General features: G+C 50.1%; 1 protein-coding gene across 2 annotated transcripts; it reads left to right on the forward strand.

Moving 5' to 3' along the window:
• Positions 1–4,352: 4,352 nt before the first annotated feature.
• Positions 4,353–112,536, forward strand: lactb2 (lactamase, beta 2). Of its 2 annotated transcripts, none has more exons than XM_072467584.1 (7): positions 4,353–4,532; positions 10,322–10,485; positions 25,325–25,451; positions 65,177–65,355; positions 70,803–70,951; positions 98,683–98,764; positions 111,896–112,536. In XM_072467584.1, the coding sequence occupies exons 1-7, from the start codon at positions 4,411–4,413 to the stop codon at positions 111,934–111,936; spliced, it is 864 nt and encodes a 287-aa protein (XP_072323685.1). In that variant the 5' UTR covers positions 4,353–4,410; the 3' UTR covers positions 111,937–112,536. The 2 variants fall into 2 exon arrangements, with proteins under 2 accessions (XP_072323685.1, XP_072323686.1); XM_072467585.1 differs by having other exon boundaries at positions 70,803–70,911.
• Positions 112,537–144,179: the final 31,643 nt, after the last annotated feature.

Consider the following 144,179-nt stretch of genomic DNA (forward strand, 5'->3'; position numbering starts at 1 on the left):
TGTCGGTGCTGTTGGTAGGACTTGTTCAAGACTGGAGAATGTGACCTTGCACTCCTCCATCTATTCTGTCTTCCATAACCCCTCATGAGATGTCAGCCCTGCTCTCTCCCTTCCCCTACTCCTACATTTTAAATCTCAAATTCTGGAAGCTACTGCTTGTTCTATTTGCAGTTACTTATAAAGTGAAACACAATGGACAGGATTCTCCGTTTCGGAGACTAAGTGTTGACGCCAATGTTGATTTTGTGGAGTTCCACGACAGCAAAACTGGTGCCGCACCTGGGATTCTGCTACTGTTGAGGTGCTAGCACAATCGATTCTAATGAGATTCTCCGGTTTTGCGATTGACACTCAGGAGGCTGTTAAGCTGCAGCCGCATATACACACTACACTCCACGCACACACCATCCCAGCCAACAAGATGGCAGTAAGACGTGCGGCCCCATGTTTTGCGGAGACTGAGCTTGACTCTCCTGGATGCTGTGGAGGAGGGAGGTGACTCTGTACCCTGGCCTGGGAAGGAGGCTGCCAGCCGCTACCATTCGACGTGCATGGGCGCAGGTGGCAGAAGCGATCAGCGCCGGGCAACACTGTTTGGACTGGTCAGCAGTGCCAAAGAAACTGCATGACCTCCTCAGGGTAGATAGGCAGCACTGTGTCCCTGGCACCAACCCCCGTCCCACACATCCGTAATCCTACCCCCCTCCAACCTGGAGGGTGGCTGAACCCCCACCCTGCACCACATGTCAACACCCATACTGGTCGCCATGGCAGGGTGCTCTGGCCACTGGAGCCACCAGCTACCCACCCCCTTGGCTGCATGCGTCAGACCATCTACCACTGTCATTTTCTGTTTCCACCCTCAGGAGAAGGCAGCCCACAACTGCCAGGTCCGGGAATAGACAGGAGGGGAACCGCCGGACCTGCGGCCCCTAACCATGACAGAGCAGAGGGCCCTGGATGTGGTCGGCGGCCCGAAGAAAGGGAGATCGCCGAGGTGGAAGTTGGCCACGGGCGAGGAACTGCCACCCCACTTAGTTGTGGTTCCCTGTGACATGTATGTCAAAACCCACCCCCCAACATCACACCACCCTACACCATCTCCATCCCCCCACCCCCAACACTCCTACCCCCACCCACATGCTCACCAAACCACCTCCCGGCCCGCGGCCTAATCATGTACCTTGTAGAAGATGCTGGAGATGAGCGGGTCCATCTGCCCCCCCCCCCCAACCTGTGAGTCCAGGAGCTACAAGAGCAGCTCGGATGGCAGCTCTCCCCCCGAGACTCAGGGGACCCCGGAGCTCGAGTCAGAGGATGACATGGATTTCCCGTCACAGCTGTCTCCAACACCCTCCGCTATAGCAGAGACACTCACCTTGGTTGGGCACGTTAGTGAGTAGGCTCCTGGAACACTATCTACTGCGCACCACATAGCTGACCCGGTACAGCAGGTGGCGGTAGGAACTCCTGAAGGGGCGGCAGTCGGAGGGCAGACCGACCCCAGGGACTAGCTGCCATTCAGATGGGTTTCAGGCTTCTGGAACAGACAGTCCCATCTATAGTGGAGATGTAGTCACAGAGCCAAGGACTATGAGGGGTTGTCGGCGAGCATCCAGAACCTGCAGGCACAGTTAGAAGAGTCCAAACGCGTGCAGCAGAAGGTGGTGCCGACCATGCATGCCAGCCAGACCAACTCTACACAGCTGGCGTCGGTGATGGAGGCATTGGGGGTGATGGTTTTGGCTATGGATCAGCATGTCCAAGGCCTGGGGCATTCTGTGCAGGCGCTGGCCAAGGCCCAGAACAGGGTTGCCGCCTCACAGGCAACCATGTGCCAGAGCCACCTGGAAATCGCACTGGCATTCCTGAGCGTGGCCCAGTCACAACACCCATGACTGGGAACGTGGGCGGCATTGCCCAGGTGCTGCCAACATGGCGCAGGCGCAGAGGGAGGTGGCCCAGACCCAGAGGGAGATGACACAGTCACTGGCTAATGTGACACAAACCCAGAAGGTGGTGGCACAGTCACAGCGTGATGTGGCACAGTCCCAGGCGGAGATGGTCTACTCCCTGTGCTCTATGGCCGCAAGCGTGCGGACCCTGGTGGAGACCAGAGCGGGCCTCCAGGACTGGCAGCGCCAGGTGGCAGGGGAGTCACGGGGGATAGCTCCGATCACACCCCCATCCCATGGAGTAGCCCGGGGGCCATCGGGCACCCTGAGGAAGGAGAAGGTGATGGGGATCCTGCTTGCGACGGCCACAGGGGAGATGCTGGAACACCACAGCACCCCGGTCATCCCCACACCCCCACTATTTGCCTTCAAACAACCGTGCAACCGCAAACAAACCATTGTTTGCAGCAAACTACCCAGCCTTCAGAACAGTGACCACGACACCACACAACCCTGCCATGGCAATCTCTGCAAGACGTGCCAGATCATCGACATGGATACCACCATTACACGTGAGAACACCACCCACCAGGTACGCTGTACATACTCGTGCGACTCGGCCAACGTTGTCTACCTCATACGCTGCAGGAAAGGATGTCCCTAAGCGTGGTACATTGGCGAGACCATGCAGACGCTGCGACAACGAATGAACGGACATCGTGCGACAATCACCAGGCAGGAATGTTCCCTTCCAGTCGGGGAACACTTCAGCAGTCAAGGGCATTCAGCCTCTGATCTCTGGGTAAGCGTTCTCCAAGGAGCCCTTCAGGACGCGCGACAACGCAGAATCGCCGAGCAGAAGCTTATAGCCAAGTTCCGCACACATGAGTGCGGCCTCAACCGGGACCTGGGATTCATGTCGCATTACATTCATCCCCCACCATCTGGCCTGCGAAATCCTACCAACTGTCCTGGCTTGACACAATTCACACCTCTTTAACCTGGGGTTACCCCATCTCTGGATCTGTGAAGATTTAATCACCTGCTAATGCTCGCATTCCAAGCATTGTCTGGCATCTTTGAATCTGTCTATATATATGTTTTTGGAACATACCTCTTCATTCACCTGAGGAAGGAGCAGCGTTTGGAAAAGGGTGGAGTAAAACTTTTTAACTGGACGTCATTACATCACAAACCCTCTTAAACCTAACTAGGAACACTATTTAATAACCTCTACGCTGTTTTTAACCTCTAGATCTCAGAATTATTTCCTTGTTTCACGTTGTGTCAGGAATAATCATTTGAATAATCATTTGGGGTAGTACGGTGGTTAGCATTGTGACTTCACAGCGCCAGGGTCCCAGGTTTGATTCCCCGCTGGGTCACTGTCTGTGCGGAGTCTGCACCTTCTCCCCGTGGCTGCGTGGGTTTCCTCCGGGTGCTCCAGTTTCCTCTCACAGTCCAAAGACGTGCAGGTTAGATGGATTGGCCATGCTAAATTGTCCTTAAGAGTCCCAAAAGGTTAGGAGGGGTTATTGGGTTACGGGGATAGGGTGGAAGTGAGAGCTTAAGTAGGTGCAGACTCAATGGGCTGAATGGCCTCCTTCTGCATTGTATGTTCTATGTTCTATGAACCTGACAAGATGTGTTCATTTAAACCAATCCAACCCAGGATTAGAGTCATAGATAATTACAGCATGGAAACATGCCCATCAGCCCAGCTGGTCCATGCCGCCCAGTTTCTATCACACTCGTCCCACTTGCCTGCATTTCGCCCATATCCCTCGAGTCCCACCCTGCCCATCTAACTGTCTGACTGCTTTTTAAAGGACAAAATTGTATCCGCCTCTTCCACTGCCTCTGGCAGCCCGTTCCAGATGCTCACCACCCGCTGTGTGAAGAAATTTCCCCTCTGGTCTCTTTCCTATTTCTCTCCTCTCACCTTAAACCTATGCCCTCTAGTTCTAGACTCCTCTACCTTTGGATAAACCATAATCATTTCATATATCCCAAATTCCAATCAACCCTATTAAATTAAAATAAAATCATTCTTGCGTGAATTTCTAAGCGGATTAAAATTCCCACGTTTGTCAACTAGGTTGATAGCTTTTGATCAGAAACATTTGCTAATTTCATTTCCCCCTTGTTAGATATCCGACTCAAACCACTTAAACTATGATCTCAAAACCACACTCAGATTGTACCGCCATCGCCAGGCCCCACCTTCCACCGCCAGGCCTCGCCCTCCACCGCCAGGCCCCGCCTTCCAGCGCCAGGCCCCGCCTTCCACCGCCAGGCCCCGCCCTCCAGCGCCAGGCCCCGCCCTCCACCGCCAGGCTTCGCCCTCCAGCGCCAGGCCCCGCCCTCCACCGCCAGGCCCGACCTCCACAACTGCCGCGGCGCTCGCTAGGTCGGGGGCGCGCAGCAGGCGCTCTCGCGCGCGCGGCGCTCTCTCTGTCACTCACTCGGTCGGGGACGCGCCTTGCGTCGGTAACGGGCGCGCGCGCGGAGCAGGATGGCGACGGTTCTGCCGAAAGTGCAGTGTTTGTCGGCCCGGGTGGTGCGGGTGTTGGGCTGTAATCCTGGCCCGATGACTCTGCAGGGAACTAATACTTACCTGGTGGGGACTGGGCCCCGGTGAGTAAAGAGTGACGAATCCCGGAGGGACACAGCCGGAAAGCGGGGCCTGCTCCGGATCTCCCAGGAGGGATTGACCCAGGAACAGTCACTCCTGATGTGACGCACCAGTGACAAAGTGTCATCCGTCCAGACTCGGAATGTTAGCTCCCTTCTCTCGCCACAGATGCTGTCCGACCTGCTGAGATTGTCCAGCATTTTCTGTTTTTGTTTCACTCCCGATGTGCCTCAGCAACATGTTGATGTCCATAGAAAATTTACAACACTGGCAACCATTCGGCCCATCTAACCTGTGCTAGCTGAACATGAGGGATCCTGCCTAGCCCCACTCTTGATCCATCGCACTGTGAATTGCAACACCTTAGGTTCATATCCAAAATGTCTTTAAATTCAGTGAGGATTTCTGTCTCGGCTACACTTTAAAGCTGAGCTCCAGATACCACTCGCTACCCAATCTGTCCAGGTCCCTCAATTTTATTCACTTAATCTCCTCGCTACCTCCTCTACTAAACCTTATTGAACTTCACCTGTCATGGCTTTATCTATTTATTTTTCCACATTTCTTCTAAAGCTGATCTTACATACGCGTTCTGTAATCATGTGGCTTGGGTTTAACTATGCACTACTAACACAAGTTTTCAACCCAGTGACATATGTTGCAGCACTCTGGGATATGAATTGTGTTCGTTTGATGTTCATCTTGTTCTCCAAGTTGAATTGAGAGTCTGCTCAGGGAATAGCCCACTGTGGCCTGTCTGGGCAGTGGTCACACACTCAGTCCTTTTGAAAATGCCCCACATCCCCTATTGACAATGTACCCCCCCCCCCCCCCCTGTTCCTCGAGCCAGGTTGTTCCTGCTGTTTCAGACTGCTATCCGGTCCAGAATTGCTATCCATAACTGTTGGTGGAGGTTCACGCATTTATTACCTAAATTATATAGAGTGTGTAATATAGTCTTCTTGGAGATGGAAAGTACCGAGGGGAGGAAGCGGAGTGGGTGGCAGTGAAAAGGATGACTGAAGAAAGTTAGAACCAGCATTAACTAAGAGAATATAAACAATGGCATATTTCCCAACCCCTTAGTTTTGGTGTGACCCAATTTCTATTAACCCCACAGCAAAATCAAGATAGGGTTAACTCAGAGTTAGTTTATTCACACACACTCAAACACATGACGAGGGTTGCAATATAGCCTCCTTGATCAGTCATAATAGAAGAGGGGGGAATAGAGAAAGAAAGTTACAGGGCAAAGACCACAGAATAAAGAATTATTGTTTCAAATGAATCCAGAATCAAAGTATTGTTTTTCTTTCACAGAGGTCGGCAGGCTGGAGAATGATGCTGGATGATGGGATAGGCACGTAAAGATGAATTAGTTTTGCAAGCGGTGGTATAGAACTTCAGAAGTCCCAGTAGAAATGGAGTAGATGGGGGCAGGCAATCACCTGAATTGGGCCCTTGGTCTGAATTGTTCATCTGCTTGCTAGGTGGAAGATGGCAGACTGCTTTGCAGCTCCACAAGGCAATATTACAGGTTGCTCCAGTTAGGTGGTGATGTCTCATGAGTCGTACTTGTCCACTTTGGCTTTGACAAAGGATGTATATTCCTTTGTCTGGATTCTTGAAATTGTTCTAACCATTAAGAAGGTCAGTCTGAGCAAACTGGTAGGTTAGGTTAGGTGGATTGGCCATGTTAAATTGCCCCTTAGTATCCAGGGATGTGCAGGTTAGGTTATGGGGTTACAGTGTTAGGGCGAGGTGGAAGGGGAGTGTAAATGAGTATCTCATGTCAAAGAGATCTAGGAGTACAGGTCCACAGGTCACTGAAAGGGGCAACACAGGTGGAGAAGGTAGTCAAGAAGGCATACGGCATGCTTGCCTTCATTGGCCGGGGCATTGAGTATAAGAATTGGCAAGTCATGTTGCAGCTGTATAGAACCTTAGTTAGGCCACACTTGGAGTATAGTGTTCAATTCTGGTCGCCACACTACCAGAAGGATGTGGAGGCTTTAGAGAGGGTGCAGAAGAGATTTACCAGAATGTTGCCTGGTATGGAGGGCATTAGCTATGAGGAGCGGTTGAATAAACTCGGTTTGTTCTCACTGGAACGAAGGAGGTTGAGGGGAGACCTGATAGAGGTATACAAAATTATGAGGGGCATAGACAGAGTGGATAGTCAGAGGCTTTTCCCCAGGGTAGAGGGGTCAATTACTAGGGGGCATAGGTTTAAGGTGAGAGGGGCAAGGTTTAGAGTAGATGTACGAGGCAAGTTTTTTACGCAGAGGGTAGTGGGTGCCTGGAACTCGCTACCGGAGGAGGTGGTGGAAGTAGGGACGATAGTGACATTTAAGGGGCATCTTGACAAATACATGAATGGGATGGGAATAGAGGGATACGGACCCAGGAAGTGTAGAAGATTGTAGTTTAGTCGGGCAGCATGGTCGGCACGGGCTTGGAGGGCCGAAGGGCCTGTTCCTATGCTGTACATTTCTTTGTTCTTTGTTGTTAGGGTTGGTGCAGACCCGATGGGCCGAATGGTCTCCTTCTGCATTGTAGGGATTCTATGATTCTATTCTTTGATTCTACTATGGTGGATTATTAAATATAGACGATCTTTGTAGAATTTGATCTCTGCAGCCACAGGGGCCGTTGATAATAATCTTTATTTGTCTCACAAATAGACTTACATTAACACTGTAATGAAGTTACTGTGAAAATCCCCTAGTCGCCACACTATGGCCCCTGTTCAGTACACTGAGGGAGAATTCAGAATGTCCAATTCACCGAACAAACACTTTTGGGACTTGTGGGAGGAAACCAGAGCAACTGGAGGAAACCCACTCAGACACTGGGAGAACGTGCAGACTCCGCACAGACAATGACCCAAGCCGGGAATTGGACCAGGGTCCCTGGCACTGTGAAGCAACAGTGCAAACCACTGTGCTACCATGCTGCCCATAAAATTAAGTGCCAGCTTCTCTGATATTGTCTGTTCCTTTTGTTTAGCGTTACAGGCAGATATAGTTTCAGCCTTTGTCCAATTTTTTAAAAAAATTAGGGGAGATAGAAATTTTCTGCATTAATTTGTGGCAGGTTTTCCAAAGAATTTCCCACCGCTATCACTTACATAAAAAGCAAGAGGGTAGCCAGGGAAAGGGTTGGCCCACTGAAGGATAGGCAAGGGAATCTATGTGTGGAGCCAGAGGAAATGGGCGAGGTACTAAATGAATACTTTGCATCAGTATTCACCAAAGAAGGAATTGGCGGATGTTGAGTCTGGAGAAGGGTGTGTAGATAGCCTGGGTCACACTGAGATCCAAAAAGACGATGTGTTGGGCGTCTTGAAAAATATTAAGGTAGATAAGTCCCATGGGCCTGATGGGATCTACCCCAGAATACGGAAGGAGGCTAGAGAGGAAATTGCTGAGGCCTTGACAGAAATCTTTCGATCCTCACTGTCTTCAAGTGATGTCCCGGAGGACTGGAGAATAGCCAATGGTGTTCCTTTGTTTAAGAAGGGTAGCAAGGATAATCCAGGGAACTACAGGCCGGTGAGCCTTACGTCAGTGGTAGGGAAATTACTGGAGAGAATTCTTCAAGACAGGATCTACTCCCATTTGGAAGCAAATGGACGTATTAGTGAAAAGCAGCATGGTTTTGTGAAGGGGAGGTCATGTCTCACTAACTTGATAAGAGTTTTTCGAGGAGGTCACAAAGATGATTGATGCAGGTAGGGCAGTGGATGTTGTCTATATGGACTTCAGTAAGGCCTTTGACAAGGTCCCTCATGGTAGACTGGTACAAAAGGTGAAGTCACACGGGATCAGGGGTGAGCTGGCAAGGTGGATACAGAACTGGCTAGGTCATAGAAGGCAGAGAGTAGCAATGGAATGATGCTTTTCTAATTGGAGGGCTGTGACTAGTGGTGTTCTGCAAGGATCAGTGCTGGGACCGTTGCTGTTTGTAGTATATATAAATGTTTTGGAGGAAAATGTAACTGGTCTGATTAGTAAGTTTGCAGACTACACAAAGGTTGGTGGAATTGTGGATAGCGATGAGGACTGTCAGGATACAGCAGGATTTAGATTGTTTGGAGACTTGGGCGGAGAGATGGCAGATGGAGTTTTATCCGGACAAATGTGAGGTAATGCATTTTGGAAGGTCTAATGAAGGTAGGGAATATACAGTGAATGGTAGAACCCTCAAGAGTATTGAAAGTCAGAGAGACCTAGGTTTACAGGTCCACAGGTCACTGAAAGGGGCAACACAAGTGGAGAAGGTAGTCAAGAAGGCATGCGGCATGCTTGCCTTCATTGGCCGGGGCATTGAGTATAAGAATTGGCAAGTCATGTTGCAGTTGTATAGAACCTTAGTTAGGCCACACTTGGAGTATAGTGTTCAATTCTGGTCGCCACACTACCAGAAGGATGTGGAGGCTTTAGAGAGGGTGCAGAAGAGATTTACCAGAATGTTGCCTGGTATGGAGGGCATTAGCTATGAGGAGCGGTTGAATAAACTCGGTTTGTTCTCACTGGAACGACTGAGGTTGAGGGGCGACCTGATAGAGGTCTACAAAATTATGAGGGGCATAGACAGAGTGGATAGTCCGAGACTTTTCCCAGGGTAGAGGGGTCAATTACTAGGGGGCATAGGTTTAAGATGCGAGGGGCAAGGTTTAGAGGAGATGTACGAGGCAAGTCTTTTACACAGAGGGTAGTGGGTGCCTGGAACTCGCTGCCGGAGGAGGTGGTGGAAGCAGGGACGATAGTGACGTTTAAGGGGCATCTTGACAAATACATGAATAGGATGGGAATAGAGGGATTCGGACCCCAGAAGTGTAGAAGATTTTAGTTTAGATGGGCAGCATGGTCGGCGAAGGCTTGGAGGGCCGAAGGGCTTGTTCCTGTGCTGTACTTTTCTTTGTCCTTTGTTCCATAATGTGAAGTTGGTGGGGCAGGCTGCATCAGCTGACCATGCAGCCCCAGGGGTTTCCTATGGCACCTCTTGGGCTTTGACACTGGGCAGTGCCACCCAGGCACCCTTGCACTGGCACTCAGGCTGCGTTCCAGCCAGCTTGGCAGTACCAGGATAGCAATGTCAAGGTGCCCACGTTCCAGGGGATGGCCAGGGAGCCACCCAGCACTATCCCTAACCACTCAGGCATCTAATGATCCAGGAGACTCCCCGAGACCATTCCACCTCATCAACGTTCTTGTGGGCCATGACTGATTGGTGCCCAGTTGCAGCCACCCTGGGGCGGTCGGTGAATCGAGGGAGGCTGGAAGATCCCGGGTGTGTAGGCCTTAATTGGGTTTAAGATCTACTTCAGCGAGCGCCGTTTGGTCCTGCTCCTTTTGGGCGGAGTTCCGATTGCAACACCTCGCGTCCGGGACGTTGGTGGCTTCCGCGAGGTGCGGAGGCCCACGGAAGGCCTCTGCCAGGGATTTACCAGCTGTGTTGTGCTCTCGCTCTATCGCAATGCAGCCAGAGAATCACGCCCATAGTGTGAGATCTTAGATCTTTTCCAAACATCATGTGAAATGTGGCAACTGAGTGCCCACATCGTATCTTGGGAGGTGATCCAGTCCTGGTTAAACACCAGCAATGTGTGTAAGATGCATCTTTTGAGGCATAGTGTAATTAATAATTCCGTCCTACTTTTTAACTATTTGTGTTGTGTTTATATTGCAGTATTGCTTTAGGAAATAGTCCTGTTGAGGAAGTTAACCAAGTAATATAGTTGAAAATGATTACGTTGATACTGAATATCCTTACATTTTTCTGACAGACGATTCTTGATTGACACTGGTGAGCCAGGTGTGCCTGAATACATCAGCTGTTTAAAAGAAACTTTGATCCAGTTGAATGCCAGTATTCAAGAAATTCTGGTGACGCACTGGCATATCGATCATGTTGGAGGTATACCAGATATATTGGAGAATGTTGTTGATGGTGAGTATGCTGAGGCAAGTGATCTCCCAGTCCCCAGTAATTAAAAATATAGTCATATGTATTTAAAGCTTTGTGCAATATGACCTTTCATGTTGAAATAAATGCCAAATTGTAAATGGGAGCTATATTGCTTTGTACTTTTAATGGGTAGGGGAGATGGTGCTACTAAACATTTGCCTGTGGTACTAGATTGTGCTTAACTTCTTCCTGAGAAGCTCGCTATGTGTCTGCAAAGAGATATAGATAAGGTTAAGTCAGTGACAACCCTGACTGGCAAGTGGGTCACATGAGTGGCTCTCTGTCATCTCAGTGGGCTGCAAGATTGAGACCGGGCATGTTCCCTGACTGTGACCCCATGAATAAGATTGCATACTATTAATATAGGCTGAATATTTCATAATGAGTTATAGATAATGCTTAAGCATTCATATATTAATAGAACTATCAACTTCAAATGGTAAAAACAAAATAAATATTTACATTTTGATTGGACACAGAGGGAGCACACAGCTCTCACAGTCTATGTTGTGGGCAATCAGCACACACCTCACTTCACATGCCCTTGCTTTACCTGTGTGTCACTTTAGGCATACCAATAGGAAAGAAAAAGTGGATGAAAACCAGTGGAATCTGGTCTGTGTGGAGTTTGCACATTGTCCCCAGGTTAGGTGGATTGGCCATGCTAAATTGCCCCTTAATTGGGGGGAAAATAATAATTGGGTACTCTGAATTTTTTTAAAAAGAAAGTCAGAGGGATCAGAGTATCCTTGTAAATGGACCACAAAAGGTTACCATGTAGATACAGCAAGTAATTAGGAAGACAATTGGAATGTTGCCCTTGCAAGGGGGATGAAGTATAAAAGTAGGGAAGTCTTACTACAACTGTACAGGATATTGGTGAGAACACACCTAGAGTACTGTGTACAGTTATGGTCTCCTTACATAAGGAGGGATATACTTGCTTTGGAAACCGCTCAGAAAAGATTTGCTAGGTTACTCTTAGGATGGAGGGGTTGTCTCATGAGGAAAAGTTAAGCAGTTTGGACCTATACTCTTTGGAGTTTTGAAGAATGAGAGTTGATCTTATTGAAACATCAAGGATTCTGAGAGAGCTTGACAGTCGATGCTGAGAGGGTGTTTTGTCTCCTGGGGGAACCTAGAACACGGAGACAGAGTTGAAAATAAGGGCTCTCCCATTTAAGACTGAGATGAGAAAGTTTATTTTCTCTCCGAGAATCATTAGTCTTTGAAATTTCCCAGAGAGCAATGAAGGCTGGGGCATTGAAGACATTTGAGGCTGAGTTAGACAGTTTTGTGATCTACAAGGGAGTTTATGGGGTCAGGCAGGAAAGTGGCTGTGGTAATACCAGGTATTGCAGTACCTGAGAGGAATGACCATTGGCTAGACCGAGGGGTCTACCATTGGATAATGTACATAGCCCCGCCCCGAGAGGCGGGGTATAAGAACCGATGCCATCTCAGCAGCCTTCACTTTCTGTATCATCGCTGCTGGGTACAGTTCTAACTGATTAAAGCCGATTAGATATAACTCCTCTTTGTCTCGAGAGTATTGATTGTGCATCAGTGGCGTTGGCCACAATCAGATCAGGCATTATCTTTAATAGTCGAGCAACTCGAGGGGCCAAATGGCCTACTCCTGCTACCAGTTCTGTTTTTTAAGTGTTTTAATTTTAACAAATAATGCAACAAAACCACAGGAATGGTACAGCTCAGCACAAAATAAAAGTCTCAACATATATGGATACAATGAGGAACAGGAGAATAGCAATATAATTGGCTCAGTGCAATCATTAGACTCAATTGGTGCCTCTATACGCACCACCAGAGAACAGGGGAGAGAAAGATAAAGCCATGAAAACATGGTAAAATGGTGCACACCTTTTCACGCAGCAATTGCTCACAATGACCATGAGTGTTCAGGATAAGTTTTTTTTGTGCCATATTTGGGCATGCACCAGAACATATCTCCCTCAACTCCAGTTGCACCTGAGGCACCAATGACGTACTGTAACCCCCCTCTCTCCGGATGTAAGATTCATCTGTACCCCTGCAGGAACCCCTGCAAAGCCACCTCTGACCTCAACATATTCAGTCTTCTGGCTGGTAATTGGCTTGCTGGCACATTTCTTTCACAGGAACGGTAGGGAGCCATCAGGGCCCACTTCCACCATCCCTTTTCTGCATGGTCCCCTGAAATCCTATCCAAGTGTCAATTTCCACGTACTCTTAAATATCAGCTCTAATCTCACTACCACCTCTCTTAATTTCTCACTCTCTAAAGTGTCCAACTGCTTGCTGACATCCAGGACTGGATAAATAGAAATGTCCTCCAACAAATGTTGGGAAGACTGAATCCGTTAAACATAGGCCCTGCCATAATCACAAATTTCTCTCCCTGGGAAAAGTCTGAAGCTGACCTAGACATTCACAGCATTGGTGGCATATTCCACTATGAGTTGAGCTTCCAAGTACGTATCTGTGTGATCATTGAGACCATCTTTTTCAAACCCTATAACATTGTCAATTCCACCCCTGTCTCAACTCATCTGTGGCTGAAACCCTCATCCATGCTTTACTAACCTCTAGATTTAACTATTCAAATACATTCCTGATCAGCCTTCCTCCTTTTACCCCCTTTTAAACTTGAAATCATCCAAAACTATCCTCAAGCTACCTTGCACCCAGTCCGGCACCCTGTGCTCACTGGCCAAACTGACTACCCAGTAAGCAAGGTCTCCATTTTAAAATTCTCATCCTTGTTGTCAAAATTCACCACTGTCTCTCACCCTTACTATCTTTTTAATCTGTCAGCCCTAGAATCTGTCAAGTCCTCAGAACTCCTCAAATGTTGGCCTTTTGAACATCCCCAATATTAATTGCTTTGTCATTGATGGCTGTGCCTTGATCTGACAAGGCCCTAAACTCTGGAATTCCCTTCCTAAACCTCATCACGTGTCTACTTCCCTTTCTTCATTTAAGTCACTCCGAAAGCCCACCTCTTTCAGTCAGTCCTCCATCCTGATGTCAGAAGTTTGTTGATGATTACACAATGTTCAATACAATTCCCAACTCCTCAGTTGCTGAAGCAATCCAAGTCTACTTGCAGCAAGAACTGGACAATATTCAAGCTTGCGCTCATAAGTGGTAAGTACCACTCATACAAGTGTGAGGCAATTACTGACAGAGAAAATACAGAATGATCTCAGCAGGTCTGACAGCATCTGTAATAGAACATAGAATATACTGTGCAGAAGGAGGCCATTCGGCCCATCGAGTCTGCACCGACCCACTTAAGCCCTCACTTCCACCCTATCCCCCTAACCCAATAACCCCTCTTAACCATTTTGGACACTAAGGGCAATTTAGCATGGCCAATCCACCTAACCTGCACGTTTTTGGACTGTGGGAGGAAACAGGAGCACCCAGAGAACATAGAACATAGAACGATACAGCGCAGTACAGGCCCTTCGGCCCACAATGTTGCACCGACATGGGAAGTCAAAAAACAAAAGCCATCTAACCTACACTATGCCATTATCATCCATATGCTTATCCAATAAACTTTTAAATGCCCTCAATGTTGGCGAGTTCACTACTGTTGCAGGTAGGGCATTCCACGGTCTCACCACTCTGCGTAAAAAACCTACCTCTGACCTCTGTCCTATATCTATTACCCCTCAGTTTAAGGCTATGTCCCCATGTGCTAGCCATTTCCATCCGTGGGAGAAGGCTCTCACTGTCCACCCTATCTAACCCCCTGATCATTTTGTATGCCTCTATTAAGTCTCCTCTTAACCTTCTTCTCTGTAACGAAAACAACCTCAAGTCCATCAGACTTTCCTCATAAGATTTTCCCTCCATACCAGGCAACATCCTGGTAAATCTCCTCTGCACCCGCTCCAAAGCTTCCACGTCCTTCATATAATGCGGTGACCAGAACTGTACGCAAAACTCCAAATGCGGCCGTACCAGAGTTTTGTACAGCTGCACCATGACCTCATGACTCCGGAACTCAATCCCTCTACCAATAAAGGCCAACACTCCATAGACCTTCTTCACAACCCTATCAACCTGGGTGGCAACTTTCAGGGATCTATGTACATGGACACCTAGATCCCTCTGCTCATCCACACTTCCAAGAACTTTACCATTAGCCAAATATTCCGCATTCCTGTTATTCCTTCCAAAGTGAATCACCTCACACTTCTCTACATTAAACTCCATTTGCCACCTCTCAGCGCAGCTCTGCAGCTGATCTATGTCCCTCTGTAACCTGCTACACCCTTCCGCACTGTCGACAACACCACCGACTTTAGTGTCGTCTGCAAATTTACTCACCCACCCTTCTGCGCCCTCCTCTAGGTCATTGATAAAAATGACAAACAGCAACGGCCCCAGAACAGATCCTTGTGGTACGCCACTTGTAACTGAACTCCATTCTGAACATTTCCCATCAACCACCACCCTCTGTCTTCTTTCAGCTAGCCAATTTCTGATCCACATCTCTAAATCACCCTCAATCCCCAGCCTCCGTATTTTCTGCAATAGCCTACCGTGGGGAACCTTATCAAACGCTTTACTGAAATCCATATACACCACATCAACTGCTCTACCCTCGTCTACCTGTTCAGTCACCTTCACAAAGAACTCGATAAGGTTTGTGAGGCATGACCTACCCTTCACAAAGCCATGCTGACTATCCCTAATCATATTATTCCTATCAAGATGATTATAAATCTTGTCTCTTATAATCCCCTCCAAGACTTTACCCACAACAGACGTGAGGCTCATCGGTTTATAGTTGCCGGGGTTGTCTCTGCTCCCCTTCTTGAACAAAGGGACCACATTTGCTATCCTCCAGTCCTCTGGCACTATTCCTGTAGCCAATGATGACATAAAAATCAAAGCCAAAGGCCCAGCAATCTCTTCCCTGGCTTCCCAGAGAATCCTAGGATAAATCCCATCAGGCCCCGGGGACTTATCTATTTTCAGCCTGTCCAGAATTGCCAACACCTCTTCCCTCCGTACCTCAATGCCATCTATTCTAATAGCCTGGGTCTCAGCATTCTCCTCCACAACATTATCTTTTTCCTGAGTGAATACTGACGAAAAATATTCATTTAGTATCTCGCCCATCTCTTCAGACTCCACACACAACTTCCCATCCCTGTCCTTGACTGGCCCTACTCTTATCCTAGTCATTCTTTTATTCCTGACATACCTATAGAAAGCTTTTGGGTTTTCCTTGATCCTACCTGCCAAATACTTCTCATGTCCCCTCCTTGCTCGTCTTAGCTCTCTCTTTAGATTCTTCCTCGCTACCTTGTAACTATCAAGCGCCTCAACTGAAACTTCACTCCTCATCTTCACATAGGCCTCCTTCTTCCTCTTAACAAGAGATTCCACTTCTTTGGTAAACCACGGTTCCCTCGCTCGACGCCTTCCTCCCTGCCTGACCGGTACGTACTTATCAAGAACACGCAGTAGCTGTTCCTTAAACCAGCTCCACATATCCAGTGTGCCCAACGCTTGCAGCCTACTTCTCCAACCTATCCCACCCAAGTCATGTCTAATGGCATCATAATTGCCCATCCCCCAGCTATAACTCTTGCCCTGCGGGGTATACTTATCCCTTTCCATCACTAACGTAAACGTCACCGAATTGTGGTCACTGTCCCCAAAGTGCTCACCTATCTCCAAATCTAACACCTGGCCTTGTTCATTACCCAAAACCAAATCCAATGTGGCCTCTCCTCTTGTTGGCCTGTCAACATATTGTGTCAGGAAACCCTCCTGCACACATTGTACAAAAAACGACCCATCTAATGTACTCGAACTATATCTTTTCCAGTCAATATTTGGAAAGTTAAAGTCTCCCATAATAACTACCCTGTTACTTTCGCTCTTATCCAGAATCATCTTCGCCATCCTTTCCTCTACATCCCTAGAACTATTTGGAGGCCTATAGAAAACTCCCAACAGGGTGACCTCTCCTTTCCTGTTTCTAACCTCAGCCCATACTACCTCGGAAGAAGAGTCCCCATCTAGTATCCTCTCCGCCACCGTAATGCTGTTTTTGACTAGCAGCGCCACACCTCCCCCTTTTTTGCCTCCTTCTCTGAGCTTACTAAAACACCTAAACCCCGGAACCTGCAACAACCATTCCTGTCCCTGCTCTATCCATGTCTCTGAAATGGCCACAATATCGAAGTCCCAGGTACCAACCCATGCTGCCAGTTCCCCTACCTTATTTCGTATACTCCTGGCATTGAAGTAGACACACTTCAAACCACCTACCTGAACACTGGCCCCCTCCTGCGAAGTCAATTCTGTGCTCCTGACCTCTATACTCTCAATCTCTCGTACCCTAAAACTACAATCCAGAAAACCCACACAGACACTGGGAGAACGTGCAGACTCCGCACAGACAGTGACCCAGCAGGGAATTGAACCTGGCGCTGTGAAGCCACAGTGCTAACCACTATGCTACCATGCTGTCCCACATTTGTGGAGAGAAAAGGCAGCTAACGTTTCCAGCCTGGATAACTCTGTCAAAGCTAGAGAGAACTGGAAAAGGGGTCAGATTTATACTGGAGTGGGGGCGCATGGAGTTGTGGGACTGGATAGGGGCCAGCGATAGGTGGAGATTGACAAAGATGTCGAGGATTGAAGACAAAAGGAATGTAAATGGGGGTGATTTAGGCTAAGAAAGGTGCTAATGGTGGCACATGAAGAGATTAGTATGTATGAATGGCAGAACAAAGTTGAGCAGAACAAAGATGAGCAGTGTGTTAGAAGGGCAACTGCTGGATTATGGGAGGAGGCCCTGAGGCGATTCAATGCATCCGTGTTGTATGCCAGGCTCAGCCACAGGTGGTCCACAGGGCACATATGACGGTGGCCCGGATGAGCAGGTTCTTTGAGGGGGTGGAGGATAGTTGTGGGCGCTGTGTGGGGGCCCTGCTATATATGTTTTGGGCATGTCCGAGGCTGAGGGTTTTTTGACAGGGGTTTGCGGACATCATGTCAAAGGTATTAAAAGTACAGGTGGTACCGAGTCCAGAGGTGGCAATAATTGGCGTGTCGGAAGATCCGGGAGCCCAGAGGGTGAGAGAGGCCGATGTCCTGGCCTTTGCCTCCCTGGTGGCCTGGAGACGGATCCTATTAGGATGGAGGGACTTGGAGCCCCCAAAGACGGGGGTATGGGTTAGCGACATGGCGGGGTTTCTCAGACTCGAGAAAATTAAATTCGCCTTGAGGGGTTCGTTGCAGGGGTTTGCTCAGAGGTGGCAGCCGTTCATCGACTTCTTCGAGAAAAATTAAGCTGTCAACAGGGGAGAGGGGGAAGGGGAGGCATGGGGGAAACGAGTAAGGGCAGGAGAACCACGGATGGGGAGCTGGGGAAGGTGCCACTGTTTGTGTAAGCCATGGGTTTGTTATCGGTGGGTTTGTTGGTTATATTGTTGTGTTTTTGTTCTTGTTGAAATTTGATGTTTAAAATTGTTAAAATTATAAATGCCTCAATAAAATATTTTCTAAAAAAAATAAGTAGAGAGCAACTAGGAACAGTTGACCCAAATGGAGTGGGGGAGGGGGGTGGAACAATGTTGAGGGGAAAACAGATCAATGGAAGGAATGAAAATAAATTGATCGAAATAAAAATGGGGTGAAGGTGGAGAGAGTTCACAGTCTGAAGTTGTTGAACTCAGTGCTAAATCCAGAAGGCTGTAACATGCCTAATCGGAAGATGAGGTGGTGTTCCTCCAGTTTGCACTGGGCTTTATTGAAACATTACAACAGGCCAAGGACGGACATCAGTTCTCTCCAGCTTTGGACAAAGAGTCATCCAGACTCGAAACATTAACTCCCTTTTTTCTCCATCGATGCTGTCAGACCTGCTGAGGGTCTCCAGTATTTTCTGTTTTTGTTTCAGATTCCAGCATCCACAGTCATTTGTTTTTACTCGGCAATTATTGTTTCCCCTTGACGTCCCCTTGACGTCCAGTGGCATTACCATCACTGAATTCCCTCACCATCAACTGTCTGGGGGGCTTGCCATGGCCAGAAAAGTAACTAGACCAGACATATAAATAGAGTGGCTACAAGAACAGGTCAGAGGCTGGGAAATCTGCAGTGAGTAAAACACCTCCTGACTCCTCAAAGCCTGTCCACCATCTACAAGGCACAAGTTAGAAGTGTGAAGGAATACCCTCCACTTGCCTGGATGAATGCAGGTGCAACAGCATTCAAGAAGTGCAACATAGTTCAAGACAAAGCAGCTTGTTTAATCAGTACTCAATTATCATCTTAAACATTCACTCCCTGAACCACACAGTGGCAGCAGTGAGTAGCATCTACAAGATGCATAGCAGCCAGGGCTCCTTCAACAGCTCCTTCCAAACACGTGGCAGAAGTGTGCAAACAACACAATCCGCAAGTTCCCCTCTCAGTCACACAGCCCTAAGTCACAGAATTCTTCATTGTCACTGGATCAAACAAAATCTTGGTGCACTCTCCTTAACAATACTGTGGGTGTACCTACACCATTTGAACTGTGGGGGGTGCTCACCACCACCTTCACAAAGGTTGGATCTCAGTGGTATAAACAAGATGTGTGCATGCTGAATGCAGGAAGAAATTGGAGCAGCATTCTCCAGTGTGTTAATTTTTACCATGAAACTTTATGTTTACTGAAATATCTTCTATATACTAGGAAGAGATTCAAGTGAAGCAACTCTGAATTCAGAAATTTTCTCCATCTTCTCCCCAATTCTCAAATTTCCAATTCTCACATATCATTGGTAACTTTTAATCATGAAACTTCAACATTTAGGAATGCTAACAATGATGAGAAACCTTCGATAATTTCTAACGTCAATCAGAAAGCTGATTTTAAAGTCAAAATTATAGCTTATTAGTGAATTAACCTATGTTTCTGTCTGGATTTGTTCCATTATAACATGGCAAAACATTTTTTGTGTACAGCTTGCAGTGTGTGGACAAGGCAACAGTCATTTTTTTATTTGTGGAAACAGGTTTCTAAAGGGTAGGTTGTTCAAGTAATTTTTAAAAATAAATTTCGAGCACCCAATTACTCCAATTAAGGAGTAATTTCCCATGGCAATCCACCTATCCTGCAGCTACCCTGTGAGACCCATGCAGACACGGGCAGAATGTGCTAATGCTATACGGACAGTGACCAGGGCCGGGATTGAGCTCAGGTCCTCAGTGCCATGAGGCAGCCATGCTAATCACTGCGCCACCGTGGTGCCCTTAATGATGTTTTTCAAGGAGAGCACTAAATTTCTCAACAAAAGAAAATGCAGTGGAAGTGATATATTTGGACTTTCAGAATCTCCTTTTAAAATGAGTCATATAAAACACATTGTAAAACAGCAATATGTGAGTTTTTTTTGCCCACCCCCCCACCAAGTGTTTTGCACTACCTCCTTGATGCCCTCAGTCAAACTGGTGAATTGGAAGATCAATTTAACCAGCAATAAACAAAATTCAAAATGGATTTTGCAAAATAAAATTTGTCAGCTGCACCTGCAAAACAAGCATGTTTGGAATTTCAGCCTCTGGAGTGTCAGACGTGCCCAACTAACAAATGTGAGACTCACCCATTTATTCCTGACAACAATCTCCTTTTGGCATTCGGTTATCAGGAGCTACATTTCATGATATTTGGTGTGATATAATGTAAAGGTTTCTAAGTGTGATAGCGTGCGGGAACTGCCATGAGCTACCCGGCAAGGCAGTCACCAGTATCAAATGTTAATTGGTTCACTTAATGAGGCCCCATGGGCTTCACACCATGAATGACTGTCACACTGGCTGATTCACCGGGACCGCGCTCACCAACCCCCTCGCTAACAAAGGGAGCAGCACTTTAACCGATCCCGCAGAGGTAAGCTCACACAGCATGCAGCTGTGTGCTGGAGACCAGCTTCATGATTGGGGGATGCCGGCCTGGCCCACCTGCTGGATGTGGTGGAGTCACTACGGGATACCGAGGGGTTTGGCGGGTCAGCCACATGGCAGCCAGTACTTCCTGGGCTGAAGTAGCAGTAGCCGTCAGCACAGGGAGCGCGACTTGGAGGACCGCCATACAGTGCTGCAAAAAGCTAAATGACCTCCATCGCACCGCATGGGTGAGTTGACATTGGCCCCTAGCACTGGTCCCGCCTGACGCCCCCCCCCCCCCCAACATGTGGCTCACGATGCCTTCTCTGTATCCGCACGAGAGACGCTGGCCCATAAAAGACAGGAGAGAGCCCAAACAGATAGCAGGGTGCCGGTCATCAGAGTTCTAACCCCTTACGAGGAACAGACCCTGGAGGTTGCGGGGGTGGCCACTGTGGACAGATCAGTTACCAGTGCCGAGATAGGCCTGCACTGCAGAGATGTGTAACCACTGGCCCCACCAGAGGACCGGTCACATGTGAGTTGCATATGCCAGCATGTTGATCCTGTCCCCTACTGACCACATATCCATTCTCCTACAGGATCTCCATCCAATGGAGCCTGCCCATCCGGAGTGGTCTCCCACCACCCCCCATGCCTCCCAAGAGAATAGCCCATAAGGGAGCTCCGAGGATGGCACCATAATAGTCGCGATACAACAGTCACCCCACCCTCCACCAGCGCAGAGACACACACCTCAGTGTGCAAAGGTAGTGGACAGGCTTCTGGGGCACATTCTGATGAGCACCACACAGTTGCTGATGCACATCAGGTGGAGGCAGGAACACCCAGGCGAGACAGCAGTCAGAGGTCTGCTGGATCCCAGTCAAATGCTGAGCCTCTGGACCAGGTTTACCCAGAGCTGATGCAGTCGATAGGGTATGTCCGAGACATTCAGGGAGGAGATATCAGCAACACTCTAGCAGGTCCACAGCGGATTGGAGGAGTCCCAAAGTCAGAGGGCGCAGACGATAGCGCCTGCAATACATGGCACCAAAGCCAACACTGCAGTGGAGAGCCTGGTGCATGACATCAGCACCTTGGTGGTGTTCAAGGCCTTGTCCAGTCAGTGACGGCCATGTCTGAGTGCCTCGGCCCCATGTCCCAGTTACTGGTGTGCGTGTCACTGAAGAAGGCGGACCTTTCCGAGGTGCCGGCGCATGTCCAGACGCAGGGGAACATAACCAAGGTGCTCCAGAGCATGGCCCACTTACAGAGGGGCGTTGCTGAGGGTGTCGACACCATTGTGGAGCTGCCAGGGCTGGCAGAGCCAGATGATACGGAGGCATCCAAAGCTCAGTCCAGCTGCCCCTCCGTCCCAAGGTGACCCCTGGGGCCCTATGGGCACCAACTGCAGCCTCCCTATGGGGTGGCGATGGCAGCCACCAGTACCCCTGAACCACCCCCTACTGTGGTAAGCAGCAGGCTGTCTCCACCGCTGATGTGCACCCTGGGAAACACCGAGATGTAGTGGCAGAGCATGAAGTGGTAAACAGATAGAAGATCACTGAGAGAGCATAGGAGAGGGGAAGGGGTTGGGAGGGGGGTTGAGGAATGGGGTGAAAGGGGGCAGCATCATCTGGCTCTAGAGGCGGTTGAGGTCACTATGGTACAACAATAAAACATATTGCACCGAAGACATGTGACGCCTCTTGCATGTAATTCCGCAATGTAGGCCAAACTCCTGCCCCCCCCCTCGAGCACGGTGGTCCTGGATCTTCCCCCCGGGCATACCACATGTAGGTGATGGGCGCGAATGCGCACTTGCAGACAGAGAGGAGTCAGACTATGGCCTATGGCATAGTGAGGAGAACTGGTGCTCGACTTACAGCGGGTTATCATCACCCTCTTGCCCTCGACATGGACCCGCTGACACAGGCCCATCACCCTGGAGTGATGTAACACAGAACCTGGGATGGTGAAACAGGGCAATTGGGGTGGGGGTGGCAGGAAGGTGAGGTGAGCCGGGTTGGGGAAAGGTGTGGTGGGTGGGTGGTAAGGGGGAAGAGTGTGGGATGACGGACTTAGCCACATAGTATGTGAAGCGGGCGAGGATGAGGGCCTTCCTGGCTCTCAGGGCATGGCAGACCCTCTCCACTGGCACCTGTCTTCCATCCTCCAGCTGGTCCTGCAGGTCCTCGCCGGGCTCATTCTCCAGCCCCACCTGGTCCAGCACCACCACCTTGTCCTCCTCGGAGGGACTGTATGTTCCTCCTCCAGCACGTCGCCCCGCGAATGTGCCAGGTTGTGGAGGGCACAGCAGACCACCACAAAGCAGGCCTTCTCGGGGGCGTACTGCAGTGAACCATATTTTTAGTGGGTGGCCTCATGGGCCTCATTATATCGGGTCTCCGCATCGGCCACCGACCTCCATATTGGTTTCACTAGCCAGGTCCAGCCATCGTGGGGTCCATCTGGCCATCCTGGGGGTCCTTCGAAGATGCCGGGGATCTCCGGATTTCCCACGTTGTAGCTGCCATGTACACTCCCTGGGAAGCGTGCATACCCATGCATGATCTTCATGTGGAGGTCGCACACATGTTGGACATTCTGGGAGTGGAACCCCTTCCTGTTGATGTAGGGCGCTCCCTAACGCTCCGTGCACTCAAGGCAACATGCACGCCATCTATTACCCCCTGGATTTGGGACAACCTGGTGATGGCAGAGAGTCCTGCTGCCCAGGCATCCTGTTGGGCTTTGTCCATGTCAAAATTTATATAGTTTGCTGATCGGGCAAACATTGTATCTGTGACTTCACAGATGCACTTGTGGGCTGTTGGTTGGGATATGTCGCACAAGTCCCCACTTGAGCCCTGGAATGATCCCGAGATGTAAAGCTTCAGGGCTGCCGAGGCGTGAAGGTTTCAGGGCTGCCGAGGCATGAAGGTTCAGGGCTGGCGTGACTTTGATGGCCACGGGGAGTGGATATCCTCCATGTGGTGCCAGGTGCGCAAGGCCATGGCATAGGTGCCGCACCGTTCCCTTGTTGAGGCGGAGCCTCCTGCAGCACATGCTATCCTACATCTGTTCGAAAGGCCAGGAATGCCTGTACAGCTTGTGCCGTCGCCGGCCTCCCCTTCTAGGACCCTCCTGGCCTGATGGGCAGCCAGGTCCTCAGGATGTGGAGTGGGGCCCTGATCATGAACTGTCGCTCGAGCCTCTGTCGACGCTGCTGCCGCTGCTTGGTCTGCCAGCAGCACCGCGAAGGCAGCCCCCGAGAGGGTGCAAGATATTCACCCCGTGTAATATTTTTAAGGAATTAATGAAGGACAGTCAACCAGCAATGGCCTCCAGCCCGGTACACTCTGGTTCCCCCATGGACACCCCCCTTCAAATCACCAGCCATTCCTCAGGGTTCTGTGTAACACACCCTGCGCACGCACCTCCAGCCGCAGCAGGAGCCTCCCAGCACCAGAGCCTGTACCCCAAACACCCTCTGGTAACATTACCTGGACTGGGTGCTGATTCCCTCTCCGGTGCACACACCACTCTAGTTGTGGGCATGTCCCCAGTGCTGAGGGACAGCTCTTGGGTTTTTGGATGTTGCCTTCTGCCTCTGTGGTGGGTTGATGCCACCGGTGTTCAGGCAGTGTCCAGGTCTCACGACCTGGTTGGGATGCGAGGCAGTAACTCACACCTGTGACATGGCAAATGTACCCACGGGAATCCACTTGGGGGCTGTGAAGTGCTCACATTACTACAGTTGCCATGGGGTGGCATGCGGCGCAGTGGTTAGCACTGGGACTGCGGCACTGAGGACCCGCGTTCGAATCCCAGCCCTGAGTCACCTCCTTCAGGTCAAGTTGCTGCTGAAGTCAAATTAATCATCACATTCCACCACCACAAATCAGCTCCTTAATCCCAATTTGCTGGCCCCATCTGCCTTTAGTCCAAAATCAAGTATGAGAATCTCCTGGACTACTAAGACTGAGACCATTTTTTCAGCAGCCTTTGCTGATTTCCCTTCCCCACCAGTCAAATCCATACATCCTCGACCCCAGTTCACCCATAGAGTCATTTATGGCACAGAAGGAGACCATTTGACCCATTGAGTCCGTGCCACCGAACTTTCCTCCTCCTTTAGTTCATCACCATCTGTGGATTAAATCTCAGTGTATGTCTTGGGATGTTTTTCCATTAAAGTTACTATCTAAATAAAAGTGGTGTCAATAGCTCAAAAGTAGAGGTGAATGATGTGTTTTCTATATCAATTCGAGAATAAGATTGAGAGTGTAGAGGTAACAAATTGTACAGTACTGGTAATTGAAACCCAAGCCAACTGCAAATTACCAATTATTTCTGTCTGGGCTTTCAAGGTTTAGTTGCACAAGTGCAAGAAGACTTGTTTATGAGGTTGCTGGTGCTTGATTTCTTCTTTTGTGTTTTTGCCAATGGCTCTGTCAATTGTTACTAAATGTTAAAAATCCCAATAAAAATATTTTTTTTAAAAACAAGCCCAAACCTTATTTGTTTAAGTACTATTAGTGAATCTTAGTAAATGATGTTCTTTTACTCAAAAGAACAATAAATATGTTGCTTTTCTCTATATATAGATAGAAATTAGACAAAAGCAAAATACTGCAGATACTGAAAATCTGAAATAAAAACGGAAAATGTTGGAAAAACTCTGCAAGTCTAGCAGCATCTGTGGAGAGAGAAGCAGACTTAAAGTTTTGAATCCAATATGACTCTTCAGAACCCATCATTTGTACATACTGTATATTGAATTCCTTGTGTGTTTCCAGATTTGTAAACTGTACATTTATCTTAACTAGGTCTAAGATATCCTCTTAAGATTCTAAATGAATTAGACCAGTGCTGTTTTTAAATGTGTCTGTTTGAATTTTATAAGGTGGCGGCGTTCAAATTAGCAAACTTTCACACAAACCACCTCAGAAAGAGACAATCGGAAAAGGTGACAATCAGTACACGTACCTAAAGGATGGAGATGTGTTGGAAACTGAGGGAGCCACACTGAGGTATTTTTGGATAGAATGTTGCCTTTTCAATGAGCAAGTTTTTGATTTTTTTTCTATATTTGTAAATGTGTGTATAATTACATCTGATAGAAACCAAAAGGAATTATTTGAGTCAGAATTAACCGCATAATGGGTGAAATGCTTAAAAGGATGAAATTGAAAGAACTTAAGGATGTTAATAAACTAAGCTATGCAGGGTCTCGGGGGGAGGGGGGGGGGGAATCAGCTAACGGGCATTAAGGGCCTTGAAATAGGCTCCTTATCCTTATTGCCTCATTTATCTTGGCAATCGGCCCTTTCTAACTTTGCACAGAGGACTACTTGCAACAAGATTATTCCGCCCATGCGTAGTAATGTTCTAATCAGGAAACGGCTGACATTTTCAAAACTATTGAATGTTTCTTTTGGAACTAAAAGGTGCAGGAGTACTCCTAACTCCACGTAAAGGTGAGATGAGAGGAGAAGTGATGCCCTTGGGATCAAGGTAGCATTTAGCCAAAAGTGGCACCAAGAATCCCTAGTAAAATTGTCAGGAGAAAAGTTCTGCATTTAGCTCCAAGAAAGAAGATTGTGGCTTTTGGAGGCCAGTCATATCAGCTCCGGGATATCACTGCAGTGTTTCCTCGGATTTGTTTCCTAGTCCCAACCATCTTCATCTCCTTCATCAACAACCTTTCGTCCATCATATGGTCAGACGTGGGTGTGTGCACTGATGATTGCAGTGTTCAATTCCATTTACAGGCCCTTGCATAATGAAGTAACCCTTGCCCATTTGCAGAAAGACCTGGAGAACATCCACTGACTCCAGTAAATTTCTCTTAACCACTTTCCCTTGACACTCAATGGCATTTCCAACAATGAATCCTCCACCATCAACATCCTGGGATTGCTATTGGACCCAACACACAAATATTGTGACTACAACAGCAGGTCAGAGGCTAGGTATGCTGTAGTTAGTGCACCCCCCCCCCTCAAATCTATGACCTCTCCCACCTAGAAGAATAAAGGTGAATGGGTGTTTGAGAACACTGCTGCCTTCAAATAGCACACTATCTTTTTTAAAATAAATTTAGAGTACCCAATTATTCCTTCTCCAATTAAGGGGCAATTTAGTGTGGCTAATCAACCTAACCTGCACATCTTTGGGTTGTGGGAGTGAAACCCATGCATACACTGGGAGAATGCGCAAACTCACACGGACAGTGACCCAGGGCCAGGATCAAACCCGGGCCCTCAGCACAGTAGGCAGCAGAGAACTGCACTATCTTGACTATTCCTTCATCACAGGCACAGGATCAAAGTTCTGGAAATCTCTACCTAGCAACACTGTAGGAGTACCTTCAGCGCAGTGATTGAAAAAGGGGCTGACCACCACCTTCTCGAGGACAATTAAGAATGGGTTACAAACGTTTGCCTTGCCAACAATGCCCACATCCCACAAATAAGCTTTATTTTTAAAAATGCAGGCCGTTTCCAGACTAATATCACATTCATCCTTTCCAAGCCCTACTTGTAGGCCTCAGTATTTTAGGCAGCTGACGTTCCTCAAGCTGAGGAGCAACAATTTGCAAGAGTTTGACATTTGCCTCTCAACAGCCAAATTCAAATTAGACTAGGACCTCAAAATCACAACAGCCTCTTCGCTATCAAATGGGTGGCCAGCCGATGTGTTCTTTCAGTTGACCACCAAAATGTCAAAATTGACACTTACCAATGTAGAGCAGCAGCCATACAAGCTTTAAAATAACACTGCTTTGGGAAATCATGATTAAACTGCTCTTGTCAGACTCACCTTAAATACCATACAACAGAACCATAGAATTCTTACAGCACAGAAGGAGGCCGTTTGGCCCATCGGGTCTGCACTGACCTTCTGAAAGAGCGCATGACCTAGCCCCACTCCCCCGCCCAATCACCATAACCCCACCTAACCTGCAAATCCCTGGACACTTAAGGGGCAATTTTATCTTGGCCAATCCACCTAACCTGCACATCTTTGGATTGTAGGAGGAAACCGGAACATTTGGGGGAAACCCATGCAGACACTGGGAGAAAGTGCAAACTCCACACAGATGGAATTGAACCCGGGCCCTTGGTGCTGTGATGCAGCAGTGCTAACCACTGTGCCACCGTACCACCCATATTCAGATCTGATCACTAATACACCATGGAGACATTCAAGCCCTGGCAGAGGTGTCGGAAACCACAAAGCTTGACCCAAGTGACAAGTTGTGAGCAAAGATGGGAAAGAAATTAGCTGCGCGGTGATCTTGTAGAGCATATAAAATATTTAATGTAATACAACTAAATCTGGAATATTAATCAAAATTGCAAGAGTAGTGCAAGTGAACATGAGTTCAAACTGTTAAAAAGTGAATATAAGACTTTTTATATTCAGGAAACTATTCTTCACACAAAGAGTGACCACTACATGAATTATAAGCATAATACAAATGAAAACCTTGAAATAATTATAATTAATTACATTGTGCAGTGGGAGGACTTTAGGATCATCCTGGATGGATGGACTAAGATAGACTGAATGACCTTTCCCCATCTGTAATCATCTTGTGAGCATGTACGTCCTATAATGAAAGACATTTCATCCATGTTCTCTGGAGTTCAGAAAAATGAACCAAGATCTCATTGAAACATTCAAGGTCATGAAAGAGCTTGACAGGATTGATACTGAAATGTTGTTTCACCTGGCTGGGGAACCTTGAACAAGGGGCACAGTTTAATGATATGGGACCGATCATTAGGACTGAGATGAGGAAAAATTGCTTCACTCAAGAGTTGTGAATCTTTGGAATTTTCTACCCTAGAGAGTTATGGATGAGCCATCATTCAATATATTTAAGACTGTTAGACTTTTGGTGTCTCAGGGAACCAAGGGATATGGCGGCACGGTGGCCTGCTGCCTCACAGTGCCAGGACACAGGTTCAATTCCGGCCTTGGGTGACTGTGGAGTTTGTACTTTCTCCCTCTGTCTGCATGGGTTTCCTCTGGGTTTCCTGGTTTCCACCCACAGTCCAAAGTTAGATGGATTGGCCATGCTATATTGCTCCTTTGTGTCCAAAGATGTGCAAGTTAGGTGGGGTTGTGGGGTTACAGGCATAGGGTGGGAGAGTGGGATGGGTGGGGTCCTCTTTTAGACGGTTGGTGCAGACTCGATGGGCTGAATGGCCTCTTTCTGCACTGCAGGAATTCTATGGTTCTATTCTATGGTTCTATGGGGAGCGGGCAGGAAGGTGGCATTGAAGCCCATGACCAATCATGATCAGAGTGAAGCAGATTGACAGGTCATATGGTCTTTTCCTATTTCTTATGTTTGTTTGTTTTTAATTTAGGGTACCCAATTATTTTTTTTTCCAATTAAGGGGCCATTTAGGATGACCAATCCACCTACCCTGCACATCTTTGGGTTGTGGGGGTGAGACCCACGCAGACACGGGGAGAATGTTCAAACTCCACAAGGACAGTGACCCGGGGCCAGGATCGAACGTGGGATCTCTGAGCCGTGAGGCATCAGTGCTAACCACTGCGCCACCGTGCTGCCCCTACTTCTTATGCCATTTAATCTGATTTTTAATTGCAATTAATTTAGAAAAGGTTTTTTATTTTTAAAGAAAACAAACTTTTCTTTTCAATTTGTGATACATTTGTTGGTCCCATATTATGTGTGAACTTCGAAACATCTCAAATGTGATCAACTAATTCTGCTTGTGCGTTTATCTGTGATAATGGACCCTTTTTTTCTTTTTAAATTTGATGTAAGGCAAGGTACCAAATGAGTAATTTGCATTAGTATTCACCAAAGAGAAGGACTTGGTGGACAATGAATCTAGGGAAGCGTGTGTAGATAGTCTGGGCCATGTCGATATCAAAAAGAAGGAAATGCTGGGTGTCTTGAAAAACATTAAGGGAGATAAGTCCCCAGGGCCTGATGGGATCTACCCCAGAATACTGAGGGAGGCAACGGAGGAAATTGCTTGGGCCTTGACAGAAATCTTTGTATCCTAATTGGCTACAGGTTAGATCCCAGAAGACTGGAGAATAGCCAATGCTGTTCCTTTGTTTAAGAAGGGTAGCAAGGATAGTCCAGGAAATTACAGGCCGGTAGCCTTATGTCAGTGGCAGGGAAATTATTGGAGAGAAATCTTCTGGTCAGTATTTATTCTCATTTGGAAACAGATGAACCTATTAGCGAGAGATAGCATGGTTTTGTGAAGGGGAGATCGTGTCTCACTAAATTAATTATGTTTTTGAGGAAGTGACAAAGATGATTGATGAAGGATGGGCAGTGTTTGCTGTCTACATGGACTTCAGTGAAACTTTTGACAAGGTCCCTCATTGCAGACTGGTACAAAAGGTGATTCACATGGGATCCAGAGGTGAGCTGGCAAGATGGATACATCACTGGCTCAGTCATAGAAGACAGAGGGTAGAAGTGGAAGGGTGCATTTCTGAATGGAGGGCTATGACTACTGGTGTTCCGTAGGGATCAGTGCTGGTTTGCTGTTGATGCAAACAGTTGCTGTTTGTAGTATATATAAATAATTTGGTCTGATTAGTAAGTTTGCGGATGACACAAAGGTTGGTGGAGTTGCGGAAAGCGATGAGGATTGTCAGAGGATACAGCAGGGTGTGGATTGGTTGGAGACGTGGGCGGAGAAATGGCAGATGAAGTTTAATCCGGACAAATGTTAGGTGTTGCATTTTGGAAGGTCTAATACAGGTGGGAAGTATACAGTAAATGGCAGAACCCTCAGGAGTATTGACAGGCAGAGATTCATGATCAGGTAGTAGAATATTGGGATTGAGATATTACATTAGCTTCTCATTAACTTTGGACAAGTACAAGGGAGAACTATGCTATTGAGTAGTATGGTATTTTAATGGAATGTCAGGTGTTCCTTTCTTTGTTGGAGAAGTGCATTTTCATAATCAGTCCACCTATTGGTCAACTTTACCCACCATAGGAACATAGATAGGCCATTCATAGGTGCCGCATAGGAGACTGTTAAATAAGTTAAGAGCCCATGGTGTTCAGGGTAAGATCCTGGCATGGACAGAGGATTGGCTGACTGGCAGAAGGAAGAGAGTGGGGATAAAGGGGTCTTTTTCAGGATGGCAGCCGGTGACTAGTGGTGTGTCTCGGGTTGGTGCTGGGACCACGACTTTTCACAATATACATTAATGATCTGGAGGAAGGAACTGAAGGCACGGTTGCTGAGTTTGCAGATGATACAAAGATCTGTAGAGGGTAGGTAATATTGAGGAAGCAGGCGGGCTTCAGAAGGACTTGGACAGTCTAGGAAAGTGGGCAAAGAAGTGGCAGAATACAATGTGGAAAAGTGTGAGGCTATGCACTTTGGAAGGAGAAATGGAGGCATAGACTATTTTCTAAATGGGAAGATGCTTAGGAAATCTGAAGCACAAAGGGACTTGGGAGTCCTTGTTCACAATTCTCTTAAGGTTAACGTGTAGGTTCAGTTGGCAGTTAGGAAGGCAAATGCAATGTTAGCATTCATGTCGAGAGGGCTAGAATACAAAACCAGGGATGTACTTCTGAGGCTATATAAGGCTCTGGTCAGACCCCATTTGGAGTATTGTGAGCAGTTTTGGGTCCCGTATCTAAAGAAGGATGTGCTGGCCTTGGAAAGGGTCCAGAGGAGGTTCACAAGAATGATCCCTTGAATGAAGAACTTGTCGTATGAGGAACGGTTGAGGACTCTGGGTCTGTACTCGTTGGAGTTTAGAAGGATGAGGGGGGATCTTATTGAAACTTACAGGATACTGCGAGGCCTGGATAGAATGGACGTGGAGAGGATGTTTCCACTTGTAGGAGAAACAAAAACCATAGGACACAATCTCAGACTAAAGGGACGATCCTTTAAAACAGAGATGAGGAGGAATTTCTTCAGCTAGAGGGTGGTGAATCTGTGGAACTCTTTGTCGCAGAAGGCTGTGGAGGCCAAATCACTGAGTGTCTTTAAAACAGAGATAGATAGGTTCTTGATTAATAATGGGATCAGGGGTTATGGGGAGAAGGGGGATGAGAAAAATATCAGCCATGATTGAATGGCGGAGCAGACTCGATGGGCCGAGTGGCCTAATTCTGCTCCTATGTCTTATGGTTTTATTCAATCCTCTGAGCCTGTTGTCCTGTCCAATTAGATCATGACTGATATGTATCTTAATTCCTTTTACCTGCCTCAGTTCCCTTGCTTAATACCCTTGCTTCATAAAAATATACGGTTGGAGATACATAAATCACTAAAAAAATAGTAATGCAGGTTAATGATGCAATGAAAAATACAAAAATAAAGTTTTCAACAGAATAGAATTCAAAAAGAAAGAAGTACAGGTCACAGTTCTGCCCTCCATTTACAAAGAGGCTTGAAAGGCACTGGAGAAAGTGCAACAAAATCACAAGGGTGGTACCAGAACTGAGGAAATACTAATTAGGCTGGATCTTTTTATTCTCGAGAAAATATAGCCTGAAAGAGGTCTTTGAAATTATGAAGGAGATGGGCAGCACGGTGATTAGCACTGGTTAGCACTGCTGCTTCACGGCACCAAGGTCCCATGTACGATCCTGGCTCTGGATCATTGTCTTGTGTGGAGTTTGCACATTCTCCCCGTGTCTGTATGGGTTTCACTCCCACAACCCAAAGATGTGCAGATTAGGTGGATTGGCCACGCTAAATTGCCCCTTAATTGGAAAAATAATAATAATTGGGTACTCTAAATTTATAAAAATAAAAGTTTTTGAAAAATGAAGTAAGTAACCTGGAAAACAGGTCTCTAAGGCAAAACTGTTGCCTCATGGGTCTACCAGAGGAAATGGAAGGCAACACTCCCACAGAAAAATAGCCGGCATGTTATTTAAAATGTTGGGTGAGAAGGTGCTCAAATCCACCCCAAAGCTAGATTGCTCTCATCACGCACTGCAACCAAGACCTCATGCAGAGGAACCCCCTCGAGCGATGATCTTGGAAGTTCCATAACTTTAAAGCAAAAGAGCAGATCCTTCGAGGAGCGTGTCCTGGAGGTGACTGGGGTGGCCAAGGACAGAGCGGTCACCCACGCGAAGGCTGGTGGATGCCGCAGAGGTGAGGAACCACTGGGTTCCATCCGGAGGACCTGTCAAACATGAGTTGTTGTTGTCTTACTGACTGACCCAGCCTCACACTAACCACATGCCCATTCTCCTGCAGGTCCGCCGACAGTGCCGGTCCATCCTGAGTTTGGAGGGGGGGGCTTTGTCCTGACTCCCAAGAGAATATCTTGGAGGACATCTCCGAGGATGCAACCATTATAGTTGCAGCACATCATCTGTCATCCCCACCCTCCACCAGCGCAGATCATACACCTCGGTGGGACATGTTAGTGGTCAGGCTTCGGGAGCACAATCTGGTGAGCACCACACTGCTGCTGATGCACATCAGGTGGAGGCAGGAACCCCCAGGCGGGACAGCAGTCGACGGTCTGCTGGATACCAGGACCTAATGCTGAGCCTGTGGTACAGAGGTACCCGGAGCCGATTGAGAGGATAGGGTACAGCCAGGACATTCAGAGGGCAATGTTGTCGTCATTCCAGCAGATCTATAGCCGACTGGAGGAATCCCAGAGGCTACGGGCGTAGGATATGTTGTTAGCAATGCATGGCACCAAGGCCAAAACTGCTAGGGTGGCGACTGCAGTGGAGAGTCTGGTGCACGACGTCGGTGAAGGTGTCCAAGGTGTGGCTCAGTCGGTGACAGCCATGGCTGAGGGTCTCAACAGAATGTCCGCCTCATCGGGGGATGTGACCCAGTACCAGGCTGACCATGATGAGGTTCTGCGGGACAACAATTCCCGCTGTCAAATGGGAATGGCGAGGCGCTGCAGAGCTTGTCCCAGTCGCAGGTGGGCATTGCCAAGGCACTGCAGAGCATGTACTAGTCACTGAGGAGCATTGCCGAGGGCATCGACACAATGCTGCAGACCATGGGGAACCGCCAGGGCTGGCAGAACTGAATGATGCAGGGGCAGCCGCGGCTTGAACCAGCTGACCCTCCATCCTAAGGTGAACCACAGGGCACGATGGGCACCGAGCAGGAGGAGGGGGCGGGCTGGGTGCCAACCCAGGCCCATCAAATGGAGTGGGGATGGTGGCCACCAACTCCCCCGAGTTCCACCCTTCTGATGAGTCCGCGTCTCAAAGTCAGCACAGGGGACAGTGCAGCACAGCTGTGCATGTGCCATCCGTGCCTTCGGTGAGTCGGTGCCTTCCGGCCTCAGAGCCCCAGAGGTCTCCCGCAAGGGGCATCGAAGGCCACGGGAAGAGGTAGGTAGTTGGCTGCCTCCACCTCTTAAGGGGCATCCTGGGGAACCACTTAATAGTAATAACCTTTATTGTCACAAGTAGGCTTACATTAACACTGCAATGAAGTTACTGTGAAAAGCCTCCAGTCACCACATTCCGGCGTCTGTACACAGAGGGAGAATTCAGAATGTCCAAATTACCTAACAGCACTTCTTTTGGGACTTGTGGAAGGAAACCAGAGCACCCGGAGTGGCCCAAACCGGGAATTGAACCTGGGACCATGGAGCTGTGAAGCAACAGTGCTAACCACTGTGCTACCGTGCCACCTTGTTTTAGGCGTAGTGGTAGAGCTAGGATCACTGGGGGGGGGGGGAGGGGCGGCACCATCAGGAGAGTGGAGAATTGTAAAACACATTAAACACCTTTGTGCACAACTAGTATGATGCCTCTTTCATTTTCTTCCATAATGCGGCCCAACCTCCAAACCCTTGGCCCATCTCTCCAGACATCTCCCCCTCCCCGTGGCACCCACCCACCCTCCAGCCATGGACAAGTCCTCGGAGCTGTGTCCCATTCCCTGGGTGTTCGGATGTTGGCTGCTGCGTATGTGATGTTGCCTCCCGCAGTGTCCAAGATCAGTGTCCAGGCATCAAGGTTTGATTGGAATGCTAAGCAATCACTCCCACATGCTACTTGGCCCCCCCACCCAGGGGAATCCACTTGGGATGTGTGAAGTGCTCACTTAACCACGATTGCCAATTCCCCATCAGCAATAGCCTTCAGCCGCATGGCCAGAGGCCTTGGCATTCAGTGGGGGTTATGGGTGCTTGCTGGGGCAGACTGACAGGGACAAGGATTGCCCAAAAATGGGTAAATGATCCAGGGGTTGGCATGGTTGTGCCGCACGCGGTTGCCCACCAGTTGCCTCCCGAGTGCCTCCTTTCCCACCCTCCTATGGAGGCCCACCCCTGCGGAGGGTCCCCCACCCCCAACCGAGAGTCCCCCACTCCCCGCTGAGCACTGGGGCGGCAAGTCCAGCATCCCTGGGCTCTTTGGCTGTGGGCAAAGATGGCTACTTCCCTCTCTAGCTCCCCACAGAAGCCCTTCCACCAGATTCACGTTTTTCAAAAGGAGTACTAATTGGCACCAGCGAGCACACTTGCTGGAGAGACCGCTGAATGATAGGAAGCCATTGGATATGGGGTGGCTCTCATTAAATGTATGGAAATGGGGCTTAAGTGGATAATTGGTTTCTCGACTCACTACAGCGAGATCCAGATATTGCCTACAGGAGCAGGCCGGTTACATCGTAAACTGTTTGGCACCTGGCGCGGTTCTCGTTTTTGGCCTGTCCCACTATTCAGCGGCCTAGTTTTGCTTGAGTGAGAGCATAACAAGGCCGGAAGATCATGCCCAATGTCTGTGGGATGACTAGCCCCATCCCAGGACCAAGCCACAATCTCAGTGCTCCTGAGGGTAAGTACTCAGTGGAGTGTGGGTCTTACTGACCCATTTCACACTCCTTAACAATGATGTTAAGATACTGGCAAACATCCTAGCAACCCGGCTGGAGCCCTATCTTCTAGATATAATATTGGAGGATCAGACAGGCTTTATCAAAGATAGACAGTTATCGGCCAATGTTCGACGTCTCTTGAACGTTGTCCTATCCCTCTCATCTGCTCGGGAGAATGAAGTTATGGTATATTTGGATGCAGAAAAAGCATTTGATAAAGGAGTGGAACTACCTTTTTGAGATTTTGGATAGATTTGATTTTACCCTAAATTCCCCACCTGGGTTCATTTAATGTACAATTCTCCGAAAGCCAACATCCGCACAAATATGACCTCCTCTGAATACCTTTCACCAGGCAGGGGCACTAAACAGGGTTGCCCCCTTTCTCCATTGTTCTTTGCGATAGCCATTGAACCTCTGGTGATAGAGTTGATGGCGTCAGAGGGATGGAGGGAAATACACCAGGAGGGAGAGGAGCACCGGATCTTACTATAGGCAGATGACCTACTCTTATATATTACGGATCCGGTCCCCTCAATAGAAAGCATCATGAAGATACTCACAAAAATTGGCACATTTTCAGGTTATAAATTAAATGTGAATGAAAGTGAGTGTTTTCCAGTGAACTTGACAGCCAGAGGGACTCAGCTTGGTTTGCTGCCGTTTCGCCTCTTGTCCTCTATTTACGTATCTGGGGATCCGCGTGGCCCATAACTGGGCCTTACTCCACAAACTGACCTTTTCAAGCCTCATCGGTAAAATTAAAATGGACTTGCAGAGGTAGAATAATCTCCCCCTGACTCTAGCATCCAAATTGTCAAGATGAATGTGTTACCAAGGTTTTGATTCTTATTTCAGTGTATCCCATTTTATTTACCCAGAGCATTTTTTTGTTACAGTCAACAAATTAATATTGGTGTTCATCTGGGCAGGTAAGAGTCCCAGAGTCCGCAGCGCTCTGCTTCAGAGAGACAGAGTATCAGGAGGTTTAACCTTCCCAAATCTGCTCGGCTGCCAACGTACAGAAAATCCCACAATGGCTAACAGGAGCAGATTGGAGGCATGGTATTGTGCTGCAGCCTCCTCCTACACACCATAATTACTGCACTTCTGCCTTTTTCCCCAGTTGGTCTTTCCTCGAGCCCAGTGGTGATTTTCTCCCTCAGGATTCGGAAGCATTTTCGGCAACACTTCAGTCTCTCTCACTTGCCTGAGTATCTGACAACCACATCTTCGTGGTCTTCGAGCTTGGACCCATCGTTCAGGTCCTGGAGAACGGGAGGTCTGGTACACTTTGGGGATTTATTCCTAGCCAGCCTTGAAAAACTTTCAGACAGATACAATCTGACTGGTCCCAACCTTTTTCTTTTTTTCAAATTTGGGTATTCTCAAGTCGGTTATTTTCTCTTCCCCCGGGCCCCTCCTTCCCTGCTAGAAAAGGTATTGGCCTTGGCACAGCAGGAGAGAGGGTCATTTTAAATCTGTACAGCTTCATTCTATCTCCAGATTCTGCCCCTTTGGATCGAGTATATGAGAAATGGGTGGAGGAACTTGGCTCTCTTCTTACTGAGGAGGTTTGGAGAGAAACCCTCTATAGGGTGAACTCCACTTCATCCCGGTCCAGACTGAGTTTGGTTCAGTTTAATGTGCTACATAAAACTAAGTCTAAGACATGGATGAGTGGATTCTTTCAAGATGTAGAGAACAAGATGTGCTGTTCACTTATACTGGCTAACCACACACATGCTTTTTGGTCTGGTCCTAAGCTTGCTGGGTATTGGGCCTCCTTTTTTTGACACAATATCCAAGATTTTGCTGACAACCGTAGAACCTTGCCTGCTGGTTGCAATATTTGGCGTTTCATACTCCCCGTCTTTCTACTCAAGAGTGAAGGCGGATGTTCTTGGAAGTGAATATTACTCAACTGGAGATCTCCCTCACAACCAAGGCATCGGCCTGGTTGGAAGATTTGATAGCGTTCTTGGATCTGGAGAAAGTCAAGTGTACCATCAGAGGCTGGGTGGGGAGGTTCCAGCAGAGACAGCGGCCATTCATTTCTTTCTTTAAGGATCTGGACACGTTAAAGGGTTCGGAGGGATGAGTTAGTCGGGGGTAGATTAGTAATAGGGGCTCCTGCTTCCATTTCACTCTTTAACTGCCTTCCTACTTTTGATCCGATTGTTTTTTTATTTTATTTGGTTTGACCTTTACCTTTGTTGCCAGCTGGTATGCTGACCAGTTCACATTGTCCAAGTGCTCGGTCGTTCCCTGCTTAAATCCATATCACAGTAACTTTCCCACAACAGATGTTAAACTGAATAGGTCTATAATTTCCTGGCTTTTCTGTCCCACCCTCCTGGAACAATGGAGTGACATTGGGTATTTGGGTACGAGAGCACGATTCCTGAAATGAGAGGAAAGCTCATAACTCAATCAGCTATAATTTACTTTTTAATGTACTATCATATAGCCATCTAGTGCTAGACAACTGTCTATCGTCAGTCTCATTATATTTTCCATTACCTTTTTTCATTTTAGCTTTTATTAAATCAATGGTTTATTATCTCTGGTAGTTTGTCTTCTTCCTCTCCTGAAAAACTGCTAGAATGTAATCAGTTAACAAATCTGCCACTTCCTTATTTTCAATTACATTTTTCCTTCCAGTGTCATTAAGGGGTCCATATTACCTTAGCCACCCTCTTTCTCTAAAGGCTATAGAACTATCCTTCATATCTTGCCAAGTTTTTTCTCATCTGCTTTTCCTTCACTACCATCTTAATATCCCTTTGCTGTTCTGTTCGCTCCCAGGCGTGACATCGCCACTATTCTTTGCCTTGTGTAGATTTTTTCTTTTCATTCTCTACTGCGTCTGATCTCTATCCTTGACCAAGGTTGTTTAATTACACATGTATAATCTGACCCATTAGAGCACATATAGGTGTTGTGTTAAGGTCCTTGATATATTCAATGCTGGCCCAGGGTCATTGTCTGTGTGGGGTTTGCACATTCTCCTCGTGTCTGCATGAGTTTCACCCCCACAACCCAAAGATGTGCAGGTTAGATGGATTGGCCATGTTAAATTGCCCCTTAATTGGAAAAAATAATTGTGTACTCTAAATTCATTAAAACAAAAGGTCAGATAAATCATAAAATTTACAGTACAGAAGGAGACCATTCGTCCTATCGAGTCTGCACCGGCCCTTGGAAAGAACACCCTAAGTAAGCCCAGGCTTCCACCCTATCCCAGTAATTAATTGGGTACTCTAAATTTTTTTTTTAATGTTTTTAAATCTCTGGACTGTGGGGGGAAACCAGAGCACCCGGAGGAAACCCACGCAGATAAGAGGAGAAAATGCAAACTCCACACAGACAGTCACTCAAGGCCTGAATTGAACCTGGGACCCTGGAGCTGTGAGGCAGCAGTGCTAACCACTGAGCCACCATGCTGCCTGGTCCTTGATATAGTTTTACTTTATGCTACAGGTAGCTTGGAAATCAGGGGGCGCAATTCTCCCATCGAGAGACTAAGTCCCGACGCCGGAGTGAAAACCGGAGTATTTCACTCCGGCGTCGGAGGCCGCTCCCAGACCCCTATTCTCCCGCCCCCGGGTGGCTAGGAGCGGCGTTGCGTCATTTACGCGTGCCGGGCCTTGGCGCCGCATAAAAGCGGCGCCGCGCAAATGACGCAACCAGCGCCGCGTAAATGACACCACCCGCGCATGTGCCGTTCTCCCCGCAGCTGCCCCGTAAGAAGATGTCGGATGGATCTTGCGTGGTGGCGGAGGAAAGGAGATCCTCCTTCAGGGAGGCCGGCCCGCCGATCAGTGGGCACCGGTCGCCGGCCAGACCCCTTTTGAGGCCCCCCCAACCCGGTGCAGGAACCCCCCCCTCCCGCCCCCACAGGCCGCCCCCCCAGCGTTCCGCCGGCAGCGACCAGGTGTGGATGGCGCCAGCGGGAACCTGTCGTGTTGGGCAGGCCGCTCGGCCCATCAGGGCCGGAGAATCGCCACTCGCCCGTTACCAACGGCAAGCCGCGATTCTCCCAGCGGCCAGCCGTGATTCTCGCCACACCGATTTGGGGGGGGGGTGAGAATCGCGTGCGGGCATCGGGGCAGGACTCGCGCGGTGCCCAGGTGATTCTCCCACCCGGCGTGGGGGGGGAGAATTCCGCCCAGGAAGTATGAATAAAAGTAAACTGTGATTAAGGCAGTGTGGCAGATTGTGATATTCGTATCTTTTCAAAATGGAGGGTGAAACTTCATTGCCACAGTGATTACTACGACTATCTGATAGCATTGTGGTGGAATGTCATTTGACATAATTTTCTTTGTAAAACAGATGGAACAATAACAGCTAAATATTGAGTCTAAATACTGTCAAGAAAGTGTATAGTTTTTAAAATTATATCTGATAGGTGCTGTCTGAGAGCCTTAACCATTTAGCAAATAGCATACATTTACATTCTCAGTAGTCTTAGAAAGAAAGAATAAACCTGCATTTACATAGAATATTTCATAAAGTCATTTCATCTCAAAACACTACACACCCAATTAAATATTTCTGACATAGTGCGTGATTTTTTTTTAAAATTTAGAGTGCCCAATTAATTTTTTTTAAATTAAGGGGCAATTTAGTGTGACCAATCCACCTACCCTGCACATCTTTGGGTTGTGGGGGCGAAACCCACGCAAACACGGGGAGAATGTGCAAACTCCACATGGACAGTGACCCAGAGCCGGGATCGAACCTGGGGCCTCAGCGTCGTGAGGCAGCAGGGCTAACCCACTGCACCACCGTGCTGCCCTTATAGTGCGTGATTTAATGGAAAGTTTGTAAGTGTGGTAGCAAGCGGAAACTGCCACGAGCTTCCCGATGCTCAGTCCAGTGATGCCGTCTCCACCATAAAACGTTAATTGGTCCAGTTAACGAGACCCCACGGGCTTCACACCGCAAATGACAGTCCAGCCGTCTGATTTTCCGGGACCGCTCTCACCAGCACCCCCGCTAACAAGGGAGAGCAGCACGTCAATCGCTCCTGCACAGTCAGCCCCACACAGCTCGCAGCCATTCCATCGAAGAAACCAGCCCCATGATTCGGGGATGCTGACCTAGCCAGACTGTTGAATGCGGTTGAAATCGGACGGGATGCACTGTTCCTCCGAGAGTCTCGGAGAGTCAGCACAGAGTAGCCAGTGCCGCCTGGGAGGAAGTGACAGCGGCCGTCAGCTCAAGCAGAGCCACCAGGAGACCAGCATCCAGTGCCGTAAGAAGATTAACTCCTGCCACTGGGCTGCACGGGTGGGTTGGCACCGACCCCGCCCGCTCCATCCCCACCTCCCTGCTGGACTCCAGGATCCAGCTGGGTCGCTGTTAGATGCTTGAGCTTCTGGACCAGGGTTACCCGAACCTGATGCAGAAGCTATGGTGCGGTCGTGATATTCAGAGGGGGATGTCGGCTACACTCCAGCAGATCCATAGCTGATTGGAGGAGTCCCAGAGGATACATGCACAGGAGATGGTGCCGGCAATGCGTGGCACAGAGGCCAAAACTGCTAGAGTGGCGACAAGCAGTGGAGAGCCTGGTGCACGATGCTGCCAGCATGGATGGAGGTGTGCAAGGCATGGCTCAGTAGTTGATGGCCATGGCTGAGCACCTCGTCGGCATGTCCCAGTTGCTGGGGGAACCTGTCTCTGTCCCACATGGACCTTGATGAGGCACAGCGGAGCATGTCCCAGTCTCAGGTGGGCATAGCCAAGGTACTGCGGAGCATGTCACAGTCTTAGGTGGGCATAGCCGGGGTGTTCCAGAGCATGTCCCAGTCACTGAGGATCATCGCTGAGGGCGCCGGCACCATGCTGCAGGCATAGGAGAGCCACCAGAGTTGGCTGAGACAGATGACGCAGGGGCACCCGGGGCACGATCCAGCTGCCCTTCCGTTCCGAGGTGAACCATAGGGCTGGGTGCCAAACCAGATCCACCCTACGGAATGGTGACAGCAGCCACCAGCTCCCCCGAGTTCCACCCTCTGACAACAGCGTGTCTCGGAGTCAGCAACCGGAACAGCATGGCACGGAAAGGCATGTGCTGCTGGCAAATGAGCCGGGGCCCCAGGGCCTCCAGCAGCCTGCCTCTACTTCTGATGTGCATCCTGGGGACACACCTAGGCGCAGCGGTAGAGCATGGAAGGCTAAGAAGGTTGAGGAGCACAGGTCATGGCAGGGGAGAAGGTTCGAGGTAAGGGGGGAGGGTTGCGATGAGGAAGGGGAGGGGTCAGGGAAGGGATTGGGAGGGGTGAGGAGGGTGGTTCAGCACCATCGGGGATTGGGACAGTTGGGGGGGGGGGGAACCTACAGTGTTAAAAAAAAGTTGCACTCAAAATATGTCTAGCAATTGTGTCCGCAATGTAGGCTGCGAGCCAATCCCCTGCCTTGGATGTCTGGATGCAGCCCCCATGCACATGCTGCCAATAGTTGTGAGCGAGCGCTCAGCAGACAGAAGTCAGACAATGGCATAGATTGAGGAGCATCAGCTCTCAGCAGGTTATCATCACCCCACTGCCTTCGACAGTGACCCGCTGACAGTGCCGACACAGTCCCATCATCCTGGAGTAATGTTATACGGACCCTGGGAGGGTGGCATGGTGGGAGGGAGGGGGGGGGGGGGGGTGTTGTGGGGAGAGGAAGGGGGAAGGCTGAGGGATGGAAGGTGGGACAGGGGAAGCGGAGAAGGATGTGTGCGATGACGAATGAGGCGATGTCCTATGTGAAGCGGGTGTCGATGAGGGCCTCCCTGACCCTCCAGGCCTGCACGACCCTCACTGGTGCCGCCTGTATTCCAGCATCCAGCTTGTCCTGCTGCAGGTTCTCCCCGAGCTCATCCTCGAGCCCCTCCTGGTCCGGCGCCTCTTCGTCATCCTCCTCCTCGGAGATGGCCACATGTTCCCCAACCTGCTGTGCTAGGTTGTGGAGGGCACAAGACCACCGAAAAGCGCGTGACGCTCCAGGCGGTGTACTGCAGTACACCATCAGAGCGGTCGAGGCATCGGAACTGCATTTTGAGAAGTCCGATGCACTGCTCAATGACAGCCTGTGTGGCCACATGGGCCTCGTTGTATCGGGTCTCCGCATCGGTCACTGGCCTCCGTACCCACATCATTAGTCAGGTTATCAGCCGGTACCCCATCCCCAAGTGCCAACCAGCCATCATGGGGTGGTCGTCGAAGACGCCGGGGAAGTCTGATTGCCCCAGGATGTAGCTGTCATGCACACTCACTGAGAAGTGTGCACAAGCATGCATTATCTTCATGTGGTGGTCGCACACAAACTGGATGTTCAGGGAGTGGGACCCCTTCCTGTTGACAGGGCACTCCCTGACAGCCACCCGGTGAGCACAAGGTGACATGCGTGCTGTTTATTACCCCCCCGGATATGGGGCATCACGGCGATGGCGGAGAATCTGCTGCATGGACATCCTGTTGGGCCTGGTCCATGTCAAAGTTTATGTAGTTCGCTGCCCAGACAAACAGAGCAACCGTGACCTCACGGATGCACTTGTGGGCTGTAGCTTGTGAGATGCTCGAGCCCTGGAATGATCTGAGACAGGGCAGCTTGGTAGCATAGTGGTTAGCACAATTGCTTCACAGCTCCAGGGTCCCGGGTTCCGTTCCCAGCTTGGGTCACTGTGCGGAGTCTGCACGTTCTCCCTGTGTGTGCGTGGGTTTCCACCGGGTGCTCCGGTTTCCTCCCACAGTCCGAAGATGTGCAGGTTAGGTGGATTGGCCATTCTAAATTGTCCTTAGTGTCCAAAATTGCCCTTAGTGTTGGGTGTGGTTACTGGGTTATGGGGATAGGGTGGAGGTGCGGGCTTGGGAAGGGTGCTCTTTCTAAGAGCCGGTACAGACTCGATGGGCCGAATGGCCTCCTTCTGCACTGTAAATTCTATGAAATCTATAAAGGTTCTCGGCTACGGGAACGGGTATTGTTCACCCCCATGTGATGTCAAGTCTGCGAGGATGTGACACAGGTGCCGCACCGTCTCCTTGTTGAGGTGGAGCCTCCTGCAGCACACGCTGTCTCATCTGGTCGAAAGACCAGCGATGTCTGTACACCTTGGGCTGTTACCGGTTCCCTTGGGTCCCTCCCTAGTCTGATGGGCAGCCGGGTCGTCAGGGTGTGGAGTGGGACCCTGCATATGGGCCACCACCTTTGTCGATATTGCTGCTGCCACCTTCTCCGGCATATGGCTGCCTAGCCTGCCAGCAGCACCACGAGTGTTACCTCCGCGAGGACCAAGATATATTCCAATCCTTGTAATATCTGTAAAGAATTGGAGAGGGTGAGAGACTGACCATCGGTGTCTTCCAGCCCGGGAGCCTCAATTCTCCCAGTGCTTCCCCCGACGTCCTGCTACCCCCAGCCTCCCCACACTCAGCCATCCAAGATGTCTAGCCCACGCAACCCCGGCCGCAGCGGGGGCTGCAAGTCACCAGAGCCCAGACCCTTCACCGCAAACACCCACACGTAGCGTTACCTGAACTGGGTGCTAGTCCCCTTCCTGATGCAGGCACCCACCCACTGGTCACCAAAAGGTCCCCACTGCAGGGGCCCAGCCCCAGGGTGCTGAGATGCTGTCTGCTGCATCCATAGTATTGCCTCCCACAGTGTTCAGGCACAGTGTTCTGATTGGGATGCTAGGCAATAACTCCCACTTGCTCCATGGCCTGCCTACCCACGGGAATCCCCTTGGGAGCTGTGAAGTGCTCACTTAACTATACCAATTTCCGATTAGCATTAACATTCCGAGGCTTCCGTGGTCAGTGGGAGTTATGGATGGCTATTCACCTCCGCGAATCCCCACAGCAGCCCTTCCGCCAGCTTCACGTTTTTAAGAAATATACTAATCGACGTCCGCATGACCACTTGGCGGGGAGGCCGTTACATAGGGGGTCGCTCCAGTTAATTATATAGAGGCCCTTGGCAATGTCACCCTGAGCAGTCACCGCCAAGACTCACTGAGGAGCATTGCCAAGGCGTTGACACCATGCTCCAAAGCTGGCTGAGTCAGATGATGGACGGGCAGCCACGGCTCGATCCAGCTGCCCCTCCGTCCTGAGGTGAACCCCAGGGCCCTATGGGCACCACCCAGGCGAAGGGAGTTCTGTGTGCCAACCCGGAGCCACCCTACGGAGTGGCGACTACAGCCACCAGCTCCCCCTAATTCCACCCCACTGACTACAGCACGTCTGAGTCAGCACCCAGAACAGGGTGGCACAGCAGGGCACGTGCTGCCGGCAAGTGGGCCAGGGTTCTCCAGCCCCAGGGTCCCCAGAGGAAGCCCACCAGGTGCATTGAAGGCCACGGTATGCGGTCAGCAGCAGCAGGCTGCCTCTACCTCTGATGTGCATCCTGGGGACACAACTAGATGCAGCAGTAGAGCACGTAAGGCTAAGCAGGTTGAGGATCACTTAGAGTGCACTGGGGGTAAGGGGAGGGAGGAGGGGGGGGGGGGGGGGGGGGAGGGAGAGGTGGGGAAGATGGGGCGGCATCCTCGACGGCTAGGGGCAGTTGGCAACACATAGGTACAGCATTAAAAAATGTTGCGCCCAAGAAATATGGCACTTTCTTCCGCAATGCAAGCCGGCCACCCATCCCATGACCCAGCCCCCCTTTCCCGGCATAGAGATTGTGAATTTCCTGGCGCCCCCTGTGCAGGTGATGGGTGTGAGCAAGCACTCAGCAGACGGGAAGGAGTCAGACTATGGCAAAGATTGAGGAGCACCAGCTCTCAGCAGGTTATCATCAGCCCCCTGCCTTCAACAATGACCCGTTGACAGTGCCGACAAAGTCCCATCATCCTGGAGTGATGTTTTGGTAAAATCCAATTTTTAAAATTTATAACCCAACAACCAATGGAGGTACCTCATGGAGGTACTGGAACAGTTTGGGTTTGGAACAGGGTTCACCTTGTGGTACTATACAGTGCTCCCATGGCGAGCGTACGCACGAACGCCATCAGTTCTGAGTACTTTCGAGTGGACAGGCGCACGAGGCAGGGATGCCCTTGTTCCTGCTGCTATTTGCCCTGGCAATCGAGCCACTGGCCATCTCAGATCAGCGAAGGGGTGGAGAGGCATCCAGAAGGGAGAATGAGAGCACAGTCTCACTTTGTGAGGATGACCTGCTCCTCTACTTCTCGAACCCCCTAGCCAGATGGGAGGAATAACGGAGCCTTCTCACGTTACAAACTCAACCTGAGCAGGAACAAAATATTCCCCACGAACCCATGGCAGGGGAGGGGACGCGGACGGGGAAATCAGAGCCGTTCAAGCTGGCCCAAACCAAATTCCGATTCTTGGGGATCCAGGAGAAGGGGACTGGGGTAGACACCAACCAGGATGCAGGGTGAGCAAGGCAGAGGAGCCAGAGGGGACCAAAGATGAGGAGATACAAGCGGCCAATGTGCCAAATTCTCCCAGCAAGATCTTTTGATCCCTTTTAGCCATTTTTTTTTGGGGGGGGGGTTTGGTGCCCAAGCCCAATGTAGTGAGTCGGTGAATTTTGTCCTGACGGTGACACCAAAAGTGCCAAACACGCCCTCTGGTATGTTTTAATATCAGGAGGTGACACATACAACGTACGTCCGACACGGAGAGGGTCGCCGACGATGGGAGACCCAAAGCCGGGCCCTCCATATCTGTCTATACTCACGCTACCCTTATATACATACCTGTGTGTGTTCCTATGTGACTTTGTGTTTTTCTTTCTTCGCTATTGTATATATATGCATTCTGTAAATATCACTATATTACTGTAAAATGTTACTATAAATGCAAACCAATAAGAAACTCACAGCCAACTCGAGATAAGATGAACTCAAAGGGTTTGTTTATTTGCACAAGTTCAAAAGGTAGGAGGAGGGTCACAACATTGCCTCCTTTGCATTCAGTTTCATGTGGGTTCAGAATCCAAAATCAAAGTCCACTGAGATTGGCGAGTTGAAAACTGATGCAGGTTTTTTCACTTTTTCAGCGATTTTGACTTCATGGGCATGTGGAAATGACTCAATCTTTTAGGCAATGGTGCAGAATTTCCAGTGGGAACAGTGTAGATGGGGCCAGGTGACCAACCTGGGCCAAAACTCCTCCTTATCTGTGATTCTGCTAGTTAGATGGTAAAATGGCAGACTGAGCAGTAAAGCAATGCAATATAACTGGTTCCCCAGAGATTGTTGAATATCTCAACCATTAGGTATTGAGTCTTACAACACCAGGTTAAAGTCGCCTATGAAGGAGCAATGCTCCGAAAGCTCATGATTCCAAATAAACCTGTTGGGCTTTAACCTGGTGTTGTAAGGCTTCTTGCTGTGCCTACCCCAGTCCAACGCAGGCATCTCCACATCATTAAGTATGGCCCTTTGTCTTAGCAAATGAACAGACTCTTTTGACCAGCCTGGGTGAGGCACGATCAACGATTGTTGAATCCTACTGAGGCTTTATTGCTATCAGATGTGTGGCCTCCCACAGCAGCTGGCGAAATGGCTGCTGGCTGGAGGACACACATATTTATACAGGCAGGGACTACCGGCGAGCCTGTAGTACAGGTCCTACCGTACATCATCTAATACAGGTGCAAGATTTGAGCAAACAAATGTCCTTTGATGTCCGGTGGACCGGTCAGAGGTTTAGCCGGTCCAGGGCCTTGATATTCCTCTGGGAGCGACGCAGTGGTGTCGCCAATGTTGGTTCTGGTCTGGTCGATGGTGACCCCGAGAGCGTGCCAAAATCTTCTTTATCATCGGGAGTGGGCAGGGGGGGGACAGATGGTCCTGGGGAGGGTGCTGTTGGGAGCGAAGGGAGAGGGGAGGGTGGCGCCGGGGGTGGAGGGGGTGTGGGGATGGAACCTGCTGGTGCTAGGTCCCTGAGGGAGACAGTATCCTGACGGCCGTCGGGGAACGCCACGTAGGCGTACTGGGGGTTTGCGTGGAGCAAGTGCATCCTCTCCACCAAAGGGTCCGCCTTGTGGAGTCGGACGTGCTTACGGAGAAGCACGGTTCCCGGAGCTGCGAGCCAAGTCGGGAGCGACACCCCGGATGTGGACTTCCTGGGGAAGGCAAAAAGACTTTCATGGGGTGTATTGTTCGTGGCAGTGCAGAGTAATGAGCAAATGGAGTGGAGTGCATCCGGGAGGACCTCCTGCCAGCGGGAGGACGGGAGGTTTCTGGACCGTAGAGCCAGCTGGACGGCCCTCCATATCGTCCCATTCTTCCTTTCTACCTGTCCGTTTCCCCGGGGATTATAGCTTGTCGTTCTGCTGGAGGCGATACTCCTGCTGAGCAGGAACTGACGCAGCTCATCACTCATGAATGAGGATCCCCTGTCACTGTGGATGTAGGTGGGGAAGCCGAACAGAGTGAAGATTGTGTTGAGGGCTTTAATGACGGTGGCAGACGTCATGTTGGGGCATTGGATGGCAAAGGGGAATCTGGAGTATTCGCCGATCACACTGAGAAAATATGTATGACGGTCGGTGGAGGGGAGGGGGCCTTTGAAGTCCACGCTGAGGCGTTCAGAAAAGCGGGAGGCCTTCACCAGGCGCGCGTGGTCCGGCCGGTAGAAGTGCGGCTTGCACTCCGCACAGACCTGGCAGTCCTTGGTGATTGTCCTTACTTCCTCGACGGAGTAGGGCAGATTTTGTGCCTTAATGAAGTGGTACAACCGTGTGACTTCTGGGTGACAAAGGCTGTCGTGCAGGGCCCGGAGTCGGTCAACCTGTGCGTTGGCACATGTACCTTGTGATAGGGCATCTGGAGGTTCGTTGAGTTTGCCGGGGTGATACATAACCTCGTAATTATAGGTGGAGAGCTCGATTCTCCACCGCAAGATTTTATCATTTTTGATCTTGCCCCGCTGTGTGTTGTTGAACATGAAGGCTACCGACCGTTGGTCAGTGAGGACAGTGAATCTCCTGCCGGCCAGGTAATGCCTCCAATGCCGCACAGCTTCAACGAAAGTTTGGGCCTCCTTTTCGACGGATGAGTGCCGAATTTCTGAGGCATGAAGGGTGTGGAAAAGAATGCCACGGGCCTGCCTGCCTGATTGAGGGTGGCGGCAAGGGCGACATCTGATGCGTCGCTTTCTACCTGGAAGGGCAGTGTCTCATCTACAGCGTGCATTGTGCCCTTGGCAATATCAGCTCTGATCCGGTCGAAGGCCTGTTGGGCCTTGGCCGTCAGATTAAACGGTGGACTGTATGATTGAGCGGGCCTTGTCCGCGTAGTTTGGGACCCACTGAGCGTAGTACGAAAAGAACCCCAGGGAGCGTTTGAGGGCCTTGGGGCAGTGGGGGAGGGGGAGCTCCATGAGGGGGCGCATGCGGTCGCGATCGGGCCCCAGAACTCCGTTCTGGACCACATAGCCGAGGATGGCTAAGCGGTTCGTGCTGAACACGCACTTCTTGTTGTTGTAAGTGAGGTTTAGGAGAGTAGCGGTGTGGAGAAATTTAGTAAGGTTGACGTCGTGGTCCTGCTGATCATGGTACGAAGTCTTACAACACCAGGTTAAAGTCCAACAGGTTTGTTTCGATGTCACTAGCTTTCGGAGCGCTGCTCCTTCCTCAGGTGAATGAAGAGGCCTGTTCCAGAAACACATATATAGACAAATTCAAAGATGCCAAACAATGCTTGGAATGCGAGCATTAGCAGGTGATTAAATCTTTACAGATCCAGAGATGGGGTAACCCCAGGTTAAAGAGGTGTGAATTGTACCAAGCCAGGACAGCCCTGAACGTCACCCAAGCACAACGCAATGCCATCCGCGCTCTCAAGACCAACCACAGCATCGTCATCAAACCAGCAGACAAAGGGGGGGCCACTGTCGTACTGAACAGAACGGACTACTGCAAAGAAGTATACCGACAACTGAACAACCAAGAACACTACAGACAGTTACCCGCAGATCCGACCAAGGAACACATCCGCCAACTTAACAGACTGATCAAGACCTTGGATCCAGATCTTCAGAGCACCCTACGTGCTCTCATCCCACGTACCCACCGCATTGGAGATCTCTACTGCCTCCCAAAAATACATAAGGCCAACACACCAGGCCGCCCTATCGTTTCAGGCAATCGGACCCTGTGTGAGAACCTCTCTGGCTACATCGAGGGCATCTTGAAACCCATCATACAAGGTACACCCAGCTTCTGTCGCGACACGACGGACTTCCTACAGAAACTCAGCACCCATGGACCAGTTGAACCAGGAACATTCCTCGTCACAATGGACGTCTCGGCACTCTACACCAGCATCCCCCATGACGACGGCATTGCTGCAACAGCCTCAGTACTCAACACCGACAACTGCCAATCTCCAGACGCAATTCTGCAACTCATCCACTTCATTCTGGATCACAACGTCTTCACCTTCGACAACAAGTTCTTCATCCAGTCGCACGGAACAGCCATGGGGACCAAATTCGCACCCCAATACGCCAACATCTTCATGCACAAGTTTGAACAGGACCTACTCACCGCACAGGACCTTCAACCGATGTTATACACCAGATACATCGATGACATTTTTTTCCTTTGGACCCACGGCGAAGAATCACTGAAACGACTACACGATGACATTAATAAGTTCCATCCAACCATCAGACTCACCATGGACTACTCTCCAAAATCAGTTGCATTCTTGGACACACTGGTCTCCATCAAGGACGGTCACCTCAGCACTTCGCTTTACCGCAAACCTACGGATAACCTCATGATGCTCCACTTCTCCAGCTTCCACCCTAAACACATTAAAGAAGCCATCCCCTATGGACAAGCGCTCCGTATACACAGGATCTGCTCAGACAAGGAGGAGCGTAACAGACATCTACAGACGTTGAAAGATGCCCTCGTACGAACGGGATATGGCACTCGACTCATCGATCGACAGTTCCAACGCGCCACAGCGAAAAACCAGACCGACCTCCTCACAAGACAAACATGGGACACAACCGACAGAATACCCTTCGTCGTCCAGTACTTCCCCGGAGCGGAGAAACTACGTCATCTTCTTCACAGCCTTCAACACGTCATTGATGACGATGAACATCTTGCCAAGGTCATCCCCACACCCCCACTACTTGCCTTCAAACAACCGCGCAACCTCAAACGAACCATTGTTTGCAGCAAACTACCCAGTCTTCAGAACAGCAACCACGACACCACACAACCCTGCCATGGCAATCTCTGCAAGACGTGCCAGATCATCAACATGGATACCACTATTACACATGAGAACACCACCCACCAGGTACGCGGTACATACTCGTGCGACTCGGCCAACGTTGCCTACCTCATACGCTGCAGGAGAGGATGTCCCGAAGCCTGGTACATTGGCGAGACCATGCAGACGCTGCGACAACGAATGAACGGACATCGCGCAACAATCACCAGGCAGGAATGTTCCCTTCCAGTCGGGGAACACTTCAGCAGTCAAGGGCATTCAGCCTCTGATCTCCGGGTAAGCGTTCTCCAAGGCGGCCTTCAGGACCCGCGACAACGCAGAATCGCCGAGCAGAAACTTATAGCCAAGTTCCGCACACATGAGTGCGGCCTCAACCGGGACCTGGGATTCATGTCGCATTACATTCATCCCCCACCATCTGGCCTGCGAAATCCTACCAACTGTCCTGGCTTGGTACAATTCACACCTCTTTAACCTGGGGTTACCCCATCTCTGGATCTGTAAAGATTTAATCACCTGCTAATGCTCGCATTCCAAGCATTGTTTGGCATCTTTGAATTTGTCTATATATGTGTTTCTGGAACAGACCTCTTCATTCACCTGAGGAAGGAGCAGCGCTCCGAAAGCTAGTGACATCGAAGCAAACCTGTTGGACTTTAACCTGGTGTTGTAAGACTTCGTACTGTGCTCACCCCAGTCCAACGCCGGCATCTCCACATCACTGCTGATCATGGACGCAGATGGTGACGTTGTCTAGGTACGGAAAGGTGGCCCGCAACCTGTACCGGTCGACCATTCGGTCCATCTCCCTTTGGAAGACCGAGACCCCGTTTGTGACGCCGAAGGGGACCTTAAGGAAGTGGTATAGGCAGCCATCTGCCTTGATGGTGGTGTATGGGCGGTCCGATTTACGAATGGGGATCTGGTGGTAGGCGGATTTCAGGTCTACCGTTGAGAAGACCCGGTACTGTGCAATCTGGTTAACCATGTCAGATATGAGTGGGAGGGGGTACGTGTCGAGCTGCGTGTACCGGTTGATGGTCTGGCTGTAGTCCACGACCATTTGGTGTTTCTCCCCAGTTTTAACTACTACCACTTGAGCTCTCCAGGGGCTGTTGCTGGCCTCGATGATGCCTTCCCGAAGCAGCCGCTGGACTTCGGACCTGATGAAGGTCTTGTCCTGGGTGCTGTACCGTCTGCTCCTGGTGGCGATGGGTTTGCAATCTGGAGTTAGATTGGCAAAGAGGGAAGGTGGGTCGACCTTTAGGGTCGCGAGGCCGCACACAGTAAGGAGTGGTAAGGGCCCGCCGAATTTCAGAGTTAGGTCTGGAGGTTGCACTGGAAGTCCAGGCCGAGGATTAGTGCAGCGCAGAGGTTAGGGAGGACATGGAGGCGGAAGCTGCTGAATTCTACGCCCTGGACCGTGCGCGTGACCGTACAGTACCCCCGGATCGCTACGGAATGGGATCCGGAGGCCAGTGAGATTTTTTGGTTGGCGGGGTGTATCGTGAGGGAGCAGCGCCTTACCGTATCCAGGTGTATGAAGCTTTCGGTGCTCCCGGAATCCAGCAGGCAGGAGGTTACATGTCCGTAGACTTTCACACTGGTGGACGCGTTGATCAGGTTATGCGGACGAGACTGGTCGATTAACATGGAGGCAAGTCTTGGTTGGTCGTCAGGTAATGGGGCGGCTGGTGAGCCCGGGTCCTGGAACGCTGGCGGTGCCCATGTGCTGAGGGGTAGACAAGATGGCGGCGCCGGAAGATCTTGAGATTTACAAAATGGTGGCGCCCATGGAACGCACATTGCAGGGGTGGAACAAGATGGCGGCGCCCATGGAACGCACGTGTTGCGCAGAGGGGAAGATGGCGGCGTCCACTGGCCGCACGTGGTCTGAAGGGGGGGGGCGGCGCCTATTGTCCGTGACCAAGGGGGTGGGGGCGATAGCGGCTACTGAGCGGGCCTGGCACACCGTGGCGAAGTGGCCCTTCTTCCCGCAGGCTTTACGAAGGGCAGCGCGGGCCGGGCAGCGTTGGCGGGGGTGCTTCTGTTGGCCGCAAAAATAGCATCGGGGGCCCCCAGGGTTCGCTGGCTGGCATGGAGCGCAGGCGTTTTGGGTGGGCAGCGCCTCCGCAGGGGCGGCTGTCTTTGGGGTTCACGAAGCGTAGGAGGGGTGGGCCGCGCGGCTGGGGGTGTAGGACTGGACGTTGCGCAGGGCGACTGTCATGGAGAGCGCTAGCGTTTTAGTCTCTGCGAGGTCGTGCGTGGCCCCTTCTAGGAGTCGCTGGCGTATGAGATCTGACCCAATTCCAGTCACAAAAGCGTCCCGCATTAGGAAGTCTGTGTGTTCCGTGGCCGTAACGGCCTGACAGTCACAGTCCCGGACTAGTGGGATTAGGGCCCGCCAGAAGTCTTCTATGGACTCACCAGGGAGTTGAGAGCGAGAGGTGAGTGCGTGCCTGGCGAAGAGCGTGTTCGTTTTCTGTGCGTAGTTGTCCTTGAGTAGAGTCATGGCTTCGGCGTAGTTCGGTGCTTCCTGGATTAACGGAAAGACTTTGGAGCTCAACCTGGAATATAAAATCTGAATCTTCTGAGCCTCCGGAACAGGGGTTGGTGCCGTGTTGATATCCGCTTCGAAGCAAGCTAGCCAGTGCTGGAAGTCCTTTCTGGCGTCGCTTGAGTGAGGATCCAGCTGCAAGCGATCCGGTTTGATACGGAGGTCCATCCTTAGAAACTGATAGCAATAAATTGAGGCACGATCAATTGGACAAAGACGATAGTTGAATCCAACTGAGGCTTTATTGCTATCAGATGTGTGGTCTCCCACAGCAGCTGGCGAAATGGCTGCTGGCTGGAGGACACGCATATTTATACAGGCAGGGACTACCGGCGAACCTGTAGTACAGGTCCTACCGTACATCACCTAATACAGATGCAACAGTGGTTTACCACACTGGGCCTTTGCATTACTGTCTTTGAAGTTCATCCCTCACAATGTGTCACAGAATCACAGACATGAATGGCTCTTCAGAGATAATGCGGTGTAAATTTCTCGAATACGGCAAGATAGTTCATTTTGTTCAAGGATCACAGACAGTCATAGATTCAGCCAATTTAGTCTTTGACCAGTTTGAAAGTTTTAGAGATAGCAATGAGCATATCTCTGTATATGTTATTAAAACATACAGGGTGAGGTCTTAGTCTCTCACAATTGAAAGGGATAAATGTTATACACTTTAAATAATATCATGAGATCCTTCTGATTGGGCAGATGGGCTTCTGTTTGGCAGCACCTCTGAAGCTGAAGCACTCACTCAATGCTGCACTGAAGTGTCAGCTTAAATTCTGTGCTTAAGTGGAATATGAACCTTTAACCTTGTGACTAGAACCTAATTCCATTATGGTGACATTTTAACTTTGAACGTCACATGTTTACTGTTCCAGCAAATATAAATGCTTTGTTTACAAATGTTATCGGTCTACATACATAGCTGAAAGGGAAGGGGAAAAGGTAGAGACAGTTTGTCTGGCAATTTGTAATGATAAAAACTCTTGTTTCATATTTGCTAATTACTGTCATCTCAAGGTCAGAAAATAACAAACTGGTCAAACAGGAAAGTCGTTTTTATAATTGCCCTTGGGGAGACTTCTGGTGATGTCATGTAAAAATATGCACAAAGAAGTGGCTACCAGCAAGGTCTTTTGATCCCTTTTATCCATTTTTTTGGGGGGTGCGGTTTGGTGCCCAAGCCCAATGCAGTGAGTAGGTGATTTTTTTTCCTAGCGGTGACATCTCAAAAACATCGACAAAAAAGTCCAATATTAAGGCTCAGGAGGGTAGCATGTCGAAAGAAGGTGAGGGAAAAAAGATGGCCGGCGCGCCCATTACACTAGACACGTTGCCCGTGGTAATGACGCAAGAACTGGAAAGGTTCGGCAAACAAATGGACAGGCAGTTCGAGCGGCAGGGCCGAGAGATTAAAGAATCTTTTAAAACCATAGTTGAGGAGGCTTTGGGCCCGATTCGTGCGCAGTTGGTGCGAACTTCAAATGTGAGGAAGGCGTTGATATTCCATAGTTAGGTCATTTGGACATTCTGAATTCTCCCTCTTGTGTACCAAACAGGCACTGGAATGTGGCGACAAGTGGCTTTTCACAGTAACTTAATTGCAGTGTTAATGTAAGTCTACTTGTGACAATAAAGATTATTATTAGTTATCAAAGGAAGGAAAGAGTTTGGAGTGCACAAAAATGATTCGGAACATCGACTGGGACTGGCATACGGTCTGAATATATCAAAATGTTGGGACATAGTTGCCGAAGAAGCATGCAGCCTTCCACACGCCGAATGCAGTGTGATATAAGAATGGTGTGCCATTTGGGGTGGTGCACCCAGCATGAGTGCAGGTTACACTGGATTCAAATGATAATTTCTTTGATACACCAGCACAAGTAGAAGGCTTCTTCAGAAAGAAGAAATTGGGAATGTGAAGAGGACTATTTGGGATTCTGTGATTGAAGGGTTTGAAAGTTTTAGAGATAGAAATGAGCATATCTCTGTATATGTTATTAAAACATACAGGGTGAGGTCTTAGTCTCTCACAATTGAAAGGGATAAATGTTATACACTTTCAATAATATCATGAGATCCTTCTGATTGGGCAGATGGGCTTCTGTTTGATATATTTATGCTCATGTGTTGCTTTAATTTTGCTCTGTTGGGAGTGGTTGTTTTTAAACAAACGGGGAATGTTATGTGTTCCTTGTTTTTTTCCTTGGAGAGAGGTTTTGTTGCTCTTGCTGGGACTTGGGCATGGTTGGGGGAAAAGGGATATATTGGCTCTTGTTTGAGGAGATTTGAGAGGGGAGCCACTTTGCTAGTGATAGCGAGAGGGGTGGCTAGCAAACAGGAGTGGAGTGGGGGAAGAAGCTGTAGCCAGGATGGGAGGGGCATAATAAGCTCTGTGTTTGTGTGGTGGGGGGGTGGGGGAGGATGTAGTGCCAGGCAGTCTGGGTCAGGAGCGGGGGGGGGGGGGGGGGGGGAGGTGCCAATGTGGTGTTCCTCCAAAAGCCTCTACTGCAGGTGCGGGATTAGATCAGGTTGCGAAAGGCCTGGGTGAACCAGGTTTTTCACTCCGGGTTCGACAGTAGAGCGCAGGGGATGGTGATCTTGGTTAGTAGGAGGCCGTGTTTTCAGGTGGTATCAGGGGTTGCTGATCTAGAGGGGCGGTATGTGATAGTCACAGGTACGTTGGAGGGGAAGGCTGTAGTGATGGTGAATGTGTATGCCCCAGTTGGGACGATGTTAAATTTATGAGATGGTTGTTGGCGGCCATTCTGGAGCTGGATACACGCAAGCTGATTTTAGGGGAGGATTTTAATTGCATTTTGGATCCAAAATAGGATCGCTCTAGGCGCAGGTCGCTGGTCCTTTTGGGCAAAAGTGTTAATAGCATCATGGAAGAGACCGGGAAGTTGATCTGTGGCGGTTGATGCACCCAGGGGACACAGGCATATTCGTGGATCGTTTTTTTCACTGATTTGGAATTATTGTCACGTGTACCGAGGTATAGTGAAAAGCATTGTTCTGCGTACAGTCCGGGCAGATCGTTCCATACATGAAAAACATAGGACATACGATAAATACACAATGTAAATACATAGAAATCAGGTGAAGTGTACGGAGTGTAGTGCTACTCAGTAGAGAAAATGCATGGAGAGATCAATTCAGTCCATAAGAGGGTCATTGAGGTGACTGGTAACAACGAGCAAGAAGCTGTTTTTGAATCTGTTAGTGCTTGTTCTCAGACATTTGTATTTCCTGTCCAATGGAAGAGGTTGGAAGAATGAATAACCCAAGTGGGAGGTGTCATGATATCCACATCAGCATATCATGGTGCAATCACACACACACTGATGGACAGGTAGTTGGACCAACCAACACACACACAACATCGCAGCCAATCACCAGTGAGAGCACACGCACTATAAAACAGGGAACACCACAGTTCCCGCTCATTCTACCAGGAGATAGCTCAGAGCACAGAGCTCACAGCATGCCACTCAGACATAGACCATGTGCTGAGTGCCTCACCAAGATAGTGATAGGGCTGGGTCCACAGGTTAGCTGGTGAAGCACGAACCTCAGCCAGAAGTTAGTAGTTGTTATTGTTTAAGACAATAAAACAGAGTTGTACCATCTACAGCCTTGTTGGATCATTTGTGCATCGGAACACCCAACACGACAGGAGGTGTCTTTGATTATGTTGCCAGCTCACCCAAGGTAATGGGAGGTGTAAACAGAGTCAATGGATGGTAGGCGGGTTTGTGTGATGGACTGGGCTGTGTTCACGACTCTCTGTAGTTTCGTACAGTCTTGGGCCGAGCAGTTGCCATACACAAGCTGTGATTCAGTCAGATAGGATGCTTTCTATGGTGCAACTATAAAAATTAGTAAGAGTCAATGTGGATATGCCAAATTTCCTTACTTTCCTGAGGACGTATCGGTGCTGTTATGCTTTCTTGGTCATAGCATCGATGTGGATGGACCAGATCAGATTGTTGGTGATGTGTACACCTAGGAATTTGAAGCTGTCAACCATCTCCACCTCGGCACCATTAATGCAGACAGGTGTACGATGCTCACCTCCTGAAGTCAATGCCAAGCTCCTTAGTTTTGCTGATGTTGAGGGGAAGATTGTTGTTATTACATCACGCCGCTAGGTTATCTACCTCCCTCCTGTACTCCGACTCATCACCTGTATTTGGCAGAGTTGGTGCAGTGCTTTCCTCGTGGAGAGCAGATCAAACTCCATTTGTAACTTCTTCCTCTCCGCCAGTAGCTCTACAGTCATGGGGGGGGCATTGGGCCTGGTCCGTCTCCAACCTCACATCCATGTAATGTCCCAGTTAGGTGCGTACACATTAACAAGGACAACTGGTGCCCCTTCCAGGACACCGCTGACCATGAAGTACTGACTCCCTTGGTCCGCAACTACCTTCGTCGCTGTAAATGCTGTCCTCTTACTGAGCAGTATGCCCACCTCCCTAGCTCTCGTTCCTTAGCACGTCTGTGGTACGTCTGTCCCACCCAGCCCTTTCTTACCCAGTCGGTCCTTCTCCCTCAGGAGTGTCTCTTGGAGGAAGACTATGCCGGCCTTCATACTTTTCGTAGACAAAGACTTTGGATCTTTTCACTGGGCCCTCTGACTATTCTGATGGGGGTTTCCCCCACTCCACCACCCCTCCTGCAGGATCAACCATACTTACCTTGTGGATGCACCCTGCACTCCAGGGTTTCCCTTTGTTAGGGGACCATCCAAAATGGCAGCGGTCACCATACTCACCATGAGGCTGGGCCCATGCACTCTGGGGTTTCCCTTTGTTCAGGGCCCACACAAAATGGCTGCTAACTATGTGTACACCAGGTGGGTGAGCCCCTGCACTCCAGGGTTTCCCTTTGTTCGGGTCCTCCCCAAATGGCGGTTCGCGGTGCCTTTGTGTTCCTTGCTGCCATGTGCAATCTGTCGTAGCCAACCTAGAGCTCTCCAACCCCCCCCCCCCCCCCCCTTGTCCCTCTTCTATTCTTCTGAGCTGGTCTCCCTTCCAACCCCCCCCCCCCCCCTGCGAGTGCCCCCTCTTCTTCCCCCCTCCCCCAGTCCTTACTCAGCCCTACCCCCTTCCCTCGGTTTGTAGTATGTGTCCCGCTGTCAGGCACCTTGGACCAACAGGAAGCGTTGTGTGCGGCCCCCCCACCCCCACTCGCTCGTACGTCCTGGTGCTACCTTACCCACTTGTGTGGTGGCCTCCCCTCCACCCACCCACCCCCCTCCCCCTCCTGGAGCCAATCTATACCAGGTTATCCAGCATTTGGGCCACATATTCCATGGGATGCCTACCCTCAGTTCCCTCACGTAGGCCCACTATGCGTAGGTTTTGACATCACGTTCAATTTTCCTGATCCTCGACCTTCCCCTTAGTGTCCCTTGCGTTGCCACAACCTTGCCATTTCCATCTCTAATGCGCGATTTGGTAGTTCTGGTTTGTCGAGGCCTTCTCTAGTTTTCTGATTGTTGCATCCTGAGTGTTCAGCCACCTTTCCGCCTTTTCCAGAGACGCCTGCAGGGTGATCAACACCACCGCCACTTTGGCCATTGCCCTCATCTCCGTCTTAATGGCCTCTTGGAGTACCTGTAAAAAGAACTCCCTCCATCCACTCATCGGGAGTGGGGAGCTCTGAGTGCGACCTGGCAGTCCATGTCGTTCAGCTGTGGCCGGGGCCTTGCCACCCCACGTGCTTGCCTTCTTCTCGTTCCTTCTCTCCAGGCTTTTGTTGCTCTGCTGTCTTTTTGGCCTCTGGAGTTGCTGTGTCTTTGCATGTCTTGTCCTGATGATGTTCGAGGAGGGTGAGGTTTTTCTCTCAGTTTTAGTGGGCTATTTTGGGATTAATGTGCCTCGTTTCAAGTTTTCAGGAGGAGAGCCACCTTTTATGCCTCTGCTCAGCACATCCCCATCACTGGAAGTCGAGGGGGATGATTCTTTAGCCAATTATTTTAGACCTGAAAAATGAAACATAAGCAATCAATTTAATAGAATCTGAGAAGAATATCAAACAAAGAGATGAGCAAACCAAATGGAAAAAATTAATTGGTGAAAACCTGCAACTTGCTTAAAAGAAAAGCAGATTCCTATATGATGTGAACTATCACCTCAGTCAGGCAAAGTATGAAAGAATTTATAAACCCTAGAGAAAAATGAGAGAGCTCCACCCAAAAGAAAATACTAGAAGATATGTTCCTTGAACACAATGAAAGCCAAATAAGTCTACCAAACAGACTAAGGGAGTCTGCTAGAAAAAGGGAAGAAAAAGGACTGCGTGCCATCTTCCCCATCAATATTATGTAAGATGATGGATCTCTAACCCATTTCTCATCTCATAAACCAAATTATCCTACCTCGTGTTGTGCAGTCTTTAAAGAGAACAGAACAAATGTCAACTTTGTTTTAATGTGAATAAATTAAATGTGATGCAGATTGATGTAGAAGGTATATAACATGCACAATCAGTGGCCCTCAGTGAAGATAGAAAAAGCAAAATATTTTGTTTGGATTATTTAAAACCTACATAGTGTGAAGCTATAATGTGTTAGGCTAATCAAGGTAGATTTGCATTTGAAAGGCAAGTTGAACCATTGGACGCGATGCAACCCCAATTGCGTCCAGCATGGATCTGGGTGCAATTGGTGATTCGCACGAGAGACCCAAATCAGGCCAGGCTGGTCACGAGTCACCCGACTCGCACCGGCCGTCGCAATCTGGATCTCGCCCTTGCTGAGCATTGACAATGGCTTATTTAAATACCCGGAAGCAGGATTCATCTACTGTTCAGGACTCAATGGCAGCGGCTGCGAGACCTCGCCAGGGTGGGCCTTGCATAACGTCACCCCGGGGGGTCGCGGAGGCCATTGTAGCTCCCTGGGTGGTTGGGTACAGGGCAGGGCACTCCTTTGGAACCAGACACCCTGGCAATGCCACCCTGGCACTGCTGTGGGTACTGGGGTGGCGGTGCCAGGGGCACTACCAGGGTGTGAGACTGGCAGTGCCTGGGTACCAGGCTCTGCCAGGCATCAGGCCTAGGGGGGGCCTTGCCCATGGGTGAGGGGGGTTCCCAGGGGCCTCGTGAATCTTAGGATATGTGCAGAGGTCATCTGAAAGGGGGTTGGGGGAGATCGGGGCTGCAAAAATGGCACCCCGATCTGCAAACAGGCGTTTCTGCTGGCAGGATCAGCTCGCCAGCAGGAAATCTTTCCAAGTGCGGCCTCAGCGGAGAGAAACTTCATGAGGCCAAACAAACTGCAAAGAGCTGTTGAATGCTGTTGTGATTTCCGGCACTGTGGCCGCTGAGAATCACCCCGCCAAACACACCCGAAAGCAGTCTTAGTTTACAGTCCGCTGAATTGTGCCCATTTATTTCAATATTTTTAATTTTATTCTTAAAGTCCCATCTTGAATATGGTGGCCAATTTGGATTTGCCCTCCCCGGAGAGAATTAGTGCATGGAGGAGCATTCAAAGATATACTAAGAGCCAGTTTTCTGAATTCTGTTGTGGAATCTGGCCTGTTGGGAATGCATATCTGGAAATATTTAATTTGACGGACACAATTTTTCATGTTAATTCCATCCCACTAATTCTGCTGGTGTACCTACTGTTTTGTGTTTGTGTTGGTGCACAGTTAGTTTTGGATTGGTTTATAATTGAATGTGTAGTATTCGGGTTAGTCTAGTTTAATGCAGAAGTGAGGTGAGCGATAGAGTAATAAAATGAAAAGCAAGCGCAAGCTGTCCTAGACAGTAAATGCATACATACAGAAACAAGATTTTGAGTGAGTGCCAAAAAATATTTGGGCTATAAATAGAAGCATATATTTTCCAACACTACAAAGGTTATATTGTGAACTTGGAAATTACTGTCACAGGCAACGGAAATCATTAATTCATACCTTCTGTAATGGTCTATGGTATATGCACTACTTATTTAAACATTAAAATTCTGGTTGAATTAACCTCAGTTGAGGTAGCTGCCAGTGTGCGACAATTTGTTTCAATGCCTGATCTGAGAAGGGGCAAATCACCAACAATTCCCACTTCTGATCATTCCTGTTGACTCTAATTGAAAATTGTGGTGAATGGTAATCAGGCGAGGATAAAATTTGTCTTGGTTTGACGTCCCGGTGTTTGATGGCAGTCATTCTACACACATGAAGAATGGCCAGTTGGGCTACATTGTCGATAATTGTAAAAACCGTCTGGCTTGCTAATGGCCTGAGGGAAAGAAATCTGCCATCTTCAACTGGTCTGGCCTACATGCGTCTTCAGATCCATAGCAATGCGGTCGACTCTTAAACACCCTCTGAAATGCCTAGCAAATCACACATTCCATGGGATGGGCAATAAATACTGGCCCAGCCAGCGATGCCCATATCCCATGCATGTATAAAGTCAATTACACCACAGTAAAAATTATCAGCCTAGTAATTCAATGAACCATGCCATCAGACACTAAACAGCTGCATAAGCATCCAACACAGTGTGGGAGGAAACCCATGCAGAAAAGGGGAGAATGTGCAGACTCTGCACAGACAGTGATCCATGCCGGGAATCGAACCTGGGACCCTGGAGCTGTGAAGCAACCGTGCTAACCACTGTGCTACCGTGCTACCTATTGGAGAGGTTTTGAGAGAAGATTTGATAGTGATGGGGACTGTAGATAGAGTAAATAGAGGGAAATTTTGTTTAAGGGGTTGAAGACCAATGGACATAGATTTAAGGTGATTGGTAAAAGAACCAATAGCATGAGACATATGGGGAAAAAAAATTTGAAGAAAGTGGTGGAGGCAGATTCCATTGTGGCTTTCAAAATGAAATTGGATAACCACCTGAAGAAAAGGAAATGTAGGTTGCAGTAAAGGATAGTGGAATAAAACTAGCTGAATTGCTTTTGTAGAGAACCGATACATACTCGACAGGCTGATATGGTGTTAAGTCATATTAGAAATACAGGCACAGAGGTGGCCTATAATGAGAGCCATGCCACCACAAAAAAACATAATCAAACATTATGTGCTGCCTGTGATAATACCAACATATTCCCAGCTCCTGTGCTCATTTTGAGCGCGATCAAAATTCTAGGCCATTGCCTTCAGGTCAAAAAGAAAATTTGGGTTTGGATGGAGGTGAGGGCTGATTAACATTAAATATATGTATTTGAAACTTTAAGTAAACTTGAGGTCATCCGAGACTTAACTGCCCTTCTGTTAACTTGCATCAAGTCCCATTCCCCCAGAACTAGAACCACTGTTATTCTTGATATATATCAATAACTTGGATGTGCAGAACACAATCTCAAAGTTTGCAGATTGCACAAAACTTGAAAATATTACCTATATTGGTTCCCAGTGAAAGCATCTTGATTTTAAAATTCTCATCCTTGCTTTTAAATCCCTCCATAGCCTCATTCCTTCCTGCCTCTGTAACGTCTCCCATCCCCACAAAACTCCAAGATATCTTTCCTCCAGCATTGGTGGCCGCACCTTGAGTTTGCCTCCACCCTAAGCTCCACCACTGTTATAACCTGCCTACTTACCATTGGCTGGGGACTAATGACTATCCCACAATCCTGTGGGAGTATGAGCTTCCCCAATGAGGGGGGCGGAGAAACCACTAGTAAACTCCTAGTATAAATAAGCTGGCCAGTTCAGGAACCAGGAGGAAGGAGTATGTAGCAAGGAAAGTTACTGCTACTGTTATGTATATATGTTATAGTAAATAAATGTTATTACTTTGTATCCTTAAAACTCGCGCTGGATTCTTCGTGGCCCTTACAAAACTGGCGACGAAGATGGGATTCGAACCCACGCGTGCATAGCACAATGGATTAACAGGCGTGACCAAAATGAAAATGTTGGCCCGGAGTTATGTCTGGTGGCCAGGCCTCGACACCGACATTGAGAAGGTGGCCCAAAACTGCTCCATTTGCCAGGAGCATCAGAAGCTTCCGCCGGCCGTGCCCCTACATCACTGGGAATGGCCAGGGCGGCCTTGGGCACGCTTGCATGCAGATTTCGCAGGCCCTTTTCAAGGATCCATGTTCCTTCTACTAATTGACGCCCAGTCCAAATGGCTAGAGGTGCATAAGATGCAGGGAACAACGTCCTGCGCAACAATTGAAAAGATGCGTTTATCGTTTAGTACGCATGGCCTCCCCGAGGTGCTGGTCACGGATAATGGCACTCCATTCACGAGTGAGGAGTTTGCTAGGTTCACAAAGATGAACGGCATCCGCCATATCCGCACTGCCCCTTACCACCCGGCTTCAAATGGGTTGGCAGAGCGTGCAGTGCAGACATTCAAAAGAGGCCTAAAGAAGCAGTCTTCCAGATCAATGGACACGAGACTGGCTCGCTTTTTGTTTACGTACAGGACCACCCCCCATGCAGTGACTGGGGTAGCTCCCGCAGAACTCCTAATGGGCCGGAGACTTCGCACCCGCCTTAGTATGGTTTTCTCGGACATTGGCGCAAAAGTACGCCGCACACAAGAACGGCAGGGACAGGGATTTTCTCGGCATCGTCCGATTCGGCAGTTTGCGCCCGGTGACCCAGTATTCGTTCGGAATTTTGCTGGTGGTGACCAATGGGTTCCTGGTGTAATCTTTAGCCAAACGGGCCCTATATCTTACCAAGTGCAAGCCCAGGGTCGTCTCCAGCGAAAACATGTAGACCACGTTCGGTCCAGAAGATCATCCCCTCAAAAGATTCCCCGTCCCCGGAGCTCATTTCAACAGCCGCAGAGACCAGAGACAAGGGAAGGTAGTCCTCACAATCTTCCACTGGTGCCTCACTCGAAGCCTGCGCAGGTCGTTACGGGACCGAATGGAGATAGAGACGCTGACATGACGGAGGCAGCAGACTCTGACTCCGAGATGGAGACACAGGATGCATCAGAGGGGGAATCCTCGGGTCCACGGGCTGTGGATGTACAACCGCGCCGTTCATCACGGAAGCGCCGGTCTCCGTCTCGTTACACGCCGCCTGATCCAGCGCCGCGTGCAAATGCTGTCCGGCCTGCGGCCAAACGAGTCCGACGCCCTCCTTCGCCAGGGTCTTCGGTGGATTCCTTGGACTTTGGGGGGGGGGGGATGTTATAACCTGCCTACTTACCATTGGCTGGGGACTAATGACTATCCCACAATCCTGTGGGAGTATGAGCTTCCCCAATGAGGGGGGCGGAGAAACCACTAGCAAACTCCGAGTATAAATAAGCTGGCCAGTTCAGGAACCAGGAGGAAGGAGTATGTAGCAAGGGAAGTTACTGCTACTGTTATGTATATATGTTGTAGTAAATAAATGTCATTACTTTGTATCCTTAAAACTCGTGCTGGATTCTTTGTGGCCCTTACAAAAACCACGCTCTCCTTTAAGATACTCCTGACAACGTACTTCTTTGTGGCAGCACAATGGCGCAGTGGTTAGCCCTGCTGCCTCATGGTGCAGAGGACATGGGTTTGATCCCGGCCCCGGGTCGCTGTCCATGTGGAGTTTGTACATTCTCCCCGTGGCTGTGTGGGCCTCACCCCCTCAACCCAAAGATGTGCAGGGTAGGTGGATTGGCCACACTAAATTGCCCCTTAATTTGAATTTTGTTTTAAAAACCTACTTCTTTGACCAAGTTTTTGTTCGCCTGACTTAATATCTCCTATCTGGCTCAGTGGATTGGATTGGATTTGTTTATTGTCACGTGTACTGAGGTACAGTGAAAAGTATTTTCTGCAAGCAGCTCAACAGATCATTAAGTACATGGGAAGAAAAGGGAAGAAAATAAAATACATAATGGGGCAACACAACATATACAATGTGTCTTATTTTATTTCATAATGCTACTGTAAAGTTCCTTGCAATGTCTTATTATGTTAACGGTGCTACTTAAGTATTAGTTATTATTGTAAATGAAGGTTTGTTGTCACTTCAAATCTGTTTCTGCCTTGTAATCATACATTCATGCATTATGTAGTGTACCTGTGACAAATCAATGTTCTGTACCATAGTGTGAATGACGTTCTCTTCAATATGAAGTACTGAATTCCATTTTTGCTTTTGCTGCTAGGGTTATTTACACACCAGGACACACCAGTGATCATATGGCATTATTCCTGCAAGAGGAAAATGCTATCTTTTCTGGAGACTGTATTCTGGGAGAAGGGACAACAGTCTTTGAGGATTTGTATACTTATATGCATTCCTTGCAAAAGTTACTGACGTTAAAAGCTGACTTAATATATCCAGGTAAGTACATGGTTTTTAATCCCTTACCTTTATCATTAATTGTTTTATTTTCATTATAGAACAGTAATCTATGAATATTAGTAAATTAGTAAAGTCAATTAATACTGCCAGTTAGAAACATAGAAAACAGGCGCAGGAGTAGGCCATTCAGCCTTCCGAGCCTGCTCCGTCGTTCAATATGACCATGGCTGATCCTCTCTCAACGCCACACTCCTGCACTCTCCCTATACACCTTGCCCTTTAGAGTTTAGACATTTATTTTCTTCTTAAATATATTCAATGACTTGGCCTCCACAGCCTTCTGTGGTAGAGAATTCTACTGGTTCACCACCCTCTGAGTGCAGAAGTTTCTCCTCTTCTTAGTCCTAAATGGCCTATCTTGTATCCTGAGACTGTGACCTCTTGTTCTAGACACCTCAGACAGAGGAAACATCACCCCTTGCATCTAGTTTATCCAGCACTGTCAGAATGTTATACGTTTCAATAAGATCCCCTCTCATTCTTTTAAACTTCAGTGAATTCAAGCTAGTCTATCCTCATATGGCAATCCTGCAATCCCAGGAATCAGTCTGGTGAACCTCTGCTGCACTCCCTCTACGGCAATATATCCTTTCTTAAGTAAGTGGTCCAAAACTGCACACAGTGCTCCACAAAGGCCTTGTACAGCTGCAGTAAGACACCCTTGCTCTTGTACTTAAGGCCTCTTGCATTGAAGGCCGACGTACCATTTGCCTTCTTAACTGCTTGCTGTATCTGCATGCTAGCTTTCCGTGATTGGTGCACAAAGACACCGAGGTCCTTTTGTACATCCACATTTCCCAATCTATCACCATCTAAGTAATATTCTGCCATTCTATTTTTCCTACCAATATCCATGCCAATCTCCTGGCCTCCCTGTCAGGAGAGACTGCATCTGCAATGTATTTTTGCCCACTCAACTTGTCTATATTGCCTTGAAGCCTCTTAATATCCTCCTCACCACTCACATTCCCACCAAGTTTCCTGTCATGAGCAAACTTGGAGATATTACATTTGGTTCCTTCATCCAAACCATTGATATATATTGTGAATACCTGGGGTCCAAGCACAGATCCCTGTGGTACCCCACTGGACACCACCTGTCGTTCCAAAAAAGACCCATATATTCCTACTCTCTGTTCCCTGTTCGCTAACCAATTCTCAATTCATGCCGATATCTTGGCTTCTCTGTCATGAGAGACAATGGTCTGGATTTTCCATTCACTGCCGCTAAGATCAGGAATCCCGATTGGGTAGAGAATGGAGTGTCGGCATGCAATTAACGGCTGGAAGCCCGATTTCCCCCTCCAACTCTGACCCCCACAGTGGGAAATCCACCAGGCGGGCAGACGTCTTTGTAGCAAAGGTATGGGCGGCAAGTGGGTCTGGTGCCGGAGGCGAGCTCACTGTATTTGGGGATCCATCCTTCATCCATGTGTCTCACATGTCCAAGCCATCTCAAGCGCCGCTGGCTCAGTATGGTGTACATGCAGGGCTTCTATGTTGGAGATGTGGTCCTGCCACCTGATGTAGAGGATTTGTCAGAGGCAGCGAAGATGCAATATATTGAGGCATTGCTCTTAGTTGACATACATTGTCCAGGCCTCACTGCCAGAAAGCAGGATACTAAAAATGTAAACAAAAACAGAAAATACTGGACAATCTCAGCAGGTCTGACAGCATCTGTGGAGAGAAAAGGGAGCTAATGTTTCGCCTAACTCTTTGTCATCTGGACTCAAAACATTATATTTTCAATTTTTGTTTCAGATCCTAGTATCTGCAATAATTTGAAAGCTTGAAACACTCTGATTTTTGTGTTGGTGTGAGTATGCCATTTTCCCACACCCTCTAGGTCAGTCTGCACATAGCAGCAGACACCTTTCCAATGCACCTGTTGATTTTTGCGTCAAGAGACAGGTTGTTGGTAAAGGTTGAGCCCACGTGGTTAAACTCTTGAACTACTTCCAGAGTGCGGTCACTAATGTTGACGGGTAGAGCATTTATTTTTTTCCTTTTTAAAATAAATTTAGAATACCCAATTCTTTTTTTTCCAATTGAGGGGAAATTTATTGTGGCCAATCCACCTACCCTGCACATCTTTGGGTTGTGGGGGCAAGACCACGAGGAGAATGTGCTAACTCCACGGACAGTGACCTGGGGTCAGGATCGAACCCAGATCGTTGGCGCCGTAAGGCAGCAGTGCTAACCACTGCGCCACCGTGCCAGGTGGAGCATTTCTAACGTCCTGTGTCATGATGTTCGTTTTCTTGTGACTTATAGTTGAGCCAAATTTGTTACAAACAGCTGTAAGCCTGTCGATGAGTCTCTGCAGACATTCTTCCATGTGAGATGTGAATGCAGCATCGTCAGCATTAAGGAGTTTCCCCGATGAGAACTTTCCATACTTTTGTCTTCGCTCTAAAATGGGCAAGTTGAACAGACTGCCACCTGATCTTGTGTGAAGGAAAGTTCCTTCTTCTGGAGACTTAAACGCATGAGAGAACAGCAGTCAGAAGAAAATCCCAAACAGTGTGGGTGCAAGGACCCCTTCCTTTTTTTACACCGCTCAAGGTGGGTAAGGGGGCTGATGCAGCTGAAGCATTGTACAGGATTGCGCCTTTCATATTCTCATGGAACAAAGTGATGGTGCTTAGTAGCTTTGGCGCACATTCGATCTTTGCTAATAAATTCAAGAGATTATGTCTACTAACAAGGCGAAAGGCTTTAGTAAGATCTATGAAGGCGATGTAGAAGAGCATCCGTTGTTTGAGGCATTTCTCCTCTAGCTGGCGAAGGGAAAACAACATGTCGGTAGTGGACCTCTCTGCACGAAAGCCGCATTGTGCCTCAGGCTAGACACGATCAGCCAGCTACTGAAGTCTTTAAAATAACTCGAGCCAAGGCTTTCCCTTCTGTGCTGAGCAGGGAGATTCCATGGTAGCTGTTGCAGTCACCACAGTCACCCTTCTTATAGAGGCTGATGATGTTGGCATTGCACATGTCCAGTGGTACTGCTCTCTTATCTCAGCACTGGCAAAGCAGTTTATGGAGTTTTGAGATATAGCTGACTTGGTGCACTTGATTATTTCAGGGGTAATGCTGTCCTTTCCAGGTGCCTTTCTGTTGGCTAGAGAATCGATGGCATTGCTGAGCTGAGGTTCCGTTGGCTCTTCATCTGTCATGAATGACATGACAGACGCCATTAAGGCAGCATCAGTGACAACGTTTTCCCTGGAGTACATAGTACTCCACACAACGGTTAATTTGCTTGCTTTGGTCAGTGATTGTTTCACCTGATTTAGATTTGAGTGGGGTTGGCTTCTTAATGATTTGCCCGAAAACTTTCATGATGCCATCATACATTTCTCTGATGTTTCCGGTGTCAGAGGCCAGCTGAATGGGACCGCATAGATGTTGCCAGTAGTCATTTGCACAGCGCCTAGCTGTTCTTTGCATGGTGCTTCTGGCAGATGTAAATGCTAAACATGTTGGGCTGGATTCTCCGTTTCTGCGGCTAAGTGTTGATGCCAACGGAGAATCCGTGGACTTCTGCGACAGGAAAATCGGTGCCGCACCTGCACCGATTCCACTACCTTGCCGGCTGCGGTAATGGTGTTGCATACCATAAGACATAGGAGTGGAAGTAAGGCCATTCGGCCCATTGAGTCCACTCCACCATTCAATCATGGCTGATTTCAACTCCATTTACCCGCTCTCTCTCCACAGCCCTTAATTCCTCGAGAAATCAAGAATTTATCAACTTCTGTCTTAAAGACACTCAATGTCCCGGCCTCCACCGCCCTCTGTGGCAATGAATTCCACAGACCCACCACTCTCTGGCTGAAGAAATTTCTCCTCATCTCTGTTCTAAAGTGACTCCCTTTTATTCTAAGGCTGTGCCCCCAGGTCCTACTCTCCCCTGCTAATGGAAACAACTTCCCTACGTCCACCCTATCTAAGCCATTCATTATCTTGTAAGTTTCTATTAGATCTCCCCTCAACCTCCTAAACCTAAATATAATCCCAGGATCCTCAAACGTTAATCGTATGTTAGGCCTACCATTCCTGGGATCATCCGTGTGAATCTCCGCTGGATGATCCACCCAACCCCACAGCCCACTTCCTGGCCACCCCCCACTACATCCCCGACCCTGGCAGAAGCCTCCCGGCCAGCGGCATGACTGTTGGCGAAGTATGGCTGTGTTGGACACGGTCTGAACGTCCTCTGTCTGTATCTCTCTCATCAGCCACCACACCAGGTTCACGATTTCTGAATGCACACATGGACCGCACCATCGGAGTCAAAGAATCGCGGCTGGGCCCACTAATGATATGCAAATGATGTTTAAAGTACACGCGGTGTGAATCGCATTGTCGCCGTTTTCGAGGTGACAGAGCATCACAATTTGGCATCAAACCGGCGCCTGCTGCGATTTTGGCTTCGGAAGCTATTCTCCATTGATCGCTCTCCCTGATTTCAGCGTCGGCTAATGGAGAATCCCAACCGTTTTCTCACTGGGAGCTTGCTTGTAGTTCAGCAGTGCAGTACTGCTGAACTTGGTGACGATGACTGGTTCCATCTCTTCAAAGTGGGCTCGAAACCAGTCTACATTCTGCTTCACGCGTCTGCCAAATATAGTCATTGCTGAGTTATAGGTGACGTCTCTAATGTGGGCCCACTTGGTTTCTGCATTCTCTACGGGGGTGTTTTGAAGGGTTTCAGGGAATTAAGAAGCTCCTTTAACAGTGGTTAGACATTCTGGTTCTGTAGATGCACGGGCTACCATTTTACTTGGAATGATGTCTCTTCTTTGGTTAGGATCAGGTTCACAGCAAAGATGTGCCAAGCACTCTTTGGTTTTAGAAAAACAGAGCAGTTCTTTCATTTCAGGAGAGAGAAAGAGAGTGTTCCTCGTCCTTCCAAGGTCTAAACGCTTCTACTCAGTTCTCTCAAAAAGCATCACACAGGAACCAATTACTGACTGTTGTCAGACAGAACAGCGTCCCTCGCCAACCCACCAGTTAACCAATCAAACCAAGACCCTCCAAACTGGTTCTTAAGATCCATTCAGCACCAAAGAGTCTGGCTTCTCTTTTCCAAAATACAAAACCTGGAAACAGTGTCCTGGCAACCAGGCTGTTTTAATTTAGTCTTCTGCTTAAAGGCACGTTCCAATTATGTGTTCACGGACCAAAAATAACAAAATAAAATAAATTGTAACAAAGGAAATAACAGAAAGGACTCTTGCAATATCTAGCCAGGTGGAACAATAATCTCAACCAGTTTATATGTTACAGATAACTAGTCATCCAAATCTCAGGTATTCTGGCTTTCATAAATGGCTTCAAGTTTTCTGGATGACCAATCAGAATGCTGCCTTACAATTACCCTCTTGATCTTCTACATATATATTTCTTTTGAATTCCAGGACATGGCCCAGTTGTGCAAGATGCATCTGATAAAATTAGGGAGTACGTAGCACACCGAAACTTGAGGGAACAGCAGATTATGAAGGTTTTTCAGGAGCATTCAGAGAAGTATTTCACCCTAATGGAACTTGTTAAAAGTGTTTATAAGGTAAACTTGATTTTTTATTATTAATGAACACCATGACAGGATAGTGTTGTTAACTCTGAATCAATCGTGGTTTTCAAAAGGGAATTAAATAAGCACCTGAAGAGAGAAAAGTTGCACGACTATGGAAAAAAAGGCAGTGGAAGGGGACAGCTGAGTGGCATTAATACAATGGATTGACTGGCCTCTTTCTCTGCTGTAACCGTTCTATGATTCGATGGACCAAGTTAACAGTGCTATCAAGTGGCACTTACCAATGTCCTGCTTAGTTAGGGTGCCGCCAGAACTGCTCAATTCTTTAGATTAGAGAGCTGTAACAGATGGAGTGCCACAGGGATCGATGCTGGATTCTCATATTTACAATCTATATCAATGACTCGGATGAAGGAAGCGAATGTATGGTCGCTAAATTTGCTAATGAGACCAAGATATGTGGGAAAGTAAATTGTCAAGAGGAGGTAGAGAATCTGCAAAGGAATTTAGACAGTTTAAGAGTGGGCATAAAATTTGGCATTTGAAGTATAACGTGGGTAAATGGGAACTTGTTCACTTTGGCAGGAAGAATAGAAAAGCAGTATACTATTTAAATGGATAAAGATTGCAGGACTTGGTTGTGTTGGGGGTCTGGGGGTCCCGGTACATGAATCACATAAGTTAGTATGCAGGTACAAGTGATTAGGAAGGCAAATGGAATGTTGGAGTTTATTTTTAATAAATTTAGAGTACCCAATTCATTTTTTTCCAATTAAGGGGCAATTTAGCGTGGCCAGTCTACCTACGCTGCACATCTTTTGGGTTGTGGGGGCTAAACCCAAACAAACACGGGGAGAATGTGCAAAGTCCACACGGACAGTGACCCTGAGCTGGATTCGAACCTGGGACCTCGGTGCGTGAGGCATCAGTGCTAACCACTGCACCACCGTGCTGCCCCCTTGTTGGAGTATATTGAAGAGAAATTTACTACAGAGTTTTACTACAGCTGTACCGGGTCTTGGTGAAACCACATCTGGAGTATTGCGTGCAGTTTTGGTCTAATTTTTAAAAAGATATAATTGATTTGGAAGCAGTTCAGAGAAGGTTCACTGGACTCATTTCTGGGATGAAGGAGTTGTCTTATGAAGAAAGGTTGAACAGGTTAAACCTATACCCATAGGCGTTAAGAAGAAAGAGAGGTGAACTTATTGAAACGTATGAAATCCTGAGAGGGTGACTACCCGGAGGATGATTCCCCTTGTGGAGGAGACTAAAACTAGAGGACATAGTTTAAAAATAAGAGGTCCCGGTTTAAGACTGAGATGGGGAGAAACCTTTTCTCCCAAGGGCCATTGGTGTGTGGAATTCTCTTCCCCAGAACTTAGTGGAGGCTCCGCCTTTGAATTTAGCTAAAGCAGAGTTAGACAGATTTTTGTCTCAGGCAAGGGAATCGATGTTTATGGAGAGGGAGGGGTGGGGCAGACAGGAAAGTGGAACTGAGACAAAAACCAGACTAGCCATGACCATATCACATGGTGGGGCAGGCTCGAAGGGCCAAATGGCCTACTCCTCCTATGATCTAGATCTCATTACAATCTTATTTCAAAAACAAGGACAGGAGCTGTACACAGAGACAAGATGAGAATAATCACCCTTGACATCAAGGCTAACATTCGACTGAGTGTGGTACCGAGGAGCCCCAGTTAAACTGACTTCAATGGAGGTTAGGGAAAAACTTTCCAGTGGCTTGAGTCATACCTAACACAAAAGAAGGTGGTTATGGTTCTTGGAGGTAAATTAACCCATCAATATCATTGTAGGAACTTCTGAGCGCAGCAGCCTGTGTCCAACTATCTTCAATTGCTTCATCAATGACCTTCCCTCTAGCATAAGGTCAGAAATTGAGCTGGCTTGGACAACATCCAGGCTTAGACTGGTAAACGACTAGTAACAGTTTCACCACAAAATTGCCAGTGACCACAACCAAAAAGAGAAAGCTTAACCAGCAATGTGTGGCATTTAATTACATTACCATCACTGCGACCTCTACCATCAACATCCTGGGGTCATCATATATTAGAACCTCAACTGGACAAGCTGCCAAAATTAAAACAAAGTGCTAGAAATACTCAGCAGGTCTGGCAGCATCTGTGGAAAGAGAAACAGAGTTACTGTTTCAAGCCAAAAATGACTCTTTCAGACCTGAAGGAGAGTAGAAATGTGACGGGTTATATACCATTGAAAGGGGAAGGGGGAGGAAGAATGAAAGGAAAGGTCTGGAATAGGATAGAGTGCAGGAGAGATATTGTGACAAAGATGGCATTGAACAAAAGGCAAAGGGAGGCCTTTGTAGTGAAGAACCAAAGCATTTATCCAGAGTGAGTGCAAATGCCAGAGTAATGAGCAATCCTGTCCGAAAGCAAAAATACGAAAAAGAAGATTCAAATCAGAACATGATCAAATAAATCTAGATAGAGGACAGAATTCAAGATCTGAATTTGGTGAACTCAAATGTTGAGTCCAGAAGGCTGTAGAAGAAGAGCCATAGGATTCCTCCAGAGCAGAAGGCAGCCATTTGGCCCATTGAGTCTGCACCGACCCTTTGAAAGAGCACCCTACCTCGGCCACTCTCCCACACTATCCCCGTAATCCCACCTAACCTGCACATCTTTGGACCGTGTGAGGAAATCGGAACACCCGGAGGAAACCCATGCAGTCACTGGGAGAACGTGCAATCTCCGCACAGTCACCCAAGGCTAGAATCTAACCTGGTTCCTGGCGCTGTTAGGCAACAGCAGCAATCACTGTGCCACCGTAGAATATGAGGTGCTATTCATCAAGGCTTGCATTGAGTATCACCGAGCATTGCAGCAAGCCAAGGAGAGAAGCATGAGCAAGGTAGTGAATTATAATGGCAAGCAGCTGGAAGCTCAGGGTTGTGCTTGTGGACTGAGCAGAGGTGTTCTGTAAAGCAGTCAGCATTTGGTTTTGCCAATATAGGGGAGACAATATTGTGAGCAGCGAACACAGAATGCTAAATTGAAAGATGTTCAAATAAATCACAGGGTCACATGGAACCTTAGACAGTGAGGAGACAGGAAGTAAAAGGACAGATGTTACACCTCCTGGAATTGCTTGGGAAGGCGCAGTGAGAAGGGGACGAGGTCTTGGAAGTGGATGAAGAATGGACCAGGATATTGCGGAAGGAACAGCCCCTTCAGAATATATGACAGGGAAGGGAAGGAGAAGGTGTGTTTGGAGGTGGCGGAAATGGCAGATGATGATTTTTTGAAAATAGAGGCAGGTGGGATGGAAAGTGAGGGTAAAGGGAACCCTGCCTGGTTCTGGGAGAGAGGGGAAGAAGTACATGAAATGGATTGGACACAGTTGAGGGCTTTATCTACCATAGTGGGGGAATCCTTAGTTGAGGAAATTGAAGACATGTCAGGAGCACTGTTGTGGAAGATTGCATCATCCCAACAAATATAACTATGACGGAGAAACTGGCAGAATGAAATGGAGTCTTTACAGGAGGGGGGTGTAAGGAAGTGTAGTCAAGGTGGCTGTGGAGTTAGTGGGCTTAGAAACCCTATCCCTAAATATGGAGAAAGAGAACTCAAAGTAAGTTAGGGAAATGTCAGAAATGGACCACGTGAAAGTGAGGAAATTGGAAGCAAAGTTAATTATATTTTCCAGTTCGGGGCGAAAGCAGGAAGCTGCATCGATAGTCATCGATATACCCAAAAAAGAATTAGGGGATATGGCCTGAGTAGGACTGATCAAAGAATGTTCCGCATTCCCACGAATGTCCCACAAAAGGGCGGACATAACTAAGACTTGTGTGGGTACCCATACCAACTACTTTTATTTGGAAGAAGTGGGACATGTTAAAGGAGAGATTGTTCAATCAGAAAACAGCCAGGCAAAGGAGGGTAGTGGTGGATGGGGACTGGTTGGGCCTCTTTTCAAGGAAGGAGGAGAGAGCCCTTAGACCTTCCTGGTGGGAGATGGAGACATTGGACATTCATTGTAAAGAGGAGTCAGTTTGGGCCAGAAAACTGGAAATTGTTGAAATGATGTAAGGTGGCAGAAGAGTCAAAGATGTAGGTGAGAAGAGATTGGACAAGGGAGGGGGAAAAAAACAAAGTCAAGTTAGGAAAAAAATAAGTTTGGTGAAGCAGGAACCGGGTGAAATGATGGGTCTACCTGTTTGTGGATTTAGGGAAGGAGTTAGAAGTGGGCTGTTTGGGGTTGAACAATGAGTGGGAAGCTGTGGGGGAAATAACTCCAGAGAAATTGAGGTCAGTGACAGTCCTGGAAATAATAGCTTGATGTTCAGTGGTGGCGTCATGGTCCAGGGGAGGTAGGAAGAAGTGTCTGAGTTGACGCTCTGCCTCTGCAAGATAGAGGTCAGTACCCCGGACAATAATACCTTATCAGTAGGTTTGATTTTTTTTTTTTAATGTCAGGGTTAGACTTGACATAATTGTGGCTCACCACCACTTTCTCAAGGGCAATAAGGGATGGGAAACAAATGTTGGCCTTGCTAACGACGTCCAAATATGAGAATGAATAAATTTTAAAAAGACAATGTTGGGGTTAGACCTTAGAGAACGGAGTGTAAGGTAAACAGATTAGTGATGGGAGCATGTCAGGTGATGTCATGCTGTCAGTTCTCAGTGAAAAGATTAAGAGCAAGTAAGAGGCCAAAGGGAGGACTCCAGGTGGAGGTAAAATACTGGAGATGGGTGAAAGGCTTCACCGATTGGGAGAGGCAGGGCGTGGTAAGGACTTCTCATCAAAGAAGTGAGCATGGAGGTGAAGATGACAGAAGATGAGCTCAACGTCATGCTAATCTCAAAATTCATTGAGGAGGAGGTGTGAAGGGATAAAGCGAAGTCCTTTGCGAATTGCAGATCATTCAGTGTTGAAGAGGGGAAGGTCAGAGGATATTGTGAATACACAGCAAGAACATAAGAACTAGGAACAGGAGTAGGCCATCTGGCCCCTCGAGCCTGCTCCGCCATTTAATGAGATCATGGCTGACCTTTGTGGACTCAGCTCCACTCTCCGGCCCGTACACCATATCCCCGAATCCCTTTATTCTTTAGAAAGGTATCTATCTTTTTCTTAAAAACGTTTAAAGAAGGAGCCTCAACTGCTTCACTGGGCAAGGAATTCCAGAGATTCACAACCCTTTGGGTGAAGAAGTTCCTCCTACTCTCCATCCTAAATCTACTTCCCCTTATTTTGAGGCTATGCCCCCTAGTTCTGCTTTCCCCGACCAGTGGAAACAACCTGCCCGCATCTATCCTATCTATTCCCTTCATAATTTTATATGTTTCAATAAGATCCCCCCCGCATCCTTCTAAACTCTAATGAGTACAGTCCCAGTCTACTCAGCCTCTCGTCATAATCTAATCCCCTCAACTCTGGGATCAACCGAGTGAAGCTCCTCTGCACTCCCTCCAGTGCCAATATGTCCTTTCTCAGGTAAGGAGACCAAAACTGAACACAATACTCCAGATGCGGCCTCACCAACACCCTATACAATTGCAGCATAACCTCCCTAGTCTTGAACTCCATCCCTCTAGCAACGAAAGACAAAACTCGATTAGCCTTCTTAATCACCTGTTGCACCTGCACACCAACTTTTTGCGACTCGTGCACCAGCACACCCAGGTCCCTCTGCACAGCAGCATGTTTTAACATCTTACCGTTTAAATAATAATCCATTCTGCTGTTATTCCTCACACTTGGCAACATTGAATTCCATCTGCCAGACCCTAACCCATTCACCTAACCTATCCAAATCCTTCTGCAGACTTCTGGTATCCTCTGCACTTTTTGCTTTACCACTCATCTTAGTGTCGTCTGCAAACGTTGACACATTGCACTTGGTCCCCAACTCCAAATCGTCTATGTAAATTGTGAACAATGCGGGCCTAACACTGATCCTTGAGGGACCCCACTAGTTACAGGTTGCCAACCAGAGAAACACCCATTTATCCCCACTCTCTGCTTTCTGTTAGTTAACCAATCCTCTACCCATGCTACCACTTTACCCTCAATGCCATGCATCTTTAGTTTATGCAGCAACCTTTTGTGTGGCACCTTGTCAAAAGCTTTCTGGAAATCCAGATATACCACATCCATTGGCTCCCCGTTATCTACTGCACTGGTAACGTCCTCAAAAAATTCTACCAAATTAGTCAGACACGACCTACCCTTTGTGAACCCATGCTGCGTCTGCCCAATGGGACAATTTCCCTCCAGGTGCCCCGCTATTTCCTCCTTAATGATAGATTCCAGCATTTTCCCTACAACCGAAGTTAAGCTTACCGGCCTATAATTACCCGCTTTCTGCCGACCTCCTTTTTTAAACAGTGGTGTCACGTTTGCTACTTTCCAATCCTCTGGGACCACCCCAGAGTCTAGTGAATTTTGATAAATTATCACTAGTGCGTTTACAATTTCCCTAGCCCTCTCTTTTAGCACACTGGGATGCATTCCATCAGGTCCAGGAGACCTGTCTACCTTTAGCCCCATTAGCTTGCCCATCACTACCTCCTTGGTGATAACAATCCTCTCAAGGTCCTCACCTGTCATAGCCTCATTTCCATCAGTCACTGGCATGTTATTTGTGTCTTCCACTGTGAAGACCGACCCAAAGAGATGGATTTCAAGGAGGATGGGGGTCAGAGAGAAATGAAAGGGAGAAGGATCTGGCAGGAGACTGACATCCATGAGTTGTTGGGACTTGTGTTCCTTAACGGCTGAAGGAAAGAGAAAAGCTTTTTGTTGAAGTGCCATAAATGCCATGGTTACGAAAGCACATCAGACACTGGGTAATCTAGGTTTTTTTTAATTTTAGAGTACCCAATTATTTTTTTCCAATTAAGGGGCAATTTAGCATGGCCAATCCACCTACCTGCACATCTTTGGGTTGTGGGGGCGAAACCCACTCAAACCTGGGGAGAATGTGCGAATTCCACACAGCCAGTGACCCAGAGCTGGGATCGAACCTGTGACCTTGCCACAATGATGCAGCTGTACTAACCACTGCACCATCCTGCTGCCCTTAGGTAATCTTTTGTGAGTGATTCACCACCTGACTCCCTAAAGTGTACCTGCAAGGTACAAGTCAGGAGTAATAGAATGCTCACCACTTGCTTGGATGGGGGCAGCTGCAGTAATACTCAGGAAGCTTGTTTCCATCAAAGTAAAGGAGTCTATTTAATTGTCCCTTTATTCACGAAGCTAAACATGCATTCCCTCACTTTATCTTAGAGTTTTGCAGTACATACTGTTTCCTGTATATACCCTGAAGCAACTCATTCAGGCATCTTTGACTACATTTTCCAAACCTGCCCAGAAGAATAAGGACAGCAGCCACATGGAAGGCCTACCATCTCCAAGCTGTTTTAACATCCTGACATGGAGAAATAGGTCCATTCTTCATCTTTGGTCAGAATCCTGGAGTTCTCTAATTGTTAATTGTTGAAGCACCTTCACCACATAATCTGCAACAGTTCAAGAAGAAGATATACCAACAATTTTTCAAAGACAACTTGGAGTGGGCAATAAATATTAACCTTGTCAATGATGCCAAATCTCCAGATTCAATCATGTAAAATTAGGAATGGGTAATAATTGCAACCTTTGCACTCATCCCAGGTTAAATTAAGCAGAATTAATTGCTGCCCATTGCACTTATAAATGCAGGAAATTCTCCAGTGACCTAGTCAATATTTACCTCGACCAATACCATTAAAATGCATTATCTGGTTATCAATATTTACCTCAACCAATACCATTAAAATGGATTATTTGGTTATTCCATTGCTGCAGCAAATTGGCTGCTATTGTTCTTTCATTACAATTACTACATATCAGATGTATTGGCTGTAAAGTGCTTTGGGACATCCTGAGGTTGTGTAAGGTGCTCTATAAATGCAAGGGGGAGACATCTGGTGGAAACATGTAGAAGGAGGTTGCACGTAACGTAGCTACAGCTAGAGTCCTTGGTTTTTCATCCCTTTCACCCAGTTCCCGGGGATAATTGGTGGACAGACACGTCCCATTTTAAAGCCTTTGGTGGAGGATGTCAAAAGGCGCAAGAAAGAATGTTGGGAAAAAAGGTGTGAGTAGTGGCCCTTCTAAGGAGTTGAGTAAGGTGCGCAATCTTGTGGGATTGAAGATGATGGAGGCAAGCTCGTCAGGTGGGGCCGCACCTATTAGGGTGGATAAGCTTGAGGAGGTAATGGCTGTCGAACTTGAAAGGCAATTTGGTAAGCATTTTGAAAGGCAAGGGAAGGAGATGCTGGAGACCCTCAAAAAGTCAGTGGAAGACGCATTGGTTCCGATAAAGGAGGCATTGGAAAAGATCTCGGAGACATTGCGGGGGCATGGTGAGATGTTGAAGGGGATGGAGGAGACAGTGTCGGACATAGTGACCAGTTGGCCTTTTTGGTCACTGAGCTACAGAGGGTGGAGGACAGGATTTAAAAAAAAAAAAATTAGAGTACCCAGGACGGCATGTGGCGCAATGGTTAGCACTGGGACTGGCACTGGGACTCACTGATGCTCCGGGCGAAACCACAGGCGAATGAGCCAACGCGAGCGGTGATAGCATGCTTTCACGGCTATCAGACGAAGGAGAGGGTCCTGAAGTGGCCCAATGAGAATTGGGAGGTGTGGTGGGAAGGTAACAGTATTTAAATATACCAGAATGTCACAGCAGAATTGGCAAGGAGGCAGGTGGTCTTTAACAGGAGAAGTCAGCGCTTGTCAAGAGTGGTGTACCGGACTTCCGGGTGCGGCGATGACCAGCTGAGTCGCACGTTTCGGCAGCTCCCGGTGAAACGGACTTTTGGGCTCTTGATAGGAGCCCCAACGGCAATTTTGACGGCTAAAAACACTGTGCGGTAAACCAGAAGGGAATCCCCCCTGGATACGGATGAAAAAAGGAGGAGAAAGTGGCCGGATTGCAGTGGATCCTTTAGAACAGCGGCAAGGAAGGCAAGCAAAAACCAAGATGGCGTCGGAAGGTGGCAGTTTAACATGGGGCCCTGAACAACAAGAGTTCTTGAAATGCTGTGTGGAAGAGCACAAAAAGGAAATTAAGAAAGAGCTGTTGGCCCCGATACTACAGGCGATCAAAGGGCTAAAGGAGGAACAAAAGACCCAGGAGCGGGAGCTTCGGGTCGTGAAGGCAAAGGCAGCCGAGAATGAGGACGACATACAGGGCCTGGTGGTGAAGACGGAGATGCATGAGGCACATCAGAAACAATGTGTGGAAAGGTTGGAGGCACTGGAGAACAACGCAAGGAGGAACAACCTGAGGATTCTTGGTCTTCCTGAAGGTGCGGAGGGAGCGGACGTCGGGGCATATGTGAGCACGATGCTGCACTCGTTAATGGGAGCGGAGGCCCCGGCGGGTCCGTTGGAGGTGGAGGGAGCATACCGAGTGATGGCGCGAGGACCGAGAGCAGGAGAAATTCCCAGAGCCATAGTGGTGAGATTCCTCCGTTTTAAGGATAGAGAAATGGTCCTTAGATGGGCGAAGAAAACTCGGAGTAGTAAATGGGAGAACGCGGTGATCCGCGTTTATCAAGACTGGAGTGCGGAGGTGGCGAGAAGGAGGGCGAGCTTTAATCGGGCCAAGGCGGTGCTTCATAAAAAGAAGATAAAATTTGGAATGCTGCAACCGGCAAGACTGTGGGTCACATATCGAGAGAGGCACCTCTACTTTGAGACGGCGGATGAAGCGTGGACTTTTATTGTGGAAGAAAAACTGGAATGAGCGGGTTATTAAAAAGAACGTTTGAACAAAGTGGTGGGGCGAATGTGGGGGGCGAAGAGGGGGGTTAAAAAGGGGGGAAAGAGGAGTTTTATGTACTAATCCTGCGATGTGGTAACTTTTCTCTCTTCCACAGGTGGTGAAGGGGGGAGGAGGGGAGGTGGAGGAGATGGGGCGTTGGCCATTGGGGGCGGGGCCAAGGGAGAAGCGCGGGCTTGGTTCCCGCGCTATGATAATCATGGCGGGAATAGAGAAGCAGGAAGGAGGGGGCATCGCACGGTGCGAGCCGAGGTCACGGGGGGAAGCCGAGGTCGGCCAGAGTTTGCTGACTTCTGGGAGCAACATGGGGGGAGTAATTACGCTAGCGGGGGATCTAGCGGGGGGGGTGGAGGGGGGAATTACTGGGTTGCTGCTGCTGGGGAGAGGGGGGAGCTGGTATGGGAGGGGATGGGCGGGGGGGCACCGCCTGGGGGAGATACAGCTGCGTGGGAACCGGGTGAGGAGCTGGAAAAAAGGGATGGCTAATCGACAAGGGGGGGGTGGGGGGGGTAGGAAGCCCCCCAACCCGGCTGATCACGTGGAACGTGAGAGGGCTGAACGGGCCGATAAAGAGGGCACGGGTACTCGCACACCTTAAGAAACTTTAGGCAGATGTGGTTATGTTACAGGAAACGCACCTGAAACTGATAGACCAGGTTAGGCTACGCAAAGGATGGGTGGGGCAGGTGTTCCATTCGGGGCTAGATGCGAAAAACAGGGGGGTGGCTATATTAGTGGGGAAGCGGGTAATGTTCGAGGCAAAGACTATAGTGGCGGATAACGGGGGCAGATACGTGATGGTGAGTGGCAAACTACAGGGGGAGACGGTGGTTTTGGTAAACGTATATGCCCCGAACTGGGATGATGCCAATTTTATGAGGCGGATGCTAGGACGCATTCCGGACCTAGAGATGGGAAAGCTGATAATGGGGGGAGATTTTAATACGGTGTTGGAACCAGGGCTGGATAGGTCGAAGTCCAGGACTGGAAGGAGGCCGGCAGCAGCCAAGGTACTTAAAGATTTTATGGAGCAGATGGGAGGTGTAGACCCGTGGAGATTTAGCAGACCTAGGAGTAAGGAGTTCTCGTTTTTCTCCTATGTCCATAAAGTCTACTCGCGAATAGACTTTTTTGTGCTGGGAAGGGCGTTGATCCCGAAGGTGAGGGGAACGGAGTATACGGCTATAGCCATTTCGGATCACGCTCCACACTGGGTAGACTTGGAGATAGGGGAGGAAACAGGAGGGCGCCCACCCTGGAGAATGGACATGGGACTAATGGCAGATGAGGGGGTGTGTCTAAGGGTGAGGGGGTGCATTGAAAAGTACTTGGAACTCAATGATAATGGGGAGGTCCAGGTGGGAGTGGTCTGGGAGGCGCTGAAGACGGTGGTTAGAGGGGAGCTGATATCAATCAGGACACATAAAGGGAAGCAGGAGAGTAAGGAACGGGAGCGGTTGCTGCAAGAACTTTTGAGGGTGGACAGACAATATGCGGAAGCACCGGAGGAGGGACTGTACAGGGAAAGGCAAAGGCTACATGTAGAATTTGACTTGCTGACTACGGGCACTGCAGAGGCACAATGGAGGAAGGCACAGGGTGTACAGTACGAATATGGGGAGAAGGCGAGCAGGTTGCTGGCACACCAATTGAGGAAAAGGGGAGCAGCGAGGGAAATAGGGGGAGTGAGGGATGAGGAAGGAGAGATGGAGCGGGGAGCGGAGAGAGTGAATGGAGTGTTCAAGACATTTTATAAAAAATTATATGAAGCTCAATCCCCGGATGGGAGGGAGAGAATGATGGGCTTTTTGGATCGGCTGGAATTTCCCAAGGTGGAAGAGCAGGAAAGGGTGGGACTGGGAGCACAGATCGAGGTAGAAGAAGTGGTGAAAGGAATTAGGAGCATGCAGGCGGGAAAGGCCCCGGGACCGGATGGATTCCCAGTCGAATTCTATAGAAAATATGTGGACTTGCTCGCCCCGGTATTGACGAGGACCTTTAATGAGGCAAAGGAAAGGGGACAACTGCCCCCGACTATGTCTGAAGCAACGATATCGCTTCTCTTAAAGAAGGAAAAGGATCCTCTACAATGCGGGTCCTATAGACCTATTTCCCTCCTAAATGTAGATGCCAAGATCCTGGCCAAGGTAATGGCAATGAGAATAGAGGAATGTGTCCCGGGGGTGGTCCACGAGGACCAAACTGGGTTTGTGAAGGGGAGACAGCTGAACACGAATATACGGAGGCTGTTAGGGGTAATGATGATGCCCCCACCAGAGGGGGAAACGGAGATAGTAGTGGCGATGGATGCCGAGAAAGCATTTGATAGAGTGGAGTGGGATTATTTGTGGGAGGTGTTGAGGAGATTTGGTTTTGGAGAGGGGTATGTTAGATGGGTGCAGCTGTTGTATAGGGCCCCGATGGCGAGCGTGGTCACGAATGGACGGGGATCTGCATATTTTCGGCTCCATAGAGGGACAAGGCAGGGATGCCCTCTGTCCCCATTATTGTTTGCACTGGCGATTGAGCCCCTGGCGATAGCGTTGAGGGGTTCCAAGAAGTGGAGGGGAGTACTTAGAGGAGGAGAAGAACACCGGGTATCTTTGTATGCGGACGATTTGTTACTATATGTGGCAGACCCGGCGGAGGGGATGCCAGAAATAATGCAGATACTTGGGGAGTTTGGGGATTTTTCAGGGTATAAATTGAACATGGGGAAAAGTGAGTTGTTTGTGGTGCATCCAGGGGAGCAGAGTAGAGAAATAGAGGCCCTACCGTTGAGGAAGGTAACAGGGGACTTTCGTTACCTGGGGATCCAGATAGCCAAGAATTGGGGCACATTGCATAGGTTAAATTTAACGCGGTTGGTGGAACAAATGGAGGAGGATTTTAAGAGATGGGATATGGTATCCCTGTCACTGGCAGGGAGAGTGCAGGCGGTTAAGATGGTGGTCCCCCCGAGATTCCTCTTCGTGTTTCAGTGCCTCCCGGTGGTGATCACGAAGGCTTTTTTTAAAAGGATTGAAAAGAGCATCATGGGTTTTGTGTGGGCCGGGAAGACCCCGAGAGTGAGGAAGGGATTCTTACAGCGTAGCAGGGATAGGGGGGGGCTGGCACTACCGAGCCTAAGTGAGTATTATTGGGCCGCTAATATTTCAATGGTGAGTAAGTGGATGGGAGAGGAGGAGGGAGCGGCGTGGAAGAGATTAGAGAGGGCGTCCTGTAGGGGGACTAGCCTACAGGCTATGGTGACAGCCCCATTGCCGTTCTCACCGAGGAACTACACCACAAGCCCGGTGGTGGTGGCTACACTGAAGATTTGGGGACAGTGGAGACGGCATAGGGGAAAGACTGGAGCCTTGGGGGGGGGGGGGGGTCCCCGATAAGAAACAACCATAGGTTTGCCCCAGGGGGAATGGATGGGGGATATGGAATGTGGCAAAGAGCAGGAATAACGCAACTGAAAGATCTGTTTGTGGATGGGAAGTTCGCGAGTCTGGGAGCGCTGACCGAGAAATATGGGTTGCCCCAAGGGAATGCATTCAGGTATATGCAACTGAGGGCTTTTGCGAGGCAACAGGTGAGGGAATTCCCGCAGCTCCCGACACAAGAGGTGCAGGACAGAGTGATCTCAAAGACATGGGTGGGGGATGGTAAGGTGTCAGATATATATAGGGAAATGAGGGACGAAGGGGAGACTATGGTAGATGAACTAAAAGGGAAATGGGAAGAAGAGCTGGGGGAGGAGATCGAGGAGGGGCTGTGGGCAGATGCCCTAAGCAGGGTAAACTCGTCGTCCTCGTGTGCCAGGCTAAGCCTGATTCAGTTTAAGGTATTACACAGGGCGCATATGACTGGAGCACGGCTCAGTAAATTTTTTGGGGTGGAGGATAGGTGTGCGAGGTGCTCGAGAAGCCCAGCGAATCATACCCATATGTTTTGGTCATGCCCGGCACTACAGGGGTTTTGGAGGGGGGTGACAAAGGTGCTTTCAAAAGTAGTGGGGGTCCGGGTCGAACCAAGCTGGGGGTTGGCTATATTTGGGGTTGCACAAGAGCCGGGAGTGCAGGAGGCGAGAGAGGCCGATGTTTTGGCCTTTGCGTCCCTAGTAGCCTGGCGCAGGATATTGCTAATGTGGAAAGAAGCCAAGCCCCCGGGGGTGGAGACCTGGATAAATGACATGGCGGGGTTTATAAAGCTAGAGCGGATTAAGTTCGTTCTAAGGGGGTCGGCTCAAGGGTTCACCAGGCGGTGGCAACCATTCGTCGAATACCTCGCAGAAAGATAGATGGAATGGAAAAAGAAGGCAGCAGCAGCAGCCCAGGATCGGCGGGGGGGTGGGGGGGGGAGGAGGAACCAGAAGGACTCTCAGGGTTGTTAATATATACTGTATAATATGTATAGGTCGTTGCTACAGATAATTATATATTGGACTGTTAAATTATATTTTTGGAGCGTGTTACTTGTGATAAGGCAGTTGCCAATTAGGGTTAGTTTTCATTTTTGTTATTTATTATTTATTCATTTTTTTGTTTGTAAAATAGGTCATTGTTATTTGTGTTGTTATAATATTGTGTAAAGGATGCACAATGTACTGTGTTGGTTGACCAAAAATTTTCAATAAAATTTTTTTTTTTTTTTTTTTTTTTAAAGAGTGGTGTACCCGACGAGTCTAAGGGTTGCGCATAATGCCAAAGACCATGGGCGCGATTCTCCACTCCTGCGCCGAAGTGCCCACGCCGTCGTGAATACCGTTGAGGTTCACGACGGCGCAAAACGGCCCCGATCCCAACCGATTCAGGGCCCGAAAATGGGCTAGGATCGGGGGGGGCGTGTCGCGAAGGCCGCGTCGTCACCGTGCGACGCCCGAATGACGCGGCGCTGCGTCATAAATGGCGCGATCCGCGCACAGAGGACCCGGAGGAGAAGAGAGGAAATGGCTGAGCGCCGAAGAGCCGCACCGAGGTTCCGGGACACGGACCTGGACACCCTGGTGGATGAGGTGGAACAAAGAACTGACACCCTCTGCCCAAGACGTGGGCATCGCCAGCCATCCAGCGCGGTGAGGCGCGGCTGGCGGGAGGTGGGCACCACAGTCAGTGTTGTGGGGCAGACCCCCCGGGCAGGGGAGCAGTGCCGCAAAAAGCTGCACGACCTCACCCAGGCTGCCAGGGTAAGTGCTATGAGGGTGCCCCCAGCCCCCCCCCCCCCCCCCCACCCGGCGCGGGGGAGGGGGGGGTGTCAGGGGGGTTGGGAGTGTTGGGGGGGATTGGGGCATCAGGGGGGGTTGGGGGGGATTGGGGCATCAGGAGCGGTGGTGGGGCGGAGGTCAGGGGGGTTGGGAGTGTTGGGGGGGATTGGGGCATCAGGGGGGGTTGGGGGGGATTGGGGCATCAGGAGCGGTGGTGGGGCGGAGGTCAGGGGGGTTGGGAGTGTTGGGGGGGATTGGGGCATCAGGGGCGGTGTTGGGGGGGCGGTCAGGGGGGGTTGGGAGTGTTGGGGGGGATTGGTGCATCAGGGGCGGTGGTGGTGGGGGGTTGGGGGGGGTGTCACGGTGCCCAACTATCTACTCGACCCACATGAGCCCCGGGACCCCCCTGGAGCGAAGCCATGGCGTGCTGTCTCCTGAACCAGCAACAATGTTGTCTATATCTGCATGCCCTGATGATACCCGCCTAATAGTGATGCTTTATCCAACCCCCCCCCCAGGACAAGACAGTGCACAACCAGTGTGAGCGCATGAGAACCGGAGGGGGTTCTCCTGTCTTGCACCCCCTAACCGTTCACGAGCAGAGGGCCCTGGGCCTCGCTGGGGGATCCGCCACCCGGGAGGTCGCGCCATGCCAGGTCGGAGGCGCAGAAGCAAGTGAGAGAACCCTGCATGTCCTCCCCACCCCAACCCGCCATCGCCCCCCTCACACTCTGGCCACTGCACCCCAGATCCCATCCCCCCCTCACACTCTGGCCACTGCACCCTCGATCCCATCCTCCCTCACACTCTGGCCATTGCACCCCCGATCACCTCCCCCCTCACACTGTGCACCCACCACCACCATACACCTGGGCCACCGTGTCTAACGAACCCCAAATCTTTATGTTCCCCAGGGCCACCCGCCGAGCCTTCAGGGACATCTCGCCCAGGAAACAGCGCAACATCGCCAACCGCAACTGCACCCAGGGACGCACGGCAGAGGTTGGCAGTCGGTCGGACAGGAGGGCAGACCCCTCAGTCTGGGACGCAGGACCGGGACGCTCAGACCACGAGACAGACATTAGTGAGGGGCACAGGGTGGACAGTCATGTCGAAGCGCACATCACGGCCACACTGCCGCTGGATCCACCTGGAGGTCAAGACGACATGGCCCGCATGGAGCTTGCGCCGGGCCATGAGGAGGACCAGTACACACCAGACTTCTGGACGGATGATGACCTTGAGCTTGCGGCACTGCTGTCTCCCACACCGTTCACCATCGCAGAGACACTCACCTCGGTTGGGCATATGAGTGATGAGGCTCCCGGGTCACTGTCTGGTGCGCACCCCACAGCCGAGCCGGTACAGCAGGTGGAGTTTGGAGCAGCCGAGGGGCTGGACGGTCGGAGGGCAGCCCAGGCTCAGCAACCAGCTGCCACCAAGACGGTTCCCGGGTTCCTGGATGTAATTGACCCACCCGGACAACTGATGCATGTGGACACCCAGGGACTGAGTAACGGGATGAGGGCCATCTTCCAGGACCTGCACACGCAGCTGGAGGAGTCTATCTGCGTCCAGGAGCAGGGAGTGGTGCCGCTCATCGCAGCCACCCAGGCCGACACCGAACGGGTAGCGTCCGCGGTGGAGGCAATGGGTGAAAGGGTTTCGGCCATGGGTCAGGTTCTGCAAGGCGTTGGGCTTACCGTGCACGCGTCATCCATGGCCCAGGAGAGGGCTGCCCTCTCACAGGCAGCCATCTCACAAAGCCAACAGGACATTGCCACCGCTCTCGGTGCCCTGGCTGAGTCTCACCATGCCATGGCCCGGTCCCAGCAAGCGATGGCACAGTCCCAGCAGTCGGTCGCGGAGAGTATTGACCGCCTGGCGCACGTGATGGATGGCGTCGCGCACTCACAGGTCGAGATCACACAGACCTTGGCAGGAATGTGGCACTCCCTGGGCTCCGTCTCGGCGAACATTCGGACCATGGTCGATACCGCTGCAGGCCTCCAGGTCTGGCAGCGCCAGGTGTCGGTGTGCGACGGGGCATGTCTCCGAGCGCATCTCCCTCCCACAGTGAGGTCCGGGGGCCACTGGGCTCCCCGAGGGAGGAGGAAGTTCTGGGGCCCGTCCCGGTAGCTCCATCAAGGGACGTCCCAGTACACTCTGCCTTCCCACGTTCCGTCCCTGGCGCATCTGGTGGGGAGCGGGCAGGTCAGGGTGGCACCACGCCATCCAACACGCCCGCCGAGCAGCCTGGCCCATCAAGCCGGGCCGCCCCAGGAAACGTGTGCTGACGGGGAGCCATGTCGCAGGGCGTGATTCTCAGCATTCCGCCTCCACTCCTGCTGTACCATCTGGGAACACACCTAGACGTAGTGGTAGAACCCGTAAGGCACAGACGATAGGCACGTAAGAAGTTGGCACGGGTGCAGGGCACAGTCTAGTTGCAGTGGGTAGGGCACCTATGGTAACCACACGAATAAATTCACTGTTAAATTTGACTTGTAAGACTGTGTGCTATGTCCGGTGCCAGGGGGCTCGTGAGGGTGCCCGATTGGAGTAGTGGTATACGAGCCGTTCAAGATCTGTTCCGGGTGTGCTGACCCTTTTCCCCCCTGCCTCCCATAATCGGACACCGTTGTCCTCGGTACACCGACGCCAGCCACCCCACGGGCATGTGGTGAAATATCCGTCACAAAGGCTGTGACCACCGGAGTGCATGGATCAGTTATAGCCATGAGTCAGACCTCGGCTGGTGAATCTGAGCACACAACTCATCGCAGAGCGGGCTGTCATCATTCAACATGGCACTGTTCACACCCGCTTACCGAGTCATCAATGTTGTGCAATCCCGTAGTGCCGCAGTGGTAAGGTGATGTGGAATTGTTGCCGTGAATGGGGGGGGGGGTGCTGTGTGGTGCCCGTGTGCAGGAGTGACGGTGCAAGTGGCAGTGTTCTGCGGATCCCACTCCCACAGTGCGTGAACCGTGCGGCCACCAACACGTCGCGTGCCCACTGTCCGCGGCAGTGCCGTCGCGCAGCCTCCTGGATGTAACGAGCAGCCGGGCAGTGCCTGTGTCCTGCGCCCCTCCCCCACCCTGATGCGCCCCACCATCCTCATCCTCGGCATCCTCCTCTTCCCCATCCCCCTCGTTTGCGTTGGCTCCGGTGCCGTCGGGTCCTCCCTCCGACTCCTCCACCAGGTCATCTCCCCTCTGCATGGCAATGTTGTGCAGCGCATTGCAGACCACAACCATGCGACCGTCCCTGTCGGGTTGGTACTGCAGGGCCCCTCCTGATCGGTCCAGGCATCTGAAGCGCATCTTCAGCAGCCCGAAGCACCGCTCCACCACACCCCTGGTTGCTGCATGTGCCTCGTTGTATAGGCTCTCCGCGTTGGTGTGAGACCTCCGTATTGGCGTCAGCAGCCATGACCTCAACGGATAGCCCTTGTCGCCCAGCAACCAGCCCCTCAGCCGGGGGGGGGCATCCATCGAACATTGCGGGGATGAACGGCTGTGCCAGAATGTAGGCGTCATGCACACTGCCGGGGTACTTTGCACACACGTGCATGATCGTCATGTGGGGGTCGCACACCACCTGAATGGTCATGGAGTATGCGCCCTTTCTGTTCATGAATACTTCCCTGTTGTCTACAGGTGGGCGCATGGGGACGTGCACACCATCGATGACACCCTGGACCATCGGTATCCCGGCCACCATGGCGAATCCACGTTCCCGTGCTTCCTGTTGTGCTCGGTCCTCAGGGAATTGAATATACCTGTCTGCGATGGCGTACAGGGCGTCGGTGACGGCCCTGATGCACATGTGGACCGATGCCAATGAAATGAAAATGAAATGAAAATTGCTTATTGCCACAAGTCGGCTTCAAATGAAGTTACTGTGAAAAGCCCCTAGTCGCCACATTCCAGCGCCTGTTCGGGGAGGCTGTTACGGGAATTGAACCGTGCTGCTGGCCTGCCTTGGTCTGCTTTCAAGGCCAGCGATTTAGCCCTGCGCTAAACAGCCCCTGAGATCCAGGATAGGTCCCCGCTCGGCGCCTGGAAGGAACCGGTAGCATAAAAGTTTAGGGCCGCCGGCACCTTGACGGAGACTGGTATCGCGTGTCCTCCTCCCATTCCACGTGTTGCGAGGTGCGCCACGAGCTGGCATATATGTGCGACCGTCTCCATGCTGAACCGTAGTCTCCTGCATGTGATGTCCGTTAGGGCCTCGAACGACATTCTGTCACGGTACACCCTCGGCCTTGCTGGACGCCTGTGGCGCCCTGGCACCACCATCAGTGGATCCTCCTGCTCCTCCTCCTCCTCCTGCTCCCCCCCTCCTCCTGCTCCTGCCCAAGCACTTCCTCTGCATTCCTCGCCGTCTGGCGGTCAATGTTCCCCATGGCATCCCCCTGTACATTCGGGTCCTGAGCGCCTGCGGCCTGCGCGTCGACGACGGGCCACTCCGCGGCCATCCCCTCTGCTTCACCGGCAACCGCTGCATCTGCAGCCACTGTGGGCCGCCCGACTCTATGCTGCCGGATGGCAAACTCCAGGGCTGCGGCGCCAACCACGGCAGTGAACATCGCTGTCTGGTTGGCATACATGGTGACCTGCAGGAGGGTGGTGGGGGGCAGAGAAACGACATGTTACACCAAGGTAGTTCCACACCTCGCCAGCCGGGTTACCTGGGATCCCCGTGTGTCCTGGTGGCCGGGTCGCGCTGCAGATACGCAGCCAGCCTAACACCTGGTCACTGTCTGCACCCAACGGTCAGCTCACACCGTCCTCCTCACCAGTGTGCCGCTCGCCTGTCCCATCAGCCACACGCAACCTGCGGCCGTGTCCTCGCCACCGTCCTGCCATATCAGGGCAGCTGACATGTGGCATCCGCGGGTGGACGATACCATCCACACTCTCCCTCACCCCCCCCTCCCACCTGCACGCCGCTCCCTCATCCCCCCTCCCACCTGCACACTCTCCCTCACCCCCCCCCCCACCTGCACACTCTCCCTCATCCCCCCCTCCCACCTGCACACTCTCCCTCACCCCCCCTCCCACCTGCACACTCTCCCTCATCCCCCCTCCCACCTGCACACTCTCCCTCACCCCCCCTCCCACCTGCACACACTCCCTCACCCCCCCTCCCACCTGCACACTCTCCCTCATCCCCCCTCCCACCTGCACACTCTCCCTCAACCCTCCTCCCACCTGCACACTCTCTCTCATCCCCCCCTCCCACCTGCACACTCTCCCTCACCACCCCTCCCACCTGCACACACTCCCACACACCCCTCCCACCTGCACACTCTCCCTCATCCCCCCTCCCACCTGCACACTCTCCCTCACCCCCCCTCCCACCTGCACACTCTCCCTCATCCCCCCCTCCCACCTGCACACTCTCCCTCATCCCCCCCCTCCCACCTGCACACTCTCCCTCACCCCCCCTCCCACCTGCACACTCTCCCTCATCCCCCCTCCCACCTGCACACTCTCCCTCACCCCCCCTCCCACCTGCACACACTCCCTCACCCCCCCTCCCACCTGCACACTCTCCCTCATCCCCCCTCCCACCTGCACACTCTCCCTCAACCCTCCTCCCACCTGCACACTCTCTCTCATCCCCCCCTCCCACCTGCACACTCTCCCTCACCACCCCTCCCACCTGCACACACTCCCACACACCCCTCCCACCTGCACACTCTCCCTCATCCCCCCTCCCACCTGCACACTCTCCCTCACCCCCCCCCTCCCACCTGCACACTCTCCCTCATCCCCCCCTCCCACCTGCACACTCTCCCTCACCCCCCCATCCCACCTGCACACTCTCCCTCATCCCCCCTCCCACCTGCACACTCTCCCTCACCCCCCTCCCACCTGCACACTCTCCCTCACCCCCCCTCCCACCTGCACACACTCCCTCACCCCCCTCCCACCTGCACACTCTCCCTCATCCCCCCTCCCACCTGCACACTCTCCCTCAACCCTCCTCCCACCTGCACACTCTCTCTCATCCCCCCCTCCCACCTGCACACTCTCCCTCACCCCCCCTCCCACCTGCACACACTCCCACACACCCCTCCCACCTGCACACTCTCCCTCATCCCCCCTCCCACCTGCACACTCTCCCTCAACCCCCCTCCCACCCGCACACTCACCCTCACCCCCCTCCCACCTGCACACTCTCCCTCATCCCCCCTCCCACCTGCACACTCTCCCTCATTCCCCCTCCCACCTGCACACTCTCCCTCAACCCCCCTCCCACCTGCATACTCTCTCTCATCCCCCCTCCCACCTGCACACTCTCCCGCCCCCCCCCTCCCACCTGCACACTCTCCCGCCCCCCCCCTCCCACCTGCACACTCTCCCTCATCCCCCCCCTCCCACCTGCACACTCTCCCTCAACCCCCCTCCCACCTGCACACTCTTTCATCCCCCCCTCCCACCTGCACACTCTCCCTCACCACCCCTCCCACCTGCACACAGTCCCACACACCCCTCCCACCTGCACACTCTCCCTCATCCCCCCTCCCACCTGCACACTCTCCCTCACCCCCCCTCCCACCTGCACACTCTCCCTCATCCCCCCCTCCCACCTGCACACTCTCCCTCACCCCCCCATCCCACCTGCACACTCTCCCTCATCCCCCCTCCCACCTGCACACTCTCCCTCACCCCCCTCCCACCTGCACACTCTCCCTCACCCCCCCTCCCACCTGCACACACTCCCTCACCCCCCTCCCACCTGCACACTCTCCCTCATCCCCCCTCCCACCTGCACACTCTCCCTCAACCCTCCTCCCACCTGCACACTCTCTCTCATCCCCCCCTCCCACCTGCACACTCTCCCTCACCCCCCCTCCCACCTGCACACACTCCCACACACCCCTCCCACCTGCACACTCTCCCTCATCCTCCCTCCCACCTGCACACTCTCCCTCAACCCCCCTCCCACCTGCACACTCACCCTCACCCCCCTCCCACCTGCACACTCTCCCTCATCCCCCCTCCCACCTGCACACTCTCCCTCATTCCCCCTCCCACCTGCACACTCTCCCTCAACCCCCCTCCCACCTGCATACTCTCTCTCATCCCCCCTCCCACCTGCACACTCTCCCGCCCCACCCCCTCCCACCTGCACACTCTCCCGCCCCCCCCCTCCCACCTGCACACTCTCCCTCATCCCCCCCCTCCCACCTGCACACTCTCCCTCAACCCCCCTCCCACCTGCACACTCTTTCATCCCCCCCTCCCACCTGCACACTCTCCCTCAACCCCCCTCCCACCTGCACACTCTCCCCCCCCTCCCACCTGCACACACTCCCACACCCCACCTCCCACCTGCACACTCTCCCACACCCCACCTCCCACCTGCTCACTCTCCGTCACCCCCCTCCCACATGCACACTCTCCCTCACCCCCCTCCCACCTGCACACTCTCCCCACCCCCCTCCCACCTGCACACTCTCCCTCACCCCCCTCCCACCTGCACACTCTCCCTCACCCCCCTCCCACCTGCACACTCTCCCTCACCTCCCCCTCCCACCTGCACACTCTCCCACACACCCCCTCCCACCTGCACATTCTTCCCCCCCTCCCACCTGCACACTCTCCCTCATCCCCCCCTCACCTGCACACTCTCCCTCAACCCCCCCTCACCTGCACACTCTCCCTCAACCCCCCCTCCCACCTGCACACTCTCCCACACCCCACCTGCACACTCTCCTTCATCCCCCTCCCACCTGCGCACTCTCCCTCATCCCCCCCTCCCACCTGCACACTCTCCCTCACCCCCCTCCCACCTGCACACTCTCCCTCATCCCCCCCCTCCCACCTGCACACTCTCCCACATCCCCCCCTCCCACCTGCACACTCTCCCACAGCCCCCCCCCACCTGCACTCTCCCACACCCCACCTCCCACCTGCACACTCTCCCTCATCCCCCCTCCCACCTGCGCACTCTCCCTCATCCCCCCCTCCCACCTGCACACTTTCCCTCATCTCCCCCCCCCCTCCCACCTGCGCACTCTCCCTCATCCCCCCCTCCCACCTGCGCACTCTCCCTCACCCCCCTCCCACTTGCACACTCTCCCTCACCCCCCCTCCCACCTGCACACTTTCCCCCATCCCCCCCTCCCACCTACGCACTCTCCCTCATCCCCCCCTCCCACCTGCGCACTCTCCCTCATTCCCCCCCTCCCACCTGCACACTCTCCCTCACCCCCCCCCCCCCCCCCTCCCACCTGCACACTCTCCCTCATCCCCCCCTCCCACCTGCACACTCTCCCACACCCCCCCTTTGGCCGCAGTCTTCTCGGGTAAACCGACCCGGTCTCCAGGAGCTGCGGAACAGTCCGCTCACTGCCTCCCTATCAGCGTTAGCCAGCACGACTGGCTGATGACTTTGAAAAGCAGGTTTGAATGGCGACGGCGTGAACTGGGGTCACGCCGTCGGGACTTCGGCCCATCCGGTCCTGAGAATAGCAGGGGTGCCGGAGAATCGCCATTTTGGGTGTCTCGGGCGATTCACCGGCCTGCGGCCCGCGGAACTCGACGGGGCCGTTGCCGCCGCTTGGGAGAATCGCGGGAGGGCGTCGGACCGGCGTCGCGGGAAATTTTGGCGGCCCAGGCGATTCTCCCAACCGGCGCGGGAGTGGGGAATCGCACCCCATTTCTTTGAGATGGCGGAGGAAGCAGCGGCTTTTATTAAAGTTCAAGAACTCGGACCTAACTGAGGGGTTTTGAATGGGACTTTGCTGATGGTTCGGACAGGTTTGTATGGGGAAATGTGCGTATTTTCTTATTTTTCCTTTGTTCCCCATCTCCCTTTTTCTTTTTTTTATAGAGGTGTTAATTGAAATCTGTACTTTTTTTTTTTCTTTTTTGTGTTTTCTCTTTCAGTGGGTGTTTGTAGTTTGGAGGGAATATTTGGCTTGGGGGAGGAGGAAGGGTGTTGGGCAAATTCAGGGTTGAAGGAGGGGGCGTGGGAGCTTTGGTCCTTGTGTATAGTGGTTTGGGTTCTTTTTTTTTTCTTTGATGGTTTACTTTCACAAGTCCCGAAAGATGTTCTGTTAGGTGAATTGGAGATTCTGAATTCTCCCGCTGGTACCTGAACAGACGCTGGAATGTGGCGACTAGGGGCTTTTCACAGTAACTTCATTGCAGTATTAATGTAAGCCTACTTGTGACAACAAAGATTATTAAGATTATCATTTTATGATACAGGCTCTGGTGGGGGGTGGATACCTTGCTAGCAGGCTGAGGTTGACTAGTGAATGGGAGCGAGGTGGGGGGAGGGGCTGCGGCATGCTAGACCTGTTTAGCAGGTTTTCATGAGGCTAGAAAGTGTGAAAGGTGGGGGAAAGGGATGGAGAAGAGAGTTGGTGCGAGAAGAAGTTGCTGGGGGTTTCTGGGACGGGGAGGGGGGAGAGTGCAGGTGGAGTCCGATTTCCTTATTAAATGGGGATGCCAGGATTTTGGCCAAGGTTTTAATGCTGAGGTTGGAAAAGTGTCTCCCTCAGGTTAATGGGAGGATCAGACAAGGTTTGTGAAGGGTAGGTGTTTGGCGTCTAATGTGAGGCGGCTTTTAAACGTGGCATTGTCCCTGGCAGAAGGTAGAGAGCAGGAGGTTATTGTGGCGTTGGATGCCGAGAAGGGGTAGAATGGGGATATTTGTTTGCAGTGTTGGAGCACTTTGGGATAGGGCCTAAATTTGTGTTGTGGGTTTGGTTGTTAGACAAGGTACCTAAGGCTAGTGTCTTTACAAATAATGTGAGTTTGAGGTACATTCAGCTGTACAGGAGAATAAGGCAGGGGTGTCCTATGTACCCCCCTCTTATTTGCATTCGCGATTGAACCTTTGGCCATTGTCCTGACAGTAGGTGGAGAGGCATAATTTGGCAGGGGGTTGCTGGAACACAGGGTGTCCTTGCACGCTGGTAGTCTTCTTTTGTACGTGAAGTATCCGATCCCCACAATGGGTGATATCACGGTGCTGCTGAAGCGTTTTGGGGCTTTTTCAGCTATACGTTGAATTGGGAAAAGAGTGAGTGTTTCCCGGTCACTCCGCCAGGGAGGGGAGTCAATTTGGGGACATTGCTGTTCTATTTAATGGGTTCACATTTTAGATATCTGGGGTGCAGGTAGCTCAGGATTGGTCCAGACTTCAGAAGTTGAATTTCACGAGCCTGGTGTGTAGGGTTTAGGCGGACTTGCAGAGTAGAATAGTCTTCCCCTGTCCTTGGCCAGCAGAATTCAGTCGTAAAGATGAATGTTTTGCCACAGTTGCTGTTCCTGGTGTTTACTGGTCTTTCTGCCAATAAAATTTTTGACGAGTGGAGAGATCGATTTTGTCCATTATTTGGGTGGGCAATTTGACTAGTATTCGGAAGACGGTCCTTCAGAAGAACCGGCAGTCAGGGGGCTTGGTGTTGCCGAGCCTGATATATTATTACTGGGCAATGAATGCTGAGAAGGTGCTAGGGTGGTGTGGGCATCCTGAGGCAGTATGGGTGCGGATGGAGTTGGGTTTGAGTCGGGATTAAGGGCATTAGTGACAGCCTCACTGCCATTTGCTCCGGGGAACCATTCAACGAATCCGGTGGTGGTCTCCACACTGAAGATACGGAGACAATTTTGTCAGCACTTCGAATTGGGAATGATATCGAAGCTGGCGCCAATTTGTGTGAACCATATCTTTGAGCTGGCGAGGTTGGATGCCAGGTTCAGGGGATGGGAGGAGAAGAGGGCGGAAGGGATTAGGGATTTGATTTTGGAAGGGCGGTTTGCGACCTTGGGGGAGTTGTCGAAGAAATTTGAGCTTTCACAGGCGGATACATTTAGGTATCTACAGGCTTGCAATTTCGCAAAAAAGATCCTTCCGACATTCCCAGTGGTGCCGCCATCCTCGTTGTTGGAGAGGGTTTTGTCGCTGGCAGGGATGGAGGAATGGAGTACCTTCGGGATTTATAGCAGGATTGACAGAAGATGCAGTGTCTGTGGAGGGGATTAAGGCTAAGTGGGAGGAGGAGTTGTAATTGGAGCTGAAGGATGGGGGTGTGGTGAGAGGCTTTGTGTAGGGCCAATGCAATGCCGTCACGTGCAAGATTAGGGTTGATACAGTTGAAGGTTGTGCATTGGACCCATTTGACCAATTCTAGGATGAGCAGGTTATTTGTGAGAGTGGAAATGAGTATGAGCATTGTGGGAGGGGCCCAGCAAATCATGTATACATGTTCTGGTCATGTCCTAAGATTGTGGGGTTCTGGATCTCCATTAGCACCCTGTCAGCAATTCTACAAATTGAACTCCAGACCTGTCCCCTCGGGGCCATATTTGGGGTGTCAGACCTGATGGAGCAGCAGACTGGGGCTGGGCCGATATTCTAACCTTCGCCTAGCTGATTGCTCGAAGGCGGATGCTGATGGGATGGAGCTCAACTTCTCCACCCAGTGCCTCAGTATGGCTGAGGGAAAACGTATGGAGTTTTTATATCTCGAGAAAGTTAAGTACACCATGAGGGGTGCAATCGAGGGGTTCTACTGGAGATGGCAGCCATTTATTCTCTACTTTAACGAGCTGGTCACCATTAGTTGCTGGGGGGAGGGAAAGGGGGGTCAGGGGCCTTTTTGTTCAGGAGGGAGGTTTTTGGGGTATTTTTATTCTTATGTATAAAATTGATAAATGTGAATTAAAAAAAACATTTTAAATGCAAGGGGTGCAATTCAGCGGACTAAAGTTAAAGCAGAGAAAGACCCCACTATTAAATGGCACTTGTCCTTTCTTTTTGGCGAGAAACTCCCTGTCAAGGTCAATCTTTTAAGTAATATAATAATCTTTATTGTCACAAGTAGGCTTACATTAACACTGCAATGAAGTTACTGTGAAAAAACCCTAGTTGCCACATTCCGTCGCCTGTTCGGGTACACAGTAGGAGAATTCAGAATGTCCAAATTACCTAACAGCACGTCTTTTGGGACTTGTGCGAGGAAACCGGAGCACCTGGAGGAAACCCACGTAGACATGGGGAGAATTTGCAGACTCCACACAGACAGTGAACCAAGCTGGGAATCAAACCTGGGACCCTGGCGCTGTGAAGCAACACTGCTAACCACTGTGCTACCATGCCATGTCCTGAGCACCATTGCAGGAATGCTACTTGGGGCGTCATTTGTAAAGGCAGCCCCGATTTTTCGACCCCCCTCTGTGGCCTCAGGACGGCACCTCCACTTCACCCAACTTACCTCTTACAGGGTGTCATTACGACTTTGTGAACCAGTACCCAACGGCGCACGGTTGAGGTCTCGCTGGCGAGGCCAGTGAACCCCGGGCCCCAGGTGAATTGAGTCGGCGATATTCGAATCTCTGAATCTTGTAAGACGTTTCAAGCGTCGCAAATCTCGATGAACGCCTCGCGCAAGATTCAGCGGCCTTGTTCCGACACCAAGTCAGGCGCAACAAGGCCAATGAATCACACACAAGCTCTTTTTTTATTCATCCTTTCTGGGGAACTGGGTTGAGATTGCTCAGACTGATCATTTCAAGTTAGAATGAATGAATTAATGTTGGTAATGACTTCAAATTGAAGTCAGCCTTATATATTCCGCATAAACATTAAATACAAGAACCAGAATCATTTTCAACCCTTATTTTTAATTGAATAAGATTGTTGTCTATTTTTTCCTGACTGCAATGCATAATGTATTGTTTTCTTCTCCAATAGGATACTCCACCACACTTGCATCAAGCAGCTGAAGGTAATCTTACCCACCACCTGAAAAAGTTGCGAAAGGAAGGAAAATTAAGTGAGTATTCTTAACAGCTAATAATAAAATACTGGAAATTTGTAATAGCAATACCTATGTTCTAGTGGGGCATGGAGACCCATTTATATTTCAGCCATGAAGAGAAAGGATTATTCCCCAGCCAAATGATAGTTGGGCCAAGGCACTCATTCACTCAAAATATAGCCTGGGAGCAGCGGATCTGTGACAGGGCTGCTGGGGTGAACTAAATGAAAGGTCAAGAACTTTGTTTAGTTGGTTAATGTCACTGTGAGATACCTGTTTAGAAAGTGAAGGGCATTGAAGTTTGGACAATCTCCCTCTACTCATTTTAAAAGTCTGCAAGATTAATTTGGGGCTGTGAATATGCCATTCTTCAAGAAACCACATGTCAACAGATAGTTGTCCAGCAGTGGGCACCTGGAGAGGGAAGAGATACTTTGTATAGCTGCTATTGTCATGCTTTAAAAAAAAAAATTAGAGTACCCAATTATTTTTCTTACAATTAAAGGAAAATTTACTGTGGCCAATCCACCTAACCTGCATATCTTTGGGTTGTGGGGATGAAACCCATGCATACATGGGGAGAATGTGCAAACTCCACACAGACAGTGACCCAGGGCTGGATCGAACCCAGGTCCTCAGTAGTGTAGGCAGCAGTGCTAACCACTGCGACGCCGTGCTGCCCCTGCTATTGCCATGCTAAAGACGTTTTAAGATTGATTAACCAACACCTGACCTGAGAAAAGTATTCTCTGAACATTTCATTCTTTGAAACTCACGGGGGGAGAGAATGTAAGTGTGTGCCTGAGAAGCAGGCTACAAAAAGAAGCCTAGTCTCTCTGCCCCGCCTTTGTGTTACATGCAGTGCAGAGTGAGTGAAACTTTCATCAGAAATATCTCTTCAGAATAACTCAGCTTTATTTTTGAAAGTCTGATAAGTAAGAGTCTTATAGGACGGTTTGACCTAGGATCCATCTGAAAGAACTTCCAAATCTATTGTGTCCAGAATTCTGTCCAATCGCTGAGGATCTGGGTTCAATCCCAGCCCCGGGACACTGTCCATGTGGAGTTTGCACATTCTCCCCGTGCCTGCATGGGTCTCAGCCCCACAACCCAAATATGTATGAGTGTTCGAATGTCTGTTTTTTTTAGAAAAAAGGAAAGTGTCACACTTCTAAACTACAACTTGTATGTTGACCAGTTTTAAAGTTTGTTTTATAATGGTTCACTTATTTGTTTGGTGCTTACTGAAAGAAGCCTGGTTGAAGTATTTTTATGCTGGGGGTAACAGTATCAAAGGTAACCAGTTGGTCAGTTTTGTGGGTGAGGTAGGCGTTTAAACTTTTGTTACGGCCTGTGGAGAAGTGGGCTAGAATTGACTGGGCACTCTCCCATCACGGTCCGTAACATCACAACAAACTGGTGCCAAGGCTGGCTAGAATCTGATAAGGGAAGAAAGAGCTGTTACATGAAAGGCAGTTTTAAGTGAATATTTCTAATCCTTGTAAAAAAAAAATGAGCTGCTCAAAAGATGGATTATGATGCAGTACATTTGGAGACCAGGAGAACTTTCAGTAAGATGTTAAATGGCAGGATTATTTTATCAGTTTACTCTCCTCACAGGAGCTGGCTGAATTTAGTAATCTATACACTTGAGTGCTCTAATATGACACAAGCAGGATTAAACATTTCAGTTTGTGGCCACAGGCAACAATTCAATATTAATTCAGTGGAAGAAAAGGCAATTTGTGTCTGACAAATCTAATAGTTCTTTGATGGAATAACAATGGAAGCAGTAACCTTTGTCAATTTAATATCTCATGATATCATTTGATCTGGGTTTGTCAGAAAACACAGTGGAGAATTTGCATTGGGGTCTTAAATTAGTTTTTTGGGCACTTTGCCAGAGTCAGTCATTTATTCGAACAGTTGTTTAAAATCCATCTATAAAGTCACGTATCCTAACTTTCCTGTAAGCAGTCCATAGCATCATGACAGGGCAGTACAGTTTTGCAGGTTTGTAGGTTTCTCCAAGGTCCACGGATTCTGAGATGACGCCTTGATTCACGGCTTGGGTTGCTGTCTGCACATTCTCCCTGTGTCTGCATGTGTTTCCTCCGGGTGCTCCGGTTTCCTCCCACAAGTCCCGAAAGATGTGCTGTTAGCTAATTTGGACATTCTAAATTCTCCCTCTGTGTACCCGAACAAGTGCTGGAATGTGGCGACTAGGGGCTTTTCACAGTAACTTCATTGCAGTGTTAAGCCTACTTGTGACAATAAAGATTATTATGCATGTTTTCTCCTGCCCAATGCCACCACCTGCATCAATGAAAACAATTCTACTCTTTAAATATTCTGCTCAGTTATGACCAGCCTTGTAAGTAAATGCTTGTCTTACTTGCTGTGATGCCTTCATATTAAGGCAGTCGGCCGTGCTCTTTTACACAGAAAGGCAAATCTCTGGATAGATCATGGGCGATCAGGCTTAATCCTCCATCATGATTGATGGCACCTTTCTAGCTTCCCAGAGCATCAGTTGAGCAGCTTTGCAGTGAGCATCATTTTTCCACTCTCCTCAGGTGCTTCGATCAGTTTAGTTACTCTGCATTATAGACTGAACATTGTGGTTGAGTGCTACTTGCTGCATAACTTTGCCTTACAAAAATGCCTCCACATGAATAATTTGGAAATCAAAGAATAAACCGGAGGAGCAGGCAACAGCCTGAAGAGGATTCAAAGGACAAATCATTGCTAACTGCAAGAGACAGTAGACTCAATTTTCCTGAACCACCAGATGTGCAAATGCCGTGGCTGATGAGGGAAACAGGAGGCGACTATGCTAATTGTACTCGGCAGTGGGACCTGGGAAGACCAGTTAAATGACTACCAACAGGCAGATGTACAATTAAGGATAGCAAACAGTGCTGAGGCTACAGCACAATGGGGAGGGCACCTCAATAGCCAACTGCCTTTAAAGGGAGATTGGGGGAACACTAGGGCCAGACAGGTAAACCATGGCATTTGAGATGCACTGGTGGTGCCACTGTTGCTGCCAGATAGAAGCTCACTGAGACACCAACAGGTTAAGAAGCAGTCTACCCGCACTGCAACACCACCAAGTTAAGAAACAGTCTACCCGCACTGCAACAAGCCCCATGGCCCCCCATCCCAACCAAAGTGGACAAAACTGCAAGAAATGGCCCTTAATTGCACACATAAGTGGCTTAATTGACGTCCCAGTGGACATCTGCTCCACAGCTGGTAATAGTCCTGTCTCTATCTTCCCCTTCTCTGGCTGCAGCAGTACATGTTCCTCCCATTCGATTGATTGATATTTATTGTCACATGTACCGAAGTACAGTGAAAAGTATTTTTCTGCGACCACAGTACGTACATAGTAGACAAAAGAATAATCAACAGAGTACATTGACAATGGTACATCAACAAATAGTGATTGGTTACCGTGCAAAACAAGAGCCAAATGAGCAGCATAGGGTGTCATGAATAGTGTTCTTACAGGGAACAGATCAGTCCAAGGGAGAGTCGTTGAGGAGTCTGGTAGCTGTGAGGAAGAAGCTGTTCCTATGACTGGATGTGCGGTCTTCAGACTTCTGTATCTTCTGCCTGATGGAAGGGTCTGGAAGAGGGCAAAGCCTGGGTGTGAGGGGTCTCTGATAATGCTGTCTGCCTTTCTGAGGCAGTGGGAGGTGTTTACAGAATCAGTGGGAGGATGGCAAGCTTGAAGGTGGCGTTCATTGCCACCTTCAAATGTTTGCCAAAATACAAGGGGCTGGATTCTCCAGGAGCCGACACCAAAATTGCGTTCGGCGATTGGCCGGAGAATCAAAGTTCCCAACGGATCGGGAGCGGCGCCGCTTTTGCGATGCTCTGCCCCCTCCAAAGCGGCATACGCTGCGCGACATATCGACGGCCTCCCGATGTTCCGCCCCTGACCGGCCAAGTTCCCGACTCCATCGGTTGCATGTGGTCTCATCCATCAGGAACTCGGTGTGGTGGTTGCGGACTCAGTCCAGCGCCGCCACAGTCGGGGGAGGACCGATCCGTGGGAAGGCTGGGATTTTATCAGGGGCTGTGGGGGGGGGGGGGGGGGGGCGGGGGGTGTCCGGGGCGCTATTTCGAGCCGGCCAAAGGTGGGGGGGACTTGAGCAGCCTCCGCCATGTAGCACGGTGCGGCCACTGCAGGCCGCCGCCGTACGCATGCGCAGCCACAGACCCGGAAATTCTCCGGGTCGTATCAGCAGCTAAAGCCGGGTGCTCTACACTGCCGGCATGCTAGCCCCCAGCCAAACGGAGGATTAGTGGCCGTGTTACGCCTGCCACCGTTCCCGCGCCGCGTGGGACATAGCCTTAGAATTGGAGAATCCAGCCCAAGGTCTGCAGACAAAACTACAATTTTATTTACAATCCATAGTGTACAGCGGGGTCGTCTCGTCGCTGCTCTTCTTTGAAAGAAGTTTTTCCCCCCCCTATGCCAGGGCCAGTCAGGCAGACCCCGGTGATCAGAGGGGTAGCCCCTCCTGCAGAGGTGTTGAGGCCACAGAGGCACATTTTGCTACTCGGGTCCCCCACCCTGAGTCATGGGGCCTCCTGCTCTGATGGCCCCCTCCTCAGGATGCAGCAGTGAGGTCCCCCCCCCAATTCAGTGGAGGAACAATGTATTCTGCTGCCAGCAAAATGGCTGCCCAAAATATCCCCTTAACTATTTACATTAACTGGCTGCCTTTCGTCTGCGAATATCTTCTGTGCTTCCGGTCACATTGCTGGTTAAATGACCCAGTGACAGGACTGCACCAAGGAATCATCCCAGTGCAGCTCCCCAGCATTTTCCTGCCTCCTGGCCTGCCATTATGAGGGCTGGTAAAATTCCACCCTGGTGTCAGCTAGCAGCCTGTAATGATGAATGGAGCATATACAACGCAATCAAATTTAATCTGCAGCGTCATTAGGGTGATTGAAGTTAGGATTGTAAGAGGACAAACAGTTTTGAGGAGAAGGCAGGGGCTATTAAAGCATCCTGAGCACTGATGGTAAGCAATTCATTCCATGTAACACATTGAAAGGTGGTCACTATGATTGCCTGATGCACTGTATACAATGCACTCCAGCAAGATGATGCCTTTTGGCTAAGATGAGCGTGAGGTCAGATGTAATGCCTGGATCTGGTATGTCTCTTGTGGGGGCCATGAATTGAATTCAATTTGAATTGTTTTTTGGATCAGGCAAGGAGCTGGATTAGGGGTTTACCCCTGTCCACACTCTGAGCTCTGGCTTTGTGACTGATAGAGTAATAAAAAATGATGCTGACTCATACTTTTTAAAAATAAATTTAGAGTGCCCAATTCATTTTTTCCAATTATGGGGCAATTTAGCATGGTCAAAACACCTAGCCTGCATATCTTTGGGTTGTGGGGGCGAAACCCCCGCAAACACGGGGAGAATGTGCAAACTCCACACGGACAGTGACCCAGAGCCATGATTGAAGCTGGGACCTCAGCGCCCTGATGCAGCAATGCTACTCACTGCGCCACCGTGCTGCCCCATGCTGACTCATACTTGATTGCCCTTTTACGGTCATTGCTAGTTTTGAAGCACTTAGTTTCCACAAATAGGACACCAGTTCACTTGATCAATCCTGCAGCTGCACTTGTTATCTGTGCACCTTCCCACTGGCACACCTTGGCTGCATTAACCAATGTTGCATGATGCACTGCAGTAACTCACCAAACTTTGACAGCACCTCCCAGCCATTGATATCTAACATTCAGAAAGATGAGAACAGCAATGTTGTGGCAACACAGTAACCTCCAACCTACTTACATCCTGACAAGGGATAAACTGTCATTCCTTCAATGTCACTGGGTTAAATCACAATACCTAATACTGTTGGGAAAGTATCATTGTTCCAAAATCATAGCCATTCAAGAAAACCCACCTCCACCTTTAAAAAAATTTTTAGAGTGTCCAATTCTTTTTTCCCAATTACGTGCCAATTTAGCGTGACCAATCCACCTACCCTGCACATCTTTGGGTTGTGGGGGTGAGACCCACGCAGACACGGGGGGGAATGTGCAAACTCCACACGCGCAGTGACCCGGGGCAGGGATCGAACCCGGGTCCTCAGTGCCGTGATGCAGCAGTGCTAACCACTGCGCCACCATGCCGCCCATGACCCACCTCCATCTTAACAGGGTAACTAAATGTAGACTGGCACAGCCTACGTCCCGAAAACAAAGAAGTGGTTGTACTCATGCTAACTGTCCTACTACTTCCTACCATTTTTACTCTCTTAGTCACTGAAGTTCTTTCCATGAAAAAGCACCATCATTCCTTCACTAGTGAACTGGGGAAAATGATGATTCTTCAGTTTACTAATATTCAGTGTTGCTAAATAATATTTGGTATATTTGTCCCTTTAATCTTCACCAGCATAGAACTTCCTGATCTAAAGAGACATCCAGAGGTTTACCTCAGTAGTCTATGTTTTACAGTTCTGAATATTCCAAAACAAGTCGATCATCATTCCAAACTAAATGTTCACAGTCCCAAACAGTACAAAATGTTCATATTTAGGAACTACTAATACAAAAGCAAAATACTGCAGTTTCTGTAAATATTAACAAAAACAAAAAATGCTGGAAGTGCTCAGCAGGTCAGGTAGCACGATGGAGAGAAACAGAGTTCATGGGCGCAATTTTTATTTTTTTATTTTTAACTATTTTTATTCTCCATTTTCACATTTTCTCCCAAATTTACACCCACCAACAATAAACAATAATCAGTAACAAATATGGCAATTCCCATATCAATAACAACGATCCCACCCTCCCACCAAACCCCAAACATTAGCCCGCATGTTCACACAAACAAATGACAAAAAGGAATTAGGGATCACCCATAGTCGCCATTAACACATACAGCCACCCCTCCCCCCAACCCTCTCACCCACATGGCCCAACTAATGTCTGATGTTATCCAGTTCTTGAAAGTGCATAATGAATAATACCCATGAATTGTAGAACCCCTCCATCCTTCCCCTCAGTTCAAACTTAACCTTCTCAAGAGTCAAGAATTCCAACCGGTCCCGTCCCCCCCACCACGCCAGGTCACAGGGTGGAGAGGTTGCTCTCTAACCTATCAGGATTTCCGCCTTCGGGCAATCAACGAGGCGAAGGCTACAACATCTGCCTCCGCACCCGTTTCCAACCCTGGCTGGTCCGACACCCCGAATATGGCCTCCCGGGGGCCCGGGTCCAGTTTCACGTGCACCACTTTAGAAATTGCCCTAAAAACCTTCTTCCAGTAATCCTCTAGCTTTGGACAGGATCAAAACATATGAACGTGATTAGCGGGGCCCCACCAGCAACGTTCACACACATCTTCTACTCCTTCAAAGAATTGGCTCATCCTCGCCATCGTGAGGTGTGCTCTGTATACCACCTTCAGCTGTATCAGCCCCAACCTCGTGCATGAGGGGGAGGCATTCACTCTCCAGAGGACCTCACACCAGAACCCCTCCTCCATATCCTCTCCCAACTCTTCCTCCCACTTTGCTTTGATCCCTTCCAGTGGTGCCTTCTCCTCTTCCAAAATATATCTGTAAACCGCTGACACTACCCCCTTCTCCAGTCCCCCTGCCGTCAGCACCTCCTCCAGCAATGTGGAGGCCGGCTCCACTGGGAGGCTCTGTATCTCCTTTCTGGCAAAATCTCGAACCTGCATGTACCTAAACCCTTCTCCCTGCTCCAGCCCATACTTCGCTTCCAGCTCCTTCAATCCTGCAAACCGACCCCATAGAAACAAATCTTTTAGTGTCTTACTCACCTTCTCCTCCCTTTTCTGAAAATTTCCATCCCACCTCCCTGGCTCAAATCTATGGTTCCCCCGAATCGGCATTTCCCTTGACCCTGCCCCCAACCTGAAGTGTTGGCGAAACTGCCTCCAAATTCTCAATGAAGCTATTATTACCGGACTCCCTGAGTATTTCCCCGGGCTATCGGGAGCGGCGCTGTTGCTAGTGCTTTCAATCCCGACCCCCTGCATAAACTGTCCTCCATTCTGACCCACTGGGAATCAACCCCTCTGACCCAGCTCCGCATCTTCTCCACATTCGCCACCCAGTAATAATACATCAGGTTCGGAAGAACCAAACCCCCTGCCTGCCTTCCCCTCTGCAGCAGCACCTTTCTAACTCTGGCCACCTTCCCTCCCCATATGAACAAAGTAATCCTTCCCTCAATCTCTCTGGAAAAAGCTTTTGGCAGGAAAATCGGCAGGCAATACGTTAATTTTAACCCCATGTATAACGGGCGCAATTTAACCAAAAGGTTTCCAGATGTTAACGAGCGGCAATTACCGTGATTTTCCCGACGTCAGGCCGGTGAGGCTGTCATCGCTATAAAACGTTAATTGGTCCACATAAGCCCCATGGGCTTCAGGCTGTAAATCATGGTCCCGCTGACTGATTCGCTCGGACTGCGCTCAACATCGTGCCAATATGAGAGAGCAGCACTTAAACCGCTCCTGCACAGTCAACCCCACACAGCTCGCAGCCATGCCGCCGAGAAGACCAGCCCCACGATTCTGGGACGCCTACCTGGGCAGATTATTGGACGCGATCAAGGCCATATGGGATGCCCTGTACCCCTGAGGGTCTCGGAGGGTCAGCCACAGGGCAGTCTGCCCCCTGGGAGGAAGTGGCAGCAGCCGTCAGCTCGGGGAGTGTGACCTGCAGGACCGGAACCCAGTGCCGTAAGAAGATCAGCACGGGTGAGTTGACACCTGGCACCCTCCACCGACGAGTATGCGTTTGGCACCGACTATGCCTCGCACCCAGAGCTGAGTGCCGGCGTGATATTCAGAGGGTGATGTCAGCGACTATTTAATTGGAGGGATCCCAGATGCTATGGGTGTAGGAGATGGCGCTGGCAATGCGTGAGACCGAGGCCAACACTGCTCGGGTGGCGACCGAAGTGGAGAGCCTGGTGCACGACATTGGCAGCATGAGTGGAAGTGTCCCAAGACGTGGCTCAGTCAGTGATGGCCATGGCTGAGTGTCTCGACAGAATGTTCACCTCGCTGGGGGATGTAACCCAGTATCGGGCTGACCTTGATGAAGCGCTGTGGGGCATGTCCTAGTCTCAGTTGGGCATTGCCGAGGCCCTCCAGAGCATATCCCAGTCGCTAGGGGAGGGCTCCCAGTCTCGGGTGGGCATAGCCAAGGCACTGCACAACATGTCCTGGTCGCTGGGGGACATGTCCCAGTCGCAGATGGGCATTGCCGGGGAACTCTAGGGCATGTCACTGAGGAGCATCGCCAAGGGCATCAAAATCATGCTGCAGACATAGGGGAGCGGCCAGGGCTGGTAGGGCCAGATGACGCAAGGCAGCCAGGGCTTGAGCCAGCTACTCCTCCATCCTGAGGTGAACCAAGGGCCCTATGGCCACCGACCGGGAGGAGGGGATGCTGGATGCCAGCCTGAAGCCAACCTACGAGTGGCAACGATGGGCACTCACTCCTCCGGGATCCACCCCACTAACAACAGCTCATTTCGGAGTCAGCACCCGGAATAGGTCGGCATGGCGGGGCATCGGGGCCAGAAAACACCCACCAGGGGCATCGAAGGCCACAGGACAAGTTAGGCAGCAGGCTGCCTCTGATGTGCATCCTGGGGACACACCTAGACGCAGTGTTGGAGCACGCAAGTCGCAGATCATTGAGAGGGCACTGGGAGGAGGGGGTAAAGGAGAGTTGGGTGCATTTTGGGGAGAGGGTCTGGAAGGGGTGGGGAAGGGGGCAGCACTACCAGGGAATTGGGGCAGTTGGGGACACATTTGGTAATTAATAAAAAATCATTGACCTCGACCAATATGTCGCCTCTGGCAATTTCTTCCACAATGAGAGCCGAGCACCAATCCCATGCCCCATCTCCTCGCACCCCCTCCCTCCCACCCCGGCACATCATGTACAGGTGACGGGTGTGAACAAGCACTCAGCGGACTGGCAGGGGTCAGACTATAGCATGGAATGAGGAGCACTGGCGCTCAGCTCTCAGCGGGTTATCATCACTCCCCTGCCCTCAACAGTGACCAGCTGACAGTGCCAGCACCCTAAAGTGATGTTACACAGACCCTGGGTGGGTGGGGAATGGTGGGGGAGGGGGCAGGAAGTAGGTGTAGTGTTGGGGAGAAGCGGAATGACGGATAAGATCATGTCCTATGTGAAGCGGGTGAGGATGAGTACCTCCCTGGCCCTCTGAGTTTACAGGACCCTCGCCGCGGCCGCCTGGCCTCCATCCTCCAGGTCCTCCCCAGGCTCATCCTCCAGCCTCTCTGGGTACGGCATCTCCTCGACCTTTTCCTCCTCCATCTCCAGCACGTCGCCCTGCTGCTGTGCCAGGTTACGGAAAACACAACAGACCACCACAAAGCAGGCGATCCTCTAGGGGTGTACTGCAGTACACCACCAGAGCAGCCGAGGCATCGGAACCGCATCTTGAGGAGTCCGATGTTCCACTCAGTGACAGCCCGGGTGGCCTCCAGGGCCTTGTATCGCATCTCCGCACCAGTCACCGGCCTCCATCCTGGCATCATTAGCCAGGTCCTCAGCGGTTACCCCTTATCCCCCAAGAGCCAACCGGGCTTCCTGGGGTGGTCTTCGAAGAGGCCAGAGATGTCCTGCTGTCCCAGGATATGGCTGTCGTGCACACTTACTGGGAAGCGTACACACACGTACATGATCTTCATGTGGTGGTTGCATTCGAGCTGGACGTTGAGGGAGTGAAACCACTTTCCTTTGATGTAGGGCACTTCCAGACGGCCCGGTGAGCGCAAGGCTACATGCGTGCCATCTATTAGTCCCTGAACCTGGGGAATCCCGTCGATTGTGGAGAATCCTGCTGCCCGGGATCTTGTTGGGCTTAGTCAATGTTAAAGTTTATATAGTTTGCTGCCTGGGCATACAGGGCATCAGTGACCTCACGGATGCACTTGTGGGCTGTAGCTTGTGAGATGCCACATATGTCCCCGCTCGAGCCCTGGAATGATCCTGAGACATAGAGGTTCAGGGCTGCTGTGACCTTGACGGCCATCCGGAGCAGATATCCTCCTCGTCCTCCACATGGTGTCAAGCCCACAAGGACATTGCACAGGTGCCGCACCGACCCTTGCTCACCCTGTGGCACACACTGTCCATCGTCTGTTCGAAAGATCAGCGATACCTGCATGCCTTGGACCGTCGCGGGACTCCCCCTCTGTGTTCCTTCGTGGCCTGATGAGCAGCCAGGGGTCCTCAGGGTGTGGGGTGAGGCCCTGCACGTCTGCTGCTGCCTCTAGCCTCTGTCTACGCTGCTGCCGTCTCCTCCGGCATCTGGCCACCTGGTCCGCCAACAGTAACACAAGGGCAGCTTCTGTAGGGTCCAAGATATCATCCATACCTTTTAATATCTGTAAGGAATTGGGAGAGGGCGTGAGCCTGACAACCAATGGTATCTTCCACCCTGGGACCCTTCAGTCGCCCCATTGCTCCCTCCGCCCCAGCAAGCCCTACCCACGTACCCCTGGCCACAGCAGAAGCCCTTGTTCGCTGTGTCCGTGGTATTACCTCCTGCTCTGTTCAGGCGCAGTGTCTAGGCATTCACGGTCTGATTAGGATACTGGCCAATAACTCCCTCATGCTACATGGCACACCTATCCACAGGGATCCACTTGGGATGTGTGAAGTACTCACTTAACTACGATTGCCAAATAGCAATGGCCTTCAGCTGCGCGGAAAAAGGACTCCACTGAGTTATGGGTGGCCGTGGGGCAGGAGCTGGGGTGCCTCCAGAACAGGACCACATGATCCAGGGGTTGGCATGGCAGACCCGCGAACAATGAGCCACCCATCTCCCCCCCCCCCCCAGTCATGCCCAGGCCATCGGCGGCCACCCCCTTCCTCCACGCGCACCGCCCCACACCGTTGACAGCCTACCCCGACCTTGGTGGGCCCCCTGGGGGCTTCCCACCCAACCTGCCAAGCACCAGGGCAACAACCCCACAGCCCCCGGGCTGATTGCATGGGAGCGAAGAAGATTGCTCACCTCGGGTCCCCGCAGCAGCCCTTTCACCAGCTTCACATTTTTAAAAGGGAGTACTAATCGGCGCCCGCGTGACCACTTGCTGGGGAGGCCATTAGATCACAGGGGGCCGCTAGATAGGGTGTCGCTCCCGTTATTTGTATGTAGATTGGGCTTAAGTCGTGTTTATTGGTTTCTCACCACGCTAAGGCAGGATCCTGATTTTGCCAATACGAGCGGGCCGGTTAGATCGCAAACAGCCTGATTCTCAATTTTGGCCTCTCCAGTGACTTAATGGCCTCGTTGCACTCTTGCTTAAGCACAACACGGCCATTAAATCACGGCCAACATTTCAGGTCGATGACCTTTATCAGAACAATTCTGATGAGAATGCACCAACCTGAAACGTTAACTCTGTTTCTCTCCACAATGCTGCCTGACCTGCTGAGTACTTACGGCAATTTTTGTTTTTATTTAATAGTTAGTACTTTGATCACTTTCTTTGGGATCACAGTTTGTCTTGTTAATTATGTTTGAGACAATAGCTGACCCATAGAGACTAATATGATTCTGTGTTAAATCTCTGATCTGAGCTGGGATGGCAACTTTGTTACTACAATTTATCTTTATGCCATTGTAAGGGAGGAGAAAATTGGGATTGTTCCCACTTCTGATTTGCTGCTACAGGTATGTGTGCTACAGATGTCGGATGAAAGCTAGATTAGCCTCTACATTGTCAAATTGACTTGTTATGTAAACTCATTCATAAAAAACAGTCACTTGGACAACATTATGACTGCCCCCATGGAGCTCTTCATAGCAAGGAGTCAATGATTTGGTAAGGGACTGGAATGAAAATTGGCAGAGAAAGGAAAATTTTCAATCAATAATTTAGGAATTGGTTGCTCTTTTGGTGTACTGGTCTCAGTAACCAGCTTCAAGAAATTCTGCAGGAAAGCAATGTTTTGCTATCACGGAACTACTGACAATATTAAATTCAGCACTTTTCAAATTGATTGAGTGGGGTACATTTCAGTTTTGGAAACAACACTAATCAAATTATTTTGTCTTGCAGCCCAAGATGATGCAACACACAAATGGAAAAGCAATCTGTAATGTTTATCTGTCCTTTTGAATGGGTAAAGCGGACTTGTATATCTTTCAAAGTGTGAATTCTTAAAGATTTTGAAGTACAGGAGGTATTCTTGTTTAAAAGCAAAGTGCTAGAAATGCTCAGCAAGTGCTCTGTCGAGAGAAAAACAGGGTTAACATTTCAGGTCAATGACCTTTTGTCAAACCTGTATACTGTTTGCTGGGTTTAGTATCAGAGAATCGAAAATAAGTTCACCGTAGAAGACATTGATGTAGAATTTCCACAGGCATTATGCCAATCAACAGCCCAAGCTTTAGCAATTAAACTAGAGAAATAGAGTAAATGACTGTTACTTTCTCCAGATTTTCACAGGGGTTATTTGGGGGATCAAGGGAACCCAATTGGAAATTCCACCCTACCGTGATTTTGTAATGATAATTCTAGTCGTGCCTTCAATGTTGTAATTTTGTAGTTGATTAGATGCCTGTTTACAAGTGATTATATTCATTGAACATAATTCTTATAAACTTTCAATCTAGCATTTGTGTAATTAACAATCTTTTGTATAATCAAACACACATTAAATCTGTAGGTGCCACATTAAATGGACCTGAAGCAGATAACATCACATGTCATTTATTTCTGAGTTGCTGAGCTAACCAATTTAGAGTACTGGCTTACTGAAATGTCAAATCGTACAAATTACAACCAGTCAAGCATTGAACTTAATTTTCAAAGAGACATTAATGTAATTTTACTTCTGACCTTGCTGAAGCGATATATATGTATAAAATATATATTATCAAAATAACAATCAATTTGCACTTATACAACACTTAAAATGTCTTTCAGTGCATTACAAGCAAAACTTTATTTGCACTATGTTAGACGGGTTGGTCAGATGGACTGATCAGTGGCAAATAGAATTCAATCTGATAAGTGTGAGGTGAAGCACTTGGGCAGGACAAACAATTCAAGGGAATATATGATAAATGGAAGGACCCTGGGAAGCACTGAGAACCAGAGGGACCTTGGTGTGCATGTACATCACTCCCTTATGGTAGCAGGGCAGGTGGATGCAGTGGTTAAGAAGGCATATGGTATACTTGTCTTTATTAGCCGAGGCACAGAGTTTAAGAGCAGGGAGGTTATGCTGGAACTGCATAAAACATTGGTTAGTCCACAGTTTAGAGTATCGTGTGCAGTTCTGGAATCCACATCCTAGGAGGGATGTGGTAGCACTGGAAAGGGTGCAAAGGAGATTTATCAGGATGTTTTAGTTATGAAGAGAGATTGGATTGACTGGGATTGCTTTACTTGGAGCAGAGGAAACTGAGATGGGGAAGAGGAGACTGAGGGGAGACATGATTGAGATGTATAAAATTTATGACGTGTATAGATGGAGTAGACAGAAATAAACTTTTCCTCTTGGTGGATGGATCAGTGACCTCGGGGCATAGATTTAAGGTAAGGGGCAGGAGGTTTAGACGGGACGTGAGGAAAACCTTTTCACCCAGAGGCTGGTGGGAGTCTGGAACTCACTGTCTGAAAGGGAGGTGAACGAGAGACCCTCATAACATGTTAGATGTTTTTAGATGAGCACTCCCAATGCCATACAAGACTCTCGGCCAAGTGCTTGAAAATAGGATTAGAATACTTCAGAGGTGGTTTTTGACCGGTGCTGCTGCAAAGGGCCAAACAACTTTTTCTGTGCTGTAGACCCTAAACTCTAAAATAAGACTAAATATATATCACACTGGCCAAAGCGAGTTGGATTGCTGGATGGGTGAAAAAAATAATTCAGTGCAGCAAAAATATGATCCGGAGACAAGGTAAAGATAAACTATTAAATTAAGGGAGTGGCACGGTGATACAGTGGTTAGCACTGCTGCCTCACGGCGATGTGGATCTGGCTTCGATCCCGGCCCCTGGTCAGGTCACTGTCCATGTGGATTTAGCACATTCTCCCGATAACTGCGTGGGTCTCACTCCCACAAAACCCAAAGAGTCCATGGTAGGTAGATCAGCCACACTAAATTGCCCCTTAATTGGGAAAAAAAAGAATTGGGTACTCTAAACTTAATTTTTTAAACTATAAAATGAGAGAAGACCAGGATAGAGGAAGCTTAGGGAAGCAGAAAAAAATAAACGAGAAAGAGACTGGGAGGAATCGAGAAGAAAATTGAAGGAAAACATTATTTGTACCAGCTGGAGAAATGGAGGTCTGGTCTCCAATTGTATCCACACTGCCAGTACTGGAAGAGTGCCACTTCTCTGTTATTGAGAAATAAGAACGTTCTGCCATTCAGCGGAATTCTGACTTTTGGATCACGGAATTGTGCCCTTTTAATTTTATTCCAACTTCTACCTGGCCCAGGTCAACTGTCACTCAGCCCTTCTCTCCTCAATCTGCTGTCATCCTAGGCCCCGTTACTGATGGAGCAACTCAGCCTCAACCCAAACACAATCCTCTGCTCAACTTCAGGCTCTGGCCTGGCTCTGGGAGGAGGAAGAGGGAGATTCCAGCCAACCAGGTCTTAGCCACATCCCGCCCTCGGCAGCAGTTGTCACTTTGCGCTACCTGTGACTCGGCCTACTTGGGACCTTGCTACTCGAGCGCCCTGTGGTGGAAAAGGCTGAGTTCCCTTGCCTGAGCTCCTACCTCATACTTCACAATTCTACTTTTACTGATACTTCTAGAATATATTTAATATTTTGAAATTTGCTCCTAATATGTTCTCTTTGCTTCCTTTAGCTATCTATTAATCTCGTTCCTTATTTTGTCATAGTCTCTTTTGTTATCATTTATATCTTACCCAAAAGCCTTTATAACCTCTTCAATTTTAGTTTGAATCAAATCCCCTATCTACATCATCTTGAAAGTTGACCTTTTCTTTTTTTTTGGTAGTTTTTATTCTGAAATAACACAGGAAATGCTGGAAATACCCATCTGTAGAGAGAGAAACAGGGTCGACATTTCAGGTTGATCACCTATCAGTAGAACCGGGAAACATGAGAAATATAGTATATTTTATGCAAGTGAAAAGGAAGAGGATTGGAAAATGAACAATTGGGGTGGAAGGTAGGAAAGATTAAATGACAAAAGAGTTGGTTGTGCAAGGCCAAAAGGAGTGGTCATGTGACAAGTAAATAAACAAAAGATGTGTTTAGAGGTGATGTGAATGTCGAAGGGATGAACTGCTGCCAACTGAAAACAAAGAAAGGGGAAACTAAAACATTAAAACCAAAACCTGCAATGAAAAGAAAAACAAAATGGTGGGAAAGGTCACACCAACGTAGGGCACAATGTGAGAGAGAGATTGGGAAAACCCCTCCTCTCCCACAAAGGGGCCTAGTTCAATTCAAAATAATACTCCTTGAAACGGGCCACCGGCTACAAAGCCAGCACACGGCCACCTTTCCCCCCACCCCCCGGTGGCCCCACATCGGTAGAAACATCGCCCCAAACGAGGAGGCCAGACCACCGGAAAAGGACACACCGATGTCCTGCCCCAACGGCAACCCCACATCGGTGGAAACCACCAGAAAAGGAACACCAATACAGGACATGGCAGAAGCGAGCGGGATCTCCCCTTACAACATATTTTTAGTCTATCAACAACTTAATACAGCAACATACAAGAACAGCATTGTCAAAGAAAAATAAAAGAACAATACATGCCAAACACATTTACTGAATACAAAAACCACCAGCACACAGATGCAACTGCCCCCCTGTCCCAAGGCAACCCCACATCGGCGGAAAGGTGTCTGCCGAGGCCCTACGAGCAGCACAGACCACCAGAAAAGGGCACAGCGACGCCCTGACCCAACGGCAGCCCCACATCGGCGGAAAGGTGTCTGCCGAGGCCCTACGAGCAGCACAGACCACCAGAAAAGGGCACAGCATCGCCCTGACTCAACGGCAGCCCCACATCGCCGGAAAGGTTCCAACGAGCAGCACAGACCACCAGAAAAGGACACCCGCCATACAGCACTGCGTGAGAGAGAGAGGGAGGATAAACCCCTCCTCTCACATGAAGGGGCCCCCAGTTCAACCCGAAACAACAGTTCCAGGCAGCTAGCTACAACGCCAGCAAATGGCCACTTCTTTCACCTTCCTCCTCCTCCCCCCCCCCCCCCCCCTGCCTGCCTGCCTGGTGGCCCCACATCGGTAGAAAGATGCCCAAATGAGCAGCACAGACTGCCGGAAAAAGGACACACCAACGCCCTGCCCCAATGGCAGCCCCACATCGGTGGAAAGGCACCCAAACGAGCAGCACAGACCACCGGAAAAGGGCAACTGATACAGGATGCGGCAGAAGAGAGAGGGAACTCCCTCCACAGTCTCCCAGGGGCAGCAGCAGCTCGCTATTATTCCTTACCACGAGTTGCAGGTGGCGGGTCGTGATCCGAATTTTGTAGTTTTCGGCCACCAGACATTCCTGTACTGCCGCCAAGTAAACTACCGCCCCAGCCCCGAGTCTCTCCACATGGTTACCCCTCTTGAACAGCCGATTCACCCGGCTAACTGGGAACAGCAAACCTGACCTGGAGGAGTGAGAGATCCGTCCGTCCTTGGCCTGAATCCGACCCCGGTCTTCCATTTCCAGCAACAAATCCAATCCAGCTCCCCCTCCTCCTCTCTCTCCTTCCTCCATGCAGCTCACCACTGGAAACAGTAGCAGCAACAGAGACAGAGAGAATAGCTGCACCACTTCAAAATCCTTAATGAGTATGAGCTCCCCCAATGAGGAGGGTGGAGAAATCATTAGCCGTCACCTGCATAAATAGAGCTGGCCAGAGCGGATGGAGGCTGCTTCATGCAGGGGCACTAGATTAGCAGCCCTGGTCACGGCACCTCTGCCGCTTCCGCCGGCACGGTACTCCACAGCCCGATAGTGGTGGCGGCTCTTCGGATCTGGGGCCAGTGGAAGACGCATGTAGGGGAGGTAAGAGCATCGGTGTGGACCCCAATATGCGGCAACCACCGATTTGCCCCGGGGAACATGGACGGGGGGGTATCGACTGTGGAGGAGGGCGGGGATTGTGAGGATGGGGTATCTGTTCCTGGAAGGGAGCTTTCCGAGCATGAGGATGCTGGAGGAGAAGTTTGGGCTGACGAGAGGGAACGACTTTAGATACTTGCAGGTGCAGGATTTTGTACGCAGACTGGTGCCGTCCTTCCCACGTCTCCCGCCGAAGGGGAAGCAGGATAGGGTAGTTTCTCGGGGCGAGGTGGGAGAGGGTAGAGTTTCAGACATCTACAAGGAGCTATTGAGGGCTCAGGATACGCAGACCGAGGACCTGAAGCTTAAGTGGGAGGAGGAGCTCGGGGGGAGCTGGAGGACAGTATTTGGGCAGAAGCCCTGAGCAGAGTAAACGCGACCGCAACATGCGCCAGGCTCAGCCTGATCCAGTTCAAGGTCGTGCACCGGGCCCACATGACGGTGGCCCGGATGAGCAGATTCTTCTGGCTGGAGGACAAGTGTGCTAGATGCACCAGAGGGCCGGCTAACCATGTACACATGTTCTGGTCGTGTCCTAAACTCAGGGGGTACTGGCAGGGATTTGCAGATGCCATGTCCCGGGTGTTGAAAACTTGGGTGGTAATGAGCCCGGAGGTGGCAATCTTTGGGGTTTCGGAGGACCCGGAGTCCAGGAAGAAAGGGAGGCCGATGTACTGGCCTTTGCTTCCCTGGTAGCCCGGCGACGAATACTGTTAGCATGGAGGGACTCAAAGCCCCCGAGGGCTGAGGTATGGCTATCGGACATGGCGAGCTTTCTTGGCCTAGAGAAAGTCAAGTTCGCCTTGAGAGGTTCGCTACTAGGGTTCGCCCGAAGGTGGCAGCCATTTATTGACTTCTTCGCAGAGGAGTAAGCATCAGCAGGGGTTGGGCTAGAGTAGAGTAGAGTAGAGTAGGGATATTGAGGCAGGTCCGTGTGTGAATAGAGCCGTGGTTTGCATTATGTTTAATGTGGAATTTGTGTCTTGACTTTTTTTGTTTATACTGTACAATGTCATTTTTTCTGTATGCCTAAAATACCTCAATAAAATTGTTTGTTTAAAAAAAAATAGAGCTGGTCAGTGTGGAACCAGCAGAGAGGAGTGAGCAGTAAGGGAGTACTGCTGCTGTTGTATATATGTAATTGTAAATAAAGTTATTTCTTTCGATTCTACAAACTCATTCTGGATTCTTTGTGGCCCTCACAAAAACCAGTAAAAGGGATGAGGCACCCTGAACACCACTGGAGCAGGGAATGTTCCACATAGCAGGTATAACTAGGACCAACACAGGTATCTAAAGCAACATCTTTAGTTGGAGGAAATGAGTGGAGTTAAAGGAAAAATTGTTTAATGTGAGAACAAGTTCAGCCAGGCAGAGGAAGGTGGTGGTAGATGGAGATTGGTTGGGTCTTTGTTCAAAAAAAAAAGCAATGCGTCCTCAGAACATCCTGGTGTTGGAGGGGGTGGATTTAGGGTTATTGGACATGCATCGTTAACAGGAGATAGTTAGAGCCAGTAAACTGTTAAAATGATGGAAGGCATTGGAAGAGTCACGGGTGTAGGTGGGAATAGACTGGAAAAGGGGAGAAAAGAATTGCGTTGAAATTGGAAAAATTAGTTTGGTGGGGCAGGAACAGTCTGAAAAAATAGTCTACCAAATGGACTGTTTCTGTGCTGTCAATTCTATGTATTGTGATGTTACTGGATCTCAGTATAATAGTAATGTTAACTGTCAATGTGTGGAGCTGCAGATTCAATACACAGGATGTCTGCAGTAGTTATTTTTAGAATCATTTGCAAAATGCAATTCTGAGATCTTGCAGCAGCTCAATGGCTTTTTTTGCTCACGTGTTAGCCTGTACAATAGTAACAGATAGTTTGAATATGGGAGCATTACAGCCTAATATGAACCCAATATAATATTTCTCTAACAGCAGAAGGTCCGACGCTATTTGCCGCACCCCAACTGCGATCGACTAATTTATTACAAAGAACTGAATTGAGGCCTAATTGTGTGTGACTTTGTAACATACCAGGTGCTGGATTTTGCAACTAAGCCTTGAGGGGTAATAATTTTTATGTTCTAAAACTAATCACTATGGACTCGCAAGAAGGTGGCTCACCACCATTTCTCACAGGCAATTAGACATGGCACTAAATGCTAACATTACTAGCAATGCTCTAATCCCACAAATGAATAAAAAAAGACTTGAATATAGATTTTCTGAATACTGATCTCACTGCCCTTTTCGCTATACCCGCTCGTGATTAGCAAAGACTCAAAATAGTATCTGCCTTCTTGTGTGAAAATAGTTCCATTTTAAAATCTGTCATTAGCAATGGGTAACAAATGCTGGATGACCAAGTGCCATGGAAGAATACATCTTAAAATGTTGCTGTCAACTTATCCCCTTTCATTTCTGTGTAATATGACATAATTTATGATCTAGAGGATGGGGTTGATTTAAAACCAAGTGAACATCAGGTGGGAAGTGCAGCACCCGCCTGATCCTTTGCATGAAGTCTGACCCATTTTAAAAGCAAGCCCACATTTATATTTCATCAGTGACCACAGGCAGCTTACTGAACAGAACGAGTGAATAATCCAGCAGTGCCTCCATGAAGCCAATCCCAAAAGGTTTTACCTGCTGTTTGGGTGGGAGGGTCACGATTATTTAGTGGCCAGGAGGAACAATCATCCCTTTTTTAAAATTAAAATTTAGAGTACCTAATTTCATTTTCCAATTAAGGGGCAATTTCATAGTAACTTCATTGCAGTATTAATGTAAGCCTACTTGTGACAATAAAGATTATTATTATTATTTAGTGTAGCCAATTCACCTACCCTCCACATCTTTTTGGGTTGTGGGGTGAGACCCACGCAGACACGGAGAATGTGCAAACTCCACATGGACAGTGACCCGGGGCCGGGATCGAACTCGGGTTCTCGGCACCATGAGGCAGCAGTGCTAACCACTGTTCCACCGTGCTGCCCCACAATCATCCTTTTTTTGACTCCAGAAAAATATATTTTTTGAAAACGAACTTAATAGTTTGAACAGCAGCCTGCAGTGGACCCTTTAAGGATTGCTGATTGAGCTGCACAAAGCAGGGTAACAATGGAATGGAAGTCGCTCGGCAAAATTACTCCAACCTCCCACATAAGCCACATGGCTTTGATTAGCATTTTACAGTTAGGCCCCTGTCTGAAACAATTTCGTGTTTAGGATATCCACGAGGAGATCACTGAGAAACTGGAGCAGGAAAGAAACAATTTTGTGGGCATGCTTACCCTGTTCCTGCTGAGTGACTAGAGTTAAAATCTAGCCCCATGTGTCATGGCTACAAGTAACATTTGATAAGTGCATCAATAATTGAGGCAAAGGAAACCACTTAGTGATACCAGTTTGTCACTGATGTCATGTGAGGCGAGTATGTTTTTACTTATTTCAGGTATAATATTTGGACTCATTAGAAATCAAAACAGCATTTCCTACCACCTTTCTGCTTGTGCTAAAGTCTAAATAACCAGATTATTAGCTCAATATTTCAGCTACAGAAAGCAGTGTTTTAGCTTCTCAACAAGGTATTTTTTAAAAATCTGATTCACCAGTTAATCTACTACAGAAACTAATTAATGCAAATACTCCCATCCAACCCCATTACTGACAACACCCCCTTCACCAAGGCACTATCACCAATGTCGGAAAAGCCTTCCTTGCAAAGTCCTGCACCTGCATGTACCTAAAGGCCTCCGTCCGTGGAACCCCAAACCTCACCAACAACTTCTCCAAGCTCACGAATTGCCCTTCCAGAAATAATCCTTTAATACCTCCACCCGAAACCTAGCATCTGATATGCCATCAATAAACACACGACGAGTGATGAACGTAACTGAGGCTTTACTACACTAAACAGCAAGCCTCCTGGCCTCTGGTCCCGAACTGGGTTGGAGGCGGAGACTAGCCACCTTTATACATGAGCCCGAGGGGAGGAGCCACAGGCGGAGCCGGCCGGGACAAGTCCAGGCATGTAACAACATAACACAATGCAATACAGTGGTTTACCACATTCACCCTCGTTTAAAAAAAGAGTCCGGCGGGGTTGAAGTGGTCTTAAAGGTCAAGTCTGTCGGGGGCCTTGACCTTCTGCCGTGATTGCCTCAGTCCCGGCTGTGGTGTGGAGACCGGTGTCGAGACCTGCGCGTCCGGGAGCGTGTTGTCCGCTTCTTTACCCAGTTGTTGAGTCGGTGAAGGGGATGCGGTGTCTGGGCAGAGGTGTGGTGATTGTCGCCTGCGGGTTCTAGTTCATGAGGCAGGTGGGCAGGGGTGGGGGAAGACGGAGTAGGATCGGGGGGTGGTGGTGATGGTCACTGGGGAACCTGCAGGTGCCAAACCCCGAAGGGAGACTGTGTCCTGTCGCCCGTCCTGGTGTGCCACATAGGCATATTGTGGATTTGCATGGAGGAGCAGGACCATCTCGACGAGGGGTTCGGATTTATGGCTCCTTGCATGCTTCCAGATGAGGACGGGCCCTGGGACTGCCAGCCGGGACGGGGGCGAGACCCCGGAGGTGGATTTCCTGGGGAAAGCAAACATGCGCTCGTGAGGAGTCGCGTTGGTAGCTGTACACAGAAGTGACCGGATGGAGTGGGGTGCATCGGAGAGGACCTCCTGCCAGCGGGAGACTGGGAGACCTCTAGACCATAGGGCCAGGATGATGGCCTTCCAGACCGTCGCATTGTCCCTCTCCACCTGTCCCTTTCCCCGGGGGTTACAGCTGGTCGTCCTGCTGGAGGTGATGCCCTTGCTGAGCAGGAACTGACGCTACTCGTCGTTCATGAAGGAGGATCCCCAATCACTATGGATGTAGGCGGGGAACCCGAACAAGGTGAAAAGACTGTGCAGGGCCTTGATGACGGTGGCAGAGGTCATGTCAGGGCACAGGATGGCGAAGGGGAATTTTGAGTACTCGTCAACAATGTTGAGGAAGTACACGTTACGGTCAGTGGAGGGGAGGGGCCCTTTGAAATTGATGATGAGGCGCTCAAAGGGGCAAGAGGCCTTTATCAGGTGTCCTCTGTCTGCCCGATAGAAGTGCGGCTTGCACTCCGCGCAGACCTGGCAGTCCCTGGTCATGGTCCTGGAGTAAGGCAGGTTGCGAGCCTTGATGAAGTGACAAAAACGGGTGACAGAGGTCATTGTGGAGGGCCCGGAGTCGGTCTACTTGTGCGCTGGCACATGTACCGTGGGATAGGGCATCTGGGGGCTCATTGAGCTTCCCAGGTTGATACAAGATATCGTAGTTGTAGGTGGAGAGCTCGATCCTCCACCTCAGAACCTTGTCATTCTTGATCTTGCCCCGCTGTGTGTTATTGGACATGAAGGCAACCGACCGTTGGTCAGTGAGGAGAGTGAATCGCCTGCCGGCCAGATAATGCCTCCAATGTCGCACAGCTTCTACGATGGCTTGGGCTTCCTTTTTGACGGAGGAGTGTCAAATTTCGGAGGCATGGAGGGTACGGGAGAAGAAAGCCACGGGCCTGCCCGCCTGCTTGAGGGTAGCGGCCAGACCAAAGTCCGACGCATCGCTCTCCACCTGGAATGGAATGGACTCGTCCACAGCGTGCATCGCGGCTTTGGCAATAGGGCAGCACGGTAGCATTGTGGATAGCACAATTGCTTCACAGCTCCAGGTTCGATTCCGGCTTGGGTCATTGTCTGTGCGGTGTCTGCACATTCTCCCCGTGTGTGCGTGGGTTTTCTCCGGGTGCTCCGGTTTCCTCCCACAGTCCAATGATATGCAGGTTAGATGGATTGACCAAGCTAAATTGCCCTTAGTGTTGGGTGGGGTTACTGGGTTATGGGGATAGGGTGGAGGTGTTGACCTTGGGTAGGGTGCTCTTTCCAAGAGCCAGTGCAGACTCGATGGGCCGAATGGCCTCCTTCTGCACTGTAAATTCTATGATATGATGCGATTGAAGGCCAGTCGGGCCTCAGCCGTCAGGGGAAAAATGGTGGATTTGATAAGTGGACAGGCCTTGTCCACATAATTGGGGACCCACTGGGCATAGTACGAGAAGAACCCCAGGCATCTCTTCAGGGCCGTGGGGGAGGGGGAGTTCCATGAGGGAGCGGATGCGGTCGGGGTCGGGCCCTAGGACTCCATGTTCCACAACGTAGCCGAGGATGGCTCGCCGGGTTGTCAGGAAAACGCATTTTTCTTTATTATAGGTGAGGTTCAGGAGTTTAGCGGTGTGTAGGAAGTGCCGGAGGTTCTCGTCATGGTCCTGCTGGTCATGGCCGCAGATGGTGACATTGTCTAAGTACGGGAATGTGGTCCGCAGCCCATACTGGTCAACCATTCGGTCCATTACTCTTTGGAAGACCGAGACCCCATTGGTGATGCCGAAGGGGACAATGAGGAAGTGGTAGAGGCGGCCATCTGCCTCAAAGGCAGTGTATTGCCGGTCCTCCGGGCAGATAGGGAGCTGGTGGTACGCGGACTTCAAGTCAACTGTGGAGAAGACTCGATACTGCGTAATCTGGTTGACCATGTCAAGATGGCAGCTCCCATGAGTCGCGCGTAGCGGGAGGCATCGGCGATGGTGTCCAAGATGGCGGCCCCCGTGGGTCGCGCGTGGCAGTTGGAGGATGCGTTAAAGATGGCAGCCCCCATGGGTTGTGGGGGGTACGCATCGAGCTGCATGTACCAGTTGATGGTCTGGCTGTAATCGATGACCATCCGGTGCTTCTCCCCAGTCTTGACGACCACCACTTGGGCTCTCCAGGGGCTGGTACTAGCCTCAATGATCCCCTCTCGCAGGAGTCACTGGACCATCTGACCTGATAAAGGCCCTGTCCCGGGCACTGTATCATCTGCTCCTGGTCGCGACGGGCTTACAGTCCGGGGTGAGATTTGCGAAGAGCGAGGGTGGGGCGACCTTAAGGGTCGCAAGGCTACAGACGGTGTGGGGGGGGGCAGGGGTCCATCAAACTTTAAAGTAAGGCTTTGGAGGTGGCACTGGAAGTTGAGCCCCATTAATAGGGCAGCGCAGAGATGGGGAAGGACGTAGAGTTTGAAGTTGGCGTACTCTACGCCTTGTACAGTAAGGGTCGCGACACAGTACCCCCGGATTTCTACTGCATGGGATCCGGAAGCCAGGGAGATTTTCTGGGTCGCGGGTAAGATTGGGAGGGAGCAGCGCCTTACCATATCTGGGTGAATGAAGCTGTCTATGCTCCCGGAGTCGAAAAGACAGGCCTTCTCGTGCCCGTTGATCCAGACGGTCATCGTAGACTTCGCGAGGTGGTGCGGCCGGGACTGGTCGAGCGTGATGGAGGCAAGCTTCGGAAGGCGGTTGGTAAGCCGGTCGGTGGTAGCAGCGGTCACCAGTCGGGTGAACCGTGCTCCCGGGAGGCTGCAGAGTGGTCCCAAGATGGCAGCCCCCATGAGTCGTGCGTGGTGGGAGGCATCAGCGATGGTGTCCAAGATGGCGGCCCCCATGGGTGGCGGGTGGCAGTGGCGATGGTGTCTAAGATGGCGGCCCCCGTGGGTCGCGCGTGGCGGTTGGAGGATGCGTTAAAGATGGCATCCCCCATGGGTTGCACGTGGCGGCCAAAATTGAAGATGACGGCACCCACGGGTCGCACATGGCGGGTGGCGCGGCAGCTGGGGGCGGCCCCAACAGGCAGCAGGCAGTGCTGCTGGGCCTAGAAGTTTTAGGGGGAGATCGGGCCTGGCAGGCTTTTACAAAGTGGCCCTTCTTTCCACAGCCGTTGCAAGTTGCGTTCCGCGCAGGGCAGCGTTGTCGGAGGTGATTACCCTGGCTGCAAAAGTAGCACCTTGGGCTGCCGGCGTTGGAAGACCGCACAGGCTTGCGTCGCACCTGGGTCGGTTGATGGCTGCGCCCACGAGGTCCACGAGGGTGCTGCACGGTCGGAGGTGTAGGCATCCATGTTCTGGGAGGCCACCTCCAGCGAGTTGGAGAGTTGCAGTGTCTCTGGGAGGCCGAGTGTCCCCCCTTCCAGTAATCGCTGGCGGATATAGTTTGATTTCATGCCTGCGACATAAGCGTCCCTGATCAGCAGCTCCGCGTGCTGGGTAGCCGATATTGCCCGGCAATCGCTGTTCCGGAAGAGTACATGCAATGCACGCAGGAATTCTGCAAGTGATTCCCCAGGGCGTTGCCGTCTCGTGGCAAGGAGGTGCCTAGCAAACACCTCGTTAACGGACTTCACATATTGTCCCTTCAGCAGCATTATTGCCTCCGCATACGAGGGGCGTCCCCGATGAGGAGAAAGACTCGTGGGCTCACCTGTGCGTGGAGGATCTGCTTCTTCTGGAGGTCTGTGAAGGATCCAAGATACGCATCGAAGCAGCTTCGCCAGGGCTCAAATGTTTCCGTGGCGTCGGCTGCCTGTGGGTCCAGCTGCAGGCGATCAGGCGCTTTAAAAAAATATATATATTTATTAGAGTTTTTTATCAACACAATTTTTCCCCCTTACAAACAATAACCCCTCGCCCCCGTAACAAAATAACACAAAATCGCACTGAGCAAGATATATACATGGCAAAATGGTATATTTACATAGCTTTATACATTGGCTCTCTCCCGCACGTGCCAGTTTCCCCCACCCTTCATGTTATCTCCTGCTCCTCCATCCCCCCAAGCAATCCCCCATTCACCTCACCGCCCCCCCCCCCCCCCCCAACCCACCCCAGGGTTGCTGCTGCTGCTGACCGACCTTCCTCTAACGCTCCGCGAGATAGTCGAGGAATGGTTGCCACCGCCTGTAGAACCCCTGCGCAGACCCTCTCAAGGCAAACTTAATCCTCTCCAGCTTTATGAACCCAGCCATGTCGTTTATCCAGGCCTCCACACTGGGGGGCTTTGCCTCCTTCCACATGAGCAAGATCCTTCGCCGGGCTACTAGGGACGCAAAGGCCAGAATGCCGGCCTCTTTCGCCTCCTGCACTCCCGGCTCGTCCACTACTCCAAATATTGCTAGCCCCCAGCTTGGCTTGACCCGGACTTTCACCACCTGAGATATTGCTCCCGCCACTCCTCTCCAGAACCCCTCCAGTGCCGGGCATGACCAAAAACATATGGACATGGTTCGCCGGACTCCCTGAACACCTTCCACATCTGTCCTGCACTCCAAAGAACCTACTCAACCTCGCCCCTGTCAAGTGCGCTCTGTGAACCACCTTAAATTGTATCAGGCTGAGCCTGGCACATGAGGAGGAGGAATTAACCCTACCCAGGGCATCAGCCCACAAACCTTCCTCGATCTCCTCCCCCAGCTCCTCCTCCCATTTACCCTTCAACTCTTCTGCTAGCGCTTCCCCCTCTTCTTTCATCTCTTGGTGTATTGCCGACACCTTGCCCTCCCCGACCCATACACCCGAGATCACCCTGTCTTGAATTTCTTGTGCCGGGAGCAACGGGAATTCCCTGACCTGTCGCCTCACAAAAGCCCTCACCTGCATATATCTAAATGCATTTCCCGGGGGTAGCTCAAACTTCGCCTCCAGTGCCCCTAGGCTCGCAAATGTCCCGTCAATGAACAGGTCCCCCATTCTTCTAATCCCCACCCGATGCCAGCCCTGGAACCCCCTGTCCATCTTCCCCGGGACAAACCGGTGGTTACCCCTGATCGGGGACCACACCAAGGCTCCCACTGCACCCCTGTGCCGTCTCCACTGGCCCCAGATCCTTAATGTTGCCGCCACCACCGGGTTCGTGGTGTACCTTGTCGGCGAGAACGGCAGCGGTGCCGTCACCAACGCCCCCAAGCTCGTTCCTTTACAGGACGCCATCTCCATCCTCTTCCATGCCGCCCCCTCTCCCTCCATCACCCACTTGCGGATCATCGCCACATTTGCTGCCCAGTAGTAGCTCCCCAGGTTTGGCAGCGCCAACCCTCCTCGGTCCCTGCTGCGTTCCAGGAACCCTCTCCTTACCCTCAGGGTCTTATTCGCCCACACAAACCCCATAATGCTGCTGCCTACAGGGGGGACAGGGGGCACCCCTGCCTCGTTCCTCGGTACAGCCGAAAGTACTCCGACCTCTGCCGGTTCGTCACTACACTCACCACCGGGGCTCTGTAAAGGAGCTTAACCCAGCTGATAAACCCTCCCCCGAACCCAAACCTACGCAACACCTCTCAGAGGTACTCCCACTCTACTCGGTCAAAGGCCTTTTCCGCGTCCATAGCTGCCACTATCTCCGCCTCTCCCTCCTCCGATGGCATCATTATCACGTTTAAGAGCCGCGGCACATTGGTGTTTGATTGCCTGCCCTTTACGAATCCCGTCTGGTCCTCATGAATCACCCCCGGGACACAATCCTCGTGGCCAGCACTTTTGCCAATAGCTTAGCGTCCACATTGAGGAGCGAGATCGGCCTGTACGATCCACATTGCAATGGGTCCTTGTCTCACTTTAGAATCAAGGAAATTGTCGCCTCCGACATTGTCGGGGGCAGGGTCTCCTCCTCTCTTGTCTCGTTAAAGGTCCTCACTAGTAGCGGGGCCAACAGGTCTACGTACTTTCTGTAGAACTCCACCGGGAACCCATCCGGCCCCGGGACCTTCCCCGCCTGCATACTCCCCAAACCCTTGCTCAGCTCCTCCAACCCGATTGGTGACTCCAAACCAGCCACCTCTTGCTCCGCCACCCTTGGGAACCTCAGTTGATCTAGGAATCGTCTCATCCCCTCTTCCCCCCCCCCCCCCCCCCCCCCCCGGGGGCTGGGATCTGTACAGCTCTTCATAAAAGGCCTTGAATACCTTGTTTATTTTCGTTACACTCCGAACCGTGGCTCCCCTTCCATCTTTGATTCCCCCTATTTCCCTCGCTGCCGTCCCCTTACGGAGCTGGTGTGCCAGCATCCGACTAGCCTTTTCCCCGTACTCGTATGTCGCCCCCTGCGCCTTCCTCCACTGTGCATCTGCCTTCCCCGTGGTCAACAGGTGAAACTCCGTCTGGAGCCGTCGTCTTTCCCCAAGTAATCTTTCCTCCGGGGCCTCTGCGTATCTCCTGTCCACTCTCAAAATCTCCCCCACTAACCTCTCCCTTTCCATGCCCTCTGTCTTCTCCCTATGAGCCCTGATGGAGATTAGCTCTCCCCTGATCACCGCCTTCAACGCCTCCCATACCACCCCCACTCGCACCTCCCCATTGTCGTTGGCCTCCAAGTACCTTTCGATACACCCCCTCACCTTCCCACACACCACCTCGTCTGCCAGCAATCCCACATCCAGCCGCCACAGCGGGCGTTGGTCCCTCTCCTCTCCCAGCCCCATTTCCACTCAGTGCGGGGCGTGGTCCGAAACGGCTATGGCCGAATGCTCCGTCCCCTCCACCCTCGGGATGAGCGCCCTGCCCAGAACAAAGAAATCTATTCGGGAGTAGGCTTTGTGCACGTGGGAGAAGAAAGAAAATTCCCTGGCCTGCGGTCTTGCAAACGTTCATGGGTCCACTCCCCCCATCTGATCCATAAACCCCCTGAGCACCTTGGCCGCCGCCGGCCTCTTTCCCGTCCTTGATCTGGAGCGGTCCAGTGCTGGGTCCAGCACTGTATTGAAGTCCCCTCCCATTATCAGGCCTCCTACCTCCAGGTCCGGAATGCGCCCCAACATGCGCTTCATGAATCCACCATCATCCCAGTTCGGGGCGTATACATTTACCAACACCACCCACGTCCCTTGCAACCTACCACTCACCATCACATATCTCCCTCCATTATCCACTACAATAGTCTTGGCCTCAAATGACACATGCTTCCCCACCAAAATTGCTACCCCTCTATTTTTCGCGTCCAGTCCCGAGTGAAATACCTGTCCTACCCATCCCCTTCTTAACCTGACCTGGTCCGCCACCTTCAGGTGTGTCTCTTGGAGCATGACCACGTCTGCCTTCTGTCCCTTCAAGTGCGCGAACACTCGAGCCCTCTTCACCGGCCCGTTCAGGCCCCTCACGTTCCACATTATCAGCCGGATTGGAGGGGCTCTCACCCCCCCACGCCCCCCCCCCCCCCCCCCCCCCCCCCCCACCCCCGGCCGACAAGCCATCTCCTTTTCTGGGCCAGTCCCGTGTCCGCGTCTCCCTCGCCCTCCAGTCCCCCAGCCAGGGGACCTCCGTCCCGACCACCTCTTCTGTGTCCCATTCCCTTTCGGCCAGTGCAGCAGCAATCCTTCCCCCCCCCCCCCCCCCCCCCCCCTTCCCCCTCCCCCCGACCACCTCTTCTGTGTCCCATTCCCTTTCGGCCAGTGCAGCAGCAATCCTTTCCCTTCCCCCTCCCCCCCCCCCGACCACCTCTTCTGTGTCCCATTCCCTTTCGGCCAGTGCAGCAGCAACCCTTTCCCTTCCCCCCCTCCCCTCCCCTCGCTAGACCCCTGTCTAGTTTTTTTGCTCCCCCCATGTCACTCCCGTAAGTCAGCTGACACCTGCTGACCCCGGCTTCCCCCCTCCCCTCCCCCCGACCACCTCTTCTGTGTCCCATTCCCTTTCGGCCAGTGCAGCAGCAACCCTTCCCCTTCCCCCTTCCCCTCCCCCCCCCCGACCATCTCTTCTGTGTCCCATTCCCTTTCGGCCAGTGCAGCAGCAACTCTTTCCCTTCCCCCCCTTCACCCCCCTCCCACCCTGCCCCCCCTCCCCTCCCCTCGCTAGACCCCTGTCTAGCTTTTTTGCTCCCCCCATGTCACTCCCGTAAGTCAGCTGACACCTGCTGACCCCGGCTTCCCCCCTCCCCTCCCCCCCGACCACCTCTTCTGTGTCCCATTCCCTTTCGGCCAGTGCAGCAGCAACCCTTTCCCCCCCCTTTCTCCCCTCCCCCCCTTCCCTCCCCCCGCTAGACCCGTCTAGCTTTTTTGCTCCCCCCATGTCACTCCCGTAAGTCAGCAGACACCTGCTGACCCCGGCTTCCCCCGCCATCCCTTTGACCCCCCCCCCATGTGGGAGTCTCACAATCAATCCTTCGTTCCCCTTCCCACCTTACTTCCCGCGTGCGGGAAAAAAAACCCGCGCTTTCCAAAGCCTGCCCCGCCTCCTCTGGCGCAGCTCCTGTCGCGGCCTTGTCTCTCTCCCCCAGCCCATATAACATTTCCTGCGTGTGATTGACCCCCTATATACAACAACCATCATACTTCAACCCTCAAACACCCCCCACCCTCACAAACCCTCAGTTAGAGTCCAACTTTTCAGTTTGTATAAAGGTCCACGCCTGTTCAGGTGTTTCGAAGTAGTAATGTTGGTCCTTGTGTGTAACCCACAGTCGCGCTGGCTGCAGCATTCCAAATTTCACTCCTTTCCGATGCAGCACCGCTTTGGCCCGGTTGAAACCCGCTCTCCGCTTGGCAACCTCCGTGCTCCAGTCCGGGTATATTTGGATCTCTGCATTGTCCCACTTGCTGCTCCGCTCCTTCTTGGCCCATTTCAGGACCCTCTCTCTGTCCGTAAACCGGTGAAATCTCACCACCATCGCCCTTGGCGGCTCAGTTGCCTTGGGCTTCCTCGCCAGCACCTGGTGCACCCCGTCCAGCTCCAGCGCCCTCGAAGGGGCCTCCGCGCCCATCGTCGCCCCGATCATCGTGCCCGCGTATGCCGCGGCATCGGCCCCCTCCACTCCTTCTGGGAGACCCAGGATCCTCAGATTATTTCTCCTCGACCTGTTCTCCAGGTCTTCGAGTCTTCCCGCCCACTTCTTGTGTAGCACCTCGTGCCGCTCCACTTTCACCGCCAGGCCCAAGAGCTCGTCCTCATTCTCACTCACTCTTTTCTGGGCCTCCTGGATCTTCACCTCGTGGGCCTTCTGGGTTATCCCTAGTCCTTCAATTACCGCCAGCATAGGCGCCACCATCTCCTTACGCAGCTCCTCGAAACAGCGCTTGATGAATTCCTGCATCTCCTCTTTGTCCCCGGCCGCCGCCATTTTGCTTTTTTTCCCTCGTTTCTCCCGCTGCTCCAATGCCGCTTTTTTGGCCGTTGCACTTCGGGTCCGGTCCTTAAAAGTCGGTAGGGGACCTATCTCTTCTCTTCCCCACAAGTTGTCTGTAAAAAAAATTCCATTGGGGCTCCTCTAGCGAGCCCGAAAGTCCGTAATCGCAGGAGCTGCCGAATCGTGCGGCTTAGCTCCGCATAGCCGCAACCGGAAGTCCGCAGGCGATCAGGCTTGAGTGATGAGTTCATCTTAGAAGTTTAGTGTATTAAATTGATATGCCATCAATAAACACACGACGAGTGATGAACGTAACTAAGGCTTTAATACACTAAACAGCAAAACTTCTGCCTCTCGTCCCGAACTGTGTCGGAGGCGGAGACTAGCCACCTTTATACTTGAGCCCGAATGGAGGAGCCACAGGCGGAGCCGGCCGGGACAAGCCCAGGCATGTAACAACACAACACAACACAATGCAATACAGTGGTTTACTACAGCATCCAATCTCGCTGGCTCAAACAAAGGATTCGCTCAGATCAGCATCAGCTTTGAATCCACCCCTAATTTAAAGTGCTGCCAAAACTTTCTCCATATTTTCAGTGTGGCCACCACCACCGGATAACCCAATATTTCCCTGCAGCAAACGGTGGCGGCACCGTTGCTAGTGCCTACAACCCTGACCCCTTACAAGAACCTGCCTCCCTCCTCACCCAACTTGCTTCTGGCTCCCTGCACCTTCTCGGCGTTCGCCTCCCAATAATAATACATCAGATTCGGTCGGGCCAAACCTGCCCCCGCCGACCGCCACCGTCTCTGAAGCACCATTCTACAAATCCGAGCTATATGGCCTACCCTGATAAATGACAAAATCAACCGTTCTACTCCCATGCTTTCAGCAAGAAGACCGGTAAGCATTGGAATAAAAATAAAAACTGCGGCAAAATATTAATCTTTACTGATTGTACCCGGCCTGCCAGTGATAGAAGGAGGCTGCCCACATCTGCAGATCCACCTTGACCCTTCTCACCAGGCTCGGAAAGTTCAATTTACAGAGCCAGGCCCAATCTAGAGCCACCTGCACCCCCAGCTACTGAAGTGAGTGGTTGCCACACTAAACGGCGATCCCCCCCCAAAGCTCCCTTCTCCGGCGAGACCAAAAAACACTCGCTCTTTTCTAAGTTCAGTTTGTATCCCGAAACCACCCCAAATCACTTAAGCAACCCCATTATATCCCCACCATGGGGACCGGGACCAAAATATACAAAAGAAGGTCATCAGCATATAAAGACACCCTATGTTCCACACACCCCCGCCAATCACTATCCCCCTCCATTTATCCAAGCTCCTCAGCGCAATGGCCAAGGGCTCTATCAACAGCACAAACAAGAGTCGGGACATGGGACACCCATCTCTTTTGCCTGTATAGCTGAAAGTATCCCGAGTTCACCTCATTTGTACAAACACTCGCTTTCAGGTCCTTATAACAATTTGACCCACGCCACCATCTTGGGCCCAATCCCAAACCATTCCGACACTGCAAACAAATAACTCCACTCTGCCCAATCAAAAGCCTTCTCCGCATTCAACACCAACTCCTGCTCTCCCTTTTTGACGGGAAGAGCATCACGTTTAGCAAGCACCACACATTCAAGGATAACCGCCTACCCTTTACAAACCCTGTGTGGTCCTCCCCACCACACTTTGACAAGGGTCTTGGCATCTACATTTAGCAAGGATATTAGTCAATAAGACCCACACTCCAATGGCCCTTATCTTTCTTTAACAAAAGCAAAATAGATGCCGAACCATTGTCTCTGGAAACAGCCCCATTGCTCCCCCATTCTTGAACATCTCCACCAGCCTGTCCACAAGCCTCTAATAAAATTCTACCGCTTCCCATTCGGCCCAGGTGCCTTACCCATTTGCATTTTCCCAATCGCCGTCCTAACCTCTTTAACCCGCACTGGCTTCTCCAACCCTGCCCTATCCTCCTCTTCCACTATGGGACACTCCAACCCCTCCAAAATTTCCCTCAAATCTGACTTGTCCTCCGGGGGCTACAATCTATGCAACTTATAAAATTCCTCAAATGCCCTATTCACTTGCTCCAGCGCAGTCACCAGCACCTCACCCCATCCCAAACCTGAACAATCTCCCAGGAGGCTGTTTGTCATCTGAGCTGGCCTCCCAACAAGCAACTTGCTTTCTCCCCATACTCATTACTTTGGGAATAGTGATCACAATTCCGTAAGTTTTAGAATACTCATGGACAAAGATGAGAGTGATCCTAAAGGAAGAGTGCTAAACTGGGGGAAGGCCAACTATACCAAAATTCGGCAGGAGCTGGGGAATTTGGATTGGGAGCAGCTGTTTGAAGGTAAATCCACATTTGATATGTGGGAGGCTTTTAAAGAGAGGTTGATTAGCGTGCAGGACAGACATGTCCCTGTGAAAATGAGGGATGGAAATGGCAACATTTGGGAACCATGGATGACAGGGGAAATTGTGAAACTAGCTAAGAGGAAAAAGGAAACATACATAAGGTCTAGGCGGCTGAAGACAGATGGAGCTTTGGAAGAATATTGGGGATGTAGGACCAATCTGAAACGAGGAATCAAGAGGGCTAAAAGGGGTCATGAAATATCTTTAGCAAACAGGGTTAAGGAAAATCCCAAAGCCTTTTATTCATATATAAGGAGCAAGAGGGTAACCAGAGAAAAGGTTGGCCCACTCAAGGACAAAGGAGGAAAGTTATGCGTGGAGTCAGAGAAAATGTGTGAGATTCTTAACGAGTACTTTGCATCGGTATTCACCGAGGAGAGGGACATGACGGATGTTGAGGCTAGGGATAAATGTTTGATTACTCTAGGTCAAGTCGGCATAAGGAGGGAGGATGTGTTGGGTATTCTAAAAGGCATTAAGGTGGACAAGTCCCCAGGTCCGGATGGGATCTATCCCAGGTTACTGAGGGAAGTGAGAAAGGAAATAGCTGGGGCCTTAACAGATATCTTTGCAGCATCCTTGAACACGGGTGAGGTACCGGAGGACTGGAGAATTGCTAAAGTTGTCCCCTTGTTTAAGAAGGGTAACAGGGATAATTCAGATAATTATAGACCGGTGAGACTGACAATAGTGGTAGGGAAGCTGCTGGAGAAGATACTGAGGGATAGGATCTATTCCCATTTGGAAGAAAATGTGCTTATCAGTGATAGGCAACATGGTTTTGTGCAGGGAAGGTCATGTCTTACCAACTTAATAGAATTCTTTGAGGAAGTGACAAAGTTGATTGATGAGGGTAGGGCTGTAGATGTCATATACATAGACTTCAGTAAGGCATTTGATAAGGTTCCCCATGGTAGGCTGATGGAGAAAGTGAAGTCTCATGGGGTCCAAGGTGTACTCCAGGGTGTACTAGCTAGATGGATAAAGAACTGGCTGGGCAACAGAAGACAGAGAGTAGTAGTGGAAGGGAGTTTCTCAAAATGGAGAACTGTGACCAGTGATGTTCCACAGGGATCCGTGCTGGGACCACTGTTGTTTGTGATATACATAAATGACCTGGAGGAAGATATAGGTGGTCTGATTAGCAGGTTTGCAGCTGACACTAAGATTGGTGGAGTAGCAGATAGTGAAGGGGACTGTCAGAGAATACAGCAGAATATAGATAGATTGGAGAGTTGGGCAGAGAAATGGCAGATGGAGTTCAATCCGGGCAAATGCGAGGTGACGATTTTGGAAGATCCAATTCAAGAGCGAACTATACGGTAAATGGAAAAGCCCTGGGGAAAATTGATGTGCAGAGAGATCTGGGTGTTCAAGTCCATTGTTCCCTGAAGGTGGCTGCGCAGGTCGATAGAGTGGTCAAGAAGGCATATGTCATGCCTTCCTTCATCGGAAGGGTATTGAGTACAAGAGTTGGCAGGTCATGTTACAGTTGTATAAGACTTTAGTTCGGCCACATTTGGAATACTGCGTACAGTTCTGGTCGCCACATTACCAAAAGGATGTGGATGCTTTGGAGAAGGTGCAGAGGAGGTTCACCAGGATATTGCCTTGAGGGGGGAACTCATTGAGGTCTACAAAATCATGAGAGGTATAGACAGGGTGGATAGCAAGAAGCTTTTTCCCAGAGTCGGGGACTCAATTACTAGGGGTCACGTGTTCAAGGTGAGAGGGGAAAAGTTTAAGGGAGATATGCGTGGAAAGTTCTTTACGCAGAGGGTGGTAGGTGCCTGGAACACATTGCCGGCGAAGGTGGTGGAGGCAGGCACGATAGCGTCATTTAAGATGTATCTAGATAGATACATGAATGGGCAGGGAGCAGAGGGATACGAATCCTTAGAAAATAGGCAACAGTTTTAGATAGAGGATCTGGATCGGCGCAGGCCTGGAGGGCTGAAGAGCCTGTTCCTGTGCTGTAATTTTTCTTTGTTTTTTGTTCTTTGTTCATACACAGCACCCATTGCCCATCTAAACTGGCGTTCCACTTTCCCTGTGGACTAAAGGTCAAACTGTGCCTGCGGTTCCTTTCTACTGGCCAACAGTTCTGGAGTGAGATCCTCCACTTACTCCCTATCAACTTCCAGAATTTCATCCACCAGCCTCTGGCGCTCCTCTCTTACCTCCTTGTCAACCTGTGCTTTATGCAAGATAATCTCACCCCTCACTACCGCTTTCAATGCCTCTCATACCACTGATGGCGAGATCATCCCATTTTAATTAAACCCCGTCAATCACCCTTGCCACACTCACGCAAAAAGCCAAAGCTGCAAGCAACCCCATATCCATCCTTTATGCCATGTACGTCCTGGCCCCCTCTCCAGAACCACATCCACCAGGTGTGGAGAGTAGTCTTATATAACGATCACAGAATATTCCACTTTCCTCACTCCTGAGAACAATGACCGCCCCATAATAAGGAAATCAATCCTTGAGTATACCTTATGCACTGGCGAGAAAAAGGAATACTCTCTACCCCCTGGATGCAAGAACTGCAATGTGTCTACTTCCCCCATCTCCTTCATGAATGCCGCCAATACCTTTGCTTCCTCCAAAGGGGTCAATGAACACGGCTTAGATCGATCCACTTTCGGATTCAACACTGTGTTTAAGTCCCCACCCAAAATGAGCTGGTGCGTGTCTAGGTCCGGAATAGCTGCTAACATCTTCATGATCCTCACATTGTCCCAATTCGGGGCATGCGCACTACCCAACACCACCAACCTCCTCTCCAAAGCGCCCGTAACTATAATTTATCTGCCCCCCTTATCTGCTACCACCTTCTCCATCTGGAACCTAACTCTCTTTTTTTTAAAATATATTTTATTGACATTTTTTTTCCCTGAGCAACATTTTTCCCGCTTACAAAACAAGCGAAACAATAACAAAACAGAATTTTTTTACCTTTTTAACAATAATAATAATAATATACAAGTAACAAAACCTCGTACTCTATTGACCTATACTCAACTAAGCCTCCTCCCCCCCCCCTCCCCCCTGGGTTGCTGCTGCTGGTCATCTGTCTTCCCTCTAACGTTCCCCTGGGTAGTCGAGAAATGGCTGCCACCGCCTGGTGAACCCTTGCGCCGATCCTCTCAGGGCAAACTTTATCTGCTCCAGTTTAATAAACCCCGCCATATTGTTTACCCAGGCCTCCAGTCCGGGGGGTTTCGCCTCCTTCCACATGAGTAGGATCCTGCGCCGGGCTACGAGGGACGCAAAGGCCACGACATCGGCCTCTTTCGCCTCCTGCACTCCCGGCTCTTCCGCAACTCCAAATAGAGCTAACCCCCAGCCTGGTTTGACCCGGGCCTTCACCACCTGCGAAATCACTCCCGTCACTCCCTTCCAATACCCGTCCAGTGCCGGGCACGCCCAAAACATATGTGCGTGGTTTGCCGGGCTCCCGCCACACCTCCCACATTTGTCCTCCACTCCAAAGAACCTGCTCAATCTTGCCCCCGTTATGTGTGCTCTATGTAGCACCTTAAATTGAATCAGGCTAAGCCTGGCGCATGAGGAAGAGGAATTTACCCTGCTTAGGGCATCAGCCCACATATCCTCCTCTATCTCCTCCCCTAATTCTTCTTCCCACTTTCTTTTTAGTTCGCCCACCGACTCCTCCCCCTCTTCCCTCATCTCTCTATAAATCTCTGACACCTTGCCCTCTCCGACCCACACCCCTGAAAGCACCCTGTCCTGTATCCCCTGTGTCGGGAGCCGCGGAAATTCCCTCACCTGTTGTCTAGTAAACGCCCTCACCTGCATATATCTCAAGAAATTCCCCCGGTGTAACTTATACTTTTCCTCCAGTGCTCCCAAGCTCGCAAAAGTCCCATCTATGAATAAATCTCCCACCTTCCTAATTCCCAACTGGTATCAGCTCTGAAATCCTCCATCCATTCTTCCTGGGGCGAACCTATGGTTGTTCCTGATAGGGGACCCCACCAGGGCTCCCCGCACCCCTCTCTGTCGCCTCCACTGTCCCCATATGTTCAGTGTTGCCGCCACCACCGGGTTTGTGGTGTACCTTTTCGGTGAGAACGGTAGCGGCGCCGTCACCAGCGCCTCTAGACTCGTCCCTTTACAGGACCTTCTCTCCAGCCTTTTCCACGCCGCTCCCTCACCCTCCATCATCCATCTACGTATCATTGCCACATTGGCGGCCCAATAATAATCTCCCAAGTTCGGTAGTGCCAGTCCTCCTCTGTCCCTACTGCGCTGAAGGAACCCCCTCCTTACTCTCGGAGGAACCTAACTCTCTTATCGACTAGTATTGCTACCCCCGGGCCCAGCTATCAAAGCCCGAGTGAAGCACCTGGCTCACCCAACCTTTAAAAGCCTTACCTGGTCTTTCACCCTCAAAAGGATCGCCTTCAACAGCATCACATCAGCTCTCAAGCTCTTCAAATGCGAGAAGACTCTCACCAGTCTACCCAGCCCTCGCACATTCTATGTTACCATTTGGACCGGGGCTCTCACACTCTCCCCTCCCTTTTCTATATGCCATGACCGCCCCAAGGGGCATACTTGCATTCTATCTGTGCATTCCAGAATGATCCTGGAATAATGAGCAGTTTTAGCGGACGACGACAGGACCCAAGGGTGTTTTATGTGGTCAGCCAAATCCGGCTGTGAATGGCTAAACCAGCTATCTGCCACATCCATTCAAGTTTAAATAGGAGTTCCCGTTTAATATAGAGACGAGAAGATTTCTTCTCTCAGAGGATCTTTAATCCAAGGAATTCTCTACCCCAGAGAGTTGGACAGATTTCTATCTACAAGGGAGTCATAGGTTATGGAGGTGGGGGAAAGTGGATTGCGGTCATGGAAATCAGTCATGATCTGATTGAATGGCAGAACAGGCTCAGGATCAAATGGCCTACTCCTGCTCCAATTCTTATGTTATTACTAATGGGAATTAGAGCATCTAAGCTAGAGATGAGAGTGCGATTAAACAGATCGGTAGCTGCAGAAATGTTGGGGTGAACGGAAGGCCAAAGGCTAGACAGTTGGGAATAGTGCAGTTGTAAGTACATTTTGGTAAAACCTTTTTCCTGGGGTAGGTACAGAAAGAAGTAGGGTTTGGAGGGGGGAGTGCAATGTTGGTGGCAAATGATACAAAGAAGTGATTAGAAATGGCCTTATCTGTGATGGATACTATTGGAATGGCAAGGCCACATGAAATGACACAGTTAAGCATTTGGCTGTGAACATGGGTTGGGGAGTATATATGGAGAGAGAGAGATTTAGAGAGGATGTGAACTCAGAGTGGAGAGAGCATATGAAGTTTGATGAAGTGACACTCGATACAGAAACTGAAGGGGAAAATCGGTGAAGTAGATCATTGAGAAAACTGGCATGGTACTTAGGCAGGTGGTAAAGAACCAGAATTTTAAATGAGAGGTGCGCTTTCTGCTGGAACTCACTGGATTGGATCAGTAGCCCTGGCTATTTATTTTCCCTTTCCACTTCCGAGTATGGGAACACAGTTGAAAACGTTTTAAAACAAGAGTCTCCTCCCTTTTCATAACATAATGCTAGAAATCAAACTTTTTCCATTTAGGTCATCCAGTCTGAAGGAAAGGTATAATGTATCCCCTAAGGTTACACCCTACATTATTCCAGCAATGTGCTTAACTTGAGCCTTTGGAGAGAACAATGTTTTCCATTTCTATTTCCTACACGAGCCATGCAAGTGAGTTCTCGGATCAGACTGAACATTTAATGCTAACTTGGGGGCCGTCTTGTGTTATGAGCTCACACCCACTACAATTTGAATCAAGACCACCAAAACACATTTCGGGCTTAAGGCCAATAGAGAACGGATGTCCCTAAATGTCATAACACTGGGTTGGATTCAAGCCCAAGGACTAGTGGTAAACAGTAATTGTGTTACCCATCTCCCATTACAAATTGTTTGTTAAAGGGGGCAGCACGGTGGCGCAGTGGTTAGCACTGCTGCCTCGGCGCTGAGGACCCGGGTTTGATCCCGGCCCCGGGATATTGTCTGTGTGGACTTTGCACATTCTCCCCATGTTTGCGTGGGTCTCACCCCCACAACCCAAAAATATGTGAGGGGTCTGTGGATTGGCCACACTAAATTACCCCTTAATTGGAAATAAAAAGAATTAGGTACTCTAAATTAATTTTTTTACATTTTTGTTAAAGTTTATAGGAATATTTGTTATTCTCACAGCAATAATAAATGTTTGTACATGTACTTACTTGAGTTTGGGTGTTAAACCATCTAAATTAATTGACCGAAGATATGAAGAATAAGGACATCAAGAAACATTTTGGAAAAACTGAATACTCTCAAAGAATCCAAAATGTTGATTCCTCTTCCATAACTGTAAAAAAGGTAAACAGGGCTCCACAGAGCAATCACTCCAAATGAAAAAGCTATCATATGTAAATTTTCATCTGCGCAAATGTTCCCTTCTTATGTATGAGATAAAGTACAAAGCAAATTCGAAACTAATGAAAATCAGCAATAATTCTAAACCCTGAAATTCAGCAAGAGTTCGACTGGTATCCTGCTGTATCTCTTGCAGGAGAATAGTTGCATCCCTCCAGAAAATGACAAAATAGCTGAAAATTGCCACAAATGCTATTTCCTTGGGATCCCATTGGTCTCCAGTCAGTGGGAGAACAGTTGCACCCTTGTAGAATTTCAGGCCTTAATTTTTTTTTTTCGTTCATGGGATGTGGGCATCACTAACTGGGCCAGCATTTATTGCCCATCCCTGAGAGTCAACCACATTGCTGGAATCATACGTAGGCCAGACCAGGTAAGGATGATAGATTTCCTTCCCCAAAGGGAAGCTGAATTAGTGGTGAACCAGGTGGTTTTTTACAACAATCAGCAATGGTTTCATGGTCGTCATTAGTCCTTTATTTCCAGATTTTTATTGAATTCAAATTTCACCATCTGTCATGGTCCCCAGACCATTACCCTGGGTCTCTGTATTACTAGTCCAGCGACAATGCAACTGCCTCCCATTTCCTGTGTTTAATCATTCACCCTGCCTCAAATGGAAACTCTGACATTGATGTTTATCTTGATAAAATGATAAAACCACAAACATAGAAAAAAAGCTTCAGCTATGTATTTACCACGTTTTGCTTAGTAAAGCTTCTTCGAAATCATAATGTTATATAGAGGAGTGTTCACATGGAGTCTTCATTCTGGTCTTTAAAATTTTTGAAACTGACTAACCAGGGACAAAACAACAATATTCTCCATCTTCTGGATCCAATTTAACTCTAATTTTATATTTTAAGTAAAATTCAGAAATAAAACCCAGATGCAGAGTATTCAAAAGAATGGTTTGTCCAATTACTCATATAGAGATATTAGACATTTAACTTTAGCGATGCCGTGAAAGCTGGGCATATTGGTGAGCCAAACAGTCCAGGAATATCTTCAGTTTAATCTTGTTTGTACTGGGCTAGCTGATTTGGTAAATTAGCAGTTGACTTCAGTATCCAAGCAAAAAGAGGAAAGTCCAACAGAGTTCCTGCTCCTGATCACCATTCATGACACATGCTGGAAGTAATGTATGTATGAATATTAGGAGAGGACAGGATCCTGTAATTCCACTCAACAGTTAATTCAGTGACAGCATTCTGCAGGCTGATTGATACGTGAAGAATAGCTACTTGCGTGTGGTACCTGAAGGCAATCAATGCTCACTGAAACATTTCCCAGCAAGGACTTTCCTCAGGCAACATCAGAAACCTAGTAAGAAAAATAATGCAAATGCATCATTTGACAGCCCATTGATTGTAAAGTAATATAAAGTAACTTCTGTGTATAAATAATTGAGAAATTAACATTACCCAATAACAATCTAAATATTTATGTTCTTGTACAGTGAGTAACCATAATAATATAATATTTTAATGATTTTTTAAATATTATTTCTTTTAACTTCTTGCATTTATCTATATTTGATAGTTTTATAACAAGAAACCTTTTGATATTTTTAATTAAATAATAGTGGGTAAATTTTGGATTGATAACAGTAAATTGAACTTTATTGGAAAAATATTTCTTATAAATATTAATTATGAGACTTTCCTTGAGCTACAACATATCACATCTATGATTTGATATTTCCAATACTTCACCTTATAAATAATAAATTTTTGAAATAGTTAATAGTTATCAAAGTAAATGTTAATATTGGAGAATTAAACACTACCTCGTGACAACATCAAACAAAACCCAGTTAGGTATAGCACAGCCAAACGTGAGGTAAAGGTTTCCCTATTTTGCCCCAGTAACATACCTCATGACAACATGAAAAAAGAAGCTTGTACTAAATGTTCCAGGGCCCTGACTAGCCAAGCATCCAAGGCTTTTTCTTACCGAGATTGCAACTTTGTCCAAATTTACGCTAGCTCATCACTAAAAACTAGATTCCGAATTCCCAGAGTCAGTTCACAATAAGTACCTGCTTAAAAAGGAGTTATTAATCCTAAAAATCTAGGCAGGATTCAAATTCAGATCCAGGTATCGCTGTTAAGACATTCGGGAATATTAACTGCTTGGGAAAGAATTGCCTGCCTATTGTAGAATCCAGCTACTTTTATTTAATTCAAATCAATGAGATGAAAATCTCACAAATATAAAATCAGGAGTCGGCCATTTAGCCCCTTGAGTGTATTTCACTATTCAATGAGACCATGGCCGAGTTGTGCCCTAATTCCGTGTACTATAATGGGCAAGTGATCTGCTAAGCCCAGGTTGTGAAGGTGAAAATGTACTGCACTTGCAAAACCACATTACAGTGCCAAGTCTGTTTAACAAAGTTATCAGTAAATATTTACTTTTATATCTGTTACTAAAATCATTTTTCAATCAATATTAGGAAATCAATATATAGTTTCTTCGAAGTATGTATATGGGCAGGATGCTCCGTTTTGCCGGGGGTTTCCCGACGGCGAGGGGCTGCCCCACAATGGGAAACCCCATTGACCGGCCGGCGTAACAGAGCGCCCCGCCGGCGGGGTGAAGCAGAAATGTGGCACAGCGGGGCGGAGAATCCCGCCCATGTTTTTTAGAATTTACTGAGCTTCAAATAAAATATCAGGGGCGAAGTTCTCCGTAATCGGCGCGATGTCCGCCGACCGGCGCCCAAAACGGCGCGAATCCCACCTGAATCGCGCTGCCCCAAACGTCGCTAAGTCTCCGGCCCGGAATGGGCTAGCAGCGGCGTGACGCTATTCGCGCTGGCTCAAAAGGCACGCTGCTCCCCCACCCGACCAGAAGACCCGGCCGGATGGCCGCCCGCCGCTCAGCCCCGAGGTTCCAGTCCCGCGACATTGAGGCGCTCCTGGACGCAGCGGAGCAGAGGAGTGAGGCCCTGTATCCCGGACACGGCCGCAGAGTCGCCCCACGCCACAGCCGGCATCTGTGGAGGGAGGTGGCAGAGGTCGTCAGTGCTGTGACCCTGACACCACGGACAGGCACCCAGTGCCACAAGAAGGTGAACGACCTTGTCAGGGCAGCCAGGGTGAGTCCCCCCCCCCTCCCTGCCCGATATCCATATCCCCCATATCCCATATCCCCCCTCCCCCATATCCCCCCTCCCCCATATCCCCCCTTCCCCATATCTCCCCTTTCCCATATCCCCCCTCCCCCATATCCCCAAGTGAACCCAGCCCTAACCTTAACCTCTGCAATACATGCCCAACCGATGGCGTGCATTCTTATACCTGTCTAACACTGTTGCCTTTTACCCCTGCCATCAGCCCCCACAGGAGAAGTGCGCACACAACACCAGGGAGCATGTGAGAGCTGGAGGAGGCCCAGCTGATGAGAGGCCACTGACCGAACTTGAGGAAAGAGCCCTAGAACTGGCTGGCGGACCTGAGGACCGGGCGGTTGCCGATGCAGAGGTCGGGGGCCCCCCAGCAAGTGAGCCACCGACAGCCCGTCCCCATATCCCCCTCCCCCATATCCCCCCTCCCCCATGTCCCCCATACCCCCCCCTCCCCCATACCCCCACTCCCCCATATCACCTGATCACTGCCTGCGTGTCGAACCAGTCTTGCTTCATTGTGTCTCACAGGAGCAAACGTCGAGGCACCCATACCCGCAGATGCAGAACGCCCGCATGATGCCCCTCGGAGACCACGGGAGACGGAAAGTCCCGGACCCTCTGGGACGTTAGCCCCACATGATGCCCCTCGGAGACCACGGGAGACGGAGAGACCCGGACCCTCTGGCATACGACGCCCGCATGATGCCCCTCGGAGACCACGGGAGACGGAGAGACCCGGACCCTCTGGCACACGACGCCCGCATGATGCCCCTCGGAGACCACGGGAGACGGAGATACCTGGAGCAACAGGGAGACGACGCCCCCGTCTCATGCGGGTGCGGCGACGCAGGCGTGTGCCACCCAGCGACGAGAGGGGCAGCCACAGGCCCCCGTCACAGCCGAGCCACGAAACCACAACCCAGGACACCCCTACCCAGGAAACTGAAATACAGGACAGTGACAGATTGAATGGGTGGAGACGAACCGCCACCCCAAAGTGCCATGGACTCAGAGTCGGACGATGCGCACGACACAACGCCACTGCTGTCTCCAACACCCTCCACCATCGCAGAGACGCTCACCTCAGTTGGGCACTTTAGTGATGAGGCGTCTGGTACACTCACTGGTGCGCACAACACAGCCGTCCCGGTACAGCAGGTGGAGGTAGGAGCAGCAGAAGGGCCGGGCGGTCGGAGGGCAGCCCAGCCCAAGCGAACATCTGCCGCCCAGATGGATCCCGGGTTCCTGGAGTTACCACACCCA

Source organism: Scyliorhinus torazame, chromosome 11, assembly GCF_047496885.1.
Source record: "Scyliorhinus torazame isolate Kashiwa2021f chromosome 11, sScyTor2.1, whole genome shotgun sequence".
NCBI lineage: Eukaryota > Metazoa > Chordata > Chondrichthyes > Carcharhiniformes > Scyliorhinidae > Scyliorhinus > Scyliorhinus torazame.

Bases quoted from the DNA above. Each gene is read 5' to 3' on its own strand.
- lactb2 (XM_072467584.1), top strand. From the start codon at position 4,411: ATGGCGACGGTTCTGCCGAAAGTGCAGTGTTTGTCGGCCCGGGTGGTG. The intron at 10,486-25,324 runs GTGAGTATGCTG...GAATTTTATAAG, and splicing joins ATTGGAGAATGTTGTTGATG to GTGGCGGCGTTCAAATTAGC. The intron at 70,952-98,682 runs GTAAACTTGATT...CTTCTCCAATAG, and splicing joins TTGTTAAAAGTGTTTATAAG to GATACTCCACCACACTTGCA.